This window comes from Musa acuminata, chromosome BXJ2-3, assembly GCF_036884655.1.
Source record: "Musa acuminata AAA Group cultivar baxijiao chromosome BXJ2-3, Cavendish_Baxijiao_AAA, whole genome shotgun sequence".
Taxonomy (NCBI): Eukaryota; Viridiplantae; Streptophyta; class Magnoliopsida; order Zingiberales; family Musaceae; genus Musa; species Musa acuminata.
The window spans coordinates 5,700,312-5,816,503 of record NC_088340.1 but is presented as its reverse complement, the minus strand read 5'-3'; the positions used below and the strand labels follow the sequence as shown (position 1 = coordinate 5,816,503).

Sequence of the window (116,192 nt, the reverse complement as noted above, 5' to 3'; positions counted from 1 at the left end):
TGGACGAATTCACCTAAATAGCATAGTGTGGTCCTTTAATTCTTCACTTGATCCAATATACTAAACTTCTTTGTCATTATCCGCCCACCACATCTTGATACTAAAAGAATAATATGAATAACCAATAATTAAAATATAATATTAAAAGTAAACATAAGATTTATGTGACGTGACACTCAGTCTCTAAGTCTATTAATTTTTTTTTTCATTATGTAAGATCAACTATAAGTTCTCTTGAGTTAATAATCCTGATTAACTCGTGCGCAAATCACCTTATATAATTTTGCACATAAACTTTGAAAATATTTTCTTTTCTTTCCTCTCGTCTTGTAAGAATCTTGCTCATAATATTTATTTTCTTACATACTTCTTCCATTAAAACATAAAGATATATGAAATTTTTATAAAATAACATCCTCACAACTCTTAAGGATAGAGAAATAAAAAAAAATAAATATACAAAAAAGGACAAGGGAAATCTACAGTCAATCAACACATGGTTCTCACACGAAATCCAAATCACCCTCCGCTCATTTGTTTGTGTGGACAAAGATTCAAAATAGAAAAATATAAGTTTCCTTTCTCATTTATTATGAAGGCAATCTCAAATTTTCTTTTAGGTATAAAAACATATTTCGAATGAAGACAAAGCTCTTCTTTTTTTTTGGAACTACTTAAACCAACATTTGGAGAACTCAAATCACCAATTTGAGTGTCAGAGGAATTATGTCGAAAAATCTCTCTTGACTTTGATCTTCGCATAGGTGACACCTCATAAGTTATTTCTTTCCATCTCGAAGGAACATCGGATAACTCTATACATACAGGTCTGAACCACGTCAAACTGACTAAGACATCAATGATATTTTTCCCTAACAGTTTTGATAAGATAAATATTTTTTTATTTCTTTCGCATGGTTTCCATAGAATTGTGACTTCTATTAATATGATTTTTTATACTCATAATAAAAAGTCTAAGTTAATGAAACATTCAACAAAATCATTGTTTTTAAATTATTTATAACTGCGATTGTATAAGGCCGCAGTGGATGACGTGTAGTCTAAGGTAAGTATTATTGTAGTGATAATAATTTCCAAGATTTTTTTTCCTTGGCATAGAATAAGAGAGAGAAAGAAAAGCTGAGATTTATATAGTGCCATGGAATTAGAATAAGTCGATCAATTCGTTGTGTCAAGAGACGGGTCTAAGATGACCTAATGGCACAGGATGGTGTTGTATTCCCCCTATCAATTCACTGTGTGCAGGTGCTTTTTCTTGGTGCCTTTGGGGTGCAATGTTTTGGTCTTACAGGAATGAACACGAGATTCTTAAAGGAGAGGCGAGAAAAGCTGCGGCTCTCAACAAAGTTTGGCCTCCGGTTAATGGCTATAGAATATTTATGTCGTCAACTTTCTCACTGACTCCCTCTTTTTGGATCCCCTTACAAAAGATTTCAGCTTGATGCCAACGACTGCATCTGTTTCCTTCTTTTTCTCATGTGCATGAAGCCTTCATCCTTAAGCAAGCACTTTGGGATACTTCGGATGGCAGCCGCCTAACATCCGGCTCTTCCTCATCTTTCGAATGTTGGTACATGCTAAATCCAATGACTTTGTCTTTATGTATCTATCTATCTATTTATCTAAAATATAAAATAAATTATTGAGATATAATATAATATCTTCATTAATCGTATATCGTAACTGGATAATATTAAGATTGACTTATAAGAGTAAGTAGGAAAAAAATATTTGGGTTATATTAGGTCTTGCATTTACCATGTTAAATTTTGATTTTTGTTATATTAGGTCTCGATGAGGATGCTTAAACTCTTTGTTTTAATATTTGATTATTTAGATTTTTATTTTTTTTTATTTGTTTGAAACCAAATCGTCAGATCTTAGTTCCCGTTTGGTTCAGAACCACTTGACCAGCTTTTCGAACCGAGAAACGTGGTCAAGTCTACACAATAGGAAGTTGCCTGGGCTGGATCGAACTAAATTTGGCCCGCTTGGACCGGATCAAATCCGGTTCACATAGGCTGGACCGCACAATCCAGCCTTCTTTAGCTGGTCTACGTCACGTCCGATGGGTCGGCATCACTGGGCCGGCTTGGGTTGAGCCCGAACCCATACGGAGTCACTTCCTAACTATCCTATGCGAATGTGATGGTGAAGCAGCTAAGTGGCAATATTAATACTAATAGTAAAAACTACAATGAGAAACTACACATAATTGAGTACGTGAGAACTAATAATAACTTGCAATCGCGATTCCTCCACTTGGTAGGAAAAAACAAACAAAATTAATTCTAACACCTAACAATCTCTTTCAAACTTCGTTATCATTCGCGACTCTTCCACTTATTGACTAATGGGAAGTTGCCGATAAGTGGTCAGCTGCCTCTTTCAAGAGAAGGATACTTTTGTTACCTCACCTCACCTCCGGTATCATCACCTCCATTTTCTTAGAATCTAAATTATATATATATATATATATATATATATATATATATATATTCGTTCAAGCGGGACGAGGTCGACGGTAGAGTAAGCTTACGAGGGGTGACGGGATACAACAGTACCATAGCCCCTCTCCTATAAAGGAACAAGAAACCGTTAGCCACTGACATACGGAAAGAGGGACGGATGGAGCGATGGGAGAGACCGCCGAACCGTCGAAGCCGATCGAAGAACCCGTCATTCTCCTCCTCTCTCCTCGACGCCATCTACCGATCCATCGACGAAGAACACTCCGATAACAACAGCCACCTTCGAGCGCCCGACCGCTCCTCCATCCACAAGAAGCGAGAGGGGCAACCCATGCCGGCACCCTGCATTGACCGGTGCCACTGCCGGTCCAGAACGATGTCCCCCGGGAGCGAGCGGGCGGCGAACCGATCCAGCCTCACCGACTACCGCCGCCATGGCTCCATCGCTAGAGGCAGCTTCACTCTCACTTCCTGCTCTTCTTCGTCCTCGTCAACCACGACCACCGCCGCTGCCAGCAGAACTAGCAGTTCCACCGGCTTCTCCACATCGTCCGATGCCGAGTCCATTCGGTCGGACTGCATCCCTCGGCCCCATCACCCTCCACCGGAGAAGAAAACGAAGAAGGCCAAGTGCGGCTCGATCCGTAGCGGGCTCAGGGGTCTGAGGAAGAGCCGGACGCCTGACGCGGCATCGATGGCGGCGCCATCGCCAGCGTCTCCGGGTGCCCGGCTGGCTAGCTTCCTCAACGCGCTCTTCGCCTCCGCCGGGAGCCCTAAGAAGCCCAAGACCCCCACTCTCGCCGTCGCGACGACGGCGGCCGCAGGCTGCGGAGACAGCGAGGACTCGGCGTGCTCGTCGTCAGCGTCGAGCTGCAGGCGGTCCTGCCTGAGCAAGGCACCAGCGATGGCAGACCGACGGCGAGAGTCGGGAGCCGAGGCGGGGAAGCGGTCGGTGCGGTTCTACCCAGTGAGCGTGATCGTCGACGAGGACTCCCGCCCCTGCGGCCACAAGCGACTCCAGGACGACGCAGAGGGTGCGGCGGCGCCGGTGGCGGCGAGGGTGGAGGAGCTACTGAGGGCCGCGGGGGCGGATGCGGAGGCAGAGGAGGAAGGAGAGGACGGGGGGAGCGAGTCGAGTTCGGATCTGTTCGAGCTGGAGAATCTGACGGTGGTGATGCGAGGAGGAGGGTACCGTGATGAGCTACCCGTGTACGGAACCACCGACGTCAGCACTAATCGGGCGATCTCTCAAGGTTTGATCCACTAGAGAAAAATAATAAGCCACTAAAATTAAAAACAAAAAAATCCACGAGAAAAAGAAATAATTACATAGTAACATTTATTTTCCTTGGTAAGAGAGGTTATGTTTGTTATGGAAATGATAATTAATAGGGCAAATTAAATAAATAGAGTGACTTAATTTTAAATTTATGTTATGTTATGCAACAAATTATAAGTGTGTAGTAGTGGAAGAGAGTCGGGCTGTTTGGGTTTATGTATCTACTGCTGTTCTACATCGACCCTGTCCATGATTTCGATTTGGTTCGGTAATAAGCAGCTGCAGCATGGTCGGGCACGCGCACCCACGGCTCGAACCAACATAATAGCAATAATAATGTTATCGGATCCTTTGCAACCTGGCAGGGCCCAATGGAAGCATGGCCATGATAGTAATGTGCACAGTCACTTTCATAGAGCCATCGATAGATCCAGGCATCTGTGGAGACTACAATCCTCGACAGACACTTGATTGAGCGGGTTGAAGTATTTATATGTGTGAAATAAAAATAAATGAATTTATCTGTCAGATTGGTATATAATCTAATCGCTTAAATTTTTGGATTATATATATATATATATATATATCTTGATCAATTTAATTTATCCTCATAAATATTTGATTTCCTAAATGGTATTTGAGCCAAATGGATAAAAATTCAATCTATATAAGTTAACCTTTTTAAAAAATTGAGCCAATCAAGCTATAGTTAGAAAAAAATATGAACTTTGATAAAAATTTAAATCCTTATAAATAAATAAAAAATAATCTATATATGAATAGAGGAAACTGTAAAAAATATTCATGTGTGATAGACAGATAAAAAAGAGATGGAGCTTAAGAAAATTGAAAGAGTCCGGTTAGGGTTGGCCCACAATAAAATAATTTAAACTTTTGGATTGGATTAATATGTGACGTAATATATGTTAATTTTGAACATTTTGACTCATAATCTCTATAAGGTGCTTGTTATTAAGTCTAACTATTATATCATTTGACATGATTTGTTATAATCTAAACTAATGGGATAAATTTTATTAAGTCAATCAATTATCCTAGTTCATAAGTCAATGCTAGTCCTTTATAATAATATTTTTAGATTGAATTTTATTTTTTTACTCTTTATCCTTTTTTAATAGATTTTTGATATTAAACTTGGAAAATAATACAGTTCAATCTTGCCTTCATCATAAACAACTGAGATTTAGTTGTTGAAAATGGAGTAAATGCGTCGAGCCAATTTAGTTGTTGAAAAACATACTTTAGGGTTCCTTTTATAGTGAGATTTTTTAACCATTATGTTTGAGATCATGATTAAATATATAAAACTGTTATATATTTAAATTCATCAAACCTAAGAAAATATCAAGTAATGACTAGTTGAATTATTTTTTTACGTAATTAACTTTATAGGACGGAAACAATAATGCGTTATCTGATTTACGATGAGATGATGGTGAGGTAATGATAGTGTATCATGTGTCATTATATCCATATCAAATTTTATTTATTTTATATGTAAAAAAATATGTTTTTTAAAATTTTATAAGGTTTTTTGTAAGGGGGTAAATTGTAAAATTGGAATTAAAACTTAGGATCTTGTGATAAATTAACTGTCAAAATCTTTACCAGTTAGCACACATAAATCATTTATCAAACATGTAATATGATGCTTAACTCGTTTCTCCATGTACCTCCCCAATAAGAAGGAAATCTAGACTTCTTAACCTTGATAATTAACGTATACACAATAGGATTTGTGTAGTGGCAAATTAAATAATAAGCTATAATAATTTTAAGAGATTTTATTAATAAATATGTACTTAGAAAGATCTACTATTAGTAATATATAGAGAAATTGAATGAGACCTAAAAAGATTTTTATAAAAATTATTAATAAATATTGAAATATTTTTTATTTTACTAGAAATATGACTATTTACAAATCTTAATAACCCTAAAAGATTCGCACGATCGTAAATTGTTGAAACTTTATGATCTTATTATTGTTATTATTATTGCATTAATGTTTTAAGCAATTAAGTGATCAAGAGAAGATATTTTCTTATAATTCTCAAACTTACATCGACTAAATCTAAACAAATTTATATTATAATCATGAATAACTGAAAAGACCACTCACGAACATGATATAAAGTGTAAAAATATGACATTTGCCAAAGGATGTCAAATTAGCTTGGCTAATAATTGGATATATTCCACCCAACTCATTAGAGTTTCAATCTGATTCCATTATGAGATTTATCCTTCTATATATATTATCCGACACAATTATGATATCTTTCCCCCTTTCAACACAAACTTTCAACACAAACTCTAAATGGATCTTGACACATTAATACGTAATAAATGAGATAAACCTAATCAAATTGAGTTGGCTCCAAAATAAGAATGCGTTAGGAATGTGGGGCTTGCAAATGGACTACTAATCCACCACTCTTACAATTCACTTCATCACATCTAGATCTCTCACTTATAATTTAGTCTAGATTTCTATTTATGAGAGAAAGACACGTGAAAAAGTTATTGTTTGTATTAAGTTCGACACAATGTTTAAGATTCAAGTTAGAGCATGGCCAAACATCACCTATCCTCAATTTACTTGTGAATCTAAATCAATACAGTCTCAAGAAAATAAGTCGATGATGCTCACATATCAGCATCACATTTTAATAAGAATCATGTGAATCAAATTTGATACGAAGAATATCCCTCCATGTGGAACGTAGATAGGGTCATAATATTATAAATAGAAACATTTTTAGGTAAATCTATGCTCTTTGGCCTCATTATGGTACTTCATGCATCAATCCCCTTCAATCTATCAATAAAAATTTATAAATTAGCAACCTATCATATCCTCAATATAGACTCAAACTTGTTGACAAATAAAGAAAATATTCTCTAAAGCATCCATAACATCATTATGCAATAATGTACTAGACTCACTTACCACACATTATTCAAATAATAGTTTATTAAACTTATTCACTAAATATTCAAGGTTAAAAATCCCAATCGAAGTATTTTATAAGAATGCCAACTAAGTTAGCTTAGCTACTTAAACTAATAGCAAGATCGAAGAATTGAATCTCATTTTTATTACTTTCATTAAAAAAAATGGACATTTGATTAATCTAAAAGCACATCACTGACCACTAAATTTGGCATTCATCCATCCAATTGATTACTTCTTACGCTTTGATTTCTCCAAAGTACTTCCTAACACTTCAGTGATACATTTAATGCATCATTACTTCAGTCACGACATGGATGTGCCAAGACGAGATTTCGATCCATCCATCCATCATGATGTACGGGGATCCGACGACAACATGATCGCCACTCTCGCGAATTCATTCGTAGATGGCGACACAACAAGCACTTGCTGAGATGAGGTCGCGACGCCAGCTACATATCATAAGGCAGGGCAGCACGGCCGGAGATTTCCCTGTCGTGCATGGCGGTACGGACCGTCGCCATCGGCTTCGAGATCCCAGTGATGCATGTACCTCTCGCCTTCGCCACAAAAGCCGCGCCCCGGGGGTGGAGCCACCGCCGCACGTGAGCGCGGCCACCGCTGCCGGGCCACGCATGCATGTCTACTGTTTGGTTTAATGCTCCAGAGAGGCCGAACACGACTGCGGCGTATGTGGCACGCACCCGCGTGCCCGCCCGAGGAGAGAGAGAGAGAGGGAGAGAGGTACATTTCTCTTATGTTACATCCAATAAAATATATTACCTGCTTAAGTCTATCAAAAATATTAATTTCATACCCTCGATAACAATAAAAAATAATATGTAGTATCCATATAAATAATAGAGGCAATAATAATCATTGTCGGTGATCACCTCCGCCATGGACACTGGCTGGTGTTGCATGGACCATTAACTGTAGCAAGACAATCGATAGGCAATCCTGCGAACAGTAATTGAATGCGATTCAGACAGCTCAAGGCACTGTCTCTTTCCTCTATCCACTGCCTTTCTCGAGAGAAAGGTCCCTCCTACCAGAAGGTGTCATGAATGGAGGAGATAATGTACGTGGCTTTTGGGTCGAGACATCGATGGCAGAACACAAGCACTTGTCCGTGTACCTATCTAGTGTGGGTGTGTTTAGGAAGGGATGGAGCAGTCATTATTGTCAACGTCACTATGCTATCTCTTCGTTGGTACTCGTCGAAGCCACAACTCGATCAAAAGTCAAAATCGAGTCAGATTAATGATTCAATGGTTTCAAATCAAAATCGAGTTCTAGTGATTCTTTTTTGGTTCAAATCGGATCTGAAAAATATTAAAAGAAATCTAAATGATCAAATGCCTCTCCAAATAACGAATCTGTCCATTCTAATAACTTAATAAATTATTAATTAGAATGATATTTTAAAAAAAATTAAGATAAAAAATTAAAAAATTGAAATATATATATTTTTTAATTTTAAATAATAAATCGAAACCGTCTGTTCTTGAAGCTGATACCAGTTGAAGTCTACTGTAAGAGAAGGCAACTCGGCCATGCGTGCATGAGTTTTCTTGTGAGAACGAGTTCTCTCTCCAACTGTGTTCAGTGTTGTAAATGGAGGAGGAATATATATATTTAGTGATTGATGTTCATAAGTCTCTGTTTGAGATTAAGAATATAAAATTTTTAAATTATTCTCAGCGTCTTGTGAAATTTTCATGACATTATGCGAGGACAAAACTTTAGAAAATTGGTTTTTATTTTGAATTTGTATATGAAATTAAATATACTAATTTTAATAAATATAAAATCTTATGTTTTTATACAAATCGATATAATTGATCAAATACTAAATTATAGTGAAGAATATATAAGTAATCATATGCCACATTTGAGTACCATCCACGTGGCAACAGAGGACAACCACGACAAGGCCAACAAATGACCTCCGGGCTTACACGACGCAACATCTCAGACCTAAACGAGGTGACCACATGCCCTCATGTTGTTCGATGTCGCATAAGTCGGTGTCGAACACCGCGGAGCCATTTTGGAAAGCTCGGAATGGCGTCGCACAATGTGGGTCTGTACAGGTCGATCCACGCTTATCTGCATGGTGCAAACCATCCTCCCGATGAGTTAACAGCCATTAAAGAACTATGTACGACCGACCCTCCTTCACAGGTATGTATAAAAACCAACTCACCGTTACTTTATCTAACACTAACTTAAACTTCAGAGATATCGAGTCAAAAAATCTCCCTCCCGACCTCGGCTTGTGTGTAGGAGTTGACGATAGAGAAACAAGCGACAAGTCCCGAACTCAACTCAATCCGATACTCACTTCTGCCACCCGAGTCTTTATGTAAACAACCTTGCGCATCTAGGATCAAACTAAACTGTGTTGACATCTAGATCACGATGTAAAGATTCAACGACAAATAACATTAGTGATTATTATACGTAATAATATATTATCCATCGTACATATTTCTTACGTCCATATTATTTAAAATCTTTCTAAATCGTTAAAGTGGTCATCTTTCATGAGGAGGATGAAAGCGTCTGACGATAAGGGCTAATTTGTACATATAACATTAAAAATCGTAATCATATGTTATCCCATGAAACACAAATTATAATGGTTTTATTGTAAGGATGGCTTCGGTAGACATAAGTGACTGAGTTCATCATATTTATATTTGTATTAATCGATCAGTCTTACAATTCTAATCTAATGATGTAGGATATCCAATGTTAGTCAAAACAAATCTATCAATCTTACATATTCATTTTGCCAACCAAGCACATCTATCTTCGTAAATTAAATCGAATCACATTTAATAGATATCAATATTTTTACATCGGTAAATTAGTTTATAAGGCATCAACACCTTTACATTAATCACAATATGCTCTATCGATAGAGATTCTAGCTCAGAATCTTATGATAAATTATCCTGATTACCTACTTTAACTCAGAGATTCCAACAATAGCTTTCACTATAGACGAAATCAAACAATATTATTTATATCGAAACAAATAATATCATTTACCACTATACAAAATATCATAAAACTCATTTTCAATTAATAAAAAAAGAATCATCATGATAGATTGACAACATATCATGCTCTCTCCCTCAATTTTATTCTCCCTCATAGTCTTTTAGCAAGATTTTTTTCTCGTGGAGTCATGCAGCCTGAATCTATTAACAATGACAACTTCGATGAAAGAATTTAATTAATTCTATAAAATTATTATTATTTATATAAAAATAAATAATAAAGATAAATTTTAAATTTATGTTTTTAAGATGAACTATGAAAGTCTTTGTGATATAAAGTACTACCTTCAAATTTATCCATTTTAAACGGACGATCAAAATCATACCCATCAAATTAATGTGGCAATCAATGCGGCGGTGCAAAGATGCGAGAGGATAAGAGTTGTTTCAGACGCCTTCGTTGATACTTAATAGTGTGATTATGTCATACCCCATTCGTCCTCCAATTTCTCGATCAACGCCATCCCCTCGGCTGAAATGGAGTAAGATCGAGCGGAAGAAATGGGAAACAGATCTCCGATGATGATGCTTAGGACAGCTCAAAACTGGACGATGTCTGACGCTGTCCCCCACGCGTGCTCCGCCCACGTGCGAGCATGCGCTGTCGTCGTCGTCGTCCCCAAGGAAGCACTAGCGCCGTACCCTGTCGTCTCGTACTGTGTCTGTGGCTCCGATGATGGCTTCGGTTCTCGCACGAGTAGCAGCGGCAACTTTGTTAGGCTGTGCTGCCGATCCGCGAGCAGGAGGACATGGATAACAGATGTCATGCCCGAAGCGACGGCAGCAGTCATCATTGGAGCTGAGGGAGCGAAGCGATGGACGGAACGTGCGGCTTTTATTGCAAGTAAAAGCTTGCCAGGTTGCTTCCAGCTCTGTAGATGAGTACGATCGTTCAAGCACACATGATTCCATCCTTATTACCCTTGTCACCGCAGTAACTACGGCCACTGATGCAAAGATTACTCACAAAAGATTGCTTTGATTCGAGGCCGGAGAGATCATTTACTGCAAACAAGAAGAAGATATATGTGAGCTTCATCACCCCTTGCTAGAGCAATTGATTAAGATTCATAAGGATGAAAGGTTGTGGATTGCTTAATGTAAGCTAAAAAATACACAATAGCGAATTTATCATTTACAGGATGAAACCACTTATTACTATGATTATAATTCATAGTGCAACACAATATATTACTGTAGTTATTAAACATAGAAAATAATCTATTATTACTGTAGTGATTAACATAACCACATCTATTTGTTATTCCGATAGCTTCTATTATGATGATTCTTGACATATATCTAAAACCCACATGTAAAAGTATACTTTGTACTATATCATATATGAATGTACTTAAATCTATCTGGCACTTTTACTATTTGTTGCTGAATAGTACTTATATTAGGTTGCTGAATGTAAGCTAATTAAAACTGTGCCTAAAATTCCAGCAAGAACACCCCATCATGAATAATAACTCGAACTTATCATGAGATTGTAAAAGCACATGAACTATGGTTTATTTTTTGTCCTCGTTGGAGTTTTGGCTTCGCACTTGCTTTGATCTCATGCTTGACGAAGCAGTGTTTTATGTGTACAAGTCAAGTCAACTTCTGCTACTCGGCAAGATCAGTAAGCTGTGAATGTAAAATGCATTTCGTCCCCAATCATAGCTAATCAGTTGATTCTTCAACATCAATCGATTTGGTGTAAGCTATGAGGATACAAGTGGTGTTCATTTCATCCCAAATCACAATTAGTCAGTGGATCATCATTCACTTTGGATGTTCACATACCTCATCTCATTAATTATCTCATTATGATCATCATGGATCAATTCTGGCCGTGACAAAAAGTATAAATAATCCAAGACTTATTGCCTATGTCCATCAAATATACATGTAAGAGCATGCAACATGATATATTTTGGTTGTCTGAAGGATGATTCAACCATGGTCTTTTCTTGAGAATGTTGCAAGCTGATTAAGAATGAGAACATCAACCCACTTTATAAGACTAAATTGAGAGCGTGCATGATAAATTTCTTTCGATATTTAAGCATTCAGAAAATTCAAGTAATGTTGAATCTTAAAAGAAATTGTATGGATAAAAAATGAATTGTCTGTGATCATATACTTGAGAGGTTATATAATGGGATAGATGATCATGAGAACTAGGAGAGTGTTTGTAAGAATCAAGGTTGAAGATTCAAGATGAGAACTTAAGTTATTCAAATATTACTGTATATTTAATTGGATTTCTTATTCGGACATCTGAAATTAGTTTAACGGTTCTTTCATCGATTCAAACCGTTCTCTTTTAATATGGTGCCAATGTATCAATCACAGAGGCATTAATAAGGTACTATCAAGTGTCATTTTTCAATATCAATGTCAATCTTCAATTTCAAGAGTGTGGTCTGTGAGTGCAATAATGGCCCATCCTTCAGCAGATTTGTTCTTCATGCCCCATGCTTGCACATTAAATTCAATGGCGTTGACGTACGTCCCCGCGCAGCTGCTGCGCACATCATCGATCCATGTCGAAGGCGCGTCCATGCACCGACGGCGTCGAGGAGGACGTCAGCCATGGCGTGGCCGTGACCGCCGCCGCATGTTTTGTGGTTCTTACGTGCAGATCATGATCTCGCTCGTGTCACATTAGTCGTAGAGATTATCGTGCAGTTGACCTGAGCACTTTTCTTGAGACTGATCTAAACCTGCGGGTAATTGTCAAACCTGCAACATCATACCATTAAGATCGTTGAATTGATTGAAGGAGAGGTGGTCCGTAACATATCAAAAGATTGAGAACAACCACGCGCGAAGGCAATCAAGGTCGAAGCTTCATAGTAGGCATCGGTATCCTAAACTATTCCGAGTCAAATAATGGCTTCCTCTATTTAATCCCTCCGTCTTTGTTGACATTCCAGCAACACTAGTCATCTATTTAACATCCTAACCATGAATTCTAGATTTCTGCTGAGATGTAGGTATCATTTCTATTGTCGTCCATCTTCCACATTCTCTTCCGTAAATGAGAACAGCATGCAATCCATCCTCCTAAAAGTCCTTTGCTTTACCTACTTTACCATGGAAATTATGTACTCCCAAGCTTCAATCAAAGCATGATACTTGCTGAGATATTTTCGATCAGCCACTGGTTGTGGTATCAAGTGGACAAATGCAAGTCCATATAGTTCCAAAAATTCAAACAAATTAGGTTACCTATCCATGCTGCTACAACTATACACATAGAGAGGACTCATGATCACACGCATCATCTCATCTCTCACGTAGGTCACTGTTGCAGCCCATGTGACAGGCCATGAAAAGGAAGGTCGGATCACTGTGTAACTTGATGTACAAAGCTGAGATCTGTGCCACACAGATGGTTAGCTGAAAGGAGACGGTGGCTATATATGACAAGGCTCGATCGATCACCACATCATGAAGGTTTGGTGTCTGCTTAATTAGGAGTAGCACCGAGCAATAATGTGTTCTCATCAGATGGCTTTGTGCCCTGCAGAAGCTGCTGTTGATTACAATGTTTCACCTATTTGTGGGGTGTATGAGATGTGTGGTCTTCCTAGATGAGACGTGTTTGGTTTCACAGCATACAACCCTAATAATTTCGATCGCGTCGAACTCTAGTTAGACAATAGGGCAAGTCTACCTTGCGTAGGTGATTCATTTGATGCTGTTGATTGATTGAACCTTTTAAGTTTCTCCATGAAATGGATTCGTAGATTCAAGTTGATAATATTTTTAGTATAATCTCATGGGACACTCTACCCTCTTAAAAATGATGAGATTGATCATAAACGTTTTTATCTACTATCGTGTTTCTTGTCAACATGACATCATTTTACATCCTCACCTTGTGCGCTAATCTCAATTAATACTATATGACTAACATCCTGACGACTAGTTGGAGTTGCTCTCAGGCTGAGGTAACAGCGATGCTTGCTTCATCTTTCGAAGGCTCGTGTTGCTCGTTGCAGCCTCTTTAAGAATAAAAAAGGGAGCCGAAACATCACGCATCACCGAAATCCTTGTAGTCAAAATACGTCACCGTTGCAAAAGTAAGCATCCCCACATGTCCACAGCGACTCGTCGATGGCGAACGAAAGCTGTACTTGAAGGTTCAGTGAGATCGTGGAGTTCTAAGTCTACAGCTTGTCAATTCCCAAACATCTCAGGGAAAAGCTGCTCATTATTCTTCCATGGCAGCTGGTTTCTGCTGCGTCTTCCTCCACGTGAGGACGGAGACGAAGATGCTCTTTTCTCCTCGTCTGCAACTTTTTCGCCCTTGAAAAGGAAGGCCGGTGCTGCAATCTCCTCCTTTTTCTTCTTTGTTCCTTTCTGCCTCACGAAGTTTTGGTCTTCCTTTCTTATCTCCACCGCCCAACTTAAAGAATTGTTTACTTCCATCTTCTGCTTCTAAACAACGGGTCGGATGCTGATGAGGAAAGAGGATAGAAAGCTAGAAAATTCGATGTTTTCTCCATTCCTGTGATGTAGACCAAAAATCTACTGTTCTAGTGAAGGATTAGTAAGTCAAAAAGGGTGGAGAACAAAGCTCTCAATCAACTACTTTATTGTAGCAATAAATTACACCGAGAGTGAAGAGCTTGTTGTCTTATTTTGCTCCACCGATTTCATTTCAGCTGGCCTTATGATCTGCCTGGGTGGTATAAATACATACACATATATGAGACAAATAATTGTAATTAAATATTTTTATGCGAAATTAACTAATCAAAATAATAGCACCTAAATTAATTATAAAATATTTATTTAATTTCGATTATTGACGTTGGACGTTGGAGAGGAGGGGGCCACGTGCGGCGGATTCCGGTCAACGCGGATCTCCGTCGAAAACGGATAACACGGTGTCGAACCGTTTGTACGCGTTAAACCGGCCGCCGCCGATCCGAACCATTTGGCGACGAACCTTCCACCATCTCAGCACGTGTGAATGGAACACCGCCGCCGCCACGTGCTTGTAAAGCTACTGTATATAATCGTTTTCTTCCATTTGGTTGGCCAATAATAACATGTTGTGAGGAACGAGTTAATCGTGGCACGTGGCCCAAAAGTATGGTCGGTAGTATGCTTTGGTTCGTAAGAGATGAATTCGTCTAGAATTTAAAGGGATAACACATTTATATCTCAGGAATAATTTCACACTGACTGTAAATTTAGGCATATTCATCATCAACATCATATTTTTATTAAAGATGTAAAAGTATAAATTATGTTATTGATAAAAAAAAATTAAGACGAGATATAACTAATATTTTAGTTAAATTATTTTTATTTATTTCCTCATATTCATATAAATCATGTTTTATTTATTAGTTTAATCTTTTATATGTGATATAACTAATATTTTAGTTTTCTAATTACTTACAAATGATTCGACGCTCAACTAAATGATCGTTGCTAGATTATGATGGTATATTTTCTCTTTCAAATTCTTTCTTGTATATACACATATAATAATTTGACTAATCCTTTATGGACTACTGTCATTTACATCTTAAATAATTTCAATTAAATCTATGACATTTACGAACCAAACAAAAAGTATTCTCTAAAGTGGCTTAGGATTGGACACTTACAATATGCAATGATGTTAATAAAAGTTTTAAGATATGTTGATCAAATATTTTTTCATAATTATGATCATATTAAGATTTGAATTTAATTAAAAATATCTCTAAACTCAAAATAAAATCTCACTACAAACCAATATCCAAATATAAGTACAATTCCAATCTCAAGCAAGTCAACTACTGATGTCCCTAAAAATATATATCCATTATTATTTAACAAGGGAAAGATACCTATCAACTTCTCTCTACTAATATTCCGTCAACTACTCAAATACTAAAATGTAAACCCGGATTTGATTTTATTATATTTTTTTAACAAATCAGATACTAAGCTTGATTTAAACATATCAAATAAATTTAATATCCGCTATCATATCTAATCTTTCATAGCACCTCGCGATCATTCGATATAAAAGATTGCCATCTTCTCCTTCGACAAGCATCGATGATTATGTTAAAGTTGTTAGCATACACTTCATTAGATATTTTTCTACCGCTAATTAATTTATTATTTTCCATTTAATAGATAAGGTAGCTAATAAAATCATGGAATCTCTCCGTCGCCATCACTAGATTTTGCTTCGAATTCTTCCATTATACAAGGCACGACCGCCAGCGAAGAACACGGCCACACCACATGTACTGTTCCCCAATCATTGGGATATTATTATTTTTCTTAGTATTATTCTAGATCTTGCACGTCGTAATAATGTGAGTCACTATGTTTCAGGCAAGACATAGGTGAAGCCTCATTAACCATGTTCCACACTAGTAATTAGTAATTACTATCATGGTGATAAGATCCACATTACTAATTTGTCATTATTGGCATAATAAGATCCACATTAGTTAGTATTGGCACAAGTTTTTGAGATTTTAGGTTTTTTGTGATCTTTTATCGAGGCACAAGTTATATATTATTTTTTCGTCTTTTTCAGTTTCATCATCATATGATAAGATAAGATAAGATCCACTTTTGTTATCATTGTTGTATAAAATCTCAAAAGATATTTCTAAAAATAAAATTATACTTAATGTGAGGTTAGATAAAGGGAGGTTGTTTTAAGATTTTGAAATAATAAATTTATTTTTCTGTGAAAAAAATATTTTTGACTTTTTTTTTTAATTATAAAGCTGGTTTTGGGGTTGTACTGATGGAATGGACGGTGGAAAATGCAGCACTGATATTGTTTTCCTCCTTTTGTTTTATTGTAGGGGCTAAATTGGTATTTCGAGGGGCATGAGCAGTTGCCCCCAACGATTTCAACGGACGACGATGCCGCGAAGCTGCCATTTCCCCTTCTTTATTGTGAGCGCAGAATAATGTGGGCGACGCGCTAGCGTGCAAACTATGTTGAATTCCCTGTTGTACCCTTTCCTCCCCTTATAAATGTTCTCTTCTCACCTCCCCTGTCCTTCCTCAGGCGTCTCTGACAGAAACGGAGAGGAGGTAAAGAGATAAAAAGGAGTGCCGAATCCTGCACTGCTCCCATCGATAAGGTTCGCCTTGTGGGAGGGAGAAGACATTAAATGGCGACTGCCATGGAGATCTTGGCCTCTTCGTTGCTCCAAAGGACTCCTCTCCTTCCTTCTTCGAGGTCGCCGCTGCTTCGAGGAGGCGAACAGAGCAGGCTCTTCCTCTCCCCGGCTTGCTTCCCTTTGAAGAAGAGGAGTAGCGCGGCCGGGAGAGTAGTGCGACCTCCGGTGTCTGCAGCGATACTTACGGAGAGGTTCGTGAGGGTTGAGACGGAAGAGAGGCCCGTGAGGTTTAAGGTACGGGCGGCGGTAACGGTGAGGAGGAAGAAGAAGGAGGATCTTATGGCCACGGTCGCCAACCAGCTCGATGCTTTCTCCGATAGGATCGGAAGGAATGTGGTGTTGGAGCTCGTCAGCGCCGAGATCGATTTGAGTAGGCTACTCTCCATCTTTCTCTTGTTTCCGGCAGTTTGAATTAATTGTTTCGTTCGTTTTGGAATCTAATTCGATCTGATGTCCAAAGGAACGAGGAAGCCCAAGGCCAGTAACAGCGCGGCGCTGAGGGGATGGTTCGAGAAGAAGAAGACCAAGGCGGAGCGGGTGGTTTACACGGCGGAGTTCACGGTGGACTCCAGCTTCGGCGAGCCCGGAGCGATCACGGTGCTCAACCGGCATCAGAGGGAGTTCTTCTTGGAGAGCATCGTCGTCGAGGGCTTCGCCTGCGGCCCCGTCCACTTCCCCTGCAATTCTTGGGTCCAGCCCACCAGAATCCACCCCCTCAAGAGGGTCTTCTTCAGCAACAAGGTCCCCCCATTCATCCATGATTGCAAGGCTTTGTCGAACACAACACTTCCAACCATCAACACGTGCTTACTGACAGCATCTTTTGGCTGTTTCCTTTATGTTAGCCTTATCTGCCATCACAGACGCCGCCAGGGCTGCGGGAGCTGAGGCAGCAGGAGCTGAAGGAGCTGAGGGGGGATGGCAAGGGCGAGAGGAAGCTCACCGACAGAATCTACGATTACGACACGTACAACGACTTGGGCAACCCCGACAGAGGGATCGATTTTGTCAGGCCAACCCTTGGAGGCGAGCAGATGCCTTACCCGAGGAGATTGAGGACATGGAGACCCCCAACAATCACAGGTAAACTCCGTAGTACTCCATTAATTAAGAAAAGCTCAAAGTTGGAAACAGTACCAATCTGTGCAGACACCATTAATTCTCTGATTACAACTTGAACTGGATTTGAACCTGTCATTGGTCCTGAAACTTCGTCACCACCAACCTCAGTGTTTGGCCGTGCGATTCCTTCAATAATCTAAACAGTGCGCGAAGAGAACATCACTTATTTCGTATGTGTTCGACGTTATCGTTTGCAGATAGGCACGTCGAGAGCAGGGTGGAGGATCCGCTGCCCATGTACGTGCCCCGTGATGAGCGGTTCGAGGAGGGCAAGCAGGCGATGCTAACAGCAGGGGCTCAAAAGGCAGTGCTCCACAACCTCGTGCCCCTGCTTGTCGCTTCCTTCTCCCCGGAGAGCCATGACTTCAAGGCCTTCCATGAGGTGGACAACCTCTTCAAGGAAGGCCTTCGCTTGAAACAGACCTTGCAGGATCAGCTCTTCCACAAGATCCCACTCGTTTCCAAGATTGAAGAGTCCACCGAGGGCCACCTCCGATACGATACGCCCCACATCATCACAAGTAAGCACGCTCAACGCCTTCAGCGCCATGATGAATACTGTTTCTTCTCTAGTTCTATCTGTTGATCCTTGGTTCTCTCTTTGGCACTCATCCAACAGAGGACAAGTTCGCATGGCTGCGCGACGACGAGTTCGCCCGTCAAGTTGTAGCAGGCATCAACCCTGTCAACATAGAAAGGCTTCAGGTAATCCCATGCATCCCTTGGCAAAGGTTTCATCCATTTATATGCTGCAAACCTGTGGAGAAAAGACCCTCAGTGAACAATGATTCTTGTAGGTGTTTCCTCCTGTGAGTAAGCTAGACCCCGATATCTATGGTCCACCTGAATCCGCCATCAAAGAAGAACACATCATCAGCCATCTTAATGGCATGTCTCTGCAACAGGTATCTCCTACTTGTTCAAATGTTGCTGAATCAAAAATGTCATCCTTTGGGTACTGAAACATCTGCAATAGGCAGTGGAGGCGAACAAGCTATTCATGTTAGACTTCCATGATGTGTACCTCCCTTTCCTTGATCGGATCAATGCGCAAGATGGGCGAAAAGCCTACGGCACCCGCACCATCTTCTTGCTCACGGAGTCGGGAACTCTTAAGCCGATCGCCATCGAGCTGAGTCTGCCACCCGTGAGACCCGGCGACGCTCGGGCGAAGCGTGTCCTTACCCCGCCAACCGATGCTACAAGCAATTGGCTGTGGCAGCTCGCCAAGGCACACGTCTGCTCCAACGACGCCGGCGTTCACCAGCTCGTCAATCATTGGTAAGTCTGCGGTCGCTGATCATTGCCTTTGATGGATACGCAATGGACAGAGAATGACATGCGGCCATGTGGCTTTTCTTGTAGGTTGAAGACACACGCGTGCATAGAGCCATTCATATTGGCAGCTCATCGACAACTGAGTGCGATGCATCCCATCTTCAAGCTACTGAAGCCCCACATGAGATACACATTGGAGGTGAATGCCCTGGCTCGCCAAATCCTCATCAATGGTGGCGGAGTGATCGAGTCCGGCTTCACTCCTGGTCCTGTTTGCATGGAGATCAGTGCGGCCGCGTACCGCAACCATTGGCGCTTCGATCAGGAAGGACTCCCTGCGGATCTCATCAGAAGGCAAGTGTAGCGTTTCATCGTTACTTCAGCAACAATGAACTCATTAACTCGCTAATAACTACAGAGAAGAAACATTAGCTAAAGATTTCTTGTCTTTGTCGTCGTGTTGATGACAGAGGCATGGCGGTGGAGGATCCGACGCAACCGCTTGGCCTGAGGCTCGTCATCGAAGACTACCCGTACGCGACCGATGGCCTCCTCCTCTGGTCGGCGATCCAGTCGTGGGTCGAGACCTATGTCGCCGCCTACTACCAGGACGACGAGTCTATCCAGTCCGACTACGAGCTCCAGAGCTGGTACGCTGAGGCCGTCAATGTCGGCCACGCTGACAAGCGCTACGCACCGTGGTGGCCGCGCCTGTCGAGTCCTGCCGCGTTAAGCTCCTTCCTCACCACCCTCATCTGGCTCAGCTCGGCCCAGCACGCGGCCCTCAACTTCGGCCAGTACCCGCTCGGGGGCTACATCCCGAACCGGCCGCCGGTACTACGCCGGCTCATCCCGGTGGAGGGCGACCCGGAGTACGAGCACTTCCGGTCTGACCCGGCCAAGTTCTTCTTGTCCGCGCTGCCAAACCTGACTCAGGCGACGACGTTCATGACGGTGATCGACACGCTGTCGACGCACTCGGTGGACGAGGAGTACCTGGGGGAGCGACCGGACCCTTACACGTGGACGGGGGACGGCGAGATGGTGGAGGCGTTCCACGAATTCGCGTCGGAGGTCAGGCGGGCCGAGTCGGAGATCGCGAGGCGGAACGCCGACCCGGCGAGGCGGAATCGGTGCGGCGCCGGGGTCTTGCCGTACGAGTTGATGACTCCGAGTTCCGGACCCGGGATCACGTGCCGAGGGGTTCCCAATAGTGTCACCATTTGATCCACGAGCTGATGGTACACATTTCACCAAAAGGTAAATATGATAGTGTTATCTTCAAAGAGATGAGGCATTGGAACACAGTGTACTCAATGTAAATAGTTGACATAGATATAGTGGATGTAAAAGGTGTGGACCGTGGATAGCCATATTTGCCCTCCATTTATGGGAGGAAGCATGTTGCAAAATATTGATTATATGAATTTTGAAATAATTAAAAATTGGGTGAATGAAGCCCCATAGTCAAATGATGGGTCAATCAATCACGTCACATATTTAATAAAAAAAGTATTTTAATTTTTTTCTTGGTTGAATTTTAAAAAAAAATCCTTAGAAAAATTCTTGTAGAGGGCTCTCATTTTTTTAAATTTTCGTAAAAGTATTTTTTTTATAAATGATAATTTTATTATTGTGCTTTACACCTTATTGCTTTCTCCATGTCACCCCCATTTGTACCTCTATTACTAGTTATTTTTGTTATTTATGGTTGTTGTGTAGATTACTTTGCTTATGCTTTTATCGTTGGCCGCCTATACAGATGGGTCATTAGCTACCTTCACAGATGGGCTATTAGTCCCCTATGCCGTAGGCAAGGATGACATGGGCGAAGCACACAAGGTAAGTCTGCTGGTCATCTCCTCGAAGGTAAAGGTGAATTTAGCAAAGTCCAACAAGAATCACGAAGACAATGATGGGTCTGAAAGTTATCAATAGGGATCTATAAGTGTGAGTCTAACGAGGGCCAATAAGGTTTATGGAGGTAAGGGCTAAGTCCAACATTGCAGAGGTGAGGAAAGGTAGAATAGCGGGTGAAGAACATAAGGGTAGTTTCAATGAGAGCCAACAACGTAGTGAAAGTAGAGATGAGAAAGTAAAGGTAAGAATAATGTAAGGATGAGAGGGCTATGGTATAGAACGAGGCAAACTGATGATAGATCAACAAAATTATATTTTCACTTAAAAGGGTTTTGCATGAGAATTTATCAAAACATAAGATTTTTTTCCAAGAATTTATCCATTTATCTTTATATATTTTATATTTTTAAATTAGATTTTTTTTAATACTAGACTTTGATTAATATTGGATTAGAATGGAAACTGAAATGGTCGAAAACTTGAAATTAAACTAGATTAACAGTTTGGTTATTCTGGATCAGAAATAGAATCGATTGTAATGGTTGGAATCTGATTCTTGAAATTTGAAATTGGAATCAGTAGCTCCAATTCAGTTCTGAACTTATTATAAAAAAAACTAAATACCCTAAATGCCCTTACAAATGATGAATCTACTCTTTTCATTCATTAAATAAATAGCTAATTGGAGAGGCATTATAAAAATTAAAAATTATATAAAAAAATTAAAAAAAAATATGAGTTAGGATTGGAACCGTTTGGTTCCCATTATCAATTTGACAAAACAAAAACTTACAGTTCCAAAACCAATGTTAGGGTTATATATTAGGTCGTATGATGCTCACACGAGTAATTTATTAAATTAAATGATATATATAATGTTCACAAATGAGTTATTCATTAGATTAAGTGACGTATATGATGCTCATATATTTAGATAAATTATAAATTATCCTTTATAATTAGTCCTTTTTAATATTTCGATCCTTATATTTTTAAAAATTACATTGAGATTTCTATACTTATGAAAGTAAAATATTAAGATCCTAGAGTTTAAAAGATAATTTTATATAGTTAAAAATAAAAAATCTCAAAATAATTTTTGAAAGTATAGTAACGAAAATACTAAGAATAACTAATTATATGAGGTAATATATAATTAGCCCTTTATATTTTGTTATGGATTAAAATTTTAAACTATTTAATTGATATGTTAACTCCTAATAAAAGATCCTAAGTATTAGTCATTTAACTCTTAAATGTGACACCATTATTGTAGTGACACATTATTTGAATCAAATCAACTATAAATCCAACCAAAAATTAGATCACTGGTTAGATAACCGATCAATCTCCTTTGTTTGACTGCTACTTCCACTCATCACTCCCTCGGAAGCGTAGGAATACAGCATGATAGGGAAGTGGAATAGGTAGAGAGTTGGGGCTTCTGTCAAGATTTGTTTCTATATTATTATTAATTTATGCCATTAGAAAGAATGAAATACCTCAAACTATAGATCGATGAGGATAATAATTACGATAAGACTCAGGTGATGTCAGTTGGGCCAAATGATGCCTCACAGTACCTAGCCAACGCAGACCGAAGCACTGACGGAGGCACATTAACACCCTACTCAGGCTCGATCCCTCACGCCACGCCAACGTCGGTGTCAGACGCTACCAAGAGTACGATCCTGCTCCCTGCCGGTAGGCACATCAGGCAACGGTAACTCCCGCTATAAAAACCCTCGTGCTTCGAGGGAGAAGGGGGGAGAAAAAAGCAGAAAAGCTAGCTAACAAACCCCCTGTGACTCTCGGCTAACTTGATCGTTGGAGGGGTCGGGTTGAGCTTCCCGACCCGACCTATGTGCAGGTGTGAAGACAGTGGCCTCCCACTAAATTGCCAGGTGAGGAGCCCCCTCCTGGAGGAAACGACGACCCCTTTCCGATCAGACCACCGCAGCCGGCCACCTTAGTGGACTCAAAGGTCGTCCCGGGAAGATCCCCCATCATCCGAACTCGAACCAAGCCACGTCGGCCCCGAGGCCATGACTTAAAGTTGGTTGCATCAACATTCTGGCACCAGAAGGAGGGCCCCCCTGATGTCGAGGGATCACCTGGTTGGCTCAGACGAGCCCGCGGTTGAGAGGTCGCACCCGATTGGAGCGTCGGGGGAACATCCCCCGCACGGAGATCATCATGACGAACACCCCGTCACGACCTCAAAGCGATATTGGCGGATATTCAAAAAATCTCAATATAATTTTTGAAAGTGATGAGGATAATAACTACGGGTGATGTCAGCTGGCTCAAATGACGCCTCGGCAGACCTGACACCACTTGGTCAAAAGGATCCGAACGTCGATCGAGGCACATTAAACATCCTGCTCCGGCTAAGTCCTTCACGCCACGCCAACACCAGTGTCAGACGCTACCAGCCTGCCCCTTGCAAGCAGGCACATCAGGAAATAGTAAGCTTCCCTATAAATACCCTCGCATTCTAAACGGAAAAAGGGAGGAAAAACACACACACACAAAAACCTCTTCACCTCATCTGACTTGATCGTCGGGGGGGGGGAGAACTCAATGAAAGAATTCCCCCTCCACTATCATCTAACTTGATCATCGGAGGGGTCGGGTCGAGCACCCCGACCCAACCTTTGTGCAGGTGCGGAGCCGAAGGTCCCCGCCGGACGCACGGGTGAGTAGTTCCTGCCCGGAGGAAACGGCGACCCCATCCCGATCGGAGCAATTCACCCGACCACCTTGGCGGGCTCGAGGAACGCCCCACGGGAGATCGGGGTCATCCGGACCCGAACCGAGCCGCGTCGGCCCCGAGGCCACGGCTCAAGGTTGTTTCCCACAACAGTTTAGCACTAGAAGGAGGGCCACAACAGTTTGGCCACGCAGGGGTGGTCTCGAGGAGCATGGAGCCGAGGAGCACGACCCGGCGAGGCGGAATCGGTGCGGCGCCGGGGTCTTGCCGTACGAGTTGATGGCTCCGAGTTCCGGACCTGGGATCACGTGCCGAGGGGTTCCCAATAGTGTCACCATTTGATCCACGAGCTGATGGTACACATTTCACCAAAAGGTAAATATGAGAGGGTTCTCTCCAAAGAGATGAGGCATTGGAACACTCTGTACTCAGTGTAAATAGTTGACATAGATATAGTGGATGTAAAAGGTATGGACCGTGGATAGCCATATTTGCCCTCCATTTATGGTAGGAAGCCTCATAGTCAAATGATGGGTCAATCAATCACGTCACATATTTAATAAAAAAAATATTTTAATTTTTTTCTTGGTTGAATTTAAAAAAAAATCCTTAGAAAATTTCTTGTAGAGGGCTCTCATTTTTTTTAATTTTCGTAAAGTATTTTTTTATATAAATGATAATTTTACTATTGTGCTTTACACCTTATTGCTTGCTCCAGGTCACCTCCATTTGTGCCTTCGTTACTAGTTATTTTTGTTATTTATGGTTATTGTGTAGGTCACCCAGCTTCACGGATGGGTTGCTGGTCACCTATGTCTTCATTGCTAGTCGCCTATGCTGTAGGCGAGAATGATATGGGCGAGGCACACAGGGTAAGTCTGCTGGTCACCTCCCCGAAGGTAAAGGTGAATTTAGCAAGGTCCAACAAGAATCCACGAAGACAATGATAGGTTTGAAAGTTATCAATAGGGATCTACAAGTGTGAGTCCAATGAGTGCCAAGAAGGATCATGGAGGTAAGGGCAAGTCAAACAATACAGATGTGAAGGAAAGTAGGATAGCGGTGCTAACCACTCATGCTACAAGTGAGGACAACAAGGGTGAGAAACGCAAGGGTAGCTTCGATGAGAGCCAACGACATAACAAAAGTAGAGATGACACAAGAATTATATTTTCACTTAAAAGGGCTTTCCACGAGAATTTATCAAAACATAAGATTTTTTCCAAGAATTTATCCTTTTATCTGTATATATTATATATTTTTAAATTAGATAATTTTTTAATACTAGACTTTGATTAATATTGGATTAGAATGGAAACTGAAATGGTCAAAAACTTGAAATTAAACTAGATTAACAGTTTGGTTATTCTGGATCAGAAATAGAATCGATTGTAATGGTTGGAATCTGATTCTTGAAATTTGAAATTGGAATTAGTAGCTCCAATTCAGTTCTGAACTTATTATAAAAAAAACCTAAATGCCCTAAATGCCCTTACAAATGATGAATCTACTCTTTTCAATAATTAAATAAATAGCTAATTGGAGAGGCATTATAAAAATTAAAAAAAAATAAAAAAATTAAAAATATGAGTTAGGTTTGGAAACGTTAGGTCGTATGATGCTCACACGAATAATTTATTAAATTAAATGATATATATAATGTTCACAAATGAGTTATTCATTAGATTAAGTGACGTATATGATGCTCAATGATACAATAATATACTAATCAATATCATATATTTAGATAAATTATAAATCATCCTTTATAATTAGTCTCTTTTAATATTTCGATCTTTATACTTTCAAAAACTACATTGAGATTTCTATACTTATGAAAGTAAAATATTAAGATCCCAGAGTTTAAAAGATAATTTTATATAGTTAAAAATAAAAAAATCTCAATATAATTTTTGAAAGTGTAATAACAAAAATACTAAGAATAACTAATTATATGAGGTAATATGTAATTAGCCTTTTATATTTTGTTATGGATTAAAATTTTAAACTATTTAATTGATATGTTAACTCCTAATAAAAGATCCTAAATATTAGTCATTTAACTCTTAAATGTGACACCATTATTATACTGACACATTATTTGAATCAAATCAACTATAAATCCAACCAAAAATTAGATCACTCTCCTTTGTTTGACTGCTACTTCCACTCATCACTCCCTCAGAAGCGTAGGAATACAGCATGACAGGGAAGTGGAATAGGCAGAGAGTTGGGGCTTCTGTCAAGATTTGTTTCTATATTATTATTAATTTATGCCATTAGAAAGAATGAAAGACCCCAAACTATAGATGAAAGAGTAATTGAGTGAAGAGTGTTGAGTTTATTACGTGCTAATTAATTGACTTAGCTGGTCTTCACGAATCATTGTAAATTAGCTCCGATCATTGAGTTAGATGTCTTGTGTGAGCTTCATTTGTTGATTTTAGGACCTACATCTCAAAAGGAAGAAGAAATATTTAGATGAGGTATGATTTATTATTTTTAGCTTTTTATTGTTATGTTCAACACATTGTAATGTATTTTTTATAAGGAGCCTAATGCTTAGACTATAAATTATCATATTATCGATTATATTAATTTGGATACGTCGTTAAACATCTCATCATAAGAATAGAATATGTAATTACGCTAATAATAATATTCACTAGTTCAAGTGACTATTTATGTTTGACTAACGCTTGATAATTTCATATAACCATATTACTTTTTAAATCAAACGATCTAAAAAAATAAAATAAAAAATCTCAGATACACAAATCGATGATTCTTACTCTTTCTAATTAGTATTATATTTAATTTTTCTAAGTCTTTCTAAACTACTTACTAATTTTAACACTTTTGTCGAGTGCATCCTGATATAATTTTGTAGGAAAAATAATTACTTTCTAACATCGAGACGAGTTAAGTCTTGATATTAGTTGATTTTGAATTTTTGATGCACTGAATAATCAAAATTTATCATAACAATAGTTGAACATGTATTATATAGTCACTAATTATAATAATTTTTTAGAATTTATCATCACTTTTGATTAAATAAATTAATATATATTTTTTAAAATTAATTATTATTTATTATATTAAATCATCATTTGAAAAGGATAATAAATCAATATAATTAATAAGAAGCCATTTGAAAAGGATATTAAGACTCTCCCATCAGATTCAATATCCACAAAATTCATTATAATAATAGTAAAGTGGGTAAACACTCATCAGTTGATTACTTTGGCTACGATTAACAATTCTTGAGAGCGAGGACGTGAAGAAAAGAGATGAAATATTAGTCGAGGAATACTATTTGATTCATTTATGTCATTCAAGTACGAGTAAGATAATTAATGACTTCGAATAGATGATAGAAAAGAAGGGATCCATTAATTAACACAACTTTCCTAACAATACAAATTAATTTCATGAGGCGAGCATTGTGGCGCAAACCCTCTCGTACTACAGTCTATGCGGCAGCGTCCACAGAGCAGGTATTCTATGCGGACGCGATGGCTTGATGGGCCTTCTTATGTACCCGAATAAAGATTGGACGCGTGGCATGGCCCCCGCTCCAAATGGTGCGTGGCCTCGTGAGCCGCAGGCCGTCTCTTTGCTTAAACGATTCCATAGTATAATGACAAATCAGCTCTTACCACGACCACACTTAAGGCGATAGAGAATGATAAGATGAGGAGAGGCTGCGGATCAGCAGGAAGTAACCCGAAACGAGCGTCTCAGGAGACGCGTCCGTCTCCGACAACACAGTGTTGGTTGGTTTCCTTTTACAGGATCCCATAACCGTCAGTTTTCCCGCCTTATTTAACCCCCGAGCCCTACTCGCATTCATTCTCCACACACTGACGTCGATCACCTTGTCCACCCCTTCACGCTCCGGCCCGGCCACCACAGCACACCGTTGTGTCGGAACGCCGGGTTGTGGTATGGACAAGCCTGATCGATCCGACGCCGAGGACGACATCCTCCGTTATCTCAACTTCTCCGACCCGGAACCTCTCCCGCTGCCGCCGCCGCCGCCGCCGCCGCTCCCCAATGACCACCACCCTGCGCGGCTGGACCAAACTCCGGAACCAGCGTACGATGATTCACCCGTGTGGGGCCTCAACTACGAGTCCATTCTCCAGGGTGTGCAGGATTTCGACACCGGAGAGGGTAGTTCCAGGAACACCGAGGTCATCGATCCCGTCTTCGTCCAGTTCCAGCCGGGCCAGTTGGACTGCACCAACTGCTGCGTGTTAAGAGAACTGGTTCATTCCAACGGTACGCATGTCGGAACCCTACGTTTCATCTTCTTGGAAAGGAGAGCGGAAGGTGCAGTTACGTTCTAGTAATCCCCCGTGTGTGATGCTTGTAGGGTTTCAGAATGTGAAGGTTGTGGTCCATGGAGGTCCAGGCTTCTTCACCCATGCGATATTTGAGATAGAACATCAGGGCGAGATGGGTCAGCATGGCACTGTGGATTTCTACTACATCAAGTAAGACTTGGTTTTGTTGTCCTCGTGCAAACCCACTTCATGGCCTCGACGGTGATATGGTGGTTTCATTTCTTGCAGTCTTAGCACGCAGACGGGCGCGTGGGTTGAAGGGTTTCTGAAGATGTACATTATGTTGTTGGATGCTGATGGCTCCGTCATCATGCAGGACACAGCGACACCATATTACAACGCCCTCTGTGGTGGCGTCAAGACGGAATTGCCAGATTACAGTATCATGGAATCATGGTTGCAGCCATCGGAGCAAGCTCCAGGTGAGGCTCTTATGCATGCATGCACACGTACGTGCTTTCGCTTCAGTGTGAACTTTTCCCTTATGTTAGCAGGTACTGTTCCTACGGAAAACACATCTCTTTCTATTGAAGCACAAGCCCCCATGGTTGCTTCGGCCAGGGCAAAGATCAAGACTGGACTCGCTGCGCAGGTAATAGTAATCCGTCGATCTAAACATGCTTTGGTGGGGAATAGGAGTGCTTCTCTTACTCGTATGTTGACTCGGGTGGGTGTGGTGAGACAGAGAGAACGTGCACACAACATGAGCCTGAAGGAATTGGCAGATTACTTCCACCTCCCCATAGCAGACGCTGCAAAGAGGCTCAAGCTCTGTTCCACTGCAATCAAGCACGCCTGCCGTCGAAATGGAGTGGCCCGCTGGCCTAGCCGAAAGGTTAATTCTCACTCGATCGTCGCTCCATTCCCATCTATCAATTCGCTCACTATCTTATATTCTTCTTATCTTATTGACAGATCAAAAGCATCGACAGGCAGATAGCGATTTTGGAGAAGCAGCTGTTGGGCAGCAGTCATGAAGCGATAATGGAGAAAATTAATGAGATCGAGAAACTAAAAGCCAAAAAGGAGAGATTGTATGCCGGCCTGGAGTCATAGATAATAGCTATTTATTTCGTTTTGTCAGTTTTGCATTGAGCATTTTCGCTAGCTAAGCAATGAGTTCATGATCCATGCTATATTGTAAATTGTTTCGTCAGCAAAATATTTTATGATTCTTTTTGGTTCCCCATTCATATCTACAATGTCATAAGATCATCATCTATCCATCTTCCACATGTTCAATTTTGGATCTCCTTCTTGGAGAACTCAATTCCATCCACCCGACCATTTACATATGGGCAATAAATTTAATGATTTCCTGATATTTATATACTTATAAAGCAAAAAATAAATTCATGATCCCTGTTAAGAAGAACTCATCAACTCTTTTCACGTTGGTTGCTCATAATCAACAAGAGTCTGTACATTGTCATAAAACCATTTAAGCTGTCCTCAAATATTTTGAGTCAAAAGAATACAAAAGTAATCTGATTCCCCCATTGAGTTGTCCCACAAGTTGGGTAAACCAATTCAATCCAACATCAATGGCGTCACAAGGTTCCAACAAGCTTTTGAACGTCAATTTCGATTTGCTGTCAAATTGTGTTCCTGCTATTCTCAAATTTATCTCCAGGTTTAGCTCCAACCAAAATATGAATTTATCGGTGTATTTCACTTTACGGGAATTATCGTCTGAATTTATAGGCGTAGGTTGATCTTCTCTGACCATTTAAATATATCAGAATACACTTGATCACCACCACCCAAGTCTTCTCCAGTGGCTCCTGCTGCTACTCTGATAACATCCTCTATCAAAGCAAAGTTGCCCATTATATCAACATGGGCACCACTCTGTGTGCCCCGGCCTTCCAAGAGATTTGCTGGAGGAGCATGATTGTACTCCCTCACGTATGTCTTTATACCAGAGGGATTGAACCGGGTTTTTCCACGCCATCCTTTTGCACACATGTAACCTGCACTTAACACTGGCACGGTCTCGTCACCATCAGCCAAGTAAACACCACCCTGCAAGCAGTTTTGTTGATGTCCACCGTTGGCTGAGGTATCAATCTGAAACGGAATGTAGCACTCAGCAGAAGGGGATAACTTGTAAACATATGCTCTTTCTGTAAGAATTCCCACTCCATAAAGAGAATATATCTCCATATCGGGAGCATTTGGTAACCTGAAAAGGATAAGATTAAACATGGTGATTTGTACAAGCATAAAGAAATCAGGAGCATAATCTTGCTATCAGTACAATCATAAAGTTCCTCTATGATATATACAGGTTGTATATAAATGGTAATTTGGTGAGAAATATTAGTTGTATTCTCGTTGTTATGGACAATTTAATTTTGTCCTAAAATATCGAATTCCCAGAAGAATGGACAAACATGAGGTATCAAAGGAGAATAATTGGGGCACTAGTGGAGCAGCAGCATTCAGCCAGAATACATAATGTAAACCATCCATTTCCAATTCTTTAAAAATTAAAATAAAAAATAAAGAACTAAACCCACTGTATAGACTGTGTAAATGGTATAGACTTTTAGAGTAACTTTGGATAATTTCTGGGAGATCTTTGTTTCATTAAATTACTATATTACTAAAAGTAATTTTTATGAGGAATAGGCCAAACAGCAAGCAAAATGTAAGGATATTGGGTTATTTTAAGATGGAGCCTTACTTTGTCTCCAAGGGATTTGACCAATATTTATGGTGCATATACTTTGGGTCATCTAGATTATCAGCAATTCCATACGAAAAATGTTGACTTCCTCGCTGCATCATCTTTGGAGCAACAAAATGGAGAAGATCCAAGAGGGAACTAGCTGTATATGCTTTATAGTCAGCAACCGCTTTGATTCCTGCCCACCCCAATTCATGGTACTCCGTCCAAATTTCCCGACATGAAGCATTTGAATGGGCAACATTGTTTCCCTTAACTGCACCCTGTATTTACAGAAGAATACATCATTGTAAAAGCATGTAGAATGAGTTTTAACAAAATATGACTTTATTAATCCAACTAGCTTGATCACAAGTAATGACAACTTGCAAATTTATGCAAGCCATGAAACAGTTCATCAGATTTAAAGAGATGGATATCTAAAATATGACATGCAAAGACAAATTCTTGACAACTAAGAAGATCATGATGCAGTAATTCCTGAATCAAGTGAAACTAACAATAAATGAAAAGTAAACAGACAAGAACCACCATCGTATCAACCAAATGGCCAGGAAATAGAACAAAATTCATAAACATTGACCACTTCGCTCCTGCACAATGTTTGGGTGACGATGTCCTCTATCCATGCTCTTAGGGCCACTGCAGCACTGTATCATGTTATAAGCTTTATTTCTTATAATAAAATCCCAACATTTATTATAGTTTGTGTGGAACTCCTCTTTGAGAAATTATGCACGTGTGGAGTGGCTCAAGACCTTCATTCTTGCAATTGTTTGAGAAGATTATTTTTTTTGTGCATGTGTAAAAATCATTCTTGCAATCATTTGAGAAGATTGACTTCTTTTGTGCATGACTCTGATAATCATTCTTGCAAACGTTTGAGACAATTGACTTCTTTTGTGCATGAGTGCGATAAATAAGTGTTGCACAAACAAAAACATTAACCTCATGATAGTTGGGAGAGGTAATTTTTCTCCTCCCTCTCCCTCCCAAAACCAAAATTCAACTGGTAAATCAAAGAATCACCATATCACATCACTTGCAGCTATCCAAACAACCGTGTTATATCGCACTTGCAATTAGCAACTATATATGCAGGCACAAAGATAGTTGTAATTGAATTGCTATTTGCAAGCATTTGCATTTGCAACAGTCAGAATCATAGTGTTAGCTACAAGTATTATCAAATATTGAATTGACAAAAAAACAGGAGATAAATTGAACATTGGTATTGTGGGTGACCAACAAGCAGCGGAGGCACTTGCCATTATTCAATTATAAGATATTTCAGATGGTGACTTGCTTATGCTAAACCTGACTAATTTAACATTAGATGAACAATGTTTCTTCAATTATTTTGGATTAACATGAAGCTCTCAGTGTACGCAATGTTTCATGATAATTTGCAATGAGCAAGATAAACAGCTGCCAGAAAAAAATATAAATTAACAGGTTGAGCCATATGTTAAATCTGAAACAATAATGAAATTCCTACATGCTAATGTATATGCCTTCTTGGGAAACAGGACCAACCAGTTAGTGTATAATTACCCGAAAATCAATTTGCTGTATCTTGGCTGAAGGTGTCTCCGCAACATGTTTCCCAAAAGAAACAATTCTACCATAGTTGACACTTTGTGATTGAGATTTAACCGTCTCCCCATCAACATCTTTGGAAGCCCCATTAACATCTTTGGAAGCATGAGAATCATTATTCTTATGCTTGGAAGTCCCATCAACATCTTTGGAAGCATGAGAATCATTGTTCTTATGCTTCTTGGGGCTACACTCATAGCCGCCTTCTGGCGACCAATCAAAACCACCCCAAATGGTATCACCACCTTTTGGAATCATGGACATAGTTGAATCCCATGTGCGAGTCATACGCATAACATGACGTAAAGTCTGAAGCCCCAAAAAATCAGAATCCAACACACCAGGTGCGATGGCCCTAACATAAAGGAATCATAAGGTTATTGTATTCGTTAGTTGGAAAAAGGACATAAACTTAAAAGGAAGGACAAGCCTTAGTTCAACAAACAAATCATCTATTAAAAGCCAAAATGTTACATCCTTTTTGTTTCTTTTTCTCATTAAGCTTCCTTCAGCACATTAATGATTTTATGATTTCACATGCATCTAGATCTGACAGCTTTAGTTCGTCTCTGATCAGCTACAGCTAGTCATGCTATGTAGGACTTTTCGTACAAGTTACAAGTAATTGTTTTTCAAGTAATGACAAACCCATGAGAACGGGCCTCTAAGAAGGAATGTTTTATTCTGGTATCTCCTTCCAATGCTTCGGCACAAATGAAGTCATCGAGGAGAGTTGCCAGAAACATAGCTGCAGCATAATTATAAGCCAATTATTCCGATAAATGATATCTCAAACAAATAGTTAATAATTTCCGTAAGCATTCACCCCTGTGTTCTATACGATGGCATATCCACAACTTTCTCGTACTAGTATTGCGCTCTCCTCTTACATCTTTCTTCCTGTCACTATTATTCGTGCTTTCTATAACCACTGGAGTAGAAGATGAGGCAAAGATTGTCCTCATGAGGTTGGCTGGACCACATCTGGAATTTGGAAGATGAATGCTACGAGTAATGGTCATATTGCTTTAGAAGCCATCATTGCATTGTTGGTACAAATATTACCTAGCAGCAATAAAATGGCAGAACAGAGTAAACAGACACAAGAATGACCAGTTCAGCCAGTACAAGAGGATATGTTTCTACACTTAAGAAACACAACCTAAAGATTTAGCATACCGAATTTTTACATTAATTTGAAGTGTAATGAAACAAGCATATTTCTTTTTAATATTTAATATGAGTCATAAATCATTGTAATTATTATGTTTAGATAGAGAATTTTCTAACAGTTCTAGTGTTTTGGACCCGTCAATCTTACATTTTTCATCAATTGATCGATTTGGGATCGAATCTTCCTACTCTTAACTCTGTACACCACATCTTAATTGGTATTCTTGACTCTGACAAAAATGAGTATTGCACTAACAAATTTAAAGATAAAATGTAACAGAAAAAGTTGCTTTCCAAGAGGTTATAACCAACTATACTTTATGTCAGAAGCAATACTACCAGAAGTATAACGATTCAGAGAAACTATACAGAACAGCAGCATTAATAGTAGGCACATAACAGGAACTAGGCTACTACAACTAGTATGCATCAGTGGTTATGTACAAAATACTCAGTTATCTGAACAACATTTATATCTTCTGAAACAATATATATTATTTCCTAGTCAGCCACAGGTAAAAAATCCATAACCGATGGAAATTATTTTGAATAACTAATTTCCAGGTAGTAGTTAAAATGACAACTACCTTGCAACAGCAACATCTTTTGCTTCAGCTGAAAATAGTCCTGCAACTGCTTTTGGAACACCTAAAAATGGCCCTCCAATATTCATAACTGCTTTTATATGGTCTGCACACCAGTTTGGACCACCACCACCCCCCATTGGAGCAGGTGCCTCAACCCACTTCATAAAATGCAAAAAGTACAAGACTCCCATGGAATGTGGAATAACTACCACCTTCCTTCCACCATTCGTAGAGACCATGAGTTCTATGTTACTTTTTATTCTGCTCAACATTTTATCACGTACCTGCACAACCAATTTTGAGATAGAAAACGGTAAAGAGATTGTAATTGGTTGGACAAGAGACTGTGGTAGATAGGATATAAGAAACAAAATTATCCGCAGGAGGAAAAAAAAAGTCCATAAGAGATCAACAAAGCAGACACTAACAAAATAATGAATATAATGGTTTAAGGAAATGTAAGAACCTCTGTGTTCTGAAATGACATTCTCCAATCATATGCAGCCATGTACATTGTCTTCTCTTCATAACCAATGCGAGCCAAATTAGCAATCAAAACTGCCCATACAAAGTATCCAGGAGCAAAATAATCTGCGGCAACAAGCCCAGTAACCGGCCTAACTCTTATTCCTGGAGGGTCCAATCCAGTTTCATTATCGAGCGACATATGTTCCACCCAACATAAGGGTCTGAGACCGTGGAACCACCGAATAAGAAATAAAAAATCACCATTTATTATCAGAAAATATAGTTAAAAGGATAAAGAACCTCATTAGAGATTATCAATAATTTTATTGAGGCAACCTGCAAGTTGTATCTTAGCTGAGCAAGAAGCAACAAGAAAAGGAGATAAAAAAAAAGAAACAGTAAAGTTGATTATACTTGCATATCAAAAAACAATGATGAATATAACAGGAATACTACTGAAGATAGGAAAACTTTACTGCTTGTCTTGAGAGGAACAGAAGCGATCAATAAAATGAATGTCAAAAATAGTTGTAGTTTACAGATTGCATCAACTTTAGGCTCTTCTTCAGTAAGAATTGCCATCGTTTTATGACAGGATATATATAATGTAAACTTGACTCTACAGGTAGCCATGAGAGCGCATTAATATGCTCATTATTAATATCTAACAACTAGGAATAGATAAAACCGGAACTGAAGCAATTTTTAAGGAGCATATTAACAGTTGGAGAAAACTTAGAAGCCAGCCAATGGCTTTAAGATTGTGCAAAAGCAGGAGGAGATCAAACAAAATGCTAGGACATACAACAAAGATGTTGAGGAAATCAATCCTATACAAGATTATTTTAGGAAATTTGATTATTACGAGAGAACACTGTTCCCAAGAAGAGTATTCAAAATTTAAACAGTAAACTAGAATGACACACGTTAGGTTCTCAAAGCTAAAACTATAATTGAAGGGCACACTTATAAATACCAGGTAGTAGTACCAATAATTAAAAATTCCAGTAGCAAAACATAAGATACAAGTACAGAAGAAATCCTATTTAGAAACGTAATAGTATCAAGTAAATATTTCTTAGTTGTACATATATTCAAACAAGGAAACAGAAGACAATGCTGAGTCCTAGAAAAACTCTATAGAAGAGAAGTAAGGCCTTTCCCAAATTCATAAAAAGAAGTCCTTTACGGTCCAAATTGGAGCATCACATAAAAATCCAACTTGATCTGAACAAGAAGTTCAACAAAAGCAGAGCATCCAACAAATCAAGCATAGATTGAAGTGTTATTGATTTAACATTTTAATTTGCTCAACTTTGTCAAATACTACAAAACCATAACAAATCCAATTCGAAAGATTTAAATAGAGGTCCTTTAGAATATCAGAAAAAGAAAAGAAGTGACTGTGTTTATGGAGTCTATACAATGTCTTGCTACAATATTTCTTGTAGTTTCGAATCAAGACAGGAGACAGAAAAATTATGGACTAATGAATTGTCTGCAGCCAACAAAGTTTACATTTATGCGGAATATCTTATTTTTACTAATGCAATCTACTAAAAAATCTCAAATTCTGAAAGATAAGCAACTACGAAAGCACGTACGGCAACTTCCAGTTCTGTAAAAAATTACTCCTTCCTAGCTTCTCGAAGCAATCTTGAATCTTGAAAATCCAAATTTTGGATGGAATCCAAATAGGAAGAAAACCCTAAGGCAGATAAATAGAAGTAGATAAAGGGGGTTGTCTTTGCTACCTCTTGTAGACCTCTCCGAAGGTTCCACCCCAGAGGCGCTTGCGGAAGAGTCCGTCGGCGCACTGGTGCCCCTCCCAGAGCTCCAGCCCCCCAGTGACGATCCCAGGCACGAACACCACGGGGTGCTTTGCCTTGAGCCCCTCCTTCTGGAGCTTCACTCCCGGCGGGTCGGGAAGCGGGCCCGTGATGGCTTCCGTCACGTACTGAGGGAACGACGCCGGCATCGCGTTGTAGGAGAACAGCAGCAGCCACCACGCGGAGCAGATCACCCCGACGAACCAGCAGCAGCTGTCGAGGCACGACCACCGCCCCTTCCGCTCCTTTCTGACCTTCTCCGACGCCTTGGCCTTCTCTGTCTCATTGACCTCCGCCTTGGGAGAGCTGGCGACGGGGGAGGCGGAGGAGTGGTCTTCAGACGGCGGCGGGGGCGGCGGAGCCGGAGGGCCCTTCCTCCGCCGGAGCATCGCCATCTGATCGATCCAAAGGCAGAAGGATCGGACGAACTCTAACCCTAGGTTTCCGTAGAGATCCGGCGGGGGAGAAGGATTGTGGCGGCAGCGAGGGAGGAGGCCGCCGCGGGAGGAGGAACAGCCCGCAAAAAGTGGTGAATATAAAGCCTTCTTTTTCTAATAAATAGCAACCCGTTATGGTCTCAGGGAACGAAGTCTGATCAACGGTGAGGATTCAGTGACCGGTGACGAGCATGACCCTCCATTCCCACCAATCAAAACATTCATTCTGTTGTGGGTCCCAAAGAGAACCGGACCCACCGTGGTACGATTAATGGAATTCCCGGAGTTGGCTTTGCCGTGAACCGCGACCCACCTGACAGGTGCCCTGCACCTTGCGACACGTGGCTGTGGGTGCGCCTCTCGTGTCCGGGCCGAGGGAGCAAACACGAGACTAGTGTCAGTTCCCAAGGCACGGAACGTGGGGCCCATGGACGCATAACCAATGGCAGCTGACATATTCACGTTTCGTGGCTCGTTTTAGGTACATTGATCGCCACCGTATCGCACAGCGGTAGGTCAACGACAGCTTGAGCAGACGGTCGTGTCAGGAATGATGCAAGCACCAGTTCGGACGAGTCTTCGGATCAGCTGTTTTATCTGGAGCAGCAAAAGAAGGGAGATGTTTGGGTCCCATCATTTTATTATTATTATTATTATGATGTTATACCTACAAGGAAAAGCACAACGGTGTCGTCACACGACGAATGCCACCGTTTCTGCGAACCGGCAAGCTTAGTGGACCCCATAGAAACATCCAATCATGAGGTAGGTAAACGAATGAGACCAGTGGCGAGGAGAAGCACTATCATCAAGTTCAACCCGTTGTTATTCTCACACCATATAAATAAATAAAAGTAAATGTCAAATGGAGCATAAAAATGTGGATCGCTTATGGAATATTAAGAGGTAAAAATCTAAAATCAATTTGAAATATTCTCTGCATCTTTCATCAAGTTAAGTTTGCGGATGATTCTATCTCTTGCAATTGCACTTGCTAAATCACAAAGTTTTCATACTTTTCAATGTTATTATCCTATGTTGCACCTTCAAAATCTATGCAAAGATCAAAAACTTGTATGAAACTTAAATCACGTTCAAATAATTTTTTCTTGTTAAATAAAATATATTGGGCTAAACGATATTAGGTTTCTTGCTCCTTATCACCATAGGTTGGTCATGATCAATCATCAACTGACACTCTTGCATGATACAAGTTATCGAATTCTCATCTTCATGAGTCATTGCATAATTTTTTTAAAATTATCAATCAATCTTTTCTTGAACTCGTATTATATTTCCCTTCGAGTGATTATCATGATAACGAGTCATAATTTAGACTAAATAAACCTACTTAATATGATTATTATTATGATATCTCTCGTACAATGGGTTGGTTGTTCGTTAAGATACTCATACAAGATCCGTCACGTTCTCATAGTTCTCTAAAATAGTTCTCTAAAATATGCATGTCCCACTCACTTACTCTGCATGTTTCTCGAGTATCTATGACTGCACATCATTTAACCCTCATGCAAGTTACTTTCTACCTCAATTTGTTTATGCATTAAAACATAATTTAGTTATGTGACATATCAGGCTCAACATTTATTTTAGTATGATTTATTATGTATAAGAGAATATGAGGACTCGATAGGAGTTTTGTAAGATTAAATCGATGTCGCAAACTTAAGTTTTAATCATCAATACTAAGTGGAGTATTATTTTACAATAATAATTTTACGGACTTGTCGAGCATTGTTCTAATACGAGGAGTCATCAAAACCATTAATCATTATAATTATAAAATTATAATCATAAAATGTCAGACGTCCAACCGACGATATTATATTCCAATATCCATATGGGTTTTAGAATTTCTATATCAACCAATAAGCATTCGATAACACAATACTTTAGAATACAAATCATACCACAGACAACATGACCGGCTTACCCTAATAACTACATGACACTAATTACTAACTCATGACATGAATCACTCACTCCATGACACGATCAAACCAACGGTCTTTCCACAGACAACTATAAAAAAAAATGATGGTGAATGAAAGATAAACACATGGTAATTTCTTATTGCTTTTAATCGTCTTTATATAGCTTCCCTAGTTAAATATCGGCGTATGCCGATAATACGAAAACTTTTATAACAATATATATTGTTAGAGGAAAACATTAATTTTTTTAAAATTAGCCTTATCTATTCCCGAAATATGTTCTACGATTATAATTCACGTCTCTTCTGACTCCTTTTTTTTTTTTTTTTTTCTAAGTACAACATTATTTTAATTAATATTATAAAATCTTAAATAGGTTTTAATATATATATTTTTTCTTCACACAAGAAGAAAGGATGAACTTTGTGAACATGCATCCAAGTTTGTGAGATGCATCATGCTAATTATTTAACATGGAAATGTAAGGTCAAATATTGGCAATTAAAAAAAAACCATGCATATCACAATGATAGAAAAAAGAAAACCTTTGGTAATACGGCATATCACATAGAGAATAAATAAAAAGGATACTTGAATTGTATTATTATTATTATGTTTTTTATTGGCTCACTGATTTCTAATTTATGTGTCTCTATTTAATATTTAATTTATTAAAAGATGTTACTCGTGTTACTTCACAATTATTTTACGACGATCGTATGTCTCTAAATTCTTCTAAATTTTATTTTATTTTTATTAATTATATAAAATATTTATAGTTTTAAGTTTATTCATGATTCTGATGGGTTAATCGATCGATCAATTTCGTTTGATCTAAATCATTGATTAAAATATTTAAAATTAAATTAATAATTATATATTTTTATAATTTAATTTTAATCTTATTTATTTTTTATAAGATTAATCGAAAGGTTACATAATAAAATTTTGATCTGACGTATGTTAATCCCGACAAATTAAAATCGATTTCATCGTTGGATTGGTAACGATAGAGTTGATGTATGTACATCAGGTGCTTCGTACTCTCTCTCTCTCTCTCATAATAACTTCTCTAGAAATGGATTCTGCGTCGTTGCTACTACAATGGGCGGACGGTGCGCACGCGAGTTGGCAGCGAGACATGACGAGAGAATTGATGATACGAATTCAATGCTTCCCACGTGAAACCTATGAAGCTTATCCTTCAAGTAACGAACATTTAATGCGCTTCCCACACTGCATGCTTGCCCACGATATGTACACCTGACGATGGATTGGATGCCCAGCTCGTACTTCTTCTTCTTCTTCTTCTTCTTCTTAATATATTTATTTTCCTTGCTCTCTCGGTTGTGTTGTGGCTCGAAGAGCAGTTTTAGATCATCCCCTTGTGTACAGGTTCCAGAATGACATATTTAGTTATTCATCGTGCTTTATATTCTACGTATTATATATATGATTGATACCTGTGTCACAGGATCGACATCTTGATGATTTATAAATAATATGATCTTGTTTCTTGAACGTTATTAATCGCATCATAATTAGCGTTCATCGAGAGTATAATGATTCAGAAGCCACATCATAAATAATATGTTTGGTAATGTATTTAAAATATGTACTATATGATTTATAAATAATATGATCATGTTTCTTGAACATTATTAATTACATCGTAATTAACGATCTATCTCACATATGAGGATAATGATTCAAAAGTCACACCATAAATAATATGTTTGGTAACGTATTTAAAATATGTACTAAGAATTTAACACATATTTTCAGATGTAAACTAGCGTTTCGTATTTTTTTTAAATCACATGTGATTTTGATGTTGGACTGAAAATGCTCAAATATAAATCATATTTCAATATTTATGAAATGATATAATTTTTTATGTTTCGAAATCATGTGATTTTATCTAAAATTACAATTCTATCAAAGAGATTTAATGAGAAACTAATATGATTTATATTTTTTTAAAGATAAAATTTTATTTTATTTTATTTTAAATTGTAATTAATTATTTATTATATATTTGGATCATATAAAATTTTTTATAAGATTGCACACATTCATTTATTTTTATTTACTTTAAAATAAATATTGAAAAATATTAAATGATAAATCTGTCACAAAATATTCAATTAACTTTTGAATATTTATCAAAAATATATATTTTTTTATCTATTATTTACTGAACATTCCATTCTTGCATATTCACTCAAATCTCTTTATTCAACTATATATTAAAAATATAAATATATTTTAAAATGGCCAAAAAGTCTCCTGAGGTGTATTCCTCCACACGTAATATTTACATCATCTCTGGGTTAATCATCTCTGATACTCTTAAACATTCTATTAATATCTTATTTCTTGATTTGACTTAGGTATTAAAGAGACTTTGTTGAATACGCCTCGAATACAATTTTATCTGGTTTGTCACCTTAAAGATTCTATAATTTTTCAATATTATTGAGAGATAAATACGAAATTGAATCTCGATTAGTTTTAAGTCAGCATTGCAGTATATATATATATATATATATATATATACATTTTATATGTGTATCAACATATGTATCATTTACATTTTATATGTTTAATGTATTTTACATTAAAGATGTAATATGTAAAAGGAATACTCTTATAGTAGAATTGAATGAACTTTGATTAAATTATAATTGCAACATAAGTTTAAATTGATGGAAGAGTCGGGTCAAATGTGAATAAAACATTATATATTATTTATATTATTGATATGATTAATTTTATATTTATCTTTTAAGTTTTTCATTGATAATCCGAATAACCTTTGTAGAGTGAATGATGGATTTGAAAATATAAGCTTTGGGAGGAAGAAGACCATTTATGTTTTTGTTAGAGTTGATAAGTACTTTAGAAATTATAATTATATTTAAACTACTAAAAATATTTTTTATTTATTGATATATGATATTTTTTGTTTGGTTTAAAATCTTCTACCAACAGGTTTCTAATGCTAAAAATAGAGAGAGAGCGAGAGAGAGAGAGAGAGAGAGAGAGAGAGAATATAATACATGTCAATGCCAAGTAAATTTCAATGCTTAATTAGTGAGAATAGTAGGTCACATTTGTTTTGGGTGCCACATATCTTTGACTCTACCCTTTTCATTGGTCATATGTGGGGATGCTTCCAAGTTAAACAATGTCCTTCTAGTGTTAGGTGGGCCAATTCAAGTACAAGAGGTCAATTTCGAGGGAGACCTCGAGATGGCCATAGATGCGACATATTTTGATAGCCTATTTTTGTGTTTTGTCCCTAAGGAATTTTGATTTTTTTTCGTGATCATTTCATCTCTCCAAATTAAATATGAATAGATTGGACTTTTTATTATTATTATATAATTTAACTTCTTAAAATTAGTTTAAAATAATAAATATTAAAAAAATGATGATTTTAATTTCAAAGAATCAAAATTATCTAAAATCATCCGATTTTAATTTTACGATAACTCTAACTTTTCTCTATTGGTTTTGTATAATAAATAATAAAATCAATATTATTTTCTTTGTCCAGCAAATATTCAATTCATATTTATCTTTTATAACTACATGTTTCTAGGGATAATTAATAAGTTGACAAGCCTTCAATAATATATGTACACAGGTTAAATCGATAGGAGACAATAACCTATGAGTAGGATGTGTTTCCACGATGTGACACTGAGTCATTAGCTATAGGTGACGATCAATAATGCACTCTCAAATGTAGCCTTTATTTCATTAAGTGTCGGCGTCACACTCCATCAAATTTATCATCCCATTAAAGTTATGTATATTAAAAAAGCCTCTTAGATTTGAAATTTAATTACACTAAACATGTCTTATGTGCAAAATAATGAATGTATCAATGACAACACGTCCAATTAATCCTTCTCCCTCCTCCAAGTAAGCCATCCATCGGAAAGCGATAACTCCACCCGCCACGTGTCCTTTGCTTCCTGCCTCGCCTCCCCACCCAAAGCACACACCAACCACTGCCGATACCGGCCGTACTACGCACCAGCCGGTAAACGACCGTTTTCTTTCTTTTGCCCTTTTATTATTATTATTATTATTATTTGAAGGAAATTACTGCAAAACCAGTATATCTCCGTCTCCCTCAAAACTATGCTCGGCTCTGCTCGAATCTGAAACCTTCTGGGCTTATTTATCTTCTCAAGCAAAGCCGCCGTTGACGACCTTGCGGTGTCTTAGAAGGCCACCGAGAACCTTCATCCTCTGTTTCGCGCATTCCGATCCCCCCCTCCCTTCCTACATTACTCGCGTTTTGCAGTCTCGGTAGCTCCGTCCGCTTCGTGAAGATGCTAACGTGCATCGCCTGCTCGAAGCAGCTCGGCGGCGGGGGAGGCGGTGGATCGCCGTTCCATGAACCCGATGAGGATGAAGCTGCCGGTGCCGGCACTCCCGGCACCCGCCAGGCCATCAAAGCCCTCACGTCCCAGGTCACGGATCGCTTGATCTCGGTTTCTTTTTTAGGTTTTGCTCGAATTGTTTCCACCGATGTGATGTAAACTCTGTTTATTTACTCGGATCAGATTAAGGACATGGCGTTGAAGGCGTCGGGGGCGTACCGGCACTGCAAGCCGTGCGCCGGGGCGGCCGCGGGGGAACGCCGCCGTCACCTCCATCACCACGGGAGCTACGCGGACTCGGAGGCGGCGTCGGGGTCGGATCGGTTCCACTACGCGTACCGGCGGGCCGGAGGGAGTGCGGCGTCCACGCCGCGAGCGACGGCGGCGGCGATGGGTCGGGAGCTGGAGGCGCGGCTCAAGGCGCTTTCCAGTGGCGAGAGGACGCCGTCGGTGAGCGGTCGGACGGAGGCCTCGTCGGCTTTCCTGGAGGACGGTGAGGAGGAGGAGCCCAAGGAATGGGTGGCCCAGGTGGAGCCTGGGGTTCTGATCACCTTCTTCTCACTCCCCCAGGGTGGCAACGACCTCAAGAGGATCCGGTTCAGGTACTCCGCTTCCCTTCGCACCTCGTTGTTTCGCGTGGATCTCGGCTACCGTGGGACCCGGGAGTGCGGTAACCGCCTCCATCCCCGACGGGCGGAGATCTAGTAGTTACCTCCTGCAAACTACTCCGCTTTTCCGCTACTCCCAGAGTAGCAAGGAACGGAATAAGATTCCATGAGCCGAATCAATTAGATAGCTTCTAAACCGGTGTTTTCTATGAGATCGAAGGCTTTTCACAAACGATCTACTTTTCAAATTAACTTTCCTGCAAATTTTATGAACCAATTCCACGGAAAGAGCAAAACGGGGATTTTAATCTCATGTATTTCTTCCGTTTGAGTCTCGTGTGCAAATTGGAGTCTTCTGTTCGGTGATCTTTCGACATTCGACTACTCTTTTTGCACAAGAAAAAGATGGGAATGTGAGGGTACGGGAAGTAGTAATAATAATGATAATGCTAATAAGAGAGTCGGAGGAGATTGGATTCCGGTTGGAATGCTTTCCCGGGGGTCAACCAGGTCCTGGTCTCGAGGCTGTGCCTTGCGGTTCCAAATTTGTTCTTTAGCTCGTTTTGTCTCGTAAATTAGTGGCGAGGGCCTGGCTTCACGCGCCGAGGGCAATCTATAATGACGACAAAAGACCCACCACCACCGCCTTCGGGGCGCGAGAAGAAAAGAACTAAAAACTCGGATCGGAACGAAAAAGCAAACAAGTGGGTCACATTTTTTTCTCTTTTTTTTTTTCGCTTTTGTTTATGATCCAAAGGCGTTTCTTTTGGGCTGATAGGGGCCCACCGTGGTTAATTTGCCTTTCAATGGAGCTGTCGCTCAGCTCTGCGGGCATTATTTAAGGCTTAGAGTGAATTCTGTAGGCTGTGACAGCCAGTTGAGCTTTCTTAATGAGCTGGAGATTCCTCGTGACCTTGAAGCTGTTCATGGGTCAGTCACATGCACGCCGCGTGTGGGTCTCCCGTGCCCCAGCAACATCATCGTGATCTCCACTCAGTTCCCCATTGTACCGGCTTAAATAAACTGTAGCGGAGCAGGTCAGGCGAAGGCTTTATGCTAACTCTGGATTTGGATCCGCTCGTATGTCTGCTTTAGATTTGGTTTACGGAAGAACATAGTACAGTCAGATGTTTGGTTATCTAATTTGTCTCAACTTGAAAAAGTAGGATACGGGAGGATCCCCAAACAGCAACCAACTTTTGTGTCTTGTGATGCATATGTCGTATGCATGGAAACAAATGAAAAACCTGCAAATTCTTCAATTTCAAATGTAGATGTTTGAAAGGCTGCATTCCATCTAACAGAAAGTATGATTAATTAGGAGTACACGAGCACACCGTAATCAGTATAGTTTGGATCAAGTCTTCGATGAATTAATCATGAAGCAGATGCCGAGTTTTGTTCATGAGGGCTAGCGCATCTGTGAAGTGATTCAGGGTTCAGAAGTTTAGAATTCATTCATCTGAAAAGATCATTACAACATAGTTTTGATCACATTGGTTAAGCTGATACATGCGAGTGCTATCACTGTGTAGGTTATTTCCTTTTATTATTAGATGATTCAGCGGTCAGTACAGATTAGGCTGCACGGTGTGCCTTGTACATGACACTTCTTTGTTTTTTTTTTTTGGAAAAGGAAAAAATATTACTTAAAGAGCTGATTGATCAGCAGCATAAAACATCAAAGGGGAAAGCTGTGGTCTACCAGAATGAGCTAAAGAATTGCTTACAAAATTGCTCGACTGAGGAAATGCGAGTAATGCACGTGACATGGAGGAATGTGTGTTACACTTCTTTGTTGCTTATCTAACCTTCTCTGCATTTGCAGCTAGTTGTAGTATTGAGGGACATTGTTCAGTCACACTGCAATATGAACTTAAATTATCTGATAGGCTTTCTAGCTAACCTACCGATAACACTAATGTTTTTCCTTTTGTCATTTACAATTCAACCTACTTGAAGTGCTGGGTACTATCAAGATATGCCTAATTGCTTATCGTCTTATTTGGTCATAATTGAGATCTTGATATCTAATTCTTTATAGTTAATTACTAGTTCATAATTAAATTTGTTTTCATTAGTTTTATACATGCTTGTAATGCAATCCTTGTGGTCTATGACTATCGTAGCCGGCAGATGTTCAACAAGTGGCAAGCCCAGAGGTGGTGGGCTGAAAACTATGACAAGGTCATGGAACTCTACAATGTCCAAAGATTAAATCGGCAGGCCATGCCTCTTCCCAAGTCTGAGGATGAGGTGAAAGAAGACTGCCTGATATCAATACTTTCCAGTTATTATTGTGCAGAATATCCATCATGGTCATGTTTCCTTTAGGCCTTTTTTCATTGCTGCTTGAATAATTTTGCCAGAGCTCAAAGGATGACAGCCCAGTGACACCACCACTGACCAAAGAGCGTCTCCCTGGCAATGTTCTCAGGCCACTGATGGGTGGTGGTGGTGGGATGGGGTATTCCTCATCAGATTCTCTCGAGCAACATCCAAGCTACAGAGGCCATGGCCATCACCACCCACACCACGCACGCCATTATTATGACTCTGGAGGCCTCACTTCAACTCCAAAGTTATCTAGCATCAGTGGGGCAAAAACAGAAACGTCATCGATGGATGCTTCATTGAGGACAAGCTCATCACCTGAGGAGGTGGACCAATCTGGAGAGCTTTCCGCGTCAATTAGCAATGCTAGTGATCTAGAGAGGGAATGGGTGGAAGAAGATGAACCTGGCGTCTACATCACGATTCGTGAATTACCCGGAGGAATCAGGGAACTCCGCCGTGTGCGATTCAGGTTAGTCTCACTTCTCTTTATTCATCTTCTTTCAGCTGCATGTTCCCTTTCAATACCAGATCTTTGAATGCTAGTTTTACAATGTTGTAATTGGTTACAAGATACGATTGTCAAACATGAGTACAGGTTGCAACTTCTGTTGCATTAAACAGTTTCTGAACAACTTGTGAGACTAGGCATGTTCGTGTGACATTGCACTTAGTTAATTGTTGGAACGACTGAAGCATTGAACTCAACTTAAGTGTGCTGCAATTTTAATGAGAGCTTTGCGCAACTTTAGAAATTTCATGTGCAACATGTTAATAAGTAGGTAACTTTCTAGCTTTTCAGATTTAGCTTCACGTAATAACAGATTGTAAAAACCTCACATCTTACTGTGCCCATCTCTGATAAACTAACTTCTTAATTGATCTGTTTAATCTGCTGATAGTCGAGAGTTCCAACGAAAAGTGAACATTCTTGATTCTTATCTAAATTGGAGCAATTTTGATAGATTAAAAATTATTTGTAACTTCAAATGAACACTAAATCCGTCTGATTCAATCAAGTTTAGGATGATTATTTTACTTTTCATGTTTCTTTGCCAGAGTATTCCTTTTCTTTTCCAGGCCAATCCATGGATGAATTTACTTGCTTTCAACTAAATTCTTAGCCTTTTACACTATGGGAAGATCCGTGGTGGTAATCTTAGAGTCATCTTTGAATTCAGCACTTTTTTTTAGCTCCTTAGCGACTGTCTTGTTGATTCATGACACTTACTGATGGGTTCTGACAAACAGATTCAGTTTATGACCATAAACTTGGGATTTAGTTGCTATTCGATTCTTTCAGTATGGCCTTGTCTACTTGCTGCTTGGTCAATGATGTGCTGGGTGACTCGTTCACCTTTGTTAGATATAATACTAGAGGTTGACTCTAGTTTGATGACATTTTGTTTTTGGAAATTGAAATCCCTTCCAGTTGTGTGATTCTATTCCATTACTTGATTCTGCTTTTCATGCCCTCATTTGTCTGGCAGCCGGGAGAGGTTTGGAGAGATGCATGCAAGGTTGTGGTGGGAGGAGAACCGTGCCAGGATACAAGAGCAGTATCTTTGATGCGGAAGCAAGCAAACATGCATCATTGCACCAGCTGTTTCTATGGGACGATCAATGCTACCTGCGTGTTTGTGTCTTCTTCATGCACTTTGCTCCAAAGCAAGAACCCCCTTTCTTTGTCTCAGCACGAACTAACAACGCGTTGCTTTCCTCCAGTTTCCAGAAAGCCTGTGGCGCACTAACATATCACTGCTTACAGAACGCATCAGCTTCACGCCACTGTTGCCTTGGTTCCTTTCGGTCTCACCCTTTGTAAGAACGTGCTACATTGCAGTCGTGTGACTAATGACATATGAGTGAGGGATATAAGCGAGTGTACACTTTGGACTAATTTGTCAAGAAGCAGATGTCGATATTGATGGTTGATGTCTTTGTAGAAGACCCATATCTTAGTGTTGTTAACATGTTCTCCGTTCTTGCATAGTTTTCGCTGTTAGACTCATGTGGGTTTATATTCTGTAGCATTATAAATTCGATGAAGAGATCTTCCCACGTCATAAATATTCTGTCACGGTTTCGTCTTACGAGATAATTAATTTTATTGAACTTGAATCATTGATCCAAAATATTTAAGTTGAGATTACCACTAATACATCCGATCAAACTTAGTTCAAATAACTCAATCCATAAAAAGGAAAATTACATTTGATGATACTAAAATATGATTCTTATGAGTATGATGCATTACACTTGCAAGTATTTAAAAGACTTCTTTCTTTTTTCGTGTTTAACGAAATTTTGACATAATATTTCCAAAAAAAAAAGAAATTCAGAACTCCAATACGACCAAAACACTTGTTTTTTCCTCAATAATATATATATTCTCCGCCGGTCAGTTCGTACCCGTGCTTCCTACCTTTCCTGTGATTGAAACGGTGGGTCCCATGCGGGTTCCCACTCTCTTAAGGCGAGGGGGGAGACGGCGGAAAGTAATAAAAGCGACTTGAACCGGCAGGACGTTTGGTGCCGTTAATTGTCAGCGTTTTGTGCGCATGATTATGCTAACGCCGTCTGTGGAGACCCAACGTTGCAAGACCGAACCGTGGTCTTGCAACGTTGGGTCTCCACAGACGGCGTTAGCATAATCATGCGCACAAAACGCTGACAATTAACGGCACCAAACGTCGGACCGACCTCGACTTCTTCTTCTCTTCCCTCCTTCCCAAAAATATCCCCACCAACTTCAACTAATTGCGACGACTCCGCAATTTCTAGGGCTTCAACTCTCTTTCGCTTCCAAAACCCTCGTTTCCCCAGAACGCTGTCTTTCTCTCCCCCAAATCCAATCTCTCTCTCGATTGAGGTCCTTTGACCTATTACCTTTGCTAGGATTTCGCTGCCGCGTCCGCCGTGCTTGGCTTCCCACTCCGCCAATCTCGACAGAGATGGTCATGGGCTCGGGTGTCGACGGCGGAGGTCAGGTTGTCCCCTTGCGCATCCAGAAGACCATCCAATCCATCAAAGAGATCGTCGGGAACCACTCCGACGCCGATATCTACGCCGTGCTCAAGGAGACCAACATGGATCCCAACGAAACCGCTCAGAAATTGCTCAACCAAGGTCGCCCTTTATCCCGCATTCATTTCGCTCTGCTTCTAATTTGCGACGCTTGTGGTTTGTGAAATTGATTTGATCGTTGCACATTATATTGCTTATTGGTTGTTGCTTTTATCTGGTGCATCTTTGGAGTGATCTCATGACATTCGAACTGCTGTAAATGTTGTCTACAAACCATTTGTTCTTTAGGAGTCGTCAGATATGGGTAAACTCGGTTATTCATGCGCTCGGTGCGCTACAGGGAAGTGCGTGTTCAGTAACTGTTCATCTTGTTTGATTGTGTTCATGAGTTTGCATTTACTGCTTTTATTATGAAAAAGATTAAAATATAAATTTACTTGTTCCTTTGTATTCTGTTGATGCAGGAAGACGAAGAATGAGTTCTTAACTTGTATAGGGTTCCAAAAGTATACGATTTTTTCTGTTAGTTTGGAGAGGGGGTCGTAGAGGGAGCTTGTCAAAAGTTTGAAGAGAAACTAGATTGTTAGATTGTTGATTCCATTTGATTTTGAGTACTTTATGCTCAAATGAATTATTTGAGTCATCTTGATTCTTAGATCTTAACATGTGGTTATGGATGATAAGTAATGAGGTTATTCTACTTGTAGAATAAGTAGTGAGGTTATGCATGTTGAACCAATTGCTGGCAAGAGAACAATAGGAGTGGAATAAATGAATTTTTTTTTGTAGTTGCTCTTTTGGTCATTTTCGTCATCTGTTGGCATTAGCAATATATGAACTTATTGGGTGTTTCAAGAAAGATGTTTATCAATTGATTGTATTGGTAAGGGTAATGTCTTTGTTGGAATAATGGCGACTAGATGGTACATCTTACAGGATCTAGAGTACAATGTTTCATGATGTCCCAACTACTTGGGGTTGGCTACGTGGTTCTTCTCCTTCCAGCACTGTTGAACTAAAAGCAGTACTATATTATTTACAAATAAAATTTTCTAGGTTTCCCTTTTTTCTCTTCTTGTGCCGGTCCTTTGTATATGCCAGTCCTAAATTACACACCTTATTTAACCAAACGATCTTCATATCTCCTTTGTATATGCCAGTTTTAGAAGATTCAGGTATAAGAAGGAACTTTTTGCTCTGCCACCATAATAGAACTGACTGAAGTTACAATAATACAGTTAAAGAATATGGGTGATAAGTATGAAAAAGGTAAGTTTTTTTAGTAGAGCTATTATTTCCCAAGGGGAGATTAAAGAAGAGTATTGCTTATTAGTATGGGATTATTTTTAAGAATAATTATAGTGTGTAGATTTCATTTATGCTAATGATAATTTACCCTAGATCACCACTTGTTTTAAAAAGAATGGAGCACATTGAGGCAGATGTCTATTTGAGTTTGAAGTGTAAGACTTACCCTTATAATATGTAAAATTTCTTGTATGACCCTATAAAGTTGCAAATGTCATGGTCACCTTTATTATTTCCAAATTTTTTTGGACTTACCCATCTTTTTGTTATGTGCTGACACTTTGCAAAAATTTGATAAGGGTATTTATGCAGTTTACTTTAGAAGGGTTTTTGTTATACTTTTTTGGGAGTCTTGACAGTTTGTAAACATTAATAGGATATCTATTGTTTTTGCAACTTTGTGAGGAAACTTATTAATATATAAGTGGAGTGGCATGTATTAACTGTGCCTTGATTTAACTGGGGGCCATGGCAAGAAATTTATCTAACTTAACATAGACAGTCTGGAGACCAGCCTCTTGTTGTTCTGGTAGATGTATGTTATTCCTGTCGTAAAAAGTTAAAAGAGTTACACAAATGGCATATTGATGTAACATTAGTAATTGAATAAGCTTGGGCATTGGCTGCTCAAACTGGTTCAATTGGAAATTTCCACTGATACATTTTTGTTCCTTACAAGGCTGTTGAGTTGAGATGAAAATTGTCATGGACCATCATCGAATATCTCCATTCTTGGCCCTGAAGAAGAAAATGATATTGATGATGTCTGTTTGATGTTTGTGCTATTAGTATTTGTTAATTTCACTTTTTATTCTCCAATCTGGCTTAAGCATATTGTTTCTCTTTGTACCTTACAGATCCATTTCATGAGGTAAAAAGGAAAAGGGACAGGAAGAAAGAGGTATTCTATGCTTACATAAACTATCTTGTATCTAGATTGACATTTATGCTTTTTGTTCCATTTCCCAGTGTAATCTACTGCTTTTAACATTTTTCTTGTCATATTAAAAAAATAATTTGACCATGCACACAATTATTAGATTTGCCAACATTTTCTTTTGCACAGAATTGTTTTGAAATAGCTCAAGCTTTTAGGCAGTCTTTCGTATTTAAAGCTTTATAACCTCTACCGAAGATTTTGTTTTAATGGTGATTTTGACTTAAGGATGATATGCTTTTAGAATAAGGTAATTATGCTAATTTCTCCATGAAGAGGAAAGGTAATGACTATACTCTTGAAACTGTGGTGCTTGATTTTGCGTGTCCAATCCCTTTTTCTACCCTCTTCCCACCGATTGAATGTAACACGTCACTGAAAACCCTCAATTTGGAGTAGTGTCATGTACAAAGCTTTTTATGTTTGAACCCTTTTTTTAGGACACTGAATCAAGATCCAAATGGTCTGTTCTGTGATCATATGACTCTTTTTAGTTGTTTGGCTTCATGTGCATATGGCATAGATTGGAATTTCTTTGTCGATCTTTGTATATTTATATGTTTTTACTTATTAGGACATTTGTCATGACCTCAGCCTACAGGTTACAGGGGCTTAGCTGATACAAGAAGGCATGTGGAACCTAATGTACAGTGGGCGAAACCTCTTACATCATGGGATCAAAATATGCACAAAGGAGATTATACTCGAAATTCAGTTCCTAGTAATCCAACATCTCAGTTTCTCAGCTTCCGTATTTAGTTCTGTAACACTTAGGAAGATGAATTTTCTTATAAAAATTCTCCTAGTAATGTTTTATCATTGTGATAGTTTTAGGGCATATTGGTCTTTTCTTCATCCTATTTGCTTTTTGATTTTTCGAGTGGTGATACTGTGTAACATATGGGATACTGGAATCCTGAAACTGAAAAGTCTAGAACAGTATCATATTTAGGTGGTATCATTATAGGTTTATTTCACAAATTATCAGGGTTCTACCGGGTTTCTCTTTTGTTCCATGTTTCATTAAGGGTGAGCCTTCGCACCACAGGAAATCTGTTTCTGTGTAATTTGATACATTTGAGTGATGAAAATAGGCTCTTCACATGTAGGGAAAAGGTTTTAGACAGACGATCCTCCTCAGACCTGACATTGGTAGGAGCCTTGTGTATTAATCTGTTTGTTTATTTACTATCTGATCTCTTTCTATCACATAATATACTAATGGTAACTCTTTTTCCAGCACCACCTTGTTTGTAAGAATGTCTTTTAGTCTCTATTAGATTCTCTTATTCTACTACTTTAAGTGCATTTCTGTGTTATTCTGGAAGGAATGAGTTTCTGAGCCTGTCAAGTTTTCTTGCTAAGATAATCCAAAAAAAAAGTGCAGCTGAATGCATGAGGCTCCTATCAATGCGTATTCTTTTTTAACGTGTAATCTTTTTTTCCTTTTTCAACATGGCATTTAACCTATTCCATTCTCTAGACTCAGTCAGGATGTGTTTTGATAGTTACCACTCATCTTATGTGTTCAGCTGCTGACCAACTGCCTTCCAGCATTTGTAATTGCTTTTGCTTATGTTTCTTTTTTTCACTTGTTTATGCTTGGAAGTAAATTAGAAGAGCCTCCAACAGATTCTTTGGTCCTCTTTTTGTCAGATAATTTTCACATATTTTCCTGTGCATGCAAATTATTTCATAAATTAGTTTCTCATTTGTCTGTAATTTGAACTTGGTCTTCAAGCCTGTGGCACATGGTGTACGTCTAATCTACATCATGGATGTATAGAGAAAAGAAACCTACATGGACATAAGATAATTTCAAATCTTTAAGAGTCAAGGATTTGAGATAAATGTTCCATGTCGTTATCATGCCATTTGGAGTGGATTAAATTTAATTTTATTATGTAATTCGAAAGATTTTTTTACTTTAGCCAACCTAAATTCAATCTTTTTTTATTAGGGATTACAAACCCAAACCAGTGCTTCCCTTCTTTACGGATGAGAAGTAGCACCGAAGATCGAAAGTAGAATTATTGCTGTTATTGATACTTCAGGAGAGGATTACATGACTTTATTTTGTTAGGTTACTATTGCCCCAATCATTATCCACGTAGAATGATGAGTAAGCCACTTTTCCCCTCAAAGGAAGACCCTTATAAGTTTTTTGGTTTGGCCAGCTCTGCTGTTATATAACAATGGGTTGTTGCCTGCTGATGGAGTCCTAATAAGGCTCTGACTAGGCTTTTTGTCCCAAGAGTTATAGTGGCTCTTAACCACCTGTCTTTGAGAGTCTCTCGGCTTCCTGTTTAATTTGTGAGAAACCCCTCTATTCTTCTGGCTGTGCTAGGAATCATGAATTCAGACCTTCTGCGAACCACATTGGATTGAATAGCTCTATTTCAGTTAGGGTTTATGCTTAAGATTGGACTTCTGCTGCTTCTGCTCTTGTTGTGACTCTGCCTCCGCCACCTCTTCTTATGGTGAATCTTTCTCTCTGCTGCTGTAGGGACTTAGATTATGCCTCTTGCATCACAACAGTTCTCTGATTTGTTTTGTTATTTTTCTACATCCTTAAATTACACTATGCTTATGAGTTATGACCTAGTCAAATTATCACGAATCTTGATTTCATTTGGGAGTCCAAGGATAAAAAGCATTTAACTTTGCCAGGGTTCAAAATCTAAAAAATAGCACATCATCAGTATATGTTCTATTCGAAACTTTATTATGCTTCAAGTATCTTGTTTAAGTGGTTGTTGCTACTCCTGGCTGAAAGTGAGCATGAAATTTTATATAACATCTTTTTTTGCATATTCTTGGTTCTGATTTTCTTTTTTTTAGTTCCAAACTGAATAATCTTTGGAAATTCAAAGGGTAAGGGCCATAAGGCTTGACATCACAGTATGGTTGCCTTTTTGTGACCATGTTGATTAGGGCTCAAGAGTCACAAAAATGGTCTCTTTGCTTGTAAGCATAAGGTGGTGTACATGGAACTCACCTTGGCAAGAATCTGGTGCGCTAGGTCACTCTTTTCAATATTTTGGAAATGCAGTTGTTCATGTTCTGCAAAGATCTATTTATTCTGTATTATTGTTAGCGACCTATGTTTTTACTTAGATAAATTCTTTTAAAACATGTGTACACCTAGTTTAGGTGCAATAAATTATGTTCAAACATGCAGGAATCAGCAGACAATTTCGTATTGTGAGAGACAACAGAGTAAATCAAAATGCAAAAGAGGATGTCAAGCAAGAAACACTTCATCAAACTTCTTCATACATTCATGAGAAGAGGTGTGCTTATCTTATTTTTTGCTATTGTTCAGAATTGATTATCTTTACTTCATCATCTGAGAGTATTGCTATCATCAGTGGCACGGTCATCTGTCATATTATTTTATTAGATTGGTTGAAAGATCTCCGGAGATGCAATAAAGTTAAATGACACATTTTTAGGCTTATGGTGATTAGTAAATATAGAAAACAAATGTTGCCAAAGATGGTCATAAGTCAGTATCAGAAAGATTGGGGGAAAAATGTAGGTGGTTAAATGCATCAATATTTGAATTTGAGAAATTATTTCAGCAATTGAGAGAATCGGCTGGAGTGATCTGGGGTGTCAAGAGTGAAATGCTGTCATGACAATCTTGGATAAGACATCAGAAGCCATGGCTTTCTAAAGCAGACTAATTATCGGTGCCATAAAATAAGATGAAAGGATTTTTGTACTGCCAATGCAAGGAGCTTCTTGGTCCAGTGACGTGAGCTTCTTGGATTCTGTTTTTTTTCTATTTTTCTATCGTAGGTTTATGAGGATTTCTAGGTCCTATAATCCAAGTTGCTCAATAGATATTTCCTCTCTTGAAGATATAGTAGCTTATGGGCACTAGTTCCACGGAATCATATGGGCCTGACTTTATTCTGATCTGACTGTTGATTGGAAAGCATCAAATTTGATTCGGCCCTATTCTCTGATGATCAATAATAGTGTGAATGAATTGTTATATGTCGAGATTAACATTAAAAATGTCCTCTTATTTGGAGAGTTCTTACAGCACTCACTATTTTGTGTCCAGGAAGTCATCAAACTGTGGTTATATTGGTCTAATTTATTCTCTTTGATCTTGTTATGACTTCTGCTTCTTCACTATGCATGATGTTCGAAGTTTATGCTTCCATGTCTGCTTTAGATTCATAAATCATGCTTCATTACTGATTAAATTATTTACTATGTTTTCTATGTAGCTTGTTAGGTTAGTGCTGTAATTATATGAAATTTGGATTTGTTCTTAAGTATATTTGCTGCAATCAGGCCAGTGGTTATTCCATGCATTCACAATGTGTTCATCTTGTGTGTAATTATTTTTATTAGAAAGAAGCGTTGATCTCTTCATGCACATCCTCATTTGTTGTTTCTCACTGTAGCACTGCCCGAGATCCATCTGATGAAGAGCTGTCTGTAGCCTCAAATTTAGACGGATACTTGCTATCAGCAGATTCAAGCAAGTTTACTGATGTATCTCATAATGCCAAAGATGCAGGCCCAAGTGGCAGTCAGAGACCATTTCTGCATGAAGATGCAAAGGCAACTGTCTCTTCATCAAAAGCACAGGATTTACAAAATAGTTCTCATGCTCATTCTAAAGTGGCATCAGGCAATTCTATTATAGGTGTGTACTCTTCATCTCTAGACCCAGTTCATGTACCGTCTGCTGACTCCAGATCAGCTGGAATAGTTGGGGCTATTCGGCGTGACATAGGAGCTGTTGGTGCTCAGAGACGGTCTTCTGATCGTCGGGTTTCTCAGTCATCAGTTTCTAATCTCTCTTCAAATCCTCCATTGGGAAAAGATGTTTCTCCACAGACAGAACCATCTGGTCATCTAAATGCCACATCTAAGAGCAATCATCTAAACCAAGGATCTGCCCTGGTGCGTAATTTGCCTAGCACATCCATGAGCAGATCAGTTCTGAGTGGCCAACACAATAGCAAGCAGCACCAACAGTTTATGGGTAATCAGAAAGGTACATGCTTCGTGATCAGGATGAATCCAATTGTTCATTGATATCACCTTGCTGAAGCCTTTATCTTCATGAAGTGCATGTACTGGTTAATCTTTCTAGTTTTTATTAATTTTTCTCTATATCTGTAGTCTTGTAGAATTTATTAATTTTTCTCCATATTTGTAGTCTTGTAGAATTGTTATTATGTTATACACTTCTATGTTCTATTATGGTTGGGAATAATACCATGCTATCACTGATGCTTCTTTATTTTTGTGGTATTGGTGAATACACCTATTGAATGTTGTTTTATGTTTGTGCAATCCTAAATAATCATTATCTTTGTGGTAAGTGAATATATGGTAGTGTCCAAATATCCTGTTAAGTGTTAACATCGATCTTGTTTTTGCATGCATATTACATGTGTGTTGAAAGTAAATAGTGTACAGCATTCGTAAATGTTATGCCATCAACTACCATGTGGTATTGGCCTCAACGAGAAATCTTAAAATATGTCTAAATTGGTTTTTCCTTTAATTTTTAAGATTATTCAGTGTTTTGAAATGCAATCTATGTGGATACATATGCAATTGCAGATGCATATGCAGTCATTTGCTGTATCTGTAGGACTTGTTGCCCCAATATATGGCTGACTGCAGATGTGGGCTTTGCTAATGAAGTCCACATGGACATGTATATGCTACTGCATATACAGCCACATAAAATCAACTGCATATACAACAACGAATGCAGTTGGTGGTTATGTTGACCATTTTGATGTATTTCTTATTTGAATAGATATTATTATTTTAGAGAATATTTTCACAAATGTCATAAGTTGTCGCATGACAACATTTCTAATATTTCTACTTCAATTTCCTATATTGTCCAAGGAGAAGGAAAAGATGAAAGAAATTAAAGCTTCCCTCTATTGAATATTTAATCTCATCATCTTGCAAGGGAAAGACTATTTGTCAAATATATCCTTGGAAATGAAGATTATTCTGCATATTATATTTGCAAATATATCTTCTTTGAAGAAAGATGTAGCAGATGGTTTATCATATCATAATTGTAATATTTTCTTATGTCTGTATTTGCATTTTCTTCTTCTATTTGGGGTTTATAGAAGAGGAAAATGATTTGTAATTGGTACATTGAAGGAATCGATGACTGAATGAGTTCTTTTCTCATATTATATGTAAATGGTTTAAAACATTCCTTTTTCTTGATGGTATGCAAAATATATGGAGGTGTGAGGTCTTTCAACGTTTTTCCATTATTTATTATTATTATTATTATTTTCTTACTTTCTTTTTCTCTTCCCTGCATTCTCAACAAAACAAAAAAAAAAGAAAAAAATGACATCCTTGTCATGAACTCATCCTACATCAGCGGTTCGCATATGCATAAAAGCATGATCATCATATAGGATGGATGGATCAAAGATTGTTTGCTCTCTTTTCTCCTGGAAACTGTTTAGTTGTGACTTTGATGGATTCATGGAGTATCATTTGGGAGATATGCATCTCTGCTTGGATGTCTTAAAAGTTCTTTTGATAACTACAAAAGTTAATTTGATTGTTGATAAGTTGTTTAAACTACTAATTTATAATTTTATATTTTATTAGTTGGCGCATACGAAGATAACATAGTATTACTTTTATCATCACTTTAAATATTCTCTTTGCAGCCATGCAGACCAACATGGAATGGAAGCCAAAATCTACTCAGAAACCCAATATTGCCATACCAGGTGTGGTTGTATCTGATTCAGTCTCTCCATCTTCTGCTGATAATTTGTGTATCACCAAGCTGGTAGATGCTACTGAACTGTCTGAGAAATTGTCAAAAGCTAGTATATCAGAAAATCAACATGTGATCATACCTCAACATCTTCAAGTGCCAGAGTCGGAGCGTACATGCTTGACTTTTGGCAGTTTTGAGGCAGGTTTTGACTCAAAAGGAATTATAACTGCTAATCAACAATCTCAAAGTTCAGATGAGTTCACTGATGAACCTTCAGTAAGGTGCTACTACCTCTTCATCATCTTCCCTGTCATATTTTTATGAAATTTTTTTTCAAACAAATTAATACTTATTCTAGATTCATCATTTGTTTTTTTACTGCAAGCCATTTCTGAACAGATAGGAAACTGAATTTCTCATTTATTAATATTAGATCTGAATCTTATATCTTGAGATTTAGATATGATTATTTTTTTTTCAATTCAAGGTAGGAAGAATTTTCTCATTAGGTTTGGTTATTGTAGTGCATCAGCTTCAGTTCCAGTTGTCTCCACCGCGGATGTCTTTGCTGCTGGCCATAAGGATACTTTGGTAGTCCAAGGTAGAACCCCTCAATCTGACTACCCTGCAGTGGTTTCAGAGTCTGAGGAACTACCAACTGCAACTGATGATTCGCAAAGTTCTCAAAATATTGGTAGTTATGCAGATATTGGGTTGGTCCAAAGTAGCAGTCCTCCTTACAGTTCAAAAGAACAGCAGTTGCAAAATCCACAAAGCTTGTCGAGCTTCTCGGTGAGTCGAAACGTACATGCACACTGAAACTCAGGATTCAGACTGCTTTTGTCTTAAATTGGGAACTTGAGGCTAGTCATGTGATAGAAGTCCTAGATATTTGAGTAAACTTTTGATCTTCTGGTTGACAAATGTTGGTGAATTTTTAACCTGCTCTTATTAATGACTCCTAATAACAACTGCATTGTTCATTTGAAACAGGCATATGACAACCAAAATGGTTATGATGTCCCATTTTTTAGAACTGTGTTGGAAGACAATGTACATACACAAGACTTAACTTCGGCATCTGAGGTGTCTTCTCTTTCCAGCATTATCTTGCTCTTTGTGCAAGTTTATTGCTTATATTAATCTCTACTACTTACAAGACCTGATATGTTTTATTAGTAGCAACAGTTTATTCAGGAAAAACATTTTGGTATGTAAGGCTTAGTCATTCAAGAAAGAATACATGATAGGTTCTCAAAGATGCCCTTTTTAGCAATTAATTATGTGGATGAAGTATATTGCCCTTATCCAAGGTTTACTTGTTTTTGCTCAAATTTAATTCTGCCTGTATTCTGTATCTTTTTGGTGCAGGCCCTGAACTCACTTGCTTCCAGCTTCAGCCCTTTATCCTCCAATGGTATCACACAACAGCAACAACTAGCTCATCAGCCTCAGCAGTCACTTCCGCAGATGTATCCACAAGTTCACATCCCACATTATCCAAATTTTGTACCTTATCGTCACATGTTTTCTCCAGTTTATGTCCCACCGATTGCATTGCCGAACTACTCTAGCAATCCTGCATATCCTCACCCCTCAAATGGGAACAACTATCTTATGATGCCAGGCGGAAGCTCGCAGATACCTGCTGCCAGTATGAAGTATGCAGCTGCACAGTATAAACCAGTACCTGGTGGTAGCCCTACAGCATATGCAAGCTACAATAATTCAGCTGGATTCACCATTAGTCCCCCTGGTGCTGTTGGCAGTACAGCAGGCCCTGATGACATCACTAGAATCAAGTATAAAGACCACGGTCTCTATATGCCAAATCAACAGGTTATTGGCTTTGCTCTTAACATTTTTCATCTAACTGATTTAGCAAAGAGTAGGACACCATAATGTAGTTTAATTTATTTTGTTGCACCAGCTGAAATCACCTCTTATTTTTTGAGATAGGTGTCTGCATGTTATATTTTCCTAACACCAAATTATTATGGAGGGTGACACAGGATGTCTATTGCCTTAGTCTCTGAAAATCTCTGTACCAATTTTTATACCCTGAATTCATGTTTAGTTCTGTGTCACCGATGGATGCTAAAACTTCAGGCTCAAAATAGTTAAAGAGGAACCGCAACCATTTCATAATATGGTTGTGCTCAGTTCTTTATTATATTTTTGTTTTATAATAACAAGTTGTTGTATGTGTTTTATAGGCGGAGACATCGGACATCTGGATTCAGACACAAAGAGAGCATCCAAGCTTGCAGTCAGCACCATATTACAACTTATCAGGGCAAGCACCACATGCAGCATTTTTGCCCGCACATGCTGGTCATGGTTCTTTCGGTCCCGCAGCACAGATTTCACATGTGCAGTACCCTGGTTTGTACCATCCCAGTCAACCAGCCTCCATGGCGTCCCCACATCAGTTGGTACATCATAATGTGGCACCAGCCATCGGTGGAGGTGTTGGGGTTGGGGTGGCGGCGCCGGGGCCAGGGCCACAGGTTGGAACCTATCAGCAGCCCCAGGTTGGTCACCTAAACTGGACGGCCAACTTTTGATGATGCATCGTTTGTCTGGGTTAGGGAATAGTGTTGCGTATGCAAAAGTGCCATATTGTAGTTTGTTATTGGACGCACGTTTTTCCTTTGGTGAAATGACTAGTTAAAGTCTATTTTAAGTTAATTGTCTTCTGCTTTCTTTTCTTGATAGAATCTGAGGCCTTAAAAATAGGCTTAAACCAATTGTGGGTAAAGTGAATCAGCTACATAGGAAAAGATAGAATTCTGGAAATGGTGGTGTTTGGAAGAAAGAAAATGAAAGTGAGGTTTCCTTGGATGCAACGTTGGTTTCCTGTAGTGACGACATGTATTAGCAGTGAATATTGATTGTTGCGTTCCTGGGAATTGGTTGATAAATATGATCATAGATGCCAATTGACGAAGTTAGATTAAGTTCCAAATTCAGAAATTCTTTCGATCATTTCTCCTGGTGGGGCATTGATTAAAGAACATGCCATGATGTGAAGACACAATTAGGGGAGATTTTACATGCCTTAGGATTATGTGGATTCTTGATGATGATGATGATGATGATGATGATGATGTTAATCCCATGAGAGACTAGGTTAGGCCTATAGCTTGAGCTTTAGCATTTTAGATAAATCGTTTTAAGATCAACAAAATTAATGAAGAGTTGACCTTCTGCATTTTGTCGGATAAGATTAGAAAACAAAGCTAGAGAGCACATTACTCCACCTTCGTGTCTTCAAGCCCTTCTTCTTCTTCTTCTTCGTCGAGCTATAGCGATTGATGGACAACACCATCTACGTTGATGTCTGTTTTGGTGGCGGGGACGTCACACGTGTCACCACTCCATCCGCCACCAAATCATCATCATCATCGTTCTTATGCCGTCTTTCGTCACAAGCATGCCCATGCTTGAACCGATAGGTAAAGAACATTTGATGGAGGATAAGTTATTATTATTATTAGTAAGGATTTCATATTTAATTTATCTAAAAAATCTTCATTAATTAATTTTTATTGACATCCTTGTTGTAAATCTCAATTTTATTCTTTATTTCAATCATTTTTTTAAATTTTTTTTTAAATTGATTCACCTAAGTTAACTAGTTCGTGTCCCCCTACTCAGTTAACTAGTTCGTGTCCCCCTACTCCTCCTCTACATGCTTTTTGAAATGAGAGATGGCAGAAGTGCAGCGACGTAGAAGAGGGAAGAAGGAAAAAAAGAAAAAAAAAAAAAAAAAGGGGGGGGGGGGAGGGGAAAGAAGAAGATCAATTCCGACTAGTCTGATTCTACCTTGATTGTTATCCTCTCGGTTTTCAATATGCCCATACATTTACCTTGATTGTTATCTTTGCCTCTACCTCTTCTTTTGAGTATAAAGCTTGCTCAGAGTATGTATATTTATTGATTCTTTATTCATAGATTATCAAAGAATCCATCAGTTCATCGATATCTATCTCCTCAACATCTTTGGACTGATCAACCAAACACATTACTTGCTCAAATTTAGATATTAATGATTTAATTTTTTTTCATAATTTCAACGTCACTAATCTTTTTACTATTGGGTTTTTATCTAGTTTGTAATGGCAAAAGTAAGAAAAAAAAAATGATCTGAGATAGATTAAGTTTGATTCATCTTCAAACTTTTCAACTTTGATTTTAGTGCTTATACATATCTCTTCATCTTAGTCATGCCTTGATAAATCTTTTGAAAGATGGATCAAGTATCATGTGAAGTTTAAGCAGTGTAGATCTTTTCTGGATAAAAATTTCCTCATCTTTCTTTATGTGACATCTCAATTAGACATTTTGATTTGAGGTGCATGAATCTTCTTCTTTTTTACTAAACTTTGTAAGACCTTTATCAATAATATCTAAATTATCTTGATAATTAAAAAATATCTTCATCTAGATACTTCAATGGTCATTGTTCTTATTAGTGAATCAAGAAATTTGATGTTGAATTATATTATTGAAGAAAGCTATAATCTTCTTATTAATATTATTATGAGCACTACTTCAAGAATTCTTCTCTCTATAGTTTTTTTTTTCTCAAATTTTCTCTCTCTATCTAAGAGTAGGTTTCTTTCTCTAAACAACATTATTTTCCTCTCTATAATGTAGTTTCTATTTCTAAATATCCTATTTCTTTCTCTAAAAAGCGTTGTTTCTCTCAATAAATCTTTTTCTCTTTTTAATAGGATTTAGATAAGTCTTTGATACCAAGTTAGAAAATTAAAAAGGCTCTAATATCATATTAAAGATCAAAAAGCTTTGATACCATGTTGAAAAATCTGATGTTGAATATTAAAAAATATAAAAGAGCTACTTCAAGACTTCCGACTCCAATTATAATATAAACATATCAAATCAAAATCTTATAATAAGAACATATCCAAGTATTTGACTAAAATTCCTTAACCAAAATCTTATCAAATCATAAAATTTGACTTATATTTCAATACATAGTAAATAAACAATAACATAATTTTAAGGGTTTGATTTAGGCTTGACCCACGTATACTAAGTGTTGAATCTCGGATTTTGATGATGAAATCAATTGTAATTTGTTTGATCTAATCGATATGTTGAGAAAAGTATACAGGATTAACTACGATAGTAGTAAACATAAAGTAAGTGTTGTGCCGGAGTCAATATTGAGATCACGTTGGGAATTCGAGAGTTCGTCGGAAGTTCTGCCAGAACCAACCGAGAAGTCCAGGAGCTTACCAAAGAAGCTCATCGGAACTTATCAAGAAGATCGTCGTAAAGTCCAAGAGCTTATCGGGAGTCCGCCGGAGCATTACCGAGAGTTCGTTGGATGTTCACCGGAAGAGCAATTGACGCACTGGAACAAGAAGAGCTGTGATCATATCTTAATTATCATAATTAGAGTATAAATTAAGTTAGGATTGAGAGATAATCCCACTAACTTAATTAGGGGCCAATTGGGCTCTTAACAGAGCTGATTTGGGCCGGATTGAACAGCCCAACCAGCCCTTGAAAATATGTCCGGCGGTGGCACCGCCTAGAAGACCCAATCTCCCAGGTGGTTTGGGCGGTGGTACCATCGACAGTTATTACTAACAGCGGTGGTACCGCCAGAGCTCGATCTCTGAGCTCTGTCAAACGATGGTACTGCCCAGATGGAGCGGTAGTACCATCCAATGTCAGGTGCCAGACGGTGGTATTGCCCAATAATAGCGGTGGTACCGTCAGGACCTTGGAAATCCGGGATTATATACTTTTTAGCTTCATTTTTGAAGCCATTGGGGCATATAAAAACTTCACCCTTTTCTGCATGAAAGGGTACGAAAGCATTGAGATAATCTTGAGTTGTTTGGATCTAAAGGTGTTGTAACAAGTGTTAGAGTCTTCCTTCTCCCTTTCTAAGTTTTGAGATCATTCAAGAGAGGTGTGAGACTTGTAAAGGTTCTCTCCTAAACCCGTGAAAAGGAGAAAGTACTGTAAAAGGTGGTTGGTCTTCACCTATTGAATAAAGGTCTTTAGTGGACGCCAGTGACCTTGTCGGATGAGGAATCCGAAAGTGAATGTATGTCACATATATCGAACCACTCTAATTACTTTGAGCAATTTACTTTTATAGCAAACTGCCTCTCATCGTTACTGTGTTTTTACTACGCTTACGTCTCACATACGTTTTCAAGTAAATACATTCCGAGATCGGTTTTAATCGTACGAAGATTTTACGAAATTAACGCTTTTTATTTGTGCAATTTACATTACCGTAAATCTCCTTAATCTTCTCTTACACTTTTACGAAAAGCTTTCAAGTTCAAATTCTCTCTTAAACGAATTGAATCAAACTATTTTCGTTAGAATCGGTTTTAATCGAAACAAAGTCTTTCGAATTCGGAAAGTTTTCCGCTATACTAATTCACCCCCTCCCTCTTAGTGACGCTCTTGATCCTAACACTAAGTGCATATAATAAAAAGACCTTAATAATGATAATAATTGAATCCATTACGATGTTAGGCTACCGATCTTTCTAAGGCTAAAAACCAATTATACTGTAGCAGATACAAGAAATGATGAAGTGAGCACTATTCATTAGTTTAAAATTAGACCGTATGTGTTTACTTAATTTCAACAAAACACTTAAAATAATTTGAGATGTCTCTATAAAAACTTAAAGTATACTTAAGAGACTCGATTATTCTGCTGAAGATATCAACCACAAATTTTAAGTAGTTTCAACATACCGTTCGAGTATTCCTTGTTGAATATATCAACCTAATAAATATTAAGTAAAGGCAACCTATTATATATATATACATACATATATATATATATATATATATATATATATATATATATATATATATATATATATATATATATATATATATATATATATACATATATATATATATATATACATATATATATATATATATATATATGTATATATATATATATGTATATATATATATATGTATATATATATATGTATATATATATATATGTATATATATATGTATATATATATATGTATATATGTATATGTATATATATATATGTATATATGTATATATATATATATATATGTATGTATATATATATATATATATGTATATATATATATATGTATGTATATATGTATGTATATATATATGTATGTATATATATATGTATATATATATGTATGTATATATATATGTATATATATATATATGTATATATGTATATATGTATATATGTATATATATATATACATGTATATGTATATATGTATATATACATGTATATGTATATATGTATATATGTATATATGTATATATACATGTATATATATATATACATGTATATATGTATATATACATGTATATATATATATATATACATGTATATATATATATATATACATGTATATATATATATATATATATATATATATATATATATATATATATATATATATATATATATATATATATATATATATATATATACATACATATATATATATACATATTTATATATGTAATAACGAAAACCTTGACCAATCTCGTTGTGGGAATGCTATACGAAGTCATTTTCGTTGCTTAAGATCTTACATTGCAATCCACAAGGGATAGCTTGTCTCAAGACAAAAGCTTAGCTAAGAATTCTGCTTGAAGCTAAGTTCATGATAGTTTTAGTGTTATATTCATGCATCGTCATCAGCATCATCATTCAAACTGTTGATGGAGAATGACATGATTGCAATCAAAGTAACATTGAGTTCCAAATTGGGCCAGACCACAAGATGCTGACAGCCACATCGACAGTACAGGTGCATGCACTTCACTGTTATCAAGTGAAATGACACCACTATTTGAGCATCTGCAGGTCACACAGGTATCTCGCGTGTCATAAATACATGTCCAGGTTGCTCCAGCTCAGTTAGAATGGACCAATATGTTTGATTCCATGTGGATCATATTCCGTATGCCATATAGCAATTCCCAAATATACTAATATGATTTAAGAAATATTAGTAGATTTTGCACCCTTAAGCGTTCATGAGATCATTAAAACAGGTTGAACTCTCCAGTCGAGTTGAGAGTCTGATTGCAGCCAAAGTATGGCTTGTTTAGCAAGCAATTTTGAGCTCACAGAAATGCCTGAAACGCTTCCCTTCTTCTTTCTTAGGCAGAATGGCATGCTAACGTACACGAGGAAGTCTTTGACTAGGAAATACTAACCTTCTCTAGAATGAGACTAGCAAAGAATAGATGTTATATTCTTATTGGAGTTCAACCATCCGCTTGTTTCCCTTCTCCGAGAAGAAACCTGGGAAAAGGCTGCTTTCCAAAATACCATGTGATGACCCCATTTTCAGAGTCCAAAATCAACCATATTCTTTGCAGCCGTTCTATCTCTTTGGTTGCATGAAAGGTCAGCAAGCAATTTCTGACACATCCTGTAATCTAAATTGTGGATCATATTGTGCACAGATTCTTAGATGACTGCATGAGCTGACCTCTTAGTTTGATCATATGTAGTTAACAGGACAATCATTTGGGTCAAATGATACTACTCCTTTGCACTAAGCTCTATGTTTTAATATATAGGATTGTTTAGGACAAGACATCTCATATTTCGTCAAAGAAACATATCGATGTGAATTGTGATGAAAATAATAGAAGATAAGAATAATTATCGAAGAAACTTTATTGAAGAAGTGAAAAAGCTTAAATACATTAACATGTCCCTCTCCTATTTATACATATTAGGAGGAACGATTTTGAATAGAGAGATTTCTTCATATAGTTGGAGAAATCTTATCTTCTATCATGCCCCCGCAAGATGGTGCTCCTGTCAAGGATACCAATCTTGGATCGATGTAAAGAATGGTTTACGAGCGAGAAGCTTCGTGAGTATAGCAAGAGCAGATCGTTGCTGCTGCTACGATTACTATTGCTGTGAGGGCACAGGTGTTCCTTTTGTTCCCCTTATGTCCGTCATTCATTCTCCTTAAGTCCGTCGACTGTTGGTAGATCAACGAAGACTATCACGGTGAGGAAGATGAGGATTGACCGCGGAGCCTCTTAGAAATTTGATTGCAGCGGCATTGGTCGTTGGACGAAGGCAAGGGCGAAGCTTTGCTTTTCTCAACGACTTTGATCGCTGGCCGAAGGCAAGAGCGAAGCTTCACTTTTCTCACTGCTCTGATACCATAATGAAAATAATAGAATATAAGAATAATTATTGAAGAAGAGGATTTTCTTCGACAGAATAAAAAAATTTTCTCGACAAAATAGAGAAATCTTATCCTCTATCAAATAAAAAGTGTTACGGGCTTTAAATAAGCATTTTGTGCTAAATGTTGACTTCGGGAGTTTTCTTTTAACCCACAGCCTCATCTGCAGGTGCTAATGAAAACTCCAAGCAATACGGATTTATGACAGATGATGAAAGACAAGAATGTGGAACGATTTGTACAACAAGTTTACAAGTATGTATTCCAAATCAAAGTTGGCTTCGCCAAAGATCTGCTCCACTTCACAAAGCATGCATCAACACAGAGACAGATGGAATAGGCTCAGATGTCCTGTGCCATTAAACAAAGTGAAAAGCACACCTGACCCATGGGACCCTTCTCTTACTTTTCCAGTTCGATGGCCCTTAACGTTTGCCCCTTATGACCAAGACTCTCAGAGTCTATCATCTTCTTATGGCACTCCAAGTCCTCCTCATCCTCCTCTCCAACTGCGTCCTCCACCAAAGGTATGTACTGCGGCTCCTCAGGGTATGTTTTGATCAGGAACAAGTAGAGCAACATGGAGAGTACCGCCATGGCAGCCAGGCACCAGCTGAATTGTAGGTTAACCAGTGACTTGGCGCGCTCGAGCGCCTCGTCGCTGCGGCAACGGACGACGTAGTGCCCCACCTCCATGTTCATGAAGCACCCCTTGGGGATCAAGCTCGGCGTCCACAGCACGTAGCCCATGATGATGAACCAGACCCCCTGGAACGCGATGCTCGCCGACCGCACGAAGCTCACCAGGAAGCTCCGCGGCCGCCCGATGCCGATGAGCGTGGTCGCCAGCGACACGACGATGACCAGCTGCAGCAGCCAGTGGTACTGGCCCTCCACGCCCATGTGGTCAGCCGAGTGGAGGTGGAACATGAGGAGCTACTGGCTGAAGGCGACCGCGCCGAGCAGCTGCGTCAGCGAGTCGCGGTTCCTCAGCTTCGCGCGGTCCAACGCCACGGCGAAGGCGGCGTAGATCAAGAAGGTGAGGGAGATGGAGGCGTGCTCGAAGTTGTGGAGATGGTTGGACGGGATGGTCCCGTCGGCGTCGAAAGGCTGGTGGGCTTCGGGGCCAATGAACAGCTCCATGGAGATGGAAGCGACGCTCCCAAACATGATAAGCGTCAGTTCGAGATGCCTCCCGAGGAGAGGAGAGGGAAACCATGGCGGGGCGACGTAGGAGTTGGGGTTGATGGAGTAGAGCCTGATATGGTTAACGAGGTGCCACAGCCCAATCACCAGGAACCCAAACCCTGGCGCAACATGACCTACTAAGGTGCCCATGACCAACAAATCCAAGGACCCTTTACGCTGCAACTCTCTCTTTCCCCCTTTGTATTAGCCGACGGTAAGGGAGATAACAATGGTAGAGAGAAGGAGACAAAAAAAAGGGAAGAGGATGAGATGTCCACTGGCCGCAGGGGAGCTCTTGTGGGGGCTTTTAAAGGTGGGGAAAAGATGCAGCGTACGCTACCCAAGTGCGCTCCAGACAAATCTAACGATGCGAAAGGGTTCGACCCCTCGCTGTTGACCCACCATGAAGAGAGTAACAGCTGACGTGGGAGCAGTCCTTGTCTTCGGGCCTTCTGGAAACGGTGGAAGAAGAACAGTTGACTCTCTACGCTTCCACGGCAATTTCTACATTATTTATGTGAATGAGAATTAGATTCCGATCGTAAGTACGAAGTTACACAGCCAATTCATACATTACATTTCATCGGGAAGTAGTCCATTAGTTGTCGTGATTGTGATGTAAAACGTGACGTCGTTAGCGGCGTGTTTCCATGAGCGCACCCAGATTGCCGTATGTTTGACACTTGCCCGCCCAGACGTGGCAGTCTTTAGATTCGTGACTTTGACCAGGCCTGGCCGTTCTGTTTGATTCGGAACCGAACCGGGGTGCTTCGGTTCCACCCCAAATCAAAACCGCCGGTTTTGTATTCGATTTAACCCAAAAAAAAATAAAAAATAAAATATTTCTATAAATGATAAATCTGTCCATCTGATAGTTAAGTAAACAACTAATTTAATGGATATTTTAAAAAAATAAAAAAATTATTATTATTATAGTTCGAAACCAGATTTAGAACCATTGGTTCCCCCATCGAAATCAAAATCGGTTCGATTCCGATTCCATTTGCGATCGAATCGAAATCGTAACTCGTTTGTAAGCTTGTGCGTAAGATAATATGCATCTCTATAGCGTTTTATATGTCGTATATGTAAATGTTTGCATGACATTATGAGATATTTAACGTAATCACGACGTCATTTAGATGATCTAGAAGTCATCTAAATGATTGTTATATTTCTTTTCGGAAAGTTGACGTGCTTTGTTGGCCTGCTAATCTGTATACTCTATTAATGGTTTCAACATATGCCATGACATGCGTTTTTATATGCAAGATGTGATGTTGGAAGATTAATATTTCTGCAAGTCAAAATTGATCAGTGGACCAAAGGTGGACAGTGTGGAGGAAAGAGAGAATTGTAAGGCCCTTCTCTTCAGGCCCGGATCTCATGTTTCTGACTTAAGGCAGCAGCCATTTTTTGGCATTGCAGTTTTGGATCGAAGTACAGCGATTTCTTTTACTTGAACTAAAAAGATTGGTCGATTGCAGGTTGTGTGGGTGGTCTGCACACTGTTTTGGGCATGCAAGAAGAAAAGGAAATAGGATAGATCGGAGAGTAGAGTAAGAATGAATAGGAATAGAAATAAAATACTGACTGATCTCCTTTTTGTTTTAAGGCTCAATCCTCATTTTTAAGGCACAGTTTCTAACTGTGGTTAGTCTTGATTTATTTGGGTTATACAAAGATGTACTAATATAAAGTACCTAAAAGAGAGCTTGTTGGGTATGCCACTGACACAAATCATATTATATATAATAATACATGAAGAAATAAAAAAGCCTATCGATCTGAAGACACATCCTCTTTGGTTCATCTTCATCTCTTCTTTGTCTTCTATTTCTCCTCAACTTCTCTTTTCTTTCTCCCCCAAATTTCTTTTAAAAGATATCTTCTTCCCTCAAAAAATAAAAAAAAGAGAGAGAAACCCATTAATTAATGATACAAGGTGATAATGCTATAGATGTGAATCATGCTACATAAACTTGCATTAGGATGATCGATGCCAACCTTCCCAAAGGATGCTTGTTGACTTACTATTTTACAGATTCTTGAAGGGACTTGACTTGCTTGAGCTTCTCTTGTCATAGGTGGGAACTGAATTCGTTGCATATAATTTCGTAGGAAAGACGACCACTGGGTGGAATGCATGAGCTCCCATTTAGTAGCTGGTCCAGCATCGTCACCGAACTCTCCTAAGTTAGCATCCCATTGGAGGAGGACAAGAACTTGAATTTACCATGTCCTACTGGTCCCGACTCCACACTTGCTCTCCTTCTGATGATCAAGACTGGTTCATTCATCTGATCAGCCTCAGTTTGTGGTCTTTGGGCCATGTGGCCGGCACACAGACCATAGGAGCAGACTGTGATGTCTTCGCATCATGCACCAGAAGTTGCATGTCACTGTTCAAGACCATTCAACGTGAGGTCCTGTTCATAGGAGTACTGAGAATACCCAACCAAGTTGGATTGGTGGAATCGACCTGATAGGGAATGTCCAGCTGCATCTGAACCTAACCAATCATATGACTTGGCCTTAGATCTTCTTGCTTACTGTAATGGATAGCCAAACCTGTGAAAAGAATTCCTATAGTTGCCTCATCTTTTCCTTTTCATTGCCCAGTCACAGCTCTTTGATCTCTACTTCCCCTTACTGACTTCATCTTCAAGCTGCTTTCACTTTGGTGGTCCTAAGAATGGAGATCTCCCGACAGCGCTATCACCCCATGTCTTGAGAAGACCACTGAGCCTTTAAGAGAGAGGCCTACTCCAATCTGACACTGGTACGAGTGTTGCGAGGAGGGAACAATCACCCTCAACGTCAGCGACCCAACAAGCGGATCCTATGAACCTGCAGCTGCTCTAATCGCTGCTATAATCTCGCTGTTCTTTTTCCCTTTCGGCACGCGGCCGACCAACGTCTGCTTCTGAGCGGTGCGCGCCGAGCCCAAGGCGAGACAGTCTGGTCCGTGGGTTGCAACAAGTACACCAACTGGTGCAGAGGTCCCAAAGGGCAACACTTGACTCCATTCCCTGTGAGAGAGCTCAGGTGGATCACCTGGCATGAGCTTGCTCGATCTGAGGAATCCAGAGACACAGTGAGTTCAATTTAAGAGGAGGTGTATGCATCAAGTGAACATTATCATAGCAGGTTTCTTGGAGATTGAAGGGGGGAACGGCAAAAGTAGCTTCCGTAACCTGTCTCTGTAGCAATGAGGAGGGTGTAAGAAGCCGGAATTATTACAAAGTTGGTCAGACATGCGGAGGATGACTTCAAAGTCTGAGAATGCATGCAAGTTTAAAGAAGATTTCACACTTGTCAGTTCTACCTCAGAAAGCTTCTGAAGCTTCAAGAAATATGTGCCAGTATTAGGATGCCGTATTTGAAGGTATAAATCGAAGAGTTCATTACAACTCCTATACTTACTGAGTGCTGTAATCCATCTTCCATGGAACAGGCGAGACAGAAGCTTTTTCGGGCTGTAAAAAGCCTTCGTCTTTGAAGAAAGATAGGAAGAAAGAGAAGAAAAGAAAAAGGAAAGACTGATGGGGTTGGACATTACTATTCCTCGTTTCTTTCTGTAAAGCACCACGTACCACAACCATGAGGACAAATCCATGTCCCATATCAGCTAACAACCCTCCATTTCCGTCTCAATCAAAGATCTTTTGTGATGCTCGAAAATCTAGGTTTAATGTTCAGAAAAGCAACATACATGATAGGACGCATGTAATGGCCATGTGAAATCCACCACACTGCACAAGTCAAGATCAAAATGCTCGAGCTTAGTTGTTGCATACTTTTCATCTGTAGGTGTTACGCACAAATTATTGCTTTCCTTTATGTTCCTTGTATCTGTTTCTGAGCACGTCCTTATCCTTTGTCTCATCGACAATGAACCCTGATGGTGAGTGCTCTTGTAGCAGGAGGCAATCCGATAACCACATGAACTACATCCACAAACAGTGGATTTGACAACTAAATTGGATTATTTACATGTTAGAGCGAAAGATATTTACATCTTCTCTGGACCAATTAATTATCCAGTATATATCTTTTCGAGGACTTGGCATGTCTCTATCTATCATTATCACACACCTATTTCTCACAGTGGAATACCTACGAAATCAAGTCGAATAGGTTTGGAGATGTCCATGTTCTAGCTGCATTCAGGTACTACAATCACTTGCCATGTTTTCAGCTTCGCATGCTTGCATGCATGTCAAGACATTAGTCATCCTTATCGTGTTCTTCGGATGCTGATATGAATTGTAGTTGTAGGAAACTGCAAGGAGGTGGCAAGAGTTTCGAGCTTCCATTTTTACATGGAGGAACATACATAGGAAGAAGGGAAATTAAAAATAAAAGGTAATTTAACTCGCTACCTACAACTCACCGTTTAATCATGGAGCTACCACATCCCAGGACCACTTACAGCACCGATACAAAGAAGCTAAGAGCCACGAAGAGCCCATTACCATCCCTGGTCAAGAACAAACAAGAGAGTGAGAGAGAGAGATGATCACGTTTCCAGGTGATCCCCACTCGAGTGATGGATACACATGTGGGGAGACAAGAGATGTAAGGGATGTACAGGAAGGAAAACAGCACACAAAGAAAAAGACATGGAGGTGATGGGAGTCAAGCCTGTAGTAGGATGCAGCAGTAACTACAGCGGTAGTACTTGGAAGGTGTTTGGGTACCCAAAAGCCTCTTTAGTTCAGCATCATCCCTTGTCAGCCCTAGCCATATTGGCCCCTCACCATGCCTTGTTCCCTTCTCTTCCTTCCATCTCTACACCCCTTAAAGACTATGTGAACACCATTACCAGTACTTGACTGAAACAAAGAGCAAAAATCCCTTCCTTTCCTGCTCTTCACTCTCCTCGTTCCATACCTCCTCGGTCCCGTTTTGAAGCTTGTATACAAGGTTCGACTGAGCTCGGAGGCGGCAACGATGAGCGAGCAACAGATCCACAACTTCATGAAGGTCAGCGTCGACTCCTTCTCCGAGCTCCCCTTCATCCGTGCCGTGCCAGCTCAGCCGAATACACCCGATACGAGCCCTGTCATTCGGCTGTTCGGCATCGACTTCGCCATGGAGCCTGATGCATCACAAGATGGCCCTTCCAACGACCCTCCCTCCTCCACCACCGAAACCAGTAACACCCCAAGCGCCGCCAACGCTGATAGTGGGGAGAGTGCGAGAAAGTTCGAGTGCCACTACTGCTGCCGCAAGTTCCCGACGTCGCAAGCCCTTGGCGGGCATCAGAACGCCCACAAGCGGGAGCGCCAGCACGCGAAGCGAGCACACATCCATTCCGCTTTGGCCACACAACAGTACCACCACCCCAGCTTCTTCCCCGACGACCATGTCTATGGCTACCTCAACTACCGTCATCTGGGCTCCATCCCCTCTGCCGCCCGCTTCGCCCACCCACCGCCTCTCCACTTTCCTTCTTGGACCAGCACCTGCCCTAGCATGAACCCTTCCGCTTGCTTCCATGGCAGCCTAGGTTCCACATCTCAGCCCATCAAAAGCAGTACGCTGCCCGAGCTATGGAGGATGCCAGTGCATGACGGCAAGCTGAGCTTCCATGGAGACTATCCACCTGCACAGCCTTTGTTCGGAGGAAGAGACACGAAGGAAATGGTGGTGGAAGGAGCTACTACTTTGGTTTCTCCAAAGGACCAAGGTGGGTTTGATTCAGGCTCCAAAAATGGTTTGAGTTTGGATTTGCGTTTGTAACTCACAAGGGATCTAATAACAAGGAGTTCTCTAATGAATTCCATCCTTCTCCTAATTCTCCGTTGCATATTACTTTTCTCTTAGTCTCATAAATATACATGCTTCTCTCATATTCTTTGTTCCTCACGATTTAATTTGTGTGTGTGTGTTGAGGAAGGGAGGCAAAATTTGTGGAAACCTTAAGAAATTTTAGGGTCAATTACATGCATTACTTCTTCATTCTAATAATGACATGCTGGAATTTCATTAACCCTTTCATGCTCAAAAGCTAGCTGAATCCAAGATCAGAATAGGCATCACAGACATGGTTATCACACTCTTTTGTTCAGATATTGCCAGCTCGAGTGGTCCCAATCATTAATTGAGAACTTTTCTTTAGGTTGCTCAGATTATAGTTATGTGGTTTGCTTGTTTATTTTCTCACTACACAATCTCTGTTCAAGTGTCTGCATAACAATTGCATTGTACTTCTATTTCAAGCACAATTTTATTCACCTTGAGTTGTTGTAAGTAAAGCAGCTAATATTTTTGATGCATTCGGTTCAACTGCATCGAATTGTGATTTATAGATCAAGTCCAAGTGATGTGCATGTGAGAGTGATAAATATGAAATGGAAGATGGACCTGATGACCTCTAAGAAGTTTTCTGTTTGACAAAATGAGATATGAATCCAGTAGCAGACTGCAAACTAATCATTGAGTGCTTGGTAGAGTAGTCCTGTCGATTAGAGTTGTCTGCAACTATTGCTTAGATTGTGGCTATACATGATGATCAGAAGTTTGATGAAAGTTGAATTGGATTTCTTGTTTCGTAAGTCAAATTGTTAGAGCTCTCATGAATCATTCCTGAGCAATAGGATTCCAATTTTGTTGCTTTAAAGGTTGAAAACAAGATTGACTCTTAAAAAAATTCTTCCTTCCCAAGGACAACATGGTCTTATTCCCTGTTTTATTCTTCCTTGATATTGTACTGCTTGTACTTTCCATGCTTACACACATTTGCTCCATCAAATGTTCAATGAATACCCATTTTTTCCTCTGTGATGAGATGGACTTGATGTCCATTTCATCTTTCAAAGTAGTACTTCTGCATCAATTACATTGTTGCATTAAAAGCCCCATTTTCTGGGGTACAACTCTCCGGTAAATAGGCATTTCAGACTTCAATCTTGATTGTTATGAAATATATATAAAAGTCATGTTCTTGGCTGCATGGTGGGTGGTGATAAGCTTAGAAGATGAAACTGCTACAATCTGGTACGGTCTGCTATAAGATAGCTATATATCATTGAAGTTTTCTCTAAATGTGAGCTCTGACACTTCTTCTGCGAGGGACATTGCTGTGACTGCTACATATACAGTAATTTATAAGGGCACCACCCCCCAGAAAACACTAAAAGGGCAGCAAAAATGTGGTGTCGGAATGTAGGAATTCGCTGATATATCGAGTCCCGAAGCGTTTGAATGACAGCAACACTGATGAATTAATGACTTCAGCTTTCACTTCAGACAATTGTAATTGCAGAGATGATAGAATATTGAAGAGAGAGAGAGAGAGAGAGAGCAGAAGACGAAAATTTTCTCGTTCTGAATCAAATCGCCTTCTTATATAAGAGGAATTGGATTAAGTAATGCTGATATAGATGATGACAAACTACGTGCCGAGACTAAGATTTCAAACGCCGAACTCAGCTATACGCCTCCTCATTCATGACAGTGTAAGTTGTACAGAAGCTGCCACGTAATAGAACTCTTTTGGAGGCAGACGAACTCAGACCCATAATTCAATCAATCTCTCGTAAAGAAAGAGAACGCAGGGCTGCGTTGCCCTTTTACATGTTACACTGTATGCAGCACTGCAAATCGAATGAGTTAAACCTGTTAAACATAGATTTCCACAACACCCAACGTCTTAAAATTTCCTTGGGAAGCTTCCCGTGGCTCCAAAGTATTTTTGTTGGAAGCTTTTGCACCGTTCCATCCCAGCTTCAGACAGCTCGTGCCTGCCGCGTGAGTCGACCAATCTAAGAGGAATGAACGGATTGATGGATCATAGTAAGTAAATATAAATCATTGTCTAAATCCTCGAACCTGAAATACTAGCTCAAAATGAGATTGACTGTAATATCAATTGTCACGAGTCAATCTTATAAGATATCTGATGCGTTAACGAATTAAGCCTAAGCTAATGACTCAAAATGATTAAGTTTTAATTAATAATAATATACTTATCAGATCCTTATAAGTTAGTTAATATTATTTTTTTTAATGTAAAATTAATCAAAATATTATAATTTATTTTTTTCGGAGGATAACATGTTTGAGATTGGGCGAATGATGTGCCTTGGACGGGGTCACGGATCATATCCAAAATTCCCCTCTTTGGGCCTTCCAAAAGCCTCTATAGCAAAAGCCCATATTAGAGAAATGGCCCTCATTAAGCACATATGAAGAAACAATTCCATCAGCAAACAAATGCGCCCTACCAACCGTCCTACATAATGATATTTATATGACTATGGTAAGACTTTGCCAGCTTGATATTGACCCAACTAATTCTTAACTAGAATCGGTGGTGACGAGTGGAGCCACACACTCCACAGAGATAAAGCCAAAGCTGCTTTTTCCAGAGTCTATAATCATTTGCTTGTGTTCATGGCGATGGCATTTGGATTCCAACGCAAGGAAGGGACACTCATCATCTGTAATCAACGTGACAGATGGAGTAGTTTGGTTGCAATGAGTAGGTTGGTGAAGACCTGCTGCCGATTTTAAAAGGACAGATGGGCTGTGGACTGGTCTTCTCCAATTTAATATTCACATCACGAGGACACTGTCCAGCTCGAGTGGTGGTGGCCTTCAAGTTGCTTGTTGGAATGCTACAGTGGATACGGTTCGTGTGTGTTAGTGGTTGTCGTCTTCAAGTCGTTTGTTGTAATGCTACAGTGGATATGGTTTACGTCTGTTCTTGGTTGTCTGCTCAGCGGGTCCTTCAATGTTGCAGTTATCGGTTGAGCTTAGTGTTGGGTTATTTTCCATATGAATAATTTGAGGGTTTATACTTGAAAGAAAATAATTCAATCATGCAATGTTTGTTGATCGAGTTCGAGAAGAAGTGATATTGGTGATCGTCGACATGAGAGCTGATCGAGTCCTGACATAGTGGATATCATCATGGGTCGATTTCTGTCGACATAAACTCTGGTGTGACATGTCATATATATATATATTGTAAATCAAGCATAATATAAAAATATAAATATTATGTAAGTCATAAAAGAGGGTTAGGTATGCATGCAATTGAGACGAAAAAGTAATTGCCTATGATAACCACTTGAATAGAGTGGTCCTTTGTGCCTTGTTTCTACCTTTGGGTCTACTAATTGGCGAACTATCAATGCGTATGGCTCACCGATAGGAACTGAAACAACCACTGCTTTTGTATGAGATCGACACGATTTAACGATGACGATTCAAAGTAAATTAATATTATTATGGAACATGACACGAAGCTTAATTATGGTTGTCTCAGGAAAGCACGACTTTAGAAAGGAATCATAAATGAGATGAGTGATGCATTGCCTCGTGTCTGGCACGAGAGAACTTGAATGAAATTTTATATGGTTGCACTTGCACGTTGACGAAGGAAAAGAATTGAATCGGAACGGGTGATTGCCTTAAGCCATAATGGAAAGTTCTAATAGAAAACATCCGTAATCTATCAAGCAAGTTGGCGTACTATTTTCACAAAGTCAAACGTACATATAATGCAAAATTTAGGATCTAAGAACTTATTTCTATTTTATAATTTTTGATCAAGTAAATTGAAAAATATTTAGAGTCAAGTGAATATATATATATATATATATATATATATATATATATATATATATATATGAGTGAGATTCTCTTCATTTGTAGTTGTGCTTGACATTGTGTGCGTGACCAATTTATCAATAATAAAAATATAAAAATAAATGATAAAAAAATAATTTTAATGTTTGATGACAAATGACGATATTATTAACACGTTAACATCAATATCAACATAGTTATCTGATCGCCTTCGACAACTATAAGGTTTGTTCTCATTGTGATGTCACCTACCTCCATGAGAAGCATACTATCAACCTCATTATCGCTCGTCTCGTGTCGCTTTTATATAAAAATATAATTTAAAATAATATTTTTGTAAGATTATAATTTATTTTAAAAAAATTATAACAAAGAAATTAGACTGTTCATCTATGAACCCATATACCCTTTGATGGATCCACCAAGAAGGACGGATATTTTAGGAGTGTAATGTTTCATCTCTTAAAAATTGATTCCTGAACATGTCTTGCACAAAATTCTCGCTATAACAGAGAATTTCCTGTCTCCCATTTTTTTCGTATGGAACACATAATGATCGTTGATGGAGTGAGATAACTGTCTCTCTAAGCAATTGTTGCCGTGTTGAAAGTTGAAACCTCATGTCGAGACCTATTACCAACCCCTTTTTGTACCCTAACGCTGAAAAAGAAACGTTTAATTATTGAGGCGTTCCCACCAGAAAGTACACAAAACTTGCACATCTTAAACTAACACTGTAGCAATTAAAGCAAAAAAAGCTGTGCTTTGTAAGCAACCCTTGTGAAGCCTCATTTTAACAACCGGGGGGGGGGGATTGCTTCGTCATGTCACTCACTCCACAGCATCTCAGTCCCCGTCGATGCCGTCATACGACCTTCTCGTCCATAGGGGCGAAAGGGAAGGTGAGGAGGAGGAGGACAATGACACCAACCCACACTGTGCTGTAGGAGAAGGACGCGTCCTGGGTGATGACCACCCCCGTTTCGGATTCCTTTCTCCTGTCCCGCCGGATCACCTAGCGTTATCCTCCTCTAGTGATGCTGTCCTCCTCGTCGCGAGGCGCTGACTTGGCTTTATTGTCGCGGAACCTCGTAACCAAAGAGGTGGCCGTGGCGCACGGAGCCACGCGGGAAGCCGACGACCCGGCAGGAGCGGGATGCCGTGTCGTGGGGTGCGCACCCGAAGGCCCCGCGCCCGCCACGCGTCGCTTCATGGTTGGCTCCTTGAGCCCCGTACTCAGGACGCCCTAGCCCGGCGGCACGGGCGGCATGTGAGGGTGCCCCCACGGCGGAAGACAAGCCCGTCTCCCCCTTCGTTGCCGCACACAATTTCCTACGCGGTGGGCGTTAGATCTGCCGTCCAACGACGATGGGCGGAACGTGCGGCGTTGGATCGCCGGAGTCATAGAGAAGGGTACGAGGCGGGTTTGTTGCGTGAAAGTGCCCGTTACCATGAGCATCCCTTTCGGCTCTCGCCTCCGCGCGCCTGTGTGGAATAAAAGCCGAGAGATCGAGCAGGCAGAGAGACAGAAAGAGAGAGAGAGAGAGAGAGAGAGAGACGGGGACCTTTTTCTCTTTACATGGTTCTTTCTTTACTCTCCCTATCGCGCACCAGTGTGTCGCTTCCAGGACAAGAAGGAGACCCTCGAGATCGCCTCCCCTTCTCTACCCAAATCTTCTCAGGTTTCGGTGCCCCTCGATCGGCCCCCCCTCGGTTTTCGGCCAATGCGGCTCCGATTGGAGCTCCCGCGCCTCCCTTATCGGTTTTCCTCGGGCTGACGGCCTCTTAGCTAAGGGGTTTTGGGCGTTACGTTCGGGGAGGGCGTCGGATCGAGCCCGCCATGGCGTCGCGGCCGGATTCGAGGCAGAGGAGGTCAGCGCAGGTTTCGTCCAAACCCGCCAATTCGCCGACCTCGTCCACGACCTCGTCTTCCAGGCAGGTGCCGGAAGCCTCCGTCGACGGACAGAGCTCGCCGGCGTCCTCGTCGGTGAGGGACAAGCCGCAGTACTTCTGCGGGGATAGTGAGGCGTTCGATATGGAGGGATCGAAAGAGAGTGTGACAGTCACGGTTCGCTTCCGGCCTCTCAGGTTGGGATCTGATCTATTCGCTTTCTCCTCTTTACACATTGCTTGGAGGTGTTTTAATTTGATGTTTGACATGTAGCCCACGTGAGATTCGTCAAGGAGAGGAGATTGCGTGGTACGCCGATGGGGATACGATCGTTCGCAGCGAGCATAATCCGTCATTGGCATATGCTTATGGTACGTGGTATGTATGGCGTTTAATTTGTGGTGCATTTTTGGTGTATGCTACCAACATGTTTTGCTTTTGCTGCCTGCTATATTTTGATAATTGGTATTTGTGCAATTGGTCAATTTGGCAGTTTGCATGAGATATAATGGTCCACTTGTACTGGGTCATGCCCCAAGTACATTTTTTGCGATATTCACCCTTAGATTGTTCAAAGGTCAAAAATTCAGACTGTTCGCTGTTAAGATGCAGGATTCTCTGCCGAAGTTGCAAGCAAAGTATTCTTTCAAAGTATTAAAGAAAAACCATAAATTGAGTATGTATTTAACGTCAAATTTGCTAGTCAACTGATTGGCAATTTGACGTATTTTCAGTTGCCAAGACATAGATTGTATTTGAATTCCTCCACTGGTGGTATGGCTACAAAAATTTCACATGAACTAATCTCTGTGAAATTCATTCTTGTTTCTTGTTCTTGGAGACGTGTTAAGCACAGTTAGCTGTATTTTATGTTAAACCATTTAACCAGCATGTCATTTTGGTTTTAATCTGTGCTATTAGTGCTTTATAAATAATTTCCTTTTTTTTCATTATTGATTATCAGTGGATAAATCACTATCATGTGCCTATATACAACAATCAAAGTAGCATGCCGGGTAGCCTAGGTGGATCATTATTGCTAGCCCTTGGATTGTTTGGTATGTATGACACTCTTATGCTCAGCAATCCTGCATCCACGTTTATTAATATGAAAAATACCCTGATGAACTAGCACGGTGGAAATTTTTATGAAGTCAGACAAAAAGAAGATACTTGAATATCTATAATCAGAATTTATATTTCAACCACCTTAAATATTAATTCTGAACTATTGGTGCTCAATTTAAATGAATTATTTTTCAATATGTAGGCCTATTTATTATGAAACACTTCATCTTGGTCTATGATGTTCTTGTTCTTTCCAATACTTCTGAGTCCTATCAAAATTCTGTTTCTTCATCTTTTCTTATGGACTCATAACCTTATCTTCTCTCAGTTGGTGGTACTTCTATCTTACTATATTTTGTCTCATTTTCAACGTTTCATTGCAGAATCCAACATCCATTTGAACATATGAAACTGTTTTTTGTTACTTATTGGAAATGTTACTTCTGACTGATTGTTTTGCAGACTTAACCAAGTAATTCTTGTTTTCAATCAAATTTTAGTTCTACTTATTTTGACCCTTCTGATTCATCATTTCAATGAACTCATGATGGTTTGCTCTTTTCCTTATTCTGTCCTATGTAATGAAGTGATGCTGTTAGTAACCTCTTCCACGATAGTGCTCACATTGAACACATTGATAAGAATAAGGTTCGTTTCACATAGATCATTAAAAATATATGTAACTGCTTATATTAATTGGAGAATTTATTACTTAACATTTTCTTGTTAGAATAATTGTTATTTTTAATATATATCTTTTTGAAGCATATATATATACAAATGTGCATTTATATATACTCATGTATGCATACACATATACTAGGGCTTTGTGTTATGGCCATAGTTATTAGAACATGATCGGACATCCACTTGGTCAAGTATCATGGTACTGGATCTTTGGCTGAATAGATAAGTCAACTGGTTGGGCTGCAAGTTTAATACAGTTCTTTGAAAATGAATATTATTATATGTTATGTTAAAAATATAAAACATATAGATAAAATTTTTAAAATATTTTTTAATATAGTGAAAGAGGATGGTAGATGCAACCATCAGAGAATAAGCATGTCGAGAGGATGAGAGAATAGCAAATATAATAGGATTTTTTTTTCTTCATCCTTGTAATAAAAATTCTTAGACACTTCCAGAAAAAAAATTGTAATACTTTTGATAATAAATTAGGAGTTGAGGAAATTTTAGTCCTTTTAAGGCTCAAATGGACTAATTGGTGACTGAAACTGGTTGAGAATCTGATTCTCAATTTTCCTGGTCCAACCAGCCAGTCCGGTCTGGATTTTATGACTTATGGTTATGTCATATCTTCTACTTGCTTAAAACTTTTTGGCAAGATGTAGTCTTACATATTCCAGTCCTTGTGATTACTGAAAATGGTGAACGTATTCTAACAAATGGTTTTACACAAAGAAACCATCCATAGGAGGAACACTTCATGGATGAACAATATTAAGAAATACAAAATACTTGGACAAGTATCGGTCTTAGTTTTAAAATATACTTTGCAGGAAAAATAAAGATTACATTCTGGAATGCTCTTGGCATATGGCATGAAAAGCAGCATCAGGTTGGGCTAATTTATGTCACTGAATTGGATGAAGGGAAAAATTGTAAAATGGTGATTGAAATGAATAAAGGCTTTTGAGATTTGTAAAACAAAATCTCTAGGCTTATTTGAAGAAAGGCATCATTGGGAAAAGCTCTTCCTGTTGGTGCTTTGCTGTATCTTATGTGGGAATAGCTGCCCAAAAGGAATGATGTAGCGCAGCAGCAGCAGCAAGGTGGTGGGGAAGAGGAAGAGGCAGAGGTGGAGAGAGAGATAGAAAGAGAAATGAAACAGAGAGAAAACAAGATAGGAGATTGGGTGTCAAAAAAGTAGAAAAATGACAAGGGTAACCAGGTGCTAAGCTCGGTTCAATATGGTTACTGCATTGTAACAACTGTTCTGGCCTGGAGTACATGAAATCGCCAGCCTGCATCCCTGTTTTTGGTGTAATGATTAGTCAATACGGACTGGTCTGACTGGTTTTTTAATCCTTACTACATTCACATCAAAGGTATGTAATTGGAAGCATCCTCAAAAATCCTTGCTCTCTAACTATATTTTCCTATGACTGAAAGGAGCAATAAATAATAACTAAAACCAAAATGGGAAGACAATCTTTGATTCATTTTTACAAGAATACTAGGGTATCCAAGAAATCACAAAACTTATCTAAATATTGAGCCTTAAGGAAATTGAAAGAACTTAACACATTGATGGCTGACTATATGTGTTTAATAGATGTAGGAAGTAATAGAATTCTAATGTTTTCGATAGATTACAGTTGTGTCTGATATTTAATCTTAATGTTGTATATCAAAAATTTCAAAAGTCAGAATGGATTGACAAAATGAAAAGTTCATCAATATAAATTCTTCTTGTTTTGCCTGATTTTGACACAATACACATGTTTATATCAGTACCATCCAAGGCCAGTGGTATTTTGGTTGATTTCTTGACCTTATAATTGGAAATCAGTTAAGGGTCAGTCCAAGATAGTTTGTTTTAGCTGATCTAATAAGAAGAAGAATGAGAGGAATGCAAAAGAGAGGAAGAGAAGACGAGGGAAGCTTGAGTTGGAGGAAAGGTAAACGGAAACCTTTGATTATGAATATAAAATGTAGGAGATGCTACTAATAGTAAGATGCTACAAGCCTACAACCGTCAAATTCTGTTTGTCACGATTATTGCAACATTTGCAATCCACCGTGAAATAAAGGATATAAGGAGGTATATCATCGCAAAGAAGAGAGATGCCATGAATTTTGGGATAAATCCAAAATGCTTTGGCCATTGGGCATTCTCTTTATAAGTTATTTTTATTTTTTGCAATGTTCAAAGCATGGTATGCAATTTCGAATGGTACCGCCCAGTACGGGTGGTATGTACCGGTCCGACCGTATACTGGTACGTGGACCGCCCACTACCGGACGATCGTGCTATAGTGCTACAGTAATATACTGTAGCAGCACTATAGTACTACAGTGTTACACTGTAGCAGTGCTACAGTAGAAGAAGAAATCACTCGGTAAGCCCTGGTGTACCGTTCGGTACGCTGGTATCATATCGTACCGAGCCAACTTCGAAACACTGGGACAGTACGATATTGCATACCTTGATCCAAAACTCCACATCAGTGCTACAATAAGGCCCATCTAAAAGGGAGAGCTTATTACATGAGGCTTCCACTAACGCAAGTTTTAGGGAGGGTCAATATATTCAACCTTAATCCTATAATTAAGTTGACAACTTTTATGACTCTTAACTATGATCATCAAGGTTACAAACGAGCAACCTCATTGACAAGGCTTCTTAATATTGTAGGTAGATAACTTGAGTCTTTCTATACCACAAACATGCAATAGTTGAGACATTCACAATGACTTTATTAAATATCATATTTATTTTAAAGATTGCTATCTTTTGCAGAATTTTTCTATTTTACAGTTATCTTTAGTATGGCTTTTAGTGAAAAGTTAGATACCAATTGAAATGGTATCTAAAAGATCTTCAAGCACACATGCATGCACACGTATGCACACACACACACACACATATAATGTTATTATAATATTTTACTATTTTTATGCTTTCGTAATTCTATGCTGTTTTCTCCTTCAATTGTTATACTGCTATTCCAATTCAATTGCTCCTGCTGCGTAATAGTATTCCATGGATTTGCTTGACCTAGAATATGTCACAGACATGTTATTAGTTAGAAGTTATAAGATTGGTGTATATTTATTTCATGAGGAATACTGGATATTTAAATTTAAAATTTGTGTTTTGTTTTTTCTACAAATGTTTCTGTACAGTTTTTGAGTATTAAGCACAGATGTGTTTATGTGCTTCCATTTTCCTTAAGTGCATAGGAAAGCTGGCCTTGACTATTTGCTTTAATCTGAATCTCCAGATCGTGTTTTTGGACCTACAACAACAACACGACATGTGTATGATGTTGCTGCTCAGCATGTTGTTAGCAGTGCTATGGAGGGTGTAAATGGTAAATTGCATATTATATTCTTGTTTATATTCTTTTCTTTGGCATTGATCTTGAAGAATGAGGATTTAAGGAAAAACCTGGAGATCTTTGCTGGTCTTGGCCATGTTATTTAGATAAATATATATGTATATCCATTGGGTTTATGATGACAAATTAATCCTCTATGGTGATAAAGCATGGTTTGGAAGAACTTTTAGCTCTTCTAAGTTTTAATCAGGCATGAAACTAGAACCTAATGTCCTCTTCATTTGCCTCTGATGTCATTCAGAACTTTTCCTTGCACATTATATTGCTACAACCTAGTGAAATATTGTTTGGGGTAAGTGATGGATTATTGAATTTGAAGAAAAAATTGCTTTTTATGTCAATATTGAAGAGTAAAAATCGTTATGACTTACTTTCCTTCAAAATGATGTTTTTTTTCTTGTCAGATAGTCATATGGCATGCCAAGTGTCAATCATTGATGAACAAGACACATCTAGCCTGTTATGCTATGCCAAAACTTGGTACAATCTACAAAGTACCACCATATATGTCATCCACAAACTATGTTCTCTGCTATCTTGCTTGGGCAATAACATTAACAGCAGAAGTCATATTCATTGCAGACAAAATTGCTTTATATAATGAATTGATAATTAAATCTCCTCTCCAATGATCAACAATTTATATACACTAATAGCATGTTTTCTTTTGGTGGATTAAATTTAAGTTTCTTAAGAATGTTACTAACAGCTCCTATGCAAGTAAATACCAAAAAACAGAAAAACCATTTTAATTTAAATTTTTTTTTGTTGAACTCAAAACCGATTGACCTTGAACTACACCATACAGAAATTCAACATAATTTCATTTCAGTTAGCTTCTTCTAGTTTTGGTTAATTTTGTTGAAACATATTTATTCTGCTAGAGTTCAGAAAATTGGGTCTTTTCAACTGAGCTCAATTGAAATTAGTTTGAATTGGTTTATCAAGAAAGAAAACAAAAGATGAAATCCTTCTAGGTTCATAGATCATTTCTGTTAGTATTGGTTGACTATTAAGAACTGAGGTCAGATGACTAAAAAAATTAGGAGACAACTTACTTGCATAAACCCTGTTATTGTACTTGCAACTGATGTTTGGGTTCACTTACAAAATTCAATTGGAACACTCTAGATCCTCAGTTACTTTTTTGAGTGACCATTGAATATAGTACAAAGTTGAGTTGTAGAATAACCCATGCAAGGAAAGGTACCAAGTTTCAAACAGGAAGGGCTCAGTATCTACGAAATTCCCTATAAAACAAAGAAAAAAGTAAAAGCTATAGATTAGTTCAAAACAATCATAAATTACAAATTACTAGGCCTCTGTGTTGCTTTGTATGTAGAGGCAGTAGAGCATTTTTTATGCCTAAAAGCAGATAATATGGTTTGATCTGATGACAATGACCTGGAAGCATGACTGTCTACATATAAGACCTATACCAACTTATAACTGCACTGTTGTCTTGCAGAATGTCAATAAATCTTAATTGGACATTCTCTAATATCTTTCCACAGGCACAATCTTTGCTTACGGGGTTACGAGCAGTGGCAAAACACATACAATGCATGTGAGGGTCACAACTTTTGTACCTAGGCTCTCACATACAATGCAGGGAAACTTGCAGTATTAATGTTATTGATGCTTGGTATTCAATTTCTTCTGCTTTGTTCCATTCCTCTGACCTAGGTTTATTACTTTCTAAATCTGTATGCAACTACATGAAAGCATGGTTTAAATTTCAGCATTGTACAAGAAAAAACCAAGGGAATATCATCTCTAGTATAGCATAACTAGTTAAAATTAAACTAGTTTCCTGACAATTCTGCTTGTATTGCCAAGATTGACTGAAACCAGAATGAAACAAGGATTAAAATACCTGGCCTTACCAACTTCCAGTGGTGTATACCCAGCAAACCAGAGAATTGAATTACCCAGTTTCTTTCATTTCCCTTTTGAACATCTTCTCTAACCCAAGTAAATTTAGGGAGTTTTCTTAATCCTTTTAGTTTCTTGTAGTTTTTGTGCTTTAAAAATATAAGAACAATTGACGTAGATGCCCAATTATACATATATTAATATTTATACTCACATCAAATATGCTTTGACATGCACAAATTAATAACTAAGTTTTAATTGGTGTTTTTATCATGGAACTCCTTTTTGCCTGTACGTACCAACCAATATTTCCTGGTCTGAGCGTGAAGTGTTATGCGGATTGCCCCCATTATGGGTGATTCGGTCTAATTTAGAGAAGAACTTTAAAAGGGTTGAAATTAGGGCTCACGATCATGAGCCCTCTTCACTGCAGACCCCTCTTGTTTTTGCTGTTTGCTGCTACTTACCTCCCCTCATCTCACTGCCATTCACTGCTGGCTATCTCCCTCTTCTCCCTCTTCTTGCTCCCGGTTACCTTCCCTCATCTAGCTGTTGTCCGCCGAACTTGCTGCCCTCTCGCGTCCTCGGGTATTCTTCCGCCTCATTCTATTCCTCCACTGCCTACTCTTCTCCCTCATCCTCCTCCTTCCGCCTCCTTCCTCATCCTCCTCTTCCTCCACTGCCTCTTATTCCTTCCTCTTCCTCCACCGCGACTTACTTACTTCCCTTCTCATTCTTCTTCCTCTTTGAGTCTTTGGTACATACCTATGTATGTGTTTTGGTACATTGGTACTGGTTGGTACGTACTATTCCTGCTAGGGAATGATACAATACCCCGATACAAGATTGTAATCCTTGATTTCTATTTATTCTTGGTATCTTAATTGGGTGAGTCTGCTAGTTGCTTGGGCCTAGGGATTCCATGAAGCCTTCGTGGGCAAAGGTCAACAAAGAGGTCCATTCTTAATAATTTAAATACATGAACTTAATGACTAATTGAATCCATGACACTGTAAAATCATGTGTCTTAGAATTTTGAGACCTTTTACTCAGAGTTTAAAGTACTGGATTTTTTTTTTTTTGGGGGGTGTTCGGGGGTACTGTTTCATGGTCCAGCCAAGGCTGATTTTTGTTGGTATTTAATTTATTATTATTATTTGTGTGGTGATATTGGGTGGTACATGTCAATATATCTCCTCGTATACTGATATCATAAGGTTCTGATCAATTTTTGAAACTTGTAACGAGTCTGTTATAAGCCCTGCTTTTACTTTCATTGACAAAAGATATTTTCTTAATGGAGTGCAACCTTCATCATTCATTGGTAACTTTTTTTACTTCATAATTGGGTTTGGCTTTTCTTTAACTTCATAAATCATAAAAAGTCTTCTATATTTTCATTTTTATCATTTTTATTTTTTCCTTTTGAAGCAAAGATAGGTAAATAATTATCAACTTATTTGATTAATGCAAAATTGAATTAGATTGCTTATGTTTAGAAAAACTGTTTTTGGAAACATTTTTTATATCTTTCAAACCATAGAGCTTCATCATGATCAAGAACTATCAAAATTCTGAAGCATTTTGCTTCAACAACATACTAAAATTGAAACTGGAACGTTAAGACCACATTTGGTATGGGGATTAGAATTCATGAGTTTTTATTGAAGTTCCAAGTGGGATTCCTAGTTCCCAGTAAAATCCCCATTTGACTACTTATTTACATTCTGTTTTTGTTGTGGCAAGGGGATTTCATGCTTATTTTATGTTCATCCTGGAATTTCAAAGTCCATAGTCCAGGGATTTCCCACTTCCAAGCATACATTAGGGACCCTAGTCCTGATGCTTTGGGTGTCTGACCAGAATTTCTATGCTGCCCAATTCTTGGCTGGGATAAGTTGGAATTAGTACTAATTGAAACTTTCCTGAAACGTAAATTCGGATCATGCCTATCCATGTACCTTGAGTATAAAATTAATCTAGCAAGAAATTAGTACAATGAGGATTACCGTCATCTTAATCAAGGTCTTAAATACATGTGAGATTGGTAGTTACATTTGATGAGCTGGATCAGACCATATTTAGCTTGGCACAGATCAATATTATTATTTATTCAGTGATAACAGGTGGTCTAAAAGTACCATACCACTCTAATCAGTTGCCCAAATCAGTATCAGTCGAACTTAAAAACCTTGATTGCAATCATCATAGGCTATTGGATTTTCACTTATAAAGATAAAATATTTGCTACTAGGCTAATTTTGATCTTGACAAGATAAGAAAAAGTAACAAATCTGAGGTACTCATAATTCAGGATTCCCATTCCAGGCAACTTAAGGTCGGTACATGCTGAGTGCATCTCATGTTGATGAATGACCATTCAACATTTAGTCTATATTGACCATCACACGTCTGGAACAAAAACATGTTGACCAGAATTTTCATGCAAGAAAAACACCTTGTAGGTACATTCCATTTTGAACTTGGCATTAAATCGCAAGCAAATATCGTAAGATACCATCTGTGAATGCCCTTGGCACAAAAACTTGTAATGAATAAGACCCATCTCTTTATTCATTTTTGCATTGGACCAGTCCAATAACTGAATTAGTCCAATGATTAGAAAAGAATTATAGAGGTTTTAGGACTCAAACTGTGCACCCTTTTTGGTCCAAGTAGCACAAACTCTATGACCACTGCAATGCAGGAGGTCAGGTATATATACAAACACAAAAATATGCATATATAATATAATATAATATAATATAATATAATATAATATAATATAATATAATATAATATCATTCCACTCTTCTCGCTGTCTGATATTTTTTTCTTCAACAGTCACCAGCATTGAAATGTTAGAGGAATCTTGCTCTAATGTAGTTTATCAGTAGTACACTTGTCTGTTGGAACCAATATGGATTAAGATTGCAATTCATGTTTTCCTTTCATATAGTTTGCTAAGTTTGCATTTGAAAAACTGTCAATCAGAAGCCAGACCTGGTCCATCACAAGTTCTTGCATCCCCAAAAATGATCTTAGTTCCCTTGTAGCTTTGGTAGTAAAATTAGGACATAAACACAATTATTAGTCTAATAGAACTTGATGTTTGCACTTTGCAGTATGCAGTTGGAAAATTATATAACAAGCTCATATCCATTTCTTTTTGTCAGGGAGATCAAAGGTCCCCAGGAATCATACCATTGGCTGTAAAAGATGCATTTAGCATCATACAAGAGGTTATTTGGATGGGTTCTCCATCTCTGAAATGCTTTTCAATAAGTTCAGGAATCCTTTCTACAGAAATCATCTAATTATGTCCTTTTGGTTCTAGACTCCAAGCCGTGAGTTTCTTCTTCGTGTATCATACCTGGAAATCTACAATGAGGTCTGTTTCAGAAACTCCTGCATCTGTTGCTGGCTTATTTTTCTGCAAAATAACTTGAAGTTTATTTTCCCCTCTCTTTGTGACTCGGTGTGTTCTCTTTTTCTGTAGTTTGTTGCTGAGGATTTTTATGCTTCTGATTTCATATATATATTTAGAGCATCCAATAATTTTTCCAAAATTTGTGAGGAATACCTGATCTCTTGAAGGCATACATACTACATATATGAATCCATTTTCTGCTAGCTTCTGTACAAAACCAATTACTTGTATCAAACAGAGATCACAAATTTGCAGGAGTTTTTCCTACATTAAAATCTCTTTAATCACAACTACTTTTCATGTGCTTAAAAGTTAAAACTATATATATTCAGTAATTAGTATATAGAACATAAAGAAAGAGTCTTTCTTTTTGGAGTCTTAAATTGTGCATGGCTCTATTATTGGTGTTGGATAACTTGTAGATGCAACTACAAGAAATGAATAATTTCACTAGACAGTTTCAAAATTATGTAAGTAGATAACTGCAGACTTTTCAAAATAAGTTTATAAGTACTTGTATGAGAAGCCTACCAGTCCACCCAGAAGTTAAGGAGAAGATTTTCAATCTGACCATGTACACATGATTTACACATTTCTGTAGGTACAGGGTCATGCTTGTACTGGTATCTAAAATATATGTAACATCATGATATATTGTTTTGTTAACCTTGATGAGTTTCATGAATTCTCTGACAAACTTTCAAAATTTTAGCAATATGGCTTCATGAGCTTTGGTAAATTGTCAATTAATTAGTTTTCCTTTTCAGTAAGTATATATCATTTTACATTTTCACTTACTGAAACTTATGGATCCAGGTTGTTAATGATTTGCTAAATCCAGCAGGACAGAACTTGCGAATCAGAGAGGACTCTCAGGTACACTTTATGTATATGGTTAATTTATTTTTTTCAAGTATGGTTAATTTTACTAGTACAAGTTTGGCAGTTGTTTTATTTTGAATGTCTATGTTGTTATTGGCAAAGCAATTGTCTTTCATGATATGTGAACTCTGAGCTATGAGCACTTAATGTATGGGCTTAAATAAATATTTGAGCCAGTATAGTCAAAGGCGAGAGGTGCTAAAAGGTGCCAAGGGGCCAAAATACTCGAGTAAAGTGAGGTGCTCCCAAATATTAAAATTTTAAAAAATATATATTATGATCAATAGTATTCATTTAAAGGATCAAATAATATTGTCTAAATCTGTATTAATAAACAAAAATAACACAGTGTTAAAGGACCAAATTATATTGTTTAAATCTATATTAATAAAATAATTAATGTAGAAGGAGGAGGATGGAGAGGGGGTTGTTGGGTATGAAGAGGGGAGCAAGGATGAAGGATCCGAAGAGAAGGAGAGGGAGGAGGAGGTATGGAAGAGGGTTGCTGTTGGCTGAGGTGGCTGTCTGATTGTTGTCGGTTGGGTTGATGTGGGTAATTGTCAGCGGTTGGGAGGGGAAGAGGGAGGAGGGAGGGGAGCTATCAGGGAGCAGTGTGGTTTTTTTTTTGTTGTTGTTGGCGGGTTGGGTGCGAGGGGGCATGAAGATTTTGGGAGAATCCGCCAGCACTGGGGGGAAGATGGCTGCAATGAGGCAAAGAAGAAGGGACGCTGGCGATGGGAGGATCTGCCACCTACAACAATATATTTATAACCTGAATCTGCTGTCATCTCTGTGACAGTGCTCCTTTGTGTGCTTGGTTGAGTGTGCAACTTGGGCAGACACGCAGATCTGCCACGGACTAGCTTTTCAGCCCATCGAGCTGATATAACAAATAGCACATCAAGTAGCATAGCATCCACGTGGCTTCCAAAATTTTCACAGATATGTTTTCATGGCTGATTTTCTTAGATATTTGAAGGAAGAAACAGACTTTTAGTTTAATAACTTTTGCATCTCTTATGAATTCTCTTATTATAATTAGATGTCCGTAGGCCTTGCAACAGGTTTCCTAAATTTGTTATAAATTGACAGTAACAGGTCCTGTAGACTTAATGGTTACTTCTTACAGGGAACATTTGTTGAGGGTATTAAGGAGGAGGTTGTCCTATCTCCTGCACATGCACTGTCCCTTATAGCAGCTGGAGAAGGTGAACTTTACAGTTGACTTTTTTATAGGTCAACATACATATACACAATTTGTTCTTGCATACTGACTCATAGATGGTTAGCTATTTACATTTTCAACATGATGTTATCTTATATCCTTTCCTGTTCATTTCTCGTTCTTATCTAGCTGTAACTTAGGTTTTTTTTTTGGTTGGGATGACATGCCAATCAGATTTAGATGCCTATAGTGGTGTTTGATTCAGCATATAAACAAAAATAATTCTGGGATAATTATGGAAAAATAGTTTTACTAAATACATATGAAAATTCAGATTCAATTGTGGTAAAAATGTGATCTATCAGAAAATACTTTAACAGGACATATTCGGATCTGAAGAGGTTTATTGGTTATCACAACATTTTATTTGTACTAAAATCTACATTCAAAAAGTTTGACAAATATCCAAGTTAGGGTAATCAACCTATCCTCTAGATACGACAGTCAACTTTCAAAGTCAGACACTTCCGGTCAAGGTTCGTAATTTTGTACCGAGAACCCTTACTGGATAATGGCCGTGAGTCTGATTCATGCCGATGTACCAACACATGGTACGTCAGCATATACTGAGGCATTGTTCTATTGGGAGAGGGGAGGAATAAAGGAGGAGAATGGAGGAGAAGGAAGAAGGCAGAACAAGGAAAAGGAGGAGAAACAGAAATACTGTGGATGAGGCGGTGGCGGATGGTAGGAGGCAAGCTGTAGGAGCTGGGCTGTGGGCCACTGATTCGGTAGTAGTTTGCTGAGGGTGGGCGACAGAGTGGATTATGACTGCACTGTCATGCAAAGAGGGAGAGAGGGAAAACACATAGAAATTAGGGCTCAAGAAGAGATGAAGCAATTGCAGGTGATGGGAGGTAGGAGATTGTGGCCAACTAGAAATTAGACCATTTGAAATAAGAACTTGTTTAGTTATATCCCTGTACCAGATTAAGGTATATTACATGGAAAAAAAGTTTTTCTTACTATATGCGTGGTTGTGAAGTTACAAAGCACCGTATATATTTTCATTTTTATGCTTCTGATGCATCTTTATTATGCTAATGATGGTGACTTTTGAGTTGATTACAGAGCACAGACATGTTGGGTCCAATAACTTCAATTTACTAAGCAGCCGAAGTCATACAATTTTCACTCTGGTACTTATACTGCACTTAAATGAGCTACAGATTTCAATAATGAGTTCTAATAAATTCTTCCTAGTTCATCTTTAATGCAGACATTTTGACTTTTCATGCTTCACCAACTAATTTGTAAATATAGTGCAACATGTATCTTTTACTAAGCAGCCAAAGTCCTACAATTTTGATGCTGGTACTTATACTGCACTTAAATGAGCTATAGATTTCAATAACGAGATCTATACAAATTCTTCCTAGTTCATCTTTAATACAGACATTTTGACTTTTCATGCTTCACCAACTAATTTGTAAATATAGTGCAACATGTATATGTTAGTTACAATACAAGTGCTTATCAATTAAGAAATTCTTTAGTTCTGGAATTCCCCATATTTTCAGTTGCATCTTGTGCCTCCGACATTTAACTCTGCATTGTTGCTGCCTTGCATAGTCAACTTGTTGAAATTTGCATCTACATTTATACTTTCTGGTGTCATATTTATTAGCCTTGAATAGAAAATCATTTAGTATGCCTCTTTAAAATCATTTTTGAACCAATAATCACAGTCTTAAACAGATTAATTCAGTAATTCAAGTAATTACAGACTTATATTTTGTTACTTAAATTTATGGCTTTCCAACAGACAATAGAGAGTAGCCCTTGTGATGAGTGCGGTGAAGGTGGAGCAGTTAATTTTTCCCAGCTTGTAAGTTTATCTCACTCAGCCTTAAAATTTGTGTAGTTGCTTTCTCATCCTCTATTGCTTCATCATACAAAAGCTTCTAGCATAGACTTCTTTTTCTAACATAGATGCTGGAATTTCTTGGTCTTGCTGTATGCCTTCTTTTGTCACTAGTTCATCAATTGATGGTTTGCTTATGTAATTCTTCGTTCTTTTTCACTTGGGAATGCAGAACCTCATCGATCTCGCAGGTTCTGAGAGCTCGAGGGCTGAAACTACTGGAGTCCGTCGGAAAGAGGGAGCTTATATAAATAAAAGCCTATTGACTCTTGGAACTGTGAGACCTTAGAATAATTGCTTCATAATATTAATTTTTTAATATCTGTGTGTGCTAGAATTTTTACATTTCTATTTTTCAGTTCTCTTCTTTTGATGGCCATGAATGTGTGTCACTGACATTAGTAATCATTTTCTCTCCTGTTGTGAATTAGTCATGTAGTAAATGCATTCATCATAGATAACACTGAGCTTCATGATTGGAGCAGGCCAAGGAACATGAATATGAATAGTGGTCCATATCGACTAAGGTATCTGTATTACTGACATTTTAAACAATCTTTTATAATTCTCGGTAGTACCAAGGTGTATTGGTCCAACTAGGTTCTGGTAAGGTATTTGATTTCTTGCTAAGGAAACCTGATCTCCATAGTTTTATCACTATTGGAATAAATGAATGAAACTAATTTATCCAGGGGCATATATGTTTGTGATTTCATCAATGGCAAAAAGCATACTTGTTAACTTCATGCAAGGACCTTTGGTGAAACTAGCTGATTGAACAAAAAATAGGAAGTCATCCCCAAGATAGATTTTTTCTTGCCATTATGTTTTCTTTAGGCTATGTTACTATTTTATTCAAGATCCATCAATCCAATCCTTTTGTTGACCTGGTCATATATGGTCTTCGTTTCCTAAAACTTTCATAAAGGATTTTCCTTTTTCTCTTGTTCTACTGATTCTTCTCCTTTTTTTCTCAAAAGGAAAACTCTGTCAGTCTGTGTATGGTAATATTGCTGCCATACTACAAAAAAGGAATGATGGATGTGCCTTATATGTTGAAAAAAACTAGATAGTTTGTGTCGGTTGGATTGATGTCTAGGGAGAACAATTGTTTGTCTAGTTTCTATAGAGTTCCGAGATTTAAATTATATTGAGGCAATAGTCTAGATTTTTTGACACTAATTTAACAGTTTCTTTTGTCGATCCCACCAAACTATATTTTCATTTTTTTTCCTTTTTTATGTCATCTTTGTGGTGTGTTGGGATCATATGAAGAAGCAGTTGCTAATGCCCAATTATGTAGTTGAGGCATTTATGCAAAACTTGTCACTTTATGTTTTCTTATGCCATACAACCTCCAACCTCTCATTGCTATTCTCTCTTCTGGGTATTATTAGGATTTGTGAGAAGGGACAGCAACTTTTCTTAGTTACACTTTTCTTGGGGAAGAATAACTTTGATTTCCCTTTCTATTTTCCATCACTATGGTGATCTATCCTTATCTTCTCTATTCTCTCCACTATTATTATCTCTTTTAGCTGATATTATCTTGCTTAATCATTGTCATTCTCTCTTCCTTCTCTGCTTCCTGATTTTGAAATTCTACTGATTTATGTGAAACAATTGTCTTTACATTATCTTTCAAGTTGAGACACATTTTTCAGTGACATTGAAAGGCCTTCTTTCTATTATGATTTAACATCTCTTTGAGATCAAGGTACCCTTTTTGACTACTATTGGTCCTAGGTTTTCTCATATATATCAAAGCGAAGGTCTATACTTTTTTCTGGTCAGTATTCTATTTTTTTGTTTTTTATCTTTGATTTTTTTCCTTCTGCCAGTTTGTTCTTTTATGCAGCTGAGAAGTGAAAATTTTCTACTGCATGGTTTATTAAGACAATCTATTTAAAAAAATTATTAGAAGTTAAAGACCTTAGAAAAGGGAACAACTGCTTAGATAGAAGGATCTTGTGCAAAGGCAGGTTAAGACAAGAATGGTGAGGAGTAATGATGAGATTCAGTATCCTATACATGGATCGAGTGGAGTTTCAAACATTTGAGAACATGATGACCTTCATAAAATGATTTATAACACTTTGGGTGTATCAAAGGGATTGGGACGATCATATTTGCAAGAAAGGGTAGGTGTGCAAGGAAAAGCAAATCTTAGTCTCTTCCTAAAAGATACTGCCATTTTAAGTCACACATGACACAAGAACTTCTTGACCTTACAAGTTTGATGACCATAATTTTCTTCCTGGATGGGTTTTAAAATTTATGACAAAAAATTTGAAAGGAACTCCCCACATGCATTTCTGAAGTTAAGGAATGATTGGGCTTAAAGATTAATATATAGGAGGCAATGAAGCATTTCATGCAACCAAATGATTTCCCCCTAAATATAATTGGGTTTCAAAGTGATATTCAGCAATAGTTGAACAATTCGGTTGAAGCCTATGAAATAATATCTAAGAGGTAACTGTAGAACCAAAATTGTTCATTTTGAGGCCTTCTTACAGAATTAGGGCACCGCAGGAAATTCAGGTTAGCATGTTGGACTTTATTTTTGACTTTTAGATTTGCATCATGATGATGTGAATTTGAGGCTTAGTACCCTTGTCAGACTGATGGTAGGTGGATGATTTTAAATTCTTCATTCTTAGGCCTTGTTTAGTTATCACCAGTTGAATAACAAGGATGTGATTGCAATACTTTACATGCTTTCTGTTTGTAATATGAGATATTTTGCTAGAGTTTACTAAGAAAGATGCAAATCACTGTTGATATAGGAAGACATCAGAACAAAGATGGTCGTGTTGATTATGGAAGACCTAAAACCATTAGATATAAGAGGAAGTCGATATGCTGTTGTATTTGATATAAGGTTGCACTCCTATGTTGGATGGGCTAAAAAGATGAGTGCTAGTATAAGCTGGATGCTCCAGCTATAAATAAGTTATTGTACTCTTGAGGTAATTGGGAGGAGACAGATCAACCCAATGTCCTATGGTCTTGTTAATCGTGTACTTCCACAAATATGTCATAGGCCTTAAGGAGATTATAGATTCAGAGGATAAGTTGATAGTTATCACCACTTCTTTTCCGTGTTAGATGTGGGTAGGTGATATATCTATCAATGTTCCCAATATTATGCCAGGGTAATCTCTAATTATATCAACATTATATGACAAATTCCTAGGCTAATCAGGATACATGGATAGCAACATCATCTGCTAACACTAAATGTTAGTACATGGACAGAGCAGTTTAAAGTTGAGAGCTAAATGTTTTATTAAGGAAAATCCTTGGTAAATGATTTTAAAAGAATTCTTAGATTCTTTGTGTGATGCTAGCAAATTTCTCCAATCATCACTCATGAACAAGCCATATGTTGAGAAAGCAATCTATCTGACATGATGACACAGGTCACCAAAATCTTCCAAGGGCAGTAATTTGATGATGAATCTTGCAGAGATTGGTATCCTATGATTCAACCTAGGAGTTTCATTTTATATGGTTGTCACTTGTCCTTGTCTATCCTTGGTTTGATTTCATTTATTTAGAATGAAATGCTAAGATAAAAAAGGTGTAGGTAATAATCATGTGCGCATAAACATAATTGCACCAACATGGTAAAATTACTTGTCTTTGGGTTGCATCATGTTCATTTTATACCAAGGTTTGTAATACTGAATGATACCGCCCGATACGGGCGGTACGTACCGATCTGACAGGCCAGCGGTATGCGGACCGCCTGGTATCGGTCCGCACTGTAGCAGTGCTACAGTAGCACTGTAGCAGTGCTACACCACTCGGTACACTGTACCATACCGGTACCGAGCCCAGATTGAAATACCGGTACGGTACGGTATTGCGAACCTTACTGAGCGGTACCGTCGATTGAGGCTATTATCGTCGACGGTGACCGAGGGAGAAGAAAGAGGGAGTCGACGGTGATTGAGGGAGAAGAAAGAGGGAGAAGGTGAAAGAAGAGGCAGAAGGGGAAGAAAGAAATAGGGCAAACCTCTATTCAACCCGCTAAGTTACCCTTTATTCTTCATATCGATCTAGTTTTAGTTGAAATTTTACTAGTTCTTTCATCATAGTTGTGTTTTACATGATAGTTTATAAACATGAATTGAATTGGAATCATTAATTCAGCATGACCTACTAAACTCTATGATAAAAAGGGTGTACCCAGTGCACGAGGCTCCCGTCAATGTGGGGTCTGGGGTGGGTTAATATATGCAGTCTTGCTTTTAAATATTTTAAAAAGGTTGTTTCTGTGACTTGAACCCTGGTCCCTCAGGTGGCAAAGGAGCAATCTTACTATTGTACCAAGGCCTGTCCTCTATGATATATTGTAAAATTCTTTGTTACATCGTGTTATCAATGTTGGACAAATTCACTCTTTATTTATCAAGATCTTCCAGTAAAATTACTGAACCACTACCTTTTTCAGGTAATTGCAAAATTAACTGATGGGAAAGCTACACATATCCCCTACAGAGATTCCAAATTAACTCGACTCCTCCAATCTTCTTTAAGTGGTCAAGGGCGTGTTTCCGTAAGTTAATGTTACTGTACAAGTTTTTCTAAGATCAGTAACTTAATGGACCAGTTCTGAATTTATTTGTCCTGTTATTTAGCTCATCTGTACAGTGACTCCATCATCAAGCAATGCAGAAGAGACACATAATACACTGAAGTTTGCTCATCGTGCTAAATGCATTGAGATCCAAGCTTCACAAAATAAGGTATGTTTTCATCTGACCCAAGTAGATGCTTAATAATTTAAGAATAATTTTCATCTTCATAAGAGTGGACTTAATAATCTATCAAATATTGTACCTTGTGTGCCTAACCTTACAGTTCATTCACATTTTGATTGCTTTCATCTATATCCTTGCCTTATGGTTCTGCTTATTGATGCAGATAATAGATGAAAAGTCTCTAATAAAGAAGTACCAAAATGAGATCCGTTGCTTAAAGCAAGAGCTAGAACAGTTAAAGAGAGGCATTGTGACAGTTGTTCCACAAAAGGATTCTGGAGAAAATGACATTTTTCTTCTAAAACAAAAGGTAGGTCATCATTGCATACTTTTGCACCACATGTAAGGTAATTTCCCCTTTGCTTATAAAGTAACATCTGAACTTGATGAACCTGTTCATTTTGAGACATTACATGATGTTCAGTGCATACATTTTGTTGTTTCTATACTTACCTGCTACACAAATGACACTTCATGATTTCACATCATAGTTTGCAACAAGATATTAAGTCTCTGTCAGGTATCAATTTTGGTACTGTATCGGGGTCATTATGGCACCAATTTCGATTGTCACTGCACTGGTATGCTACCAGAGTACCAGCTAGTATGGCCCCAATTTCATACTATTTTTTAAGTCTGGACTTTTACCACTAATGCATTAGCATATTTTATTTGACTGCCTACATGGGATTACAGTTCCAATAATTTTTTAGAATATTTGTAAAAGTTAAAGTTCTTTAGTGTTCATTGCCAATTTGATTAGTGCAAATGTTTAACATGAAAAGCTAGAAGATGGTCATGTCAAGTTACAGTCGAGGCTGGAACAAGAAGAAGAAGCTAAAGCTGCTTTACTGGGAAGGATACAACGTTTAACAAAATTAATTCTGGTCTCTACAAAAGCAAACCAATCTCCAAGATTTCCTCAACGTGCTGGTCCAAGGCGAAGACATTCTTTTGGAGAGGAGGAGGTTCGGTTTTAATTTGTCCACATGAATTCTTGAATAGATAATCTACTATCAACTTCTTATTATTCTGTTCCAAATATCCACTGATACCCTATTACCTTTTTCCACTGGTCCTATTATGTCCTAATTTAGGCAATTATGTGATCCTGCAGCTTGCTTATCTCCCATATCGAAGGCGAGATATGATATTAGATAATGAAAATGGTGTCTTTTATGCTCCCCTGGAAGGATTTGGTGAAACTAATGATGATGCTTCAAAGGAAGAGAAAAAGAACAGAAAACATGGACTCCTAAACTGGTTCAAGATACGGGTATGCCTTGCTGTGTAGATGCTTCTTGCTATGAACTTTTCAAGTTGTGTTCCTTGCAGAACATAATTTATATAAATTTTCAGTACATGATATTCTTTACCATCAGGTAGTGGACTTCACACACATTTTAATGATGTCATACTATACGGTAAGCAATAGAACAATCAATTTGTATCAGGAACAGAAGCAATATGATAATGATGAAAAAGTATATCAGCAGACATTCACGATGATAAAGGGTGAATGACATATAGTTAGAGCACATTCATGGCCTTATCACATAGGTTTGTGTCACAAGAGACATTTGGTTGTAGATGTCTAAATACTCCATTTTTAGCAGTTACGGCTAGTTGAAATTGATAGTAGGCTGATGTTATATTACTATTATTCTATCTTTCACTGCATGCTTGATTGAATTTTTTTCTTCCAGAAACGAGATAGCGGGTTGACAACATTGATGAGTTCAGATGGTGACAAATCAAGTAGAACAAAGTCATACACTGCACCTTCAACTCCTCATGCAGAGAGTGTAAACTTCCCTTCAGAGCCCAGAATATCAAATTCCTTGGTTCCAGACAGAATTCCTGCTGATTTGTTGGAAGTGATGCATGACAGGGAACTTCCTGCAGATGATTTTTCTTCCCAAGAGACACCTCTGGTATGCAATGAACAAAATTATCTGAAATCATAAATTTTCATATGGGTATTATAAATTCTATCTACTTCAATTCTTCAGATGATTTGAAATAACAAGCTTGCCAAAATGGCCTATATGATCTTAGGATACATCATGAATGAACATGGATAGACTTGTCATGATAATGACCTAGCTTGTTTTTAGCTGTATCACTTTCAACAACCACTACTATCTTCATAAATTCTATAAAATATTATCACTGACAGTTGACCAACAGTGGCAAAGTCAAGCACTAGTGCAGTTATTTGCCAAAGTATCGCATTTCTCATAAACCTCATCCCTGCTTTTATCATTGCCGAGGTTCTTACTTAGAGGAACAGAAAATGGAGACAGAGAAGCGTCATTTAATAAAAATTTAAACAATTAAGAAAAGTAGGAATTACTAGCTTGGATATTAGAATGTGTCTGTTTCTAGAAAATTATACTGAAAATATGTTATACCAACATCAATTATTTTGTCACCCATATAGGTACAGTTTATAGATTTTTTATATTCACTGATCCATTTGTCTTCAGTTAATATCATGTAAGGATAGTAAGTTGGTGTTTGTGGCAATTATTGAACCACAAATTACATCAAGGCCACTCATCAGCCATCTGTGCATCATATAATCAGGCAAGCTTCTTTAGGTCATGGTAAATGTGTTAGTCTGATAATGCTCAACAGGGTTAGATCGTTTATGTACCAGAGAGTTAGCAGTCTGACCATGCACTGATGAGGACCAGACAACTCATTACCACTTGGTTTTTATTATGTTCTTCAGGTATTCACAACTAGCACAAATCAGTATACCACTTGGTATCTTGGTACTGTACTAGTCCAACAAGTTGTTGATACTGGTATCAAATCAATATATGTAACTTTGTCCAGAGCTATGATAATGACCAAAATACTTATTGCCATAGATTGAAGATTGAAAATGAATTCCTACACTGAATTTACAGAGTGTTATTGCTGGATAGCATGAGCAAATTTATTAACAAACTTTTGTAACTGAATTAGATTGGAGGAAGAACAAGAAAAATTGACAGTAACTTACAAAGAAGCATGATCATGTTTGTTTTTGTGCCTACTTGAAAATTTGTGATTGAATTTCATTTCTATTTAGTTTAACAATCAAAGTAGGAACTGAATAACTATCTCAGAAAGAAAAGGAGCAACTTTATCAGATTTATGGTAACATGAATGTCCTGTGGCTAACCCGACGAAGAAACTAAGAATAAATAAAAAGCCATATGATGCTTGTTTTTAATTTTCTTTTAGAATATGTAGGTTGGTTTCATTGTTTAAACAATAGCAGTAGCTTACCTACAAAAACTTTATTTGTCATTAGGAAGTAATTAGTGGAAGTTCACTATCTTCATGTAGAAATAAATTTAATACAGTTTCTTTAGTTGGAAATTTTGTGCCATTATATGCTTCCTGTCTGTTTTTATGTTCATGAAAAAATGGTTCTACATTTCAGAAATCTGTTAACTTTCACGCTTTATCTGATATCAGACTAGCATCAAAACTACAGACCATGTTGAATTGCTTAAAGAGCAATTAAAGATTCTTGCTGGAGAAGTAGCACTTAATTCAAGTGTTTTAAAGCGACTCTCAGATGAAGCTGCTAAGAACCCAAAGAATGAACAGATTCAAGTAATTCCTTATCTCTTTTATTTCCTTCAACAAAATTATGTGATATGTCTAGACCTTATGTGATGATTCTTGAACCTGAAGATGGAGATGAGGAAGGTCAGTGAAGAGATAAAAGCCAAAAACCAGCAAATTGCTTCTTTGGAAAAGCAAATGGCCAAAACAGTTTCATTGACTCAAAAGAGAATGGGCAACTCGGGGATTTCACCAGTAAAATTTTGCTTCATGACCTTTCTTTACTGTTTTTTCTTGATTCCACCTAATAGTATTTGATGGTTACTTTTCCTTTTACAGTCATATGCTGAACTACTAGAACAACTGAATGAGAAATCTCTTGAGCTAGAGGTACTCATTTATTTTCATGTTCATGTAGATTAGCATTTAATTGCATCTTTTGATACCTTGTGTGCAATACTTTTAAATTGATAGTTCTTGTGTTTCTGAAGTTCTGCTTTATCAGTCATTTTTGTCAGTTAAACGTGACATCTATGAAGTACTTTTGAAATGTATATATCTCAGTGCATTGTATGAATTTGAGCTTACATAGTAGCAACTCATTTTCAGGTGAAGACTGCAGATAACAGTATAATACAGGATCAGCTGCAACAAAAGGCAAGTTGTAACACAGAGTTACAAGTTTTCGTTGTTGCTTCAGTTTCTGTGCTGACTACATATAGATTGTAACACTAAAATCTCTCTCTTTACCAGATATTTGAATGTGAAGAAATGCAAGAAACAATTACTTCCTTGAAGCAACAACTTGCACAATCTCTCGAAATGAAGGATTCCTCAACGAGGGTCAAATCAGAGTATTTATTTGAAGAAACAAGCATTACAGAATCAACACCGTCAAGAGATATTTCTGCAGAGTTGCTACCTCATGCGAATTTGGTTAGCACTGTTTATTGCTTATTCAATTGCATTTTTCTAAATGCTCATAGTCCTCGAGCACCCACTGTGCTATAATTTTTGCTTCATGAAACCATTAGAAAAAGGTCATTTGTATTAAAAATATAAACAAAGAGAAAGAAAAAGACTAGAGAGAGAGTTAAGCTCAAATACTCTTAAGAAAATGGAGGCATCAATCTTATCACCTCAAAATTGATAATGGAGACTGCAAATCAAAGATATGCTTCACTAAATATAAGCTATAATGTGTAAAAGTCAAGTAATGAAAAGTCTTTTTTTTTTTTTTTAATTTCTAACATCTGAATAAAGTAGACGAAAACCGAAATTCTTTTAATACTGTAATGTATATACTTCTTTTATTTGATCAACAATAAAAAAGTATCAAAGAAATCTAAACATTTAACAATATTTGGATCCGAAACAATCAGTCCAATCATGAACTAAAGTAGTTTAGACTGAAAAACTGGTTGAAAACTCTAGTTTGAATGCACACTAATGTTTACATATTGATATTAGATATAAAACATCAGCTGATCCAATTATTGTCATTTTGCAAGTATTTTTCCTGGCATCTAGATAGCTGTTTTTATGGCTATAAGCAAGTTTTTATATTTTTTATTACGATGCTTTCATTGTGTTTTGCTTCTATATTTATTTACTTTATCTTGTGCATTTTCTTTTCCTGACGCACTGAGTATCAAAAATCTTCATTATTTCATGTTCAACACTCTTTGTTGAAGGAATCCTTGGCAGTCTGTTCCTGATTGCATGAACCAATCATTGGAGGCTTCACACACCTTCTCCAGGGTTCCTAAATCAAAGATCAATTATCACATTGAAGTTTGTGATCAATTTTTGTTACCTAAATAATCATCAGCATCTTCAACGAACCCTCTTTTATGTAGGAAGATAATCGACAGTTTTTTTAATATTCAAATAGCATATGGTCATGTGACATACGCTTCAAGTTTTTTGCTTGTCACCAGATAATTCATCCGAGTGTGAAAGAATACAATTTTTGACATGCCCACTTCGACATAGTGTTTTATTTCTGTTCAGTTATATCTTGTGACAATTACAATATCAAAGTTCCTCTAGTCTAATTTTTTGGTGCAAATATGAGAGTTCAACATAATTATCATTTCTGCCACAAAAAGTAGGTACATTTTTGTTCATGATGCATCCCTACACAACATAATTTGCTACACATCACTCTTCTTTTTTCGTTCTGAATAGAGTCAAGCACCTTGTAAATTTTTGTTGCCTTCATTTAATACCTTAGGTATCCGAAGTTGAAGAACTAAAACGGAAAGTATCTGAATTAAGCGAAGCAAAAAGCCAACTAGAAGCCCGAAATCAGAAGTTGGTGGAGGAGAGTGCATATGCGAAAGGGTTGGCTTCGGCTGCAGGTGTAGAGTTGAAGGCACTATCAGAGGAAGTCACAAAACTCATGAACCACAACGAGAGGCTGGCTGCTGAATTGGCCTCCATGAAAAACTCTGCTCAGCGGAGAGCGAGCAGTGGACCAAAGAATACCAGACGAGACAGCCACATAAAACGGCACGAGCCAACTGTCAAGAAAGAAGTGACTTCCAGCAATGAAAGAGAGCTACAAGCTGCACTTGTAGAAAAGGAACAAAGAGAAGCGGAGCTTCAGAAGAAAGTGGAGGAATCAAAACAAAGGGAGGCCTTCCTGGAGAACGAACTGGCAAACATGTGGATTCTGGTGGCAAAGTTGAAGAACTCTCGAGGAACTGAACCTGAAGTTTTAGATTCCAATCCATGAGAAGAGACAGACATAAATGCGGGATGTGATCATTGTTCGGTGTTCCATAGGCCCATAACCTGTGTGTTGTGCAAAGTAATCATTGTAAATTAAGCTTTGTTTGCAATGTGAATTCAGGTTTTGTCAATTGTTGCCATAAATTTACAGCTTGAAATTAGTTTCTGGCCACAAAAGAAAGGTACGTATTGACTTCATAAAGGTTTTCATTTTTGTGCACAGTAATGAGATGTTATTGGAAAATATGTAAAGATAGCAGATGACAGTGAAGCTGAAACCATCCAACATTTCACTCCACTTGATGGGGGTATCCATGAATGGAAAGGAGAGGAGAAAGAAGGGAAGGAGGGTAGCCCAAAGCTCATACTTAAAAGAGAAAATATGAACTTTTACACTAAAGGAAATGACATAATCTATATGTGAAAGAATTACTTAAAAAGTATTAAGATAAAATAAGAGATGAAAAAATAATTAGCTACAAAAATCATATCACATATAAGATTGTATATCATCATATGACTCAGTTATAAATTCTCAATCTTAAGTAAATGATATAAGATTGTATATCATCATCAGATCAGATCAGATCAATATAAGATTCTGAATCTTTCATCTTGGATAGGTGATGGCCTGGCACATCACCACTCGATAAAATCAATATAATATATGTCATGAAAGTGGCCCTACAATCTAATGCTCCACCATAAAGGGAGAAGTTGAAGGCCCATTTGATGGATTCCGAGTCACACAAAAACACAGAATGGTGTTACTTGCGTAGAAGTGCTTTATTCCCACCTTAAATACTACTAGTGGGCGCTACGTTAGCCCGACTTCAAATCTGAGCTTGGCCGGACCGGACCGGACCGGGTTGGGCACAGTTTTACCTTCGAAAGCGGTGGAGGACCAGGATACCATTATGCGAGGATTTATGATATGCTCGCTTCCCACCCGATTCGGTCCACGAAATCGACCGATGGTTCGAAACCCTAGCGAACCGAGGGCGGCAGCGAAGGAAACTCGTTGATTCCTCTCATCTCTCATCGCGTCGTTCGCCTCGACGAGATATCTTTTATTGATCTGTTCAAGGTGTTCTTTTGTAATCTTAATTCATTGTCAATCGTCGCCTCGCATAATTGATTCTTGTTCCTGGTCCGACTCTTGATCTCGTCTATGCTTTAATTGTTGCTTGTGTGCTTTGGATTTGGTATTCGTGTTTCCTTTTGCAGTTGATTTTAGGGTAAGATTGAGCGAGAATCTTCGTCTAGACTGCCATCTATCTGTTCTAGGGTTGGATTTTATTATTTCTATCGTTGAGATGCAACTCTGAAATAGAAAGTTTTTTTCCAACTTTTGTCTGTTGTAGGCATTAGTTTCTGTCCGCATGACTCGGTGATCGTTGATCAGGCTAGGAAGTGAGATTTAAAGGATCTCTTGGTGCAGATAAAAGACTTTTCAGGTTTTATTAAATTAAGCCTTCATTTTAGAGAACATTAGTGCTTAAGGTTTTTCTTTTTCAGAATAAAAGGAAGTGTTCTTGAGGGTTTAGATGATTGTGGACTTCTGTTGGTCACTGGATTGATTAGGTAAGACACAATTGTTAACAAAACCCTTAGTGACTACTTTTTCCTAGCTTGATAGTGATTTTTAGAAGAAAGACGACAACTGAGTTAAAAAAAATGCGGGCATTCATCTTTCTGACTCATTCAACTATTTTACTTGGGTCTTGGAAGTGCACGTCAGAACTGTGCTTGTCTGTTGTAAATATATTTACAAATAACTTTTGTCTAGTGGCTAACTGACCTAAACAGGTTCATATGGAGCATCTCAAAGCAAGCTGAGAATGATCAAAAGTTGGTGGATCATAAAATTTATAACATGAAAAATCAAAATTTCTTCTTTGCATGGATCATTATGTAGAGATTATCTTGCATAATCTGTCATACCTACGCGATAGATCTTCTTTACTTTTGAACATGTTGCATGTACTTCTTCTTGATCTTTTCTTTTACCCTTGTTGTCTCTGGTTTTGAAGTCTTTGATCTTCTAACCTGACTGTCAGATGATTAAAATATTTTGAAAACATGTAGGTACTAGTTTGATGGAGCCTTCCTTGCTTGCATCCTCCCCTGATAAATCAGATCTGAAGCCATCATTTAGAAAACCCACAAGTGATGCTGCTAGTAGGAAGTATCGACGCCATTCACCTGTTGGTAGATCGGGTTCATCTTCATCTGGTGGTTAGCAATCTGACTCTATCGATTGGTTGTGAACTTTTGTTTCATGCAAATGCTATCAGCTATGAGACATGTCTTCCACATTTGATTCTTTAGTTTCATTAAATTTAGACTTTGTGGTTTTTGTTAGTAAGGGGTTCAGTAACGTGGATGAACTGTTACTGATTGGTTAAAGGGTATGGATATTTGTAGTTGGAACAAGCTTCCATTGGTAGTCCAATTGTCTTCCCATTTCATTAGAGTAGTATCTCAATGTAAGTAGTATATGGGAATTAATCATCTGTTTCCTGATCCTGATTCATGAGTAGGCACCTGACTTGTATGTAAATGATTGAGTACATTTTTCCTCCAAATCTGTAAATTCTTATAAATATTTGGTATATGTCATTGTTAAATAGGATGATTTATTGTTTTTTTTTTTTTTTGAGAAAGATATTATGTGATATTTTTTTTTTTCATATTTTGTGACCCCTCAAGTTATTACATGCCCTTTATAGTCCTAATCAAAAGAGATTAGCTATGTTAGAGTGTAGAAACCCATGGCTTGGACCATGGTTTGACATATTGCTCGAAATGGTATGGTATGAGCAAGATGTACCAATCTGATAGCTAACTAGCACTGACCACGGGGGCATATTGGGCGATGCACCCTCGTACTGATCAAAACCATTGAAATTTGATCGTTACTAACCTGTACCGGTTGGTAATGGGCAGATTTCAATTGAAATCAATCAAGGGCCCAGATTGAATTGATTCTAACGGTCAATTGGACCCATTTGATTGCATATTTAACTCATCAATGTCCAAAAAGGATAAATCCCTTAGCCCTTCCTTATTTTGATATTTCTTATTGAAATAGAACTAATTTTGCATTTAGTTCTAACTAAAATGCCCTAATTTAGGGTTTTCCTAATTTTCAGGTAGTTTCAAATATTTTCTAGCCATTTTTTGGAATTTTCGGCGCATTTATGCTGGTGTAGACTGGTACATACCTGACCAGCCAAAGACTGGCACAGACAATTGACACAAAATTGCAGTCCTTGGCTTTGACTACCATGATTTGATCTATTTCCTTCAAACTTATGCTAACAAGATTGGAGTTGGGTCTAGTCATAGACTCCCCTCTCAACCTTGTTTTCCACTTCAACCATATAAAGAAACCCTAATCCTCACTCTCATGGACGTAACATCTCTCTTTGTTGAGTCTAGAGACATAAGTTGACCCCAACAGTACCGGTATCATGCTAGTCCACCCAAGGATCAGTATTAAGTTTCAAACTGAAACTTTAAGCCTTGATTCAAATGAAGGAGATCAATGATACAGACAAAATTCATATATATACTAAAGAGTTGTCATAATTGTTACCTTTCTTTAGCACAAACAGCTTGGCTCAGGTTATGATGTGATGCTTTGTCCAGTTTAAATCTTTCATCGCATAGTGGCCCAGTGTTTTTTGATCTCTACCAGTGTCTACTTAGCGCTATTCTTATGTAACTATGCTGGATTGGTATTATGCTTATCAGTATGGCATTCTTATTATACACTAGTTTTATCCTCTCCCTATTTCCTGTATTCTTGTTATTTGGAAGTGTCACTAGTCTGCACAATATGCTGAATACTTTCTAGACAACATCAGTTGTATGATAAATACATATATCATCAGCTAAGTATTTGTGATGCTTCTATTCTACATACAAGATCAACCTGGTTGAACAGAAGAGAGGAGTACCCACCAACTTTGTTTGTGAGATAAATTTATGTTCTTGTTGTGTTTCATGTTATTGTTGCATCTAGTTGAGAAGGATATTGCATCAGACTACCATTATACATGCACTTGACTTGTTGTTGTGAATTTGGATTGCCACCCTGCATGAGTATTCCCCTCTATATTTGGGCATTTGATGAATATTTTGGTATGGATTTTTTTATAACCAAGGATTTGTCTTTTTATGGCATGGGTGTGTTGAATACCTTAGTGCATGGAGTGATTCTTTGTTATGCTGGTGGGTATGCTTCTATATCAGCCAGCATGAGCCAAAAATTGACCTATTAACTTGTGGGCTTCTCCAACAAAGGTCGGCATGATCATGAATTTTTTCAACTATCCCAAAATATGCTGGTCAGCATGCAATCCCTATATTGCTATGTATTTCTTGACATATTTTGCCTTGAGATCCATGTCATTAGCATGCTTCTAGTAAAATGCTTGCTTTGTATATGGTGAAAATTTTGTTTCGGTGAGGCTATTCTTTTTCTTTCTTTTTTAAGTTCCCACTTTAACCTAGGCTGTAAGCTTCAGAGGTTATCCACTTCCTTTTTCTTGCTCTAGATATAAAGGGATTCTTTAAGAAAAAGTAAATTTTTGTTTCAAGAATTTAATTTGCATTGTCAAAACATGATAGTAATCCATAATTTGCACTTTTGAGGCTTGCTTTGTCTTTTTTTCTTTGTGGAAATGCTTAATATTGACTTCCCATATTTGTTTCATAAACCATTCACATTTGAATTGGTGTCTTCTTTGTCGCTGATAGGCAGTCCTAGACGTGAGCGGAGCTACAGCCCTCTCCCTCCAAAGGAAGGTCGTGTTAGGACATCTGCTGATCAACACAGAAAGGATGCTGGAAGAGGCTCAGAAAGGGATTCTACTCGTAACAGGTCCAGTAGAGCCCACGATTCTCAGAAGCATTCTGAGAGGCATCTGTATGGGAACTCCCAAGACTACAGGAGGCATGATGATTATAGCAGGCATAACAGGCATGCTGATGAAGATATTAGGAATTATCAGCGGTCATCTAGGTCTGGTCGAGAATTAAGGAATGACAGCCGTTCTGACTATACAAAAGGTGAAAGAATATCTGACAGGTACAGAGATACTTGGCATCACTCTAAAGATAAAGGTGAGATATCGGAGCATAAGAACAAGAATAAGGGAAGAGAACCTGATATTGGAAATAACAAAGGAGACTTGACCAGAGATCATGATAAAATTTCAGAGCAGGACCAGCGAAAAGATAAAGAACCTAGGAATTACAAAAAAGATTATCGGAGGAGCCCTGGAAGTCATAAGAATGATCAGGCGACTTCACAGGAGGAATATATGGGGTTTGACAAAGATGTAACTCAAGAAAGAGATACTGGTGGTCCACAACGGAGGGAAAATGAGAAAGGTACTAAGAAGGATTTCGGTGGACATGAGGATCTGGTTTTAAAGAGGAAGCATACTGAAAGAGAAGTTGAGAAGCCCAGACAGAAACACAGCAGGGAAAGAGAAGAATTTCAGACAGAGAAAAAAGGTTTTGCCAGTCACAGAGAGAGAGAAGGTGGGAATGAAAAGAACTCAGACAAAGCCTCTGATTTGATAGACAAGAAGAATTCAGCAGAGCTTCAAGTTGGTCATTCAGAACTTGGTGAGTACGTCACAAAAACCTGATTGTCTATTTGTCTGTCATTTGTATGTGCATTCTGCAACTATCTGCATGAATAATTGTTCCTAATTATCCAACCATAGGAGAGGAGACACAAGAGGAAGTAAATACCAAGAATGCTGATATTATTAATGATGTTAATTCTGCAAAAGTTGCTGCTCTGAAAGCTGCTGAACTAGGTATGCCTTCAGTTTGTGCTTTATAAATTGTGCTTAGGTTGAGTATTTTCTTCACTCTTTATTCTTTTCATTATTTTGAAACTTGAAAGTGTCCTTTGTGTTATAAAATGCATGGCCAATCTATTGTTTTTCTGGTCTTTGTTATAGATACTCTCAAACCCTAGTTGTCATGTGTAACTCTTGAATTTGGGATCATCTGTTACTGAGTAATTATCAAGTTTATTAATCATATTAATTTGTAATCCAAGTGATGGAATCATGGGAAGTATACATACACGTAAACTGCCACTTTTATATTTGTAAAATTCAGACCTGTCTCATGTTTTACCTTTTTTAACCCTTTATTCTTTAAAAATTGTTAATGAATTTAATTAAACCATTTGGGATTTTGGATCTCCCTAATGAGGTTGATTAACCGATGTTGGTCTTTAGTTCTAGAATTTAATGTAACCCTGTTACCTCCATTTTGTGTACTTCAGAAGAGTCAGAACAATTGCAGAAATCCATCTTGTTTGTTTATGCATATCTGAAACCAAACTTTTCATGTTTTACAGTGAGCATTAATTGTACAATATTTGCCCTCAGCTTGTCATTGATTTAATAGGAGACAGTAGCTATTATCTCTGCTTGCCATTTGGTTCTGCTAAATTGTGCCGTAATGGAAACAAGTATATGGTCTCTTTTTGCATAAATCTAATATGTTGATGTTTTACAAATGTCTGTAAATGGTTTCTCAGTGACTTCATGTTTGGTGTCTTCTGCAGAAGTTACATGTTTTATGTATACCGCTGATGGAATCTTTGATCTTCAAATATTGTCATACAGAACTCTATGTTAATGGCCTCATTTATGTTTGATAAGATAAATATGAAGATATTATCTGTTGGTATCCTTTTCGCAAACTAAAATAATTATACAATGAGAATTCACATCCTCAATCTAAGGTGAGTCTGGTACCACTACTGGACAGGGCCAACTTAATAAATAAAAGTCAGTATGGTTGTGCACAATCGGTCTCCCATGCAGCACCAGTCTCAAGGTCTCTGAATTAACGGTGTTTTTGTGGGCTGAAAATGAGCCAAGCATCTCATCACCTACACATTCCTATCTGCAGGTGATGAATTGCCTGCAGACTATGCTGCTGCTGCATATTGCACATTTTGATGCTCAAGAATAACTATTTTCTTTCATGGATTTCATGATCTCCTCCTCATCCTCTCTACATATTTATGGAGTTTGTCATGTCCAACACCATAAATACTTAAAAAGTCAGTATGGTTGTGCACAATTGGTCTCCCATGCAGCACCAGTCTCAAGGTCTGAATTAATGCTGTTTTTGTGGGCTGAAAATGAGCTAAAGCATCTCATCACCTAAACAGTCCTATCTGCAGGTGGTGAATTGCCTGCAGATTATGCTGCTGCAGCTTGTTGCACATTTTGATGCTCATTGTAGTCTCAAGGTCTGAATTATTTCTTTGGACCCCACTCATCCAATATGGTTATACAAGTTTGTGTGTTTTTTTCTATATATTGAAAAATAGTCTAAACGATGACCCTTTTGCCCATTCATAGTGCTCAAACTGTCCTGTTTCTGATCTAACTTTAAAGAAATGTCATTACCATAAGAAACAGACAAGTTTCCCCAGTTAACTAATTGAATTTCTTAACTAGATACTGACCAACCATCATGAATGATTTGAGAATTTTTCATGAGCCTGAACATCTTTTGTTGCTATGCTTACCTTGATTGCGTGTGCAGTGAACAGGAACCTTGTAGGGTTCGGAGGGGTTGGATTCTTGTCTACTGACCAAAAGAAAAAGCTACTTTGGGGCAACAAAAAGAACACTTCTACTGAAGAGGTAATAATCCCTGTAATTCTGAATGCAACAGCAATTGTTCTTATAGGTGTTTGTCACCACGCATCTCATTTCATTGTCGAATACAACATACAGTCCTCCAGTCGATGGGACTCGCATCTGTTTCCAGATCAGGATCGCCAGGAAAAGTTCAATAGGCTCATGGTAATTTCTGATCTTTTATCAATTGCAGTCATGTTCTTGAAAGTAGTTGATGCTATCTCGGTTTACATGGTTGTTGGAAATATGACAATTTATTAGAATTTCGACCCCTACTAACACATTTTTAGAGTCTGAGGTTGCCTTTGTGGCTATGGCCAATTGTAGGGTGTGAAGGGCACTGTGGCTTCCGAGTGCAGACCGGACAACAACGATGGAAGCGTCCATGCAAAGAAACAGGAGGAGCTCGATACCGATCTGGAGAAGCAATATACTGCTGGTCTCCGACGAAGAGATGGTCGAACAGTTGGTCTTGGCTTGTAATGACACGTTGGTATTCTCTCCAACTCTTTTCAAATGCACTACAAACATGTGTTGTGAAGAACTTTTCGAGCTTATCATCATGGAAAAAACCAGTTTTCCATTTGCTTCTAAACTACTGGAAATGCATTTTTGGTCATTCATTTACTTCATGTTTATGGAAACATTTTATTTAGAGTCTCTTGAAAAAAATTGTTAAGATATCCTTAAACAAATTGAAAGAGATTATGAATGAACTACAAAATTATCCACGAAAAGAAGTATTTTTTATCTTTAATCGGTAGATATATAACTGCCTGAGAAAAGAGATAAATGAATGAAATAGTTGGTTTCTAGAGGAAAGAATTGTACCTGTAATGGTTAAATAGTCACAATCCTTGTTTCACTTTTGATTTCTTTAGTTGAGCATATGACTGAAGCCTTCAAAAAGGCTGCAGGTGGACGATCGGAAGTGCTTTCCCTCCTCCTCCCCTTACCTTACAGAAAGAGGTTACAGTTGGGGTAACACATGGTTGTTCTTCATCCCTAACACTATTAATGGCTGTCCTCGTTAAAGATTTTCACCTAATCGATTTATGCAACACAGTTGGGGTAACACATGTCCTTGTAATCATATTTCTACTCCTTTAAATAAATAAATAAATAAATAAGCAAATGTTCAAATCCCCAGTACTACTACTACTACTACTACTACTACTGAGCGTTCGATTGTATAATAATATTTATTGTATGTACAAAAACACATTTGATTGACACTTTTCCTTTCGAGTCGTCTGACAACAAATCCCAAATATAAGTCGGCTAATCAAAAAACAATATAATAGTCGGATCCTGTTTTCCTCGTGCTTTTGACGGTGCAACCTCACGCGACTGCCGGTGAGGATTAGAACTTGTCCCTTTTTGCCGTCAAACGCGTTCGGGGCACGTCGGTGGCAACACCAAGCCCCGAAGTCGCCAACGAACGAGTCCGAGTTGTACGATCACCGTTCGAAGCCATCGCTTCTCAGATTCAACTCCCACACCTTTTTTTGACTAGCTAAATAGTCAAATACGTGCCTGCCAAAGACTTGGTTGGTTACCTGATCACCCAGTTGCCCTCTTTTCCTTGATGAAGATCTAGCACTAAGCATTTGACCGCTGTTTGATGACCATAGTCTTCTTATCTCTTTGAAGTAGTTCGGAAGGTTCCTTGGACGATGATGACAGTCAAACAGGCAGCTGCAGAAGACCATAATGTACCATTATATAAGGATGCATCTCTTCCTGATAATGGCTCACAGCTCGCATCACCTTTAAACTCCGACACTTTCTTCTCCTCTCCTATCGACATCTCCGTGGTACAGTCAGAGCGAGGGGATGATGGCCTTCGAAGCCTTGAGCGAGGAGTTGCTGAAGATGAGCCTGTTCGTTCTCGTCCAAGCTCTGATCTACTTCATCCTCTCCAACTCTTCCGACGTCTTCTCCTCCACCAAGACGAGATCCTTCAGCTTCCGCACGGCGAGGTCCGCGAGCCTCCGCCACATGCTTGCTTTGCTCTCCGACCTGCCTTCCGACTGCGAGCCGTCACCTCGGCCATCGGATCTCAAGGACCAGTAGTCAGTCATCTTCCTCTTCCGTGGCGAAGCGTCGATGGGTTGCAGAAGCCTAATTAGTCCATTCTTGCAGTTCTTTCTCTGATTCTTTGTATGCGCGAATTTGCTCGATGCATTGAGTTGCAGTTAATGATAACAACTTCGATCTGGGGTTACATAAATCTCGTATCACTCGTCATGATAACAATAGTAGACTAGCTGGCAGCACAAAACATGAAGCAGAATTGAAATGGAATGAGGTAGAGAAAATGGCATCAAAAAATGGCAGCTAATTCATCTTCCTTCTACAAGTGATTGTTTGCGATCAAGATCGGTTCCCTTAAGCAATGGTGGACATTATCAAATATTCATGGCTTTCTTTCATCATAATCCAAGTGCGACTACAAATATTCGAGTTTAGAACGCATACTAAACCTACAAATGTATATTGTCGTAATCCTAGTGTGACCAAGGAGAATGGTGTAAGATGTGTTTGTGCTCATGTCATTTGCTTTGAGATGGCATCTGTTCACCGTATCACCAGATAAATAATGGTAGGTCTGCCCTACCAGTGACATGCATATTACATATATATGAA

The 116,192-nt window shown here is 38.3% G+C and overlaps 8 protein-coding genes and 1 pseudogene across 12 annotated transcripts; 7 read left to right on the top strand and 2 right to left on the bottom strand.

The window, feature by feature from the left end:
* The first annotated feature begins 2,647 nt into the window (after positions 1 to 2,647).
* Positions 2,648 to 4,331, top strand: LOC135606429 (protein BIG GRAIN 1-like). Its single transcript, XM_065097459.1, has one exon. It carries the CDS (start codon positions 2,650 to 2,652, stop codon positions 3,757 to 3,759), a length of 1,110 nt encoding a protein of 369 aa, XP_064953531.1. The 5' UTR covers positions 2,648 to 2,649; the 3' UTR covers positions 3,760 to 4,331.
* Positions 4,332 to 16,867: 12,536 nt separating this feature from the next.
* Positions 16,868 to 20,905, top strand: LOC135607082 (putative lipoxygenase 5). The gene is made up of 9 exons (XM_065098586.1): positions 16,868 to 17,349; positions 17,440 to 17,720; positions 17,825 to 18,062; positions 18,299 to 18,622; positions 18,721 to 18,806; positions 18,899 to 19,006; positions 19,078 to 19,382; positions 19,467 to 19,733; positions 19,850 to 20,905. The coding sequence occupies exons 1-9, from the start codon at positions 16,971 to 16,973 to the stop codon at positions 20,604 to 20,606; spliced, it is 2,745 nt and encodes a 914-aa protein (XP_064954658.1). The 5' UTR covers positions 16,868 to 16,970; the 3' UTR covers positions 20,607 to 20,905.
* An 8,767-nt stretch (positions 20,906 to 29,672) lies between these two features.
* On the bottom strand, positions 29,673 to 37,181 carry LOC103977610 (phospholipid:diacylglycerol acyltransferase 1). Its single transcript, XM_009393175.2, has 6 exons — positions 36,581 to 37,181; positions 34,825 to 35,047; positions 34,359 to 34,642; positions 32,554 to 32,953; positions 30,997 to 31,262; positions 29,673 to 30,492 (listed from the first exon to the last, which is right to left on the bottom strand). The coding sequence occupies exons 1-6, from the start codon at positions 37,048 to 37,050 to the stop codon at positions 30,006 to 30,008; spliced, it is 2,130 nt and encodes a 709-aa protein (XP_009391450.2). The 5' UTR covers positions 37,051 to 37,181; the 3' UTR covers positions 29,673 to 30,005.
* A 6,040-nt stretch (positions 37,182 to 43,221) lies between these two features.
* LOC103977609 (protein Brevis radix-like 1) lies at positions 43,222 to 48,381 on the top strand. Its single transcript, XM_009393174.3, has 5 exons — positions 43,222 to 43,537; positions 43,631 to 44,049; positions 46,185 to 46,311; positions 46,425 to 46,861; positions 47,880 to 48,381. The coding sequence occupies exons 1-5, from the start codon at positions 43,397 to 43,399 to the stop codon at positions 47,956 to 47,958; spliced, it is 1,203 nt and encodes a 400-aa protein (XP_009391449.2). The 5' UTR covers positions 43,222 to 43,396; the 3' UTR covers positions 47,959 to 48,381.
* Positions 48,382 to 49,139: 758 nt separating this feature from the next.
* LOC103977608 (GBF-interacting protein 1-like) lies at positions 49,140 to 61,103 on the top strand. The gene is made up of 10 exons (XM_009393173.3): positions 49,140 to 49,518; positions 51,582 to 51,625; positions 52,256 to 52,382; positions 54,843 to 54,954; positions 56,086 to 56,684; positions 58,357 to 58,693; positions 58,937 to 59,204; positions 59,406 to 59,498; positions 59,784 to 60,251; positions 60,629 to 61,103. Exons 1-10 carry the CDS (start codon positions 49,344 to 49,346, stop codon positions 60,977 to 60,979), a joined length of 2,574 nt encoding a protein of 857 aa, XP_009391448.2. The 5' UTR covers positions 49,140 to 49,343; the 3' UTR covers positions 60,980 to 61,103.
* A 6,789-nt stretch (positions 61,104 to 67,892) lies between these two features.
* On the bottom strand, positions 67,893 to 69,350 carry LOC135606428 (uncharacterized; annotated as a pseudogene).
* Positions 69,351 to 73,544: 4,194 nt separating this feature from the next.
* Positions 73,545 to 74,703, top strand: LOC135606427 (zinc finger protein 8-like). Its single transcript, XM_065097457.1, has one exon. It carries the CDS (start codon positions 73,802 to 73,804, stop codon positions 74,591 to 74,593), a length of 792 nt encoding a protein of 263 aa, XP_064953529.1. The 5' UTR covers positions 73,545 to 73,801; the 3' UTR covers positions 74,594 to 74,703.
* A 5,271-nt stretch (positions 74,704 to 79,974) lies between these two features.
* LOC135582469 (kinesin-like protein KIN-7D, chloroplastic) lies at positions 79,975 to 106,027 on the top strand. Of its 3 annotated transcripts, none has more exons than XM_065098582.1 (23): positions 79,975 to 80,536; positions 80,613 to 80,710; positions 85,379 to 85,468; positions 87,010 to 87,062; positions 90,547 to 90,612; positions 90,708 to 90,761; positions 91,617 to 91,676; positions 92,812 to 92,890; positions 93,979 to 94,046; positions 94,673 to 94,735; positions 94,944 to 95,048; positions 99,234 to 99,338; positions 99,421 to 99,528; positions 99,707 to 99,853; positions 100,329 to 100,511; positions 100,661 to 100,819; positions 101,250 to 101,477; positions 103,018 to 103,158; positions 103,240 to 103,365; positions 103,450 to 103,500; positions 103,720 to 103,767; positions 103,864 to 104,046; positions 105,347 to 106,027. In XM_065098582.1, the coding sequence occupies exons 1-23, from the start codon at positions 80,289 to 80,291 to the stop codon at positions 105,848 to 105,850; spliced, it is 2,967 nt and encodes a 988-aa protein (XP_064954654.1). In that variant the 5' UTR covers positions 79,975 to 80,288; the 3' UTR covers positions 105,851 to 106,027. The 3 variants fall into 3 exon arrangements, with proteins under 3 accessions (XP_064954654.1, XP_064954655.1, XP_064954656.1); XM_065098583.1 differs by having other exon boundaries at positions 80,397 to 80,536; positions 80,613 to 80,717; XM_065098584.1 differs by lacking the exons at positions 79,975 to 80,536; positions 80,613 to 80,710; positions 87,010 to 87,062 and having other exon boundaries at positions 85,397 to 85,468.
* Positions 106,028 to 106,763: 736 nt separating this feature from the next.
* Positions 106,764 to 114,214, top strand: LOC103977604 (uncharacterized). 3 transcript variants are annotated; one of them, XM_065098581.1, is made up of 8 exons: positions 106,764 to 106,933; positions 107,211 to 107,303; positions 107,935 to 108,084; positions 110,614 to 111,489; positions 111,591 to 111,686; positions 113,446 to 113,546; positions 113,640 to 113,708; positions 113,834 to 114,214. In XM_065098581.1, the coding sequence occupies exons 3-8, from the start codon at positions 107,946 to 107,948 to the stop codon at positions 114,197 to 114,199; spliced, it is 1,647 nt and encodes a 548-aa protein (XP_064954653.1). In that variant the 5' UTR covers positions 106,764 to 106,933; positions 107,211 to 107,303; positions 107,935 to 107,945; the 3' UTR covers positions 114,200 to 114,214. The 3 variants fall into 3 exon arrangements, with proteins under 3 accessions (XP_064954653.1, XP_009391443.2, XP_018679666.2); XM_009393168.3 differs by lacking the exon at positions 107,211 to 107,303 and having other exon boundaries at positions 106,765 to 106,933; positions 113,871 to 114,138; XM_018824121.2 differs by lacking the exon at positions 107,211 to 107,303 and having other exon boundaries at positions 106,766 to 106,933.
* The last annotated feature ends 1,978 nt before the right edge of the window (positions 114,215 to 116,192 follow it).

Bases quoted from the DNA above. Each gene is read 5' to 3' on its own strand.
- LOC135606429 (XM_065097459.1), top strand. From the start codon at position 2,650: ATGGAGCGATGGGAGAGACCGCCGAACCGTCGAAGCCGATCGAAGAAC.
- LOC135607082 (XM_065098586.1), top strand. From the start codon at position 16,971: ATGGCGACTGCCATGGAGATCTTGGCCTCTTCGTTGCTCCAAAGGACT. The intron at 17,721-17,824 runs GTCCCCCCATTC...CCTTTATGTTAG, and splicing joins GGGTCTTCTTCAGCAACAAG to CCTTATCTGCCATCACAGAC. The intron at 18,807-18,898 runs GTAATCCCATGC...TGATTCTTGTAG, and splicing joins TCAACATAGAAAGGCTTCAG to GTGTTTCCTCCTGTGAGTAA.
- LOC103977610 (XM_009393175.2), bottom strand. From the start codon at position 37,050: ATGGCGATGCTCCGGCGGAGGAAGGGCCCTCCGGCTCCGCCGCCCCCG. The intron at 35,048-36,580 runs GTAGCAAAGACA...CCACGGTCTCAG, and splicing joins TTCGGAGAGGTCTACAAGAG to ACCCTTATGTTGGGTGGAAC. The intron at 31,263-32,553 runs GTAATTATACAC...CTGTAAATACAG, and splicing joins TACAGCAAATTGATTTTCGG to GGTGCAGTTAAGGGAAACAA.
- LOC103977609 (XM_009393174.3), top strand. From the start codon at position 43,397: ATGCTAACGTGCATCGCCTGCTCGAAGCAGCTCGGCGGCGGGGGAGGC. The intron at 46,312-46,424 runs GTGAAAGAAGAC...TAATTTTGCCAG, and splicing joins TTCCCAAGTCTGAGGATGAG to AGCTCAAAGGATGACAGCCC. The intron at 46,862-47,879 runs GTTAGTCTCACT...TTTGTCTGGCAG, and splicing joins CTCCGCCGTGTGCGATTCAG to CCGGGAGAGGTTTGGAGAGA.
- LOC103977608 (XM_009393173.3), top strand. From the start codon at position 49,344: ATGGTCATGGGCTCGGGTGTCGACGGCGGAGGTCAGGTTGTCCCCTTG. The intron at 52,383-54,842 runs GTAATCCAACAT...TCAAACATGCAG, and splicing joins TACTCGAAATTCAGTTCCTA to GAATCAGCAGACAATTTCGT. The intron at 60,252-60,628 runs GTTATTGGCTTT...TGTGTTTTATAG, and splicing joins TCTATATGCCAAATCAACAG to GCGGAGACATCGGACATCTG.
- LOC135606427 (XM_065097457.1), top strand. From the start codon at position 73,802: ATGAGCGAGCAACAGATCCACAACTTCATGAAGGTCAGCGTCGACTCC.
- LOC135582469 (XM_065098582.1), top strand. From the start codon at position 80,289: ATGGCGTCGCGGCCGGATTCGAGGCAGAGGAGGTCAGCGCAGGTTTCG. The intron at 90,762-91,616 runs GTCTGTTTCAGA...TTATGGATCCAG, and splicing joins ACCTGGAAATCTACAATGAG to GTTGTTAATGATTTGCTAAA. The intron at 94,047-94,672 runs GTACTTATACTG...GCTTTCCAACAG, and splicing joins GTCATACAATTTTCACTCTG to ACAATAGAGAGTAGCCCTTG.
- LOC103977604 (XM_065098581.1), top strand. From the start codon at position 107,946: ATGGAGCCTTCCTTGCTTGCATCCTCCCCTGATAAATCAGATCTGAAG. The intron at 111,490-111,590 runs GTGAGTACGTCA...ATCCAACCATAG, and splicing joins AGTTGGTCATTCAGAACTTG to GAGAGGAGACACAAGAGGAA. The intron at 113,547-113,639 runs GTAATAATCCCT...TACAACATACAG, and splicing joins AGAACACTTCTACTGAAGAG to TCCTCCAGTCGATGGGACTC.